The 144,179-nt window shown below is 40.9% G+C and overlaps 4 long non-coding RNA genes across 4 annotated transcripts in view; 1 reads left to right on the plus strand and 3 right to left on the minus strand.

Annotated features, from left to right (window-relative positions):
* The first annotated feature begins 23,626 nt into the window (after positions 1-23,626).
* LOC119488140 lies at positions 23,627-99,804 on the plus strand. The gene is made up of 4 exons (XR_005206879.1): positions 23,627-23,969; positions 24,095-24,159; positions 59,194-59,237; positions 99,457-99,804. It is a non-coding gene; the product is annotated as an uncharacterized LOC119488140 (long non-coding RNA).
* Positions 45,132-79,893, minus strand: LOC119488142. The gene is made up of 3 exons (XR_005206881.1): positions 79,717-79,893; positions 45,503-45,591; positions 45,132-45,418 (listed from the first exon to the last, which is right to left on the minus strand). It is a non-coding gene; the product is annotated as an uncharacterized LOC119488142 (long non-coding RNA).
* LOC119488141 lies at positions 46,291-64,306 on the minus strand. The gene is made up of 3 exons (XR_005206880.1): positions 64,166-64,306; positions 57,708-57,712; positions 46,291-46,302 (listed from the first exon to the last, which is right to left on the minus strand). It is a non-coding gene; the product is annotated as an uncharacterized LOC119488141 (long non-coding RNA).
* Positions 99,805-139,171: 39,367 nt separating the features above from the next.
* Positions 139,172-144,179, minus strand: part of LOC119488143 — a 20,737-nt gene continuing 15,729 nt past the window's right edge. Inside the window, exon 3 of the long non-coding RNA XR_005206882.1 lies at positions 139,172-139,186. This is a non-coding gene — a long non-coding RNA (uncharacterized LOC119488143). The remainder of the gene's footprint in view (positions 139,187-144,179) is intronic.

The following is a 144,179-nucleotide window of genomic DNA, read 5'->3' on the forward strand; positions in this document are numbered from 1 at the left end:
TATGGGGAAAATGAGAGTTTTCGTTGCAATTCAGTTTTCACGTGATGTCACAACCATATGGGAACGCCCACCTGGAGGGCAAAACAAATCTGCTCTCTACTGTCCGCCAATGACGGCTCAGCTTTTACAACACTGTTAACGCTAGTTGTTGTTCAATTTGATGCAGAAACCGAAGAGAGGACGAGCCTGGACTGTGTTTCTACAGCACCGTCTCAGAAGCAAAACCCAGAGCAGAGGATTGTGGATTCGTGCAAATAAATTAGACGTGCCGCTGTCCCTGGCGAGAGCAGACTACACTGACTGCAACTGAACACCCATGCAACCAACGTCTACGACCAAGCTAGCTGTCTCTCCCATCTCCATGGTCAAACCAGCTAATTTAACCTTTCAACCATTTAAATCATTTTCCAGACATCGCTTCACGAGTGGTGTTACTACGTCTGCTCTGCCAGTAACCAACGTTAATTTATTGTCCTTCACCGCACAAACAAAAGAACTAGTGACCCATCCAGATTGAAAGTACAGATAACTGTGACGTTACACTTTCATCTTGGCGACAGTATAAGGGATGGAGTCTCCACAAGATATAACGTTATGTAGCTAAACATCACCAAAGTACAGCTCCGGGGACGTAGCTGAGACAACTTTTCAACTAGCAAGCTATTCTAGCTAACGCTGTCTGGTTATCAACTCCTTGATCATAACAGAATATAGTAATTTTCATCACTGCTCACTTTAGAAAGGCCACCGCAAGAAAACGTCTTCTTTGTTCAGATTATCAAACAGACAATGAATCATAGATTTTTGTTACTTGCTGTCAGCCTTAGCTGGTGTAGCTAGCATGCTAGCGGGCTAACAAGTCTAGATTTTCCCAGTAGGCCTATCAGACAGAATTGCACAGTGAAAGTGAGGCTTATGGGCAACCAATCTAAATGCACATTTCATAAATAAAGAACACGTTTTCTTGCGGTGACGTTTCTAAAATGAGCAGTGGTTAAAGTTATTAGATGCTGTTATGACCAAAGAGTTGATAAGCTAGCGTGCTAGATAGCTGAAAAGTTGTCTACTCCCACTTAAAAGATTAAAATACCACAGCAGGTACTGTATATGGGTCACATGTGCCTAAGACTTGCAGTTTGTATATATATATTTTTGTTTTTCCTCGTTTGAGAGGTGATCTAAACATTTGCCGATTGTAAAAAATAAAGATTTGACTGCCTTCTGCTCTTCCTGGGGTTTGGTTTTGCCCTCCAGGCTCTGCGCCAGTCACGTGACTGAAAACTATGAATACTGTGAGTGGCCACTGAAAAAAAAAAAAAAAGGCTGAGTGGGGGTATCATATCCAGGTCTAATTATACATCCATGGCCACTAGGGGTGGAACGGTTCACAAAATTCACAGTTCGGTTCATATCACGGTTTTCGGTTCGGTTCGGTTCATTTATGTTACAGCGAGGAGGTCATGTTCTGATTTCAACATGCTTTTCATTTATTTGGCAAAAATAAGTAAACAAAAGTATGGCTTACATAAGGAACATAAACACTTCTTCAATGACAAATCTTAATTGAAAGGTAGGTCTTCTACTCCGGCTTCCTCCCACATTCCAAAGACATGCAGGTTAGGTTAATTATTGACTCTAAATTGCCCGTAGGTGTGAATGTGAGGGTGAATGGTTGTCTGTCTCTATGTCTCAGCCCTGCGTTAGGCTGGCGACCTTTTCAGGGTGTACCCCGCCTTCGCCCTGGGATCGGCTCCAGTCCCTCCACGACCCCTAACGGGATAAGCGGTTGCAGATGATGGATGGATGATGATGGTCTTCTACAGTAATTAGTGCAAACAAAAAAAATGCAGCTTTGTCATTTTCATATAAATATGCTGAAATTATAAACTAGGCCATACATTGAACGATAAGCTCAACCAGAACTATGCAAAAAAACGTAGCTTTTTATCTCCCATTCATTCAGCAGTGGCTCATTGGTCATAATTCTTACTATAACAGTTAAGGCACTCAAATACTGACATATTGTAAATAAGAAAAAAATTACAAAAATAAAATGACAAATGTATGTCATGTTAATGTAATGTTCCATCTTAAGGCTGTTGGGAAATCCTCAACTGCTGCTTCTGCTAGTTTCTACAGGGCAGGCACAACAGACTAAAATTCACACATGAAGGCTCACGCACTTTACCGTATGTTTTAATTCTGTATTGTTTATGATGGAATGTGGTCGTATATGCAGCAATAAACACTCTTATAGCATAACATATTACTTTGGCACAGTGTGAATCTGCAGTGGGAGGATGTCTGAATGCTGTGGGGGGAACGGACTCTCTGTCCAGTCTGCTTTTGTTTAACTCGACTATCATGAGCTACTGGGCGCTACAGCGCTGCTAACATTCCTGGTGCGCTGCCAAAACTTTCCGGGTAAAACTCATTCTCCAGAGCTTCTGTTCCGCGCGTGCGAGTAATAGACATAAACAGATGTTTGGGGAACGGCAAACCGAAAGAATGTCGCGGAATGAACCGAACGTCCTGAACCGAACGGTTTGGGTCAAATTCATGAACCGTTCCACCCCTAATGACCACCCACAGCTTGAAAACTATTAGCCATATTTGTCTTGCAAGCCAATCAGAACAGACTGGGATTTTTCCGGAAGGGGTTCTTAAAGAGACAGGCGCTTTAACGGAGGGTTTTAAACAGAGGTATATTCAGACAGACAGGATGAGAAATATAATGTGTTTTTTGAACATTAAAGCATAATGTTCAGGTAGAAACCCAAAATACAAGTATGAACCTGAAAATGAGAATGATATGCCCCCATTAAAACCTTTTTTTTTAATACTGCAGTCTATTACCGGTCCTGCTGAAAGAAATATTACATGGTGATTTTACTAAAGTTTTTATTGTTGTGCATGTGCACTGTTGCGTTCAGGACCCATCTTGTGGCTACATCATCCCAATATGTTAAGTTGACAAGAACAGCGCTGATAGCATTACAACAACTGCACTCAAAGTATCTTTACAGAATTAAATTGTTTTGTTTTTTTACATTTCAGTAATATAATTCAAATTTACATACATTATCTTAGAGACTTGGAATCATGCTGATGATTAATCTAATTAAAGCAATGTAATTATCAAGGAATAAGTGAATTAATTAAGGATGATAAAGTAGTTGGCACTGAAACCCTACAGTTTTTATCCTTGCTCTTTAATATATAGGCCAGAGTCTTGTACGATTTGGCCTCGGCCAAACACCTTTACCTACATTGTTATGATGAGCTGTGGCATTGTGGTCCAGAGTTGCTAAATATAGCTGATGGGCTCCTAGGATGGATTGAAGGCGACGCTATATCTGGGAGGGAAATGACTTGGGCTTAATGAAGTACATAACTCATTGCTCACCTGCTGCCCACACTGTATAGCACACTCAATCTGAAAGGACAGCTTAGAGGGCACTACGCACACTTGTAGAGGGTAATAGTTCATTTTCCGTGCAAGCTCCTCCACTGAGACCTTTTTTCCAGCTTGACCCAGATTGTATGGGGGGGGGAAATGATGACTCAATCATTACTTTTAATAAAAAAAAATTCTATTTCCTGTGTGTCAATTATAAAGAGGCCTCTTGGTACGGCTAAAGTAACTTTTTTGTAGTTAAAGCGTCCGCGTGTATAGTATTAAATGTATGTTATAATTCAGTGTATAACATAATATACAATTCAGCTGTGGTGGAGGAAGTACTAAGATCCTTTACCGAAGAACAAAATTACTCATTTACAAGCAAAGTCCCTGCATTTAAAAATAAAAGTACACGGGCTCCCTGGTAGCTCACTGGGGACCCCATGTACCACGGCTGAGTCAGGATTCAATCAGAAGTATCAACTAAATATCAAATTATTATTTAAAGCTGAAGTAGGCAAGATTGGAGCAAATATGATTAAGAAAAGTTATTTTTATAAAATGGTCGCTATATCATGACAGTAGTACATGAAACAGGTAACCTGGAAAAAAAAATATGGGCCTCTGTGTCCTCCAGGGTCCTCCGGTGCTCTTTACGGCATCTGCAAGATTTCACAGACCGGAGGAAAACAAGCAGTAAGAGCAGATCTGAGGTCTGCTGGCACGCTGCCGTTTATGAGAGCTGTCAATCACTTGCGAACTCCGACCAAACGGTCAAACTAGGCAGCGCTGATCAAATATGAATCAATATTATGTTACGTTAATGCCTATTTCTCTACTCAAATGTTTTCAGGATCATCTTGTAGTGCACGGTTTAGCTGTAAAATGAGAAAGTTTGTGACACCGCCGCCATTGTGAAATCTGGTGAAGGAACGCCAAGTTCCGGTCAGATGACCGGAGCACAGCCAATAGGAACGCTCTCTCAATGAAATGACCTGTGATTGGTCAAAGTCACCCGTCACTGGCTACATATTTTTAAGCCTGAAAACAGAGCCATGAGGAGGTGCAGAAGTCTAGTTATCTCTCAGAACAGTTGAATTACAATATGCTGAAAGGTTATTATGGAATTTTTGCCCAATGATGCCAAAAATATACTGCCTACTGCCACTTTAAATGAAACCAATGTTTAGAGGGGGAATCACTCAGCCAAACCAAAAGAGATCAGGAACCACTGGTTTTATCTTTGGTTCATCATAAATATGAATATATATGTATATTATACATATATATTATATATATATAAGCTTCAAAAAGTAGCAACTAATAAATGGTCAAAAAGCTCTCTCTTAATTGTAAAGCCTAACTTGGAAATAATCAAGCAAAGTAAAAGTACATTAAATTTGTACTTGAATATATTGCTTGAGGAAATGTACTTCCTTACTGTCCATCACTGCAATCCAGTGCTTTACAGCCTCAGACAATGCTCCTATTCATCATTTTCGGGCAGGTATTGTGAATTATTTCCAACCTTCCCAAGGCTCCAAATGCTCCAAAATCCTTTTGACAAAGGCATTTGTAGCATCAAAGGCATCTCTGACAAAATAAACCCCACAAAGAATGTTTTATCAGAGCACCAAAGAGGGTTAGTGTAGATTTTCACTGGGTTAACCGTTTCCAAATTGTTGGGGTAGTAGATTGGAAGTGAAGGGCGTGCTCCTGGGCGAGAGAGGGGAGAGTGGGATGAGAGAGCGGCCCTAATGCGGCATCTCATTACAACCTCTGTCAGGATCCCTCTATTCTACCATCAGCTCCCCTTAACTTGGTAAGAGCCCAACTGTCGTTTCGAGTGAGTGTGCCGCCAAGGAGGCATTTACAAATAAATGAAAAATGTCACATTTGATTTCACTCCTCTCGGACTGCGGCGCCTCAGCTTTGTCACAAACTGTCTTTGTTGTTCTGGTCTCTCGCAGGTCCCGCTCCCGGTCGGCGCGGATAGGTTCTGGCAGGTTCAGGCCCTCTGCGTCTCTCCCAGGGTAAGCCCGCAGACAATGACCTTCCCTTAATGTTGTTAAAACTGATTCCGCCTTTTTTTTTTCCCCCCCTGTTCTGCTTGTCCTTGAATGGCATGCGAGCGAGCCAGGAAGTTGGAGCTGGTTTGCGATGACGGGGAAATAAAGAGCTGGTAAAATGGCGTGGCATGTCGTTTAAGGGAGAGTCAGCATGGTATCGTCTTTAACCCTTGGCTTTGTGGTTCGCCTGGGATGCCCTCGCTATTGCTGCTGCCGCCGCCGCCGTCGCCACAAAGGCAGGGAATTAAAGACACACTGCACCTTTTTGATCTTGTGTGTTCGCTGAGATTATTCCATTCTGAAATTTTTTGGAAGAAATGTCGCTTTGCCTTTTAAGTCTTTCAGGACCGATTCCTTGGATATTTATGCAGTTTCGTTGCAGCGCTGTATGACGGCTTTTAAAAAATATATTATTGCTACGCAGGAGAATTTCTATTATCATTATGCCCGTACTGCAAATCATATGGTTTACCATCATTACCGCCATGAAAGCAATAATGAAATTAAAGCTTTTATTTTCGATCCGTGAAATGCGAAATATGCTCCGCTGAACGAACAATGTCTGAATATTCCGTTAAAATAAACGCAGTGCCCTTTTCGAACCGATAGATTCATCGAACAAATGTTATAGAATTGAATATCTGTACACAATGTTTACATTCTGTCTTTCAAACTACTAAAAATATGTCAATTACCTTTTTATCACAGTCATTCATTTTCCTTTTCAATCCATTGTTGTGATTACTGAAGCCATTTTAGTTTCCTCCTCACAGCATTTGCCTTATTTATCGGTTTGTACCTACCAAACAGTTTTAATCTCATGAACTGAATTCCAGTGCAGTTACGAGGATTTCACTTCAGCTCCATGACAGTAATGTCATGTTGCAAGTGAGTGTGCTTCACTACATATACAAAGCTATATACATATTTATATCCCATAATACCTACTACAGTCTTCAGTCTCTACCATAACAACACGCTGCTGCTGAATGCACTCGCACCATGTCAACATCAAACGCTGGCACTTCTTTATAAGCTCTATTGACGGATATGAGGCGCTCTATATGTTATTGTGTGATGTCTTTAATGGCATGTTAGAAGGATCCATTATTCCTGCAGCGCGTCGACCCTTCTGAACCAGCCGAACGCTTGTTGTGACATTAAAAAAAAATCACGTCTTTTTCATTAAAGATTACCTTCCATAAGTCTGCTAATGAAGTTGCTTCAAAGAAAAGGTCTCGCACGACACAACCCCGTCAGATTTTGCATCACGTCCTGTCCTATTTGTACACTGAACACTTGTCTTAACATTTGAAAGTATGTATATATGTATGCTTTCATAAGTTGTTACAAGACTTCACTTCTAAACAATTCCCACGCATCTTTAAACAATTATTAGAAAAAGTGTGTGGGAGAGAAAAACGCTTGTACTCACCTACTGCTGCCCTCAACCATCTCAGCACATCAACTGGTGTACGCTCCATAAGGGCGCTCACTGAAGAACCATTGTAGCTTTTTTTTTTTTTTTTTTTTTACAGAGTACAAATGCCCCATGCAGGCTTTTTCTGGAATGGGCCGTTAAGCCTCTTTAGTAGCACTTTTAAAGAGTGTGTGTGTGTGTATAGTGGGTGGGATGTTGTAAGGAGGGGGAGACGGACGGCCTGTAAGAAGATCCTGAAGGCAGGACGCCCCCCGCAGTTTAAAAGCTGTTAATGATGCATGTCGCTCACCGAGGAATCAGTGGACCGAAGCCAGCAGGTTTCTTAGACTAAGCGTGTGTGTGTGTGTGTGTGTGTGTGTGTGTGTGTGTCTTGAGTGGAACACCTGTTGTGCTCTCTGTAGCCGACCTAACATTAGAGCTTTGAGGATGAAAAACAAGAAGTAAAGCCTCGTGTTGAATAGAAGCGGGCACCAGTGCGTTTTGAAAGGGAAGCTGAAGAGATGTTAATGGGGACGGTTGTTCTGGCTTTCTAAGTGATCTGAGCGATTTGCAAATGAGTAGCAGGTGGAAGTTTGAGTTGTTTTTCGCTTTGAATTCCTATTGTGTCATAGCTGCAACAAGTGTAAATACAGGTGGCTGACTTTATGGTTCTAACTAGGGATGCACCGATACCGAGTACAAGTACAAGTACTTACATTTGGGTACTCGCCGATACCGAATACCGATACAAGTACTTCTCTGTACTAAAAGACCCTCGTTAACAGCCAGCTGGAGGGTGTGAGCGACACACGGCAGGCTGGAGAGTCCCGCATACGAGGCGGTGCGTCACGACCGCAGCTTTACAGCGCTCCCCGCTCGGACCTTGCCGCACCGTGGACAAAGGGCTCGCTGCGCCCTCTCTCCCCGCTGCGGACAGCCCCCTGCTCCCGGTGTGACTGTCGACCGGGGCGGACTGTCCTCAGTGGGCCCAAACCACGTCGTGCCACCAGATTGGGGCTCGTCCAACGTAAAAGGCGCCAGGGGTCTGCGGCGATGTCGGCAACCCACCCGACCCGTCTTGAAACGCACGCGCGAGTCAGAGGGTGCAAGCAAACCCCGTGGCGCATTGAAAGTGAGGGCCGGTGCGCGCCGGCTGAGGTGGGATCCCGGCCCAGCGGGGTCGGGCGCAGCACCATAAAGATGTATCGGTGCCGTTGTATCGGAGTCGTTTTGTGAGTACGAGTACGAGTACCCAGACGAACCCAGTGTTTAACTGGAGCCTGTTGAATAACTCTATCAGAGCAGTGAGGGGTTTCAGACCAGCCTTGAGGCTACTCCTTCAGTTAGTGATGAGGCTGCAGGGCTTGAAAACATGTAGGGACAGGACACTTCATTGCAGTCAGATAAATTCATAACATAATTCCCTGTTTTCCAGAGTAAGAAAAAAATAACCTTGACATGCATAATTGGGAAAGCATGATCACATGATAGAGCTCAGTGGGAATGTAGTTTGAACCCCTCATGGCCTTTAGCAGCGCAGGCATCTGTGCTATTAGAGGTAAAATCATGAAAAACATGGTGGGTTAGAGGTTAGTGGGGTACAGTACATATAAAGATACTTGAAGACATGACATAAGGTCCTGTCTCCTGATTGCGACATTATTGGTGCATGTATTAACCTGACATTTGATCCAATGTAACAGCCCATTTTCCAGGTCTGATTCCATCAAATGCCGGCCATGTAGCAGATTTCTCTAGTTGGTTAGTAGAAGACCTCACATACTAATGCAAAAAGGAAGAAATGTTTAGTGGGGGGCTGAGATGCAGCTTCATGAGGTGCACAAGAATGCAAATACCAAACTGTCCGGAGTTGTCATGGGGAGTATTTTAATAGAAAGTAGTTTCACTTTAAACTGTTCACAGTGAGGGTATATGGATTATGCAGAATAACGGGGACATTGTTTGTGGAAAGACATGTTGTTGTTCTCAATGCAAGATCCACTTTTCTTGGTGTTTCTGAAGCTTTCCACCAGGCCACCATATATATCATAGAGGCCCACCATATATATATGATAGAAGAACGCCTGTTTTCACTTGCATAACCGTAGATATTGGAATGGATGCGGGATGGATGGATGTCACAGCGCAAGTGAGTTGTCCATACCAATATTTTTTAACAATCCTAAGCGTCTTGTCATTTTATCTCTTTAAGTACTGGTGAGGTCTAAGGACAGTTGCCGTTCTGTGTGTCTGAATGTATAAAAGTGGGCTTTTTTAATGAAGCGTGAGATATGGGGAATACCCGATCCAGCAACCCATCGGCTATGGATAAGCCTCGGGGGTGGGGGCTATATTTCTGGGTTTCCGGTGTAGCCATCGGAAATCCAGGCCAAGATTTCCTTTTCTGTGAGCTGCTCACTGTTTACAGTCCGATTAGCAACTGGAGATGCGAGACTGGAGTTGGAGTTATCGTCAGACGATTTATGAGATTACATTTCGGCCAATGCGTTCTGTCTCATTTGCTCTCCACCTGCATTCAGGTCAGCAGTAAGAGCTGATCTGAGGTCTGCTGTCCATCTGCTGTCTATGAGAGCCGGCTGTCAATCAGTCGCGAACTCCGACCAAACGGTCAAACTAGGCAGCGCTGATTAAATATGAATCAATATTCTGTTACGTTAATGCCTATTTCTCTCCTCAAATGTTTTCAGAATCATCTTGTAGTGCACGGTTTAGCTGTAAAATGAGAAAGTCTGTGAAAGTCTGTGTTTCAATAACCAGGGCAGTGCTTTGCATGAAGGTGTGTTTTTATGCTCGAGTCCATCTACAAGTCAAGAGGTGACATATAACAACTAAAATGTATGTGTATGTTTCTTCTATAAAAGAAAGTATTTTTGCCACAGCTGAATTATGCATGTTTATCAAGAACCTAAGTCTGCATTGGGCAACTAAAGCATTACAGAGGTAATCCATAATAAGTGCCAACATTTATTTTGTATCAGCAACTAACAACTACATTTTTTCAAAGCAAATGGAACATCTTACTGCACATACTGTATCACAGTAATGTAACGATGGACTTTTGTTGACAACATTTCTTTTTGACTGGATACTCTTTCTGAAGTCATAGCATTGTAGCATATTCTTAAAACATACAACAACATATCTTTCAAGCAAAATAAAGGAACTTTTGAAGGAGCAAATAACTTAATTTTAACAAAACATAAGCAATAAAAGGAACCATTGCTCAATTCAGTACTCACAGTTTTTTTTTTTTGCTGCTACAGCTTTATTTGGTGTGATATGCTGGCTAATTTACAGTGAACTGCAGATAAATTGACAAGCTCAATTCGCAGACTTTACAACTCTTCTCAACTTGTGCTGCTGTTACAATTGGTAATCAGTTTCACAGGTATTTTTAGATTTAGTTTTAGTTCTGAGATCAAAATTCTGTCCTTATCTGTAGTCAATTTTAATTGACTGCAACTCTCAATATTCAGTTTTGGGTCACACAAACACCCATCTGACTGATTTTAGTCTGAAAGAACAAAATTGCAGTTTTGTGTGATTATAAAAAAAATTAGATTTTCATGTTTTTTTATTATACAGCAGGCTTAAGTCCTATATAAATACTGTGAAAGTATCGAAATGCTCAATCCACAGGGAAATACACACAGCCCATATTCAGAAACTCTGCATTTGAAACAAGCTGTCAGGATTTCTGTCCATTTGTGATGTCACAAATATATAATATTTAGACCCTTTACGCAGTTTTTAACATAAACATTCTAAATGTGTCCCAGTTTATTACAGGTTGCAGTGTATGTGAATGTCATCAGCTGACAGGAAGTGCACATGGACCCAAGCTGTTACCTAGCAACGCAATCCTGTTGCAATTCCGTCGAAATGCGCTAAAACGGAGCGTTTCAGACAGAGGGTAAATACAGGCATATTCAGGCCGACAGTATGAGGAAAATAAAGGGTTTTTTTAACGTTACAGCATGTAAACATGTTCTTGTAGAAAAACAAAATACAAGTATGAACCTGAAAATGAGCACGATATGGAACCTTTAAGTAATACAGCCAGACAGACAAGATACATGTTGTGATTAACATCTATTTTGACACATCACCAACATAGGCAATGCTATCACTAAATCAAAATGCAGGCTATACATGACTAATCAGAAATATCACACTTGAACCAATACCATTAAAAAAACTGACATATTTAATATAAACCGTTATTGATCCCCAGTGGGGATTAACATCACATTATGTGAACACACACGTCAGACTACATTTGCACAGCCTCAGATTGTGTACCGCAGCATTTAACAGGTCTTTTTTTATCAAGGGGTCACACCATGTTCAATGCCAAGTCTTAACTGTAAATGGCCTGAAAAAAATGTGAGGATCACTGTTATAGATCGCATTAAACATGGGTCTGCACGAGGAAGCGGTCGAGCCACGCCGTACGTCACCGTTGGCATTGTCATCTTTAGTGATGATGGAGGCAAATTTGGTCGACGACACGGCTGATGAATATCACCAGGCTCAGTACAACATGCTTGGTGTCCTTAATGTCGACAAAGACCTTGGTCGGTTGTGGAGAGGCTGCAAGTGTGTGTGTGTGTGTGTTTGGCATGTGAGTGATGAGTTCTATTCACTGAAGGTGACTTTTGAGGAGTCATCCATTTCTCCAGTCATTGTCTCCCATTACTTGCTCCAATGCACCACTTAAGCTACGCACACACACACACACACACGAGCAATCATGGCCTGTTTTCTGACTTTAAAGTATACTTCAACCTATATTGTGGACAGAATACATAACAGGTTAAAAAATGTTACAGGTTTTTAGACTGAAAATGCCCCAAATAAAGCATCACTTATTTCATATTGTCTAAAGTTGTTTCATATTAGCTGTGTTAAAAAAAAAAAAAATTTAAAAAAATCACTGATCAGTAATTTGTTGCATAGAAAATAAATAAATAAATAAACAGATTGATTTCAGAAATGTTAGATGTTTCTTCGGCTGATTTAGGAACTAAACTCTGACAGCATGCTTACATCTTACAAATGAGCTACCAAAAGAGACATTTTCATTTACTCAGCGTCTGGATTGATCTAATTATAGGCTTGTTTTACAACGTGCTACATGATCTTATATGTCTGCTCCCAGAAGGCATGTTATGACTTACCCTACCCTGCACTCTGCTCTACTTTATGCTTCCTATCACTACAGCTGCCAGCATCAATTGCTAATGTGCAGACACCCAGTGTTTACATAATAACTGAGTCCTTGTGAGATTGATGGTGGTCTGCGCTGCAGAATCAAGAGTGTAAATACTTTTTTTCTCTCATATTTATAGAGTGATATTACCCTGTTTTGTACTCCAAATGACTTCACCTGCACCCAATCTATATGCACGTGTTTATATACATTTTAAAATAAGAACATTGACACAAATACTAGTAAGATTTACTGTATATGGCTTCAAGAACACGGTCTGTAAAAGACCATCTAACCTACAAAAGGTGGATACAATGAAAAAAAAGGACTTGTTTTGAAAGCAATAAGCAACATCTCTGCCCAGAAGAACTTGTAAACCAGAATAAAAAGGTTCAGATGCCCTTTAACTGTTCTGACTTATTTCGACTGATCTAATGCTTTGGGGAGCTCTAACCTGCAGTCTGGTTGCAGCCACAGCAAAAAAAAACTGTCACCTATCAGACTTAACCTGGACCTTTTAAAACCCCCAGAGGCCCCTGATTAATGGACCTCAAGGTCCTAATAGTTCTGCACGGAGACAGATTTACTTCAAACCCATAGTGTTTTTGTTTGCACCTGGATTTGAGATGATATTTTCTTCGCTTGAGGCAACAGTTTCACTGTGTTGCACAACACCACATTGACACAAAGGGCCACATAGATTGTTTTTTGGGTGTCAGCCTGAAGCTCCCATCTCTACAATCAGCAGATTTATCAAATGTATAGTCGCCACAGCGTAGCAGAGTTGCTCGCAAGTCATTTTTTGCAGGGCTGTACAGTGCCACGTGCTATGGAAAAATCGGTCTGTGCCCATGTGATGCATGTGTGTGATATATCTCTACTGTGCCTGTAGTCTATCGAGCGTTTGAAATAGTCCATACTACGTGTGTGCCGCCGCAGCAAAAAAAAAGAAATCACAAAAGAAACTACTTCTACACACCTCATGCACATGCACTCTCGTGCATGCGGCTGAGAGCAACAACCAAGCGTGTGTTGTTTTTTTTTCCTCCACAGCAAACTTTCCTTTGATAGATTATTTTTTTAATAACCTCAATGTTCCTCAACATGACTGCATGAAATGGCCAATTGTTCTAAATATTCCAACTTTGTTTCTGTGAAATCAGTCTTTCTGTCAGTTTGTAAAGGTGACTGACTCTAAATACAACAGTAGCCATAAGCCTCAGTGGTCATTTATACAGCTCAAATGCCAGCTAATAACCAGAGCTGTAGTAAATTCAGTGTACTTTCTTGTTGCAGCCCAGAGTATGAAAGTAATTTAAACTGCTGAATATATTAAGCCGGGGACACACAGGGAACGTCAGGAGCGTGTAGCTGCTGCGTGATTCACAAGTCAGGTGTTCACACCAGCTGCGTTTTTGCTGCTGCTGCCGTCAGCCCTTTCTTTCTACATAGAGTTTGCCTTTCACAATGGTTCATTTCATTTCATTATAAATTTAATTTGTATTTATTTTAGACAAAGAAAGGTTAAGAAACGTGTGGTAATTTGTGAGTAATAGTAATAATCCACAATTAAAACCCTGTAATATATTCATTCATGGAGCCCTGCAAGTCACTTCATGTTCTACAACACAGTCCTGCACATATTTCAGAATAAAAGCTTTGTGTTAACAAATGAAGGAATTCTGTTCACAGAAAAAAAAACGCTTGAGTGCTTTTCTTTTGAAATGAAAGCAAAAAGGGTTGATTTAAAAATAAATATTTACCTTCTTTCATGTCCGTTACATATTCTACAGATATAGACATCGAAGTAATGTCGTAATGTTGTTGATATGATGTCAATATAAAGTCAAAAGACCTCCTTCACTGTCTGGCGAGACCTCAAATCTCTAGAGGAGGTGCAGCTGACAGACAGCCGAGTCACGAGCGTCTCACGCGGGCAGTGTGGCTGCTCGAACCTGTTAGCACGGAGGCCAAAATAAAAAAACAACAGATAACGCAGCCGCCACACGCTCCTGACGTTCTCAGTTTCCCAGGCGTTAATTGTGAATTACAAAGTGAAATATCTACCTACCTCCATCATGAGCAGCTTGGACAACAGAATTTTTAGCTCAAGGATTGCATGTTTCCTTTCTGCAATTCATCTTGGGGGTCGCAGTTTAATTCTCTCTCAATTCTGATGCACACAGGGTTGTAAATTTGACTTTATACGAAAGAACCCTTATATTTTCTGAAATAATTGCTCATCTTTTGAAGTGATGAGCAACCTGGGGGGGAGCCCTGAAGGGACGAGCTGTCAGTGTGGGCGACTTTCTCTCTAGATTTAGGGACTTTTGGAGATAGTGCTGCTAGCTACTTTCATTGGAAAAGCGGTGGCAACACGGCTGGAATTTTCAGTTTATATATATATTTTTTTAAATCTAACGTACTCTTGCTAGTTTCTTTAATATTGTAGTGAAGTGGGTCACATTTTATCAGATGCTGTTATGAAATTGCAACTTAAGAGTGCAAGTATTGTAGTGTTATGATCATTTTAATTTCTGAACATTGGATTGTTTTTTTCTTGTTAATATATTCAATACAAACTACTACTAGCCTGATGAAAAAGCCTTTCTTGTGTCAGTATTGTGTAGTCATCTCTGGGTTGCACAGGCCAAGCAATTTCCCCTCACCAGAATTACTGAGAATTGTCAAGAAACCATTCTTCGTCAGCATGTATGACAAGCTACAACATATCAATGCAGTAATCTCCCCCACAAAAGGTTAGCTTTGCATTATAATTGCCGCTGACATTTCCCACTTAAATTGCACACAGAGGGGCGAGTCATGCAGGTGTGATCAGCGGTATGCAGTCTGGCAGAGTCCATTTCTATGAGTCACTTGTCTCCTTTTTTTACATTCATGGTTCTGTCAGGCCATGAAAAAGATTTAGTCAATGGATTGAACTTATGCGTGTATCAATTTCATATTTAAACATCTCAAAAAACAGATTTTTTAAGGTGATTTTCACCACATCATATCACCTTGTGACAGTTCGGTTGGATATGTCCACCTCCTGCATATCAGCCAAACGCTTGCTCGGCTCTCTCTCGGCACTCGTCCCTCTCTTTGCTCAGTTTCTCTCTATCTTTTTCTATCAATTTCTCACTCTCCTACCCGGTCTCTTCTCGACCTTATTGCATCCTACGATGACACATAACTCAGCAGCACACCTGCGATCCGTGACAGCTGAGCCCCTGGCCTGGTGCGGTGCTGTCACTCAGCTAGCTAACTGCCATTAAACAGCATGACCCTGTCGCCCCATTAGGCTGGAGTCAGATGGGAGTGTCAAACCATTCTCCCCCATGCGCCCCACTGTTGGTGCTGCTGTGCAGATGTGGTCTTCGTAGAATTAAACCAGATGACTAAGAGGCTTTTCGGTTTACACTGACGTTAGAGAGGCAATTAAGACAAACCAGCTTTGTTTATGTTGCTCCTTAAATTCTTAAAATGCTTCGTTCCAAAAGTGCTGCTGTGCTATTACTGCTCATTGGCTTACAACTTCATGCCATACCATTGAAGTATAGAGTTTTGTAGACTTTTTTATAGAGCTTGTGATGGTGATTTACCATTTTTTAACGCATTGCAGTTTGTTCTGCTGCATAGGTGGATCAAAACAACAAACAAAAAGTTAGAAAAAGTTAGAAGCGCCATATACTCCCAGTCCCCACCATGACCTCCACACGCCCTTACATTCCACCTTGCATGGAAAGTAAGGGCGTTTGGAATTGTCTAATTGTAGATAGAATTCTTTGGGATGTTCAGCCTGTTTAGAGTGAACAGGAAGTTAATTTCCCTCTCTTATCTACCTTATTCTCAGGGGTGTTACTGTAGAAATGATTATGTCCGTAACTTCCGGTGAGGTAGCGGAAGTAAGAGTAAGCTAGTTAGTCCCATAGGCTAACCATAATGGCTAACCACCAACGGCGCTTCTTTTGTAATTCACATTAATTTTACAAAATCCTGCTTTATTTTTTAACAGATATTTAACCAACGTTAAATTAGCATTATCTAAAATGTCATTGCGGAGCTGTGGTACGGTGTTCTGCACACTTTTCGCCTGTCAGCGTCGGGCCAGGCATCACTCCTCTGTTGTTAAGAGCCAGACAAGCTTGTTTGTGTGCTCATTCTCTGGGGAAATATTATAGATTTTAGACATATTAGACAGTCTACACTTTGACTGATGTCTTTTGGACCGAGAGTTTTTGAGAAAAGTGGGGAAAAGTAACGCCTCCGCCTGTGTAGGAACATCATTAAGTTTCACGGTGTTCTGTACAGAGCGTGTTACATGATTTCAACGGAGATTAATGAAATGAATGAATGATTTTAAATGTCAAAATATTCACCTGATGTAATAAACATTAACTTTATTGACCTTTTATTAAATAACACTGCTGTAACATCAAGCAGTGTTGAACACGTAATCCTGTTTGCTCAGGATTACGTGCAAACAGCACCTGTGTTGACAAGAGTTGCTGCTATAGCGCCAAGCAGTCAGTGCGCACCGTTGGTGTTAAAAATGCCCATTTGAAAGCATCTATTCAACAAAGGCGTAATATATTTAACAATGTATGATAGCATAATAATCATTTCATAGGAATAAGGTGGATAGGGATAGTTTGGGTGAAAGTGAAACTTATCTATACTGTTTTTGTCAATAGAGTCTGCTGGCTTTGAAGAGAGCATAGATAAGTTTCACTCTCAGTTCAGTTCCATGTTGGAAAGGGCTGTCTGTCAGCAAGATGAAATGGTAAAAATATTCTAAATATAACGTACACTAAAACGGACATTGATTTTTTTTTTTAAGTGAGCCTTTCATTTAGGTGTCTAAGATACATTTTAATGCCGTCCCCGTCCACAGCACTGTATTGTTTTGCTCCCGTGCTGGTACTCCCGTCTGTTTGTCGATGCTGGGGGAGTGCGGACCGTCATCTACTGTAGGTAATACACTGACTATGGATAAGTAGCTCATACAACCTGTGAAGGACCAGGGTATGCATAAAACTGGCAGAGCAGGTAAAGCATTCAAACATGTTCTCAGCCCAACTCGTCGCATACCACCGCTTTGTCATGGCCCTTGGCGTCACTTTATTTTTGGCATTAAAACCACTATAATTGCATCCCTTTAGGATGAGGCAACAAAACCACAATAGTTAGATTTGGGAAAGAACTACGTGGTTTGGCTTGAAACTACTATGTTTGTACAGAGGAAATGACACTGAACGCTGTGAACACGCAACACAAAAAAACAGCTGATTGTAACGTGACGCACAGGACACAAACAACGGTCTCCTGCATGAAAGCCCTGTATTTGTTGGACCCATCCACCTCCCCCCCCTTCTGCCCGCCAGGTGAGTGTGTTTTTGCTCTTTGAACTACGTCACCACACTCCCAGCGCACTTTCTCTGAGCGTTTACTGTTGCCACAGATGGGTTTACATTGTAGTTAATGGAACGCCCGGTGCGTTTCATACCGGCTGGCTTGTGACTTGGGTGACTTGTGCGGTGGTGCCGAACGTCAACGGCCGTGACAAAGTCTCGGTATTTTTAGGCCCTGGGAATACAACACTTTCTTATTCCATTTTCTTATTTGTTGTGAATTAAACCAAAGACTTGCTTACGTTTAGGCAACAAAACCCTGTCGGAGGGCTCTTTCAGTGCCACTAGCTAGCGCTGCAGTAACGTTACTGATGTCCATTTCAGCGTCAGTTTATGAAACGGACTGTTTTGTCCTTGGTTTTAACATTGTAAAACTCATCTTTATATCCAGGAGCAATACAATAGATTTCTCCTTTCCGTAACATTGTCAGACATTTATATTAACAATCAGAGTCGGTCAGTGGCAAATACAAGCACTTTTAGTGGAGGTAAACGATGGTGCCAGCTTTCCCCAATAGATTACATTGTAGCCCCCGAGCAGCTGGAGTCTGCAGCGCTCTCCCTCGATAATGGACCAATTTCAGAAATTGTTGTCCCCTATTAGTCAGTTAGACACAAAAACATGGGGAAATAAGGGTCTACGTTGAGAAATACCAAAGTTATCCCTTAGGATAACTGCAGGATTATATATACTCTGCTGGCCAGTCCATAGTAGATGACAGGGGAGAGAAGACATTCCTCTTCTTAAAAAAGGTGTGGCATAGGTGAAGTGGCTCCTGAGAACACCCCTCTGGCTGTAGTAGAATGGCACAGTCCAATTATCCAGGCCCATCTGGTGTGATGCAGTCGCCCAGTGTTTTGCCAGGAGGATGATTGTGCGGTTGGTAGTTGCAGCCATTACACAACCCCACATCAAAACACCCAAACTATCCCTTTAAACCGTTTATTTGCTTAAAATTTGTTAACTGAAGTGTTTTGTAGTCTGTGTCATTTGCTGCCAATTTACTTACTGTAAACCCCAGTTCTTTCTGTTCTCCAGTCTCTCTCCTTTTTACCACTTAAAGGGGCAGTAGGCAGAATATTTTTTGGCGTCATTGGGCAAAAATTCCATAACAACCTTTCAGCATATTGTAATTCAAGTGTTCTGAGAGAAAACTAGACTTCTGCACCTCCTCATGGCTCTGTTTTCAGGCTTTAAAAATATCTAGCCCGTGACGGGAGACTTTGAGCAATCACAGGTCATTTCATTGAGATAGCGTTCCTAGTGGCCGTGCTCCGGTCATGTGACCGGAACTTGGCGTTTCTTCACCAAATTCCACAATGGCGGAGGCGTCACAAACTTTGTCATTTTATAGCTAAACAGTACACTACAAGATGATTCTGAAAACATTGAGGAGAGAAATAGACATTAAGGTAACATAATATTGATTCATATTTGATCATTTCAGGTCAGTTTGACCGTTTGGTCGGAGTTCGCGAGTGATTGACAGCCGGCTCTCATAGACAGCAGCTGGACAGCGGACCTCAGATCAGCTCTTACTGCTTGTTTCCCTCCGGTCTGTGAAATATTGATGCCAGATGCCATTAGGAGCACCAGAGGACACAGAGATACATGATTTTTTTCAGGTTACCTGTTTCATGTTCTACTGTCACGATATAGCGACCGTTTTATAAAAATAACTTTTTTTAATCATATTTGCTCCAATCTCGCATACTTCAGCTTTTAACTCTGCACATTGATGAATCACTGTAAAGTCAAACAGCCTCAAGATAAGTGTGATATTTTTGAAAATATTGTTGAAATATTTTTAACTCTCATACATTCATCTTCTTCTCAGTTTGGGTGATCTGTGTGTGTGTGTTGGCTCACTTGTGACCTCAATTGTTCAGTCTGAACAAAATGTTTCACAAGTTCTAAGCGATTTAGTATCATTTCTACAAAGTAACTGTGAATCAGTGAGTGTTTCTATCACCTACCTTCATGTAAATATGCTAAAGAGGATGTGTCGAGATTACATCATTTAACGTGCACCAGCATTTGATTGCTGCTTCCCACAAAAGATGGCATTTAGGTTTTTCTTTTTTTTTTCATAATGAATGACTTTTACTCTTCTGATCCATGTGTCCTTTCAGCTGCAACGTTGATAGGGAGGGTGGATGCAATCACCCTCATCCACCCTCTTGATGAATAAGAGTGGGTGGATCTGGACCTCAACCAGACATTGTGTTTATGTAATGCCCGCTCTGTTTAATTCTGTTTTTCTGGTGTAATTGTGAGTAGGTGCGTAACATGAATCTACTGCTACTGCAAACTGCCTTTATCAAATACACTCTTTTTGGATGTCAACATTTCCATCCCAGCCTATAGTGTTGAAAAGTTTGGTCATAAGTTGCCCTTTTGTTTCCTGATATCTAGAGTTTCCACGTTTTCTGGTACACATGGAAAAGGCTAATAAGTGAAAGAGAGTACTGTATGAGAGGTGTTGTGATTCACCCTTATTTGTTCACAGCTGTGTTTATGTAGCGTAGCATTTATTATGAATATGTAAATTGGCTGTACGGCATTCATTTCCACCAATTACCTTCTCATCGGGTGGTAATTAGTATTGATGATGAGACGTCACCCTTTGCAGTCACCTTCTGTTTTTGAGACAGAGTTTTGAACAAGCTCGATGGAATTATTTGAAACGGGCTTTGAGGCTATAAATGTGCATGCAATATACAAAATAATACAGGAACACTGGCCTGATACAGAGTTTCGCCCACTCCTTTTTCTGAACCATCACAAATTGTCAGGCCATTGACAGGTTCCAACAGTGGTGTCATATTATGTGCTGGTGTTGCAACCTAGAGATATTTTATAATTTACATTTTATTGACCTAGAATAGATTTAAGTTATCTAAGAAGAAATATACACTACTCTACACTATTATCTGATTTATGTTATTATCACAAGGTCAAAGTTCAGAGTGATGTGATGTCATCAGTCAGCGCAATGTTATTATTGAAAAGGTCAAGGTTCAGGCGGTGATGAGGTCATCAGTCAGCACAGTAGCGATTAGGGAACGTGCTTGATGTTTACATATGTGTGCGAGCGGTTCTGATTGCTTCGTGTAAAAGATAACTTCAACAGAACTGGGAAGAATAAAAGTTGCCAAAAGGAAGACGGAGTCATGTGTCTTTAAGGGTGCAACACTGGTAGTGGATCCCTACTCTGAAAACTTATGTTCCAATGTATCTCACAAATGCTCACTTGGACTGAGATCTGATGATTTTGGCGGTTTAGCTCAGCGAGCCGAGATCACATCATGTTCACAGTGCCGTTCTTGGACGAGCTCATCCGAGCTGCAAACGAGGTGCGAACCGGGATGCAGTGGTGCAAATAAAAAGGTGAATACCTGGAGATAATGAGGTTGATTTATTATGCCAAACAACCACCAGAAACATCCCATTTTACACTTTTTCCTACCCTCACATGAAGTGTACCACAATTTGCTTTGTAGTGAGCCGACAGGTAAAGATGAAAGACTGAACTCACCAACTTTGGCTAAAGATCTTTACCATTTCCACCACACCATACATACAGTAGTAACTCACACATGACTGCGACAAAAAACAATAACATGTTTGTGGAGGAAGGATGGGGTGGGATAACACCAAATTTGGTTTTGAACTGAAACCAACTCACACCAGAGGTCTGTACTACGAAGCAAGGTTCAACATACCCAGGGTATCGTCTCGTTATCTGGCTTAACTAGCCCTAACAAACGAGATCTCGCTAAATGGTCCCACGGCGGTGGTTATCAACTCGGTTAATCTAATTATCTATGTTTCTCTATCTGGCTTCGAGCGCATTCACATGAACGGGGCGGTGCTGCAGTCCACAGACTTGCAGACAGACAGGTAGAGCGGCACATTTTATAGATTTATCAATATGTTACCATTTTTTACAAATTTTAATTATAGTCATAAAGAATAACATATGATCATTGTCTTTGCTGTGAATTCTATACAATTTTAAGGACCGCTTTGTCCGATCGTTTTTTTTAAAACTTACTTTAAATATTCATCTTAGACACATGCTAAGATGTAGACCTAATACGAGTTTGGCAATTTGGTCCATAAGGTGTGTCGAGCCCGAGAGGAATGCTTACCAAACCTAATCTCTTGTACCGAACGTAATATACGTACCATTACTGATACTCTTTGGTTATCTCTGTTGGTCACGTGACCTTTCTCGTGCTAATTGTGGCAGTCCCTCGAGGATCTCCTCCATACACCAAGATAAAGGGATGTACTTTATCCCTTTGTTTGCGTTATGTTTACTGGGTACCTGTTTCAACCACTTTGTGTCATCAAAAGTACAGTTGTCTCGTGTGCTGCTATAAAACTTGCAAATAGAACTTGCAAGTTTGGCCACATGAGCTATTTATCTGAAAACAGTACCCTTGAATTACACTGACAGCAGATCAGTATCACCTCAGGATCCCACTCTATTTGGGGCCACTTGTGGTGGAGGCAGAAACATCTAACGAAGCACAGATCTCTTGATTTCACCTCACTTTGCTGGACTAAATGTATTCCCTTGTAATATTGCTGCTTTTAAAACCGCTAAGATGTAAGAGTTGGGAGTTGAAACTCTGGTGCTGCCTGCACTCTGTAGCACTCAAATACTTCACTATCTCTGAGGGACAGAGAGAGAGAGAGTTGAGTTTCGTAAAAAGAGAGAAATAGGAATAGTGAGAGCGGATCAATAGGAAGGCAGTTAGATATGAGAAGATGTACAGAAAGAAGGACATTATAAAATAAAGAGGACGGTGTACAAATGGCAGTGATCATACCTGTTTTGTCTCTAAAATGGCAACAGGGTAAGTAAATGTGCTGGAGAACTAGCATGTTAATCAAAGAGGCTTTGCAAGTCTCCTAGCAACCACAGCTGGCACCACCACAGAGGCGACTCTAATGGCTCAGTTAACGAATTAATTGTTCCTGGAAATTATACGTCGGGACAAATTGGTTTACCATCTGAACTGAAAGGAAATGTCAAATATGTCGTTGTCTGCGTTTTGATGCAGGAAGTGCCATGATTACAAAGCTGAATTAAAAGAACTCGACCTGAAAAAACTATGAAAGGAAAGACCAGAATTATCACATTATGTCCTCTCCTCATTAGACCTTTGCAGATGTTGCTGTGCCTACCAATTGGAAGATCAGCGGTTCGATCCTCCAGTCCGCATGTCAAAGTGTCCTCGGGCAAGATGCTGAACCCGAGGGCTGTGCCATCAGTGTGTGAATGTTGGCATGTAGTGTAAAGCACTTTGAGGGCGCTATATAAATTATAATAAGTTACCTTGCAAGTCTTAAGTCTTTTGTCGAAACTATTCAGTAATATTTCATTAAAAGTGAATAGTATGATAAGATACAAGATATAGTAGCTAGTGGTCAAGTGTTTCCATAATCCCCAACCCAGAAGTATTCCCCCCCCCAATGTAAATTTCCAAGTGAAAGTTTTGAGTTTTAAGTTATAATACTCGCAATGTTCCTCCACATAGAAACACCGGTGTCTTCTACATAATTTAATGATAATGTGGGTTTAAATTAAGCTATAAATACTACAATACCCATGACTCTCAGCAACCATTGCTATGGAGAAGCTAGTTAGAGGCGTATATCGGAGCAGTAGCAAATTGAAAAAAGGCAAAACTGCAATTGGGAACAAAACTTTTTACCATCGCCTACGTTGCTGCATTGACCCAGAATCTGTAACTACACCGATTTTTCAACTGCTGAATGTTTTAATTGGTTTTGAAGCTGGTGATTGAAGTTTACAACTGAAATTCTCTTTGACAGTTGAACAAGCGAAACGTATGAGTGGTCCAGACTTGACAGTCTGCCTCACTCTACGGGGAATAAAACACTAATTTGACCTGAAATGATTATGCCTTACGGCTGGGCCACACCAGGAACATGAGCAAGCTTGTGGGTGTAACCCATATGACATAATGGGTTGCATTAAAAAGAAAGAAAAACACTCATATTATGAATTACTGTGCTTCTGTAATGTCACTCAAGCAAAACTCAGACTAGTCCCGCCCACCTGCTCCCGTCAGGTAGCATGTGCGTGTGTGTTTTCCAGCGCAAGATGCAGAGAGACGGAGAGCGTGACAGTAGAGTGTTGATATAAAAGTTAAAGAAATAAGGAGAGAAACAGAAGACAACTAGGAGCTACAACTAAAACGGGTTTTACTGGAGACTATAAAACGGCAGTGGTCGGTAGTTGAGAGTAAATACAAGTGAGTTAGTAAACTCGTTTGCTGTTGTTAGCTGCTAATTAGCCGCGCGCTAACTGCTCGCGCTAGCTTGGAAGTGCGGACATCCCCTTGACTTTCCCTAGATGAAACCTTTCCCCTGTTTACTGCTTCAAGAAGCCAAGTAATACAAACAGTCCATTAACCATTTATTTCATTGTAATTTCATCCACAATGAAAGCTAATGTATCTGATTTAAAGGCATTGAAGTTACATTAGCCTCATTAGCTATACTGTATGTTTATGTAGACATGTGGTTTTCTGCGGGGACGCCTTCGTTTCGTGCTTGTCCAGCCTTCTCTGCACAGAAATTGGTGAGCATGATCATTTAATTTCAATGAGGGATTTCCTTTTATTTTGCATTAATGGAGTCATTGTACTGAATTATTGTGTAGGTACAAGCTGTTTATTTACAAGCTGTTTATTTACAAGCTGTTTATTTACAAGGTTATTTCATGACTGGAAGTCATTTTATTTTGCACTTTATGTAACTTTTTGCTGATTTCTATGGCAGCTAAACTGTTTTGATCTATAACTTGCTGTGTTAAAGGGCACGTACAAAAATATAATTGTTTCATTTAAAGTTTGTGTCAATACAAATTTAATGATGTAACTACAGACAAAATAGATAGATAATTGATACTCATATTTCTCTGACCCTGTCTGTTGACAGTGTGGTAGGCCCATTATCTGCAGACACCCTCACACTCAGCCCTATCAAACAATTCCCCCTCTTTCCCACACACTTTCCAATGCCCTGGAACTCTTAACTCTAAACACCCCAGACTTCGATTTGTCCTCATTTATGGAACTCTGAGCTCGTTCCTATTTTTTTGGGACTCCTTTTTATTAGACTTCGACTTGAACTTACCTTTTAATTCCAGGAACTGTGTGTTAGTGGCCGAGTAGTAGGATATCCTCCTTCAGTGAATGATGTTTGATATTATTATTTTTTGTTTTTCATGAGTGTTTGAATTGAATGTGAATTTTGAAACCTATACTTGAATTTAAGGTTAATACGTAAAATTCAGGTTAAAGGGTGCACCCAAGATAGAGTTGAGATATTTTGAACTTGATACTGCACTTTTTCCTTTGTTCATATTTGTGACGTCAAATCTTTTATCATATTTCTATACTACTAAAGCCGGTATATTTTTGCATTTAAATCCCTGCTTCTGAGTCTTCTTTAAACATTCCACTGTGCTCCAGTAGTTGAACCTAGCCCTATGCTAGCCCATATACTATTTCACATTTTCCTATTGTAGCATTTACTGTCGATTCTTTATAAGTGTTACATGTGCATCACAGAACCTGTTATTTATTTCGGCGTCTGTGTTAACAGGTAAGAGCAGCCACACAGCCTGCGTGAGCAGTGCGGCCCGGCTGCGTGTCGGTGCGTCTCTTCTAGAGGTTTGAGGTCTCGCCTATTTTTTCCGTGTGCCGTGTGGTTCACAGCAAAAGTAGACTGTTGACCGTATATTGACATCATACCGACAACATTACTACAGTTTTTCTGTAGAATATGTCACGGACATGAAAAAAGTAAACATTTATATTTAACTCAACACTTCCTGTTTCCATTTTCAAATGATTTCAATTTTTTTTATGAACAGAACCTTCACTTGTTAACAAAAGGCTTTTATTCTGAAATATTTGCAGGACAGTGTTGGGGGGGGGGATGCAGTGACTTACACAATAAATGAATAGTGCTGGCTTTTAATTGTGGATTATTTACAAATGAGTACATGCTTCTTACACTTTTCCTGTCTAGATTAAATATAAATGACATTTATAATGCAATGAAATGTCCATTATGAAAGGCAAACTGTATGTTGAAAGGAAACACTGGCAATAGCAGCGCAGCAGCAGCAACTGCAACCAGACACTTTAAAGTTATTTTTTTTTTGGGGGGCATTTTCCATTTTTATTGACAGGACAGTGGATAGAGTCTTGAAAGGGGGGAGAGAGAGAGTGGATGCGGAAAGGGCCACAGGCCGGATTCGAACCCGGGCCGCCGCGGTCAGGACTAAGCCTTAATACATGGACGCCCGCTCTACCAACTGAGCTAACCCAGGCGCCCAGCAACCAGACACTTTAGACGTTGTGGTGGAGAGGAGGACACTGGACAAACTGTTTTCCATTATGGATAATCCTGACCACCCTCTCCACCACCTACTGGACAGACAGCAGAGCTCTTTCTCGAACAGACTGATTCAGCAAATCTGGAATATCAGAAAGGAAATCTTTCCTGCCCAACGCAATAACTCTCTACAACATCTCACCACCTTATAGTCTCTGTCACACACCATTCTGTTTTGCTCCTGCAATAACCTTGCATGTGTTGAATTTGCACATCAGTTAACTACCTCATTTAATTTTTACTTAAAAAAAAAATGTAACTTGCACACTTTTCTAATGTGTGTATATAGTATGCTATTGTTATTCTATGTTTATATTTTCTAAGATAGATGTCATAGTCTGGTATATATGTTTAATATTTTTTTTATATTGTATATTCTTTAGATATATAGCTGAGTAACTGTTACATAACCACCTCTAATATTAGTCATGGGCGGCTTTGCCTTAGATAGGGATGTCACGATACCAGAAATTTTGTAGTCCATACCAATACCACTGAAATTCTACGATTTTCGATACCAATTCTATACCATGGTAAAAAAAAAAAAAATCCCATGTACTTAAACATACACTCCTTTATTGCTGTTTGCATACTGTTTTTTGCAATGTTATTATTAACCCCCGATGATACGCCTCAAATTTCTTGCAAAAACCTAAATTTTTACATGATTACATTTGAACACCACTGTATCATTTTCCATTTTTACTGAATTGATCCTAATGTAGCCTACCTCAAATGCAAACTTGGTACGTTAACTGTACTGCCCACCGGCTGCTAACAGCTAACGTTAGCTCTGCTCCTGACAATTTCAAAACTGATTTGTTGTTCACAATGTAGCATTATCAGGGTTTTTAACTTTATGTCCCTCTTTAAGTCTGTGACAGTGCAGCGCTGCTCTGATGACATGTTGTTGGCAGGTTTACTATTGATATTTTCTAATTTCTCTCAGCAGGACTTGAAGCTCTGCGGTGTGAAATTATTATTTTTGTTACTCTTTGGTAACATTTTTGTACGAGCAAAACTCACAGAAAAAAAGCACAAGACATTTGGGAAAAGAGTACGGAAATGTGTCCCTATAAAATAACATTGCCCACGCAGAAAACGACCAAGATCTGCCTCCCGTTTGCCAAAGAATGTCATCCATTACCTGAAAACTTTCCCTACCAAACCAAAACAAAACTATGGTCATTGCTGACTGTCATCGCTTTCCACACAGCTTGAATTACAACTAGCTGGATGTACTGTAGCTGCATTTTATGTCTACTTCATTTCAGGGACATAATGGATGGCACATAAACACAGGGGCATTTATTTGCAGTCTGAATTTACTTCCCTTTTCAGAGTAACATAAATGAAGATCCTTGAAGCTTTTGTGGTTCTTGCATTAGGACACCATTATCCGTTAAGAAGTTATGATATATTTACATTAAATCCTGTGTAAGTGATAAATGTGGCTCCTATACTTTGAGACCATGATTTGCCCAGCCTTGTCTTAATAAGGTTTATCTTCACGTTACAATACTGTATGTCTCAACTGAAGCAAGTCACGCTTGATGAATGAAGTAAATCCCAGAATATCCCTTTTTAAAGCGCCATATCACCCCTCGGGATCGGATTTAGCTAGTTTAGTCCTGCAGATTGTGGCTGAGGGGGGCTGCTATAGGTGCCATGATGCTAACTGTGGATACCTATTTGGAATAAAGGAGATTATTAGACACTAAGAGGATTGGCTGGTGAGAGGCATAATGTGGGACAAGCCTTTCTGTCTCTGGGGACCAGGGAGATGATCTATAGTAGCGGTAGAGATAGCAGTGTTGTTTCGAGTCAGATTAAGAGATTAACAGCAGTTAGGCATTTTAAACCCCCAAACACTTTTTAGGTTTCGGAAAAAATGTTTTTTGCTGTAGATATGAGCTCCCAATTCTCTTAAGGCTTTTCCTCCTTTTTTTTTTCTTCCTTCCTGCGTTCACCTGAGGCAGCTGTTCAGTTTTTTAGTTACCTGACCCCCTTTAAGCCTACATTTAGCCAAGCTTACCTTCCTCAGTGGAGCAACAAATCCTGCGGAGCATTGAGAGAAAGGGGGGCTGCTTGGGACACTATCTAAAAATAATGTTTGTTGGCTAGAACATCCCGTTTAACAACACTTTTAGAAAGTCCTCCAGGTGGAAATCGAAAGTGGGAGGGGGGTCTTGTGGGTCGCCCTACAAAATTGTTGCGGTTATCAGTCGGGCATAAGGAGTGTAGATTATTATTGTAGAAGCATCAAGACTGTTTTGTCCCTGCTTGAGCTCGCCGATAGCCATCGGTACCCTCACTAGCCTGTCGATGCTGCTACCTTGCCTCTGGAACTATCTGACACACACACACACACACACACACACACACACACACTAACACAACTCATGACATACACACACATTGAAGTAGCAGATGAGAAAGGCATGAATTTCATGCACTGGTCAAATTTGAGAGTTCAGGTTATTTTGCTTCCATAACATGTTTGTTTAACTACACTTTGTCTATTAATGTCTGTAGATTCCTCCTAAATTCACCAAAAGTTAGCATTAGATAATGCATCACTTGCATATTGAACCATAACATTTCAGAAAACTTGTAGTACAAAAAAAAACTAGAATGGCACTCGGAGAATGCAGACCTCCGCCAAGGCGCGTGACTTTAAAAACAGATCACAGCTCACAGCTGGCGGTACCGCGAGGTGGTCGGCTTGTTATTAACACGGTGTGTTTCCCTGTAACGTATCGGCGGATGCCTCTCTCATTCAGCAGCCTTGTTATGTCTGTATAACGTTACACTACGTTGTCTCTCATCCCGTCATCTACCGCTTTTTTCTTTCTCATCGCGGACGGCCAGCAGCTCCCGCCGCACCGCAATGTCTCACCACAGATCCACACACATATCTCTCTGCTCTTAGAAGGAAGGAGGGAGGCTGGGTCATGCATCATCAACGCGTCATCAGCTACACTACGCATGTGTTACACCCTGTGGTCTTAATGCACAGGCTGATCGGAATTCTTAAAAAAAAATCCTGAATCCGGATCATGATCCGGATCGCCACCAACATCTAATGGATTGTTAGTTGCGCTACACCCCACCCTTCATTTCATTCAAATCCATCGCAAACTTTTTGAGTAATCCTGCTAACAGACCAACCGATGGACGGACGGATGGATGGACCGACGCTGGTGAATGCTGATATCTATTAGTTAAAGGTTTTATTCACCTGTAGTGACTTCTAAATGTATAGAATTTTACAATAGGCTGTGTTCTCTCAGACATAAATCTCCACTTCAGTAGCATTTACATCCACCAAACTATACAGTTTCATTCCTATCTGTATTCTGGATGTTTTTTATCAAAGCGTTTGTTCATATATCATTCACAGCCTGATTTATAGAACATCATATTCCTAAAAACATTACAAAAGAGGATTTATTTTATGGCTGTTGACATTATTTTCTGATTTATGGAGTCATAGGAGATATATCCAAAATTCCCTTTGTAAAAAAAACTTTGCCTCCAATATGTCAACAAAATGGTTGGCTTGTATCCATTGTTCAGAAATCTGATGCAAAATTAATACATCTTTAATAACAAAATGCTCCTCATTTGCATATTCAAACATACATTTTCAGAAAACATGTAATACAATAAATAATTGTCTTAATGTAAGAAATCAATTTGGGAGGTTTCATGGTGATATCTACTGGTTAACTACTTTTACCCTATATTCATATAGTGTCTCAACATTTTAGAGAGACCGAGACGGATTCATAAATAATATGCTTGACACTATAAAAGTCACGTGCAGCATGCTTTACATAGATGTCATGATGACACCTCCCCTGTCTCCCTTTCCTCTCCCAGCCCCATCATGAATTATTATTTAACTCCCCATCCCTCCGCCAGATGCCCTCAGAGTTCTCCACCCTTTGCCAGTCACCTGATTCTTGCTCACCTGCCTCTAACTGAACCACAGCTGTCCCTTGGTCCCTTATTAAGTGAATATTTTTCCAGCCACTTGCTCATTTCCATTTGATAGATGGATGACATTGTCTCACTGCCATTGTCTCACTGCCATTGTAGTCCTGTGATCCCTGCCTGTTCCCTGCCTGTTCCCTGTCCCTGTCCGTGTCCTATTCCTGTATCAGTATCTGCCTGCCTGATCGTCAATCTTGCATAAAGCCTCGTCCACACTGGGAACGTCAGGAATGCGTGGCGGCTGCGTTACCTGTTGTTTTTTTTTTTTATTTTGGCATCTGTTGTTAACAGGTTCGAGCAGCCACATGTCTCACTCTTCTAGAGATTCCAGGTCTCGCCTATTTTTGATGCGTGCCACGCGCAGTTCACAGCAACAACAGACAGTGAAAGTGATCTATTGACTGTATATTAACATCATACCAGCAAGATTACTATAGCTTCAATGTCTATCTGTAGAATTAGTTACAGAAATGAAAAAAAGTAAAGACTTTTTTTTTTTTTAAATCAACACTTTCTGCTTTAATTTCAAAATAAAAGCCCTCAAGTTTTTTTTCTGTGGAAAGAATTCTTTCATTTGTTAACACAAGGGTTTTATTCTGAAAAATGTGCCAGACAGTGCTGTAGAACATGCAGTTACTTGCAGAGCTCCATGAATGAATATAGTACGGGTTTTAATTGTGGATTATTATTTACAAATTACCACATATTTCTTAACCTTTATCTGTCTAAAATAAATATAAATGACATTTACAATGAAATTAAATGGTCATTATGAAAGGTAAACTCTATTTAGAAAGAAAGGGCTGGTAGCAGCAGAAACGCAGCTGCAACGCAGCTGGTGTGAACACCCGACGCGTAAATCACTCAGCCGCCACGCGCTCCTATCATTCCCAGTGTGGCTACCAAAACCTATATTGGTCATCACAGCCACTTGTCTTCCTGTATTGTACTTACAAATACGAAGCTGCAGGGGACTCTGGTCATTGAAAAGGATAAGACAAATGCTGACCCTGGTTACCCAGTGTTTTTGAATGGAGACACCGGTAGATGTTTGGATGCTCTTGAGGCAGTTATTCGTAGTCAGATAAGTTGTTATTGACCTGATGATTTTTCATGGGACCATGTGAACTCTTCTCAATGTGTCGGTGATTTTATGGAGTTAATGTGGTGTACCTTTATCAATTCAATTGACAATAAATGTTACATAATGCAGGTGCGCTGTGTGTTCTGCACTGTTGACCTGCTCCGAGCAGGTGGACCACGTGAGACAAGGTCATCCTGAGCACCCAGAATGCAGTGTGTCCCTGGATTGGCAATGGCACACCTTTGACTGCTCTTCCCCTCTCAATTACTACGTTTACATGCACAAAATATTCAGTTTTTTGCCCTTATTCTGAATATTCCTACTAAACTGATTATATGGCTAATCAAAATTAATATTCCACTAATATTCCCATTTACTTCCGCAGCCGTGCATACTCTGATTAATATAAATAGGCCCCATGATGCAAGTCCGACGGCTACGTCCTTTAAATAACTGAAATTTCTCTCCTTTTCCAACTGCAGTCATGTTGCTCCCGTGGTGTACCCTTGTTGTCACTGTTCTGCAAGCCAAACTGTGTTCTTCATGCAATTTTTTTTTTTTTTTACAGCTATGCACGAGAACAGACTCGGTTAGTTTGTGTACAATGCACAAAAAGGGCTCTGTGTCGCAAACTGCGTTAAAAACCTGCATATTCCGAATGTCCAAAAACATGTCCAAAGAATGGTCCAAAAACCTGAACAATATTGCCATATACTACATCTTAATCAGAATTTGAATAAGGTCTAATTTGGAATATCCAAGCAGTATATGCTGTTTACGTGACCCATATTCGTAATATTGTTAGGGATGCACCGATACTGATACCAGTATCGGGTCCGATACTGTACTCGTACTCGCAAATTGGCTCTGATTTAACGGCACCGATACCACTTTACAGCAGCACAACGTTAACCTCTTCCGAATGATAGTGGAATATTTTTTTGTGCATGTAAACATAGTCAATGAGGCACATACCTAAATAGAGCCCTAAAGGTTCTAAGTTTCTTCTTGACTTTGTTTTTTGGTGATTTGGGTGAATCACCCAAAGATGATTTGGAATAGGACTCCGGGGTACTATGAATTTATCCTGGTTCAACTTACGCAGAGATATTCTGAGGCCCGCTTTACAGTGAGAGTACATGGTTGCACTGTAGCACTAATCCTCTTCAGCATAACATATTGCAATAGGGTGCAATGTGGAGGAAAATAAGTAAAGTATTTCTACCTCTACCGCCACTGTTTATAGACATTTCGCAGGATAGATGCAAGGTATTAAGACTTTTACTGTACAAAGGCATGCATTGTAGAGATGCCTAAATAATGGAGTATTGATCGCTGGATGTGAATCATTGCCAAATAGTTGGAGGCCTTTCGTCACTTTAAGGGGTACATGCATCCTCTTGACTGCAAACAATCTCAAGGACTATGATTGATAAAGACAGCTCTCTATATAGAAGATCAGCTCAAATAATTCAGTTTTAGGGGGCAGCACTTCAAAAGCCATTACCATGAAGTGGTTGTATTTATCCTGATGTGAAATAGCAGCTACTCTATCAACGCTTACATTTTTACGACGGGGCTCCCTTTCATAATCTCGGCTCTGCTTTAATGTGTTGCCCTAATCAGCCTTAAATTGTCATCTTGGTTTGATTTAACTCGGCCATAATGAGAAATCTGCCTTTAGAATGACAGTAGCCATCCATTTATCCTTTCCATCTCTGTTAACGTGGCCTCTCAACAACTCCCCCAGACCCTCCAAATTGAAGTTGGAGGAGACAGCCGGGGCTGGATTGTGCGATGACAAAAAAATATAGATATTTTCCTGGACAGAATATTGGGTTTTTCATCATTCATATTGTAGGCTTATGAAAGAGTGGGGAGATTATTTGAAAAGTTTAATTCAAAGGGTTCTTTGAAATAGATCACTAATGGGCTTTGGTCAAATATATTTATAGTTTTGTGACCGTGTTGACTTGATGGGAAGCACAGAGTGAGGGCAAAATCTAAATGGATGATTTGCACAAGGAAAGGGTCCTTTGTGCTCAGCAGGCGTCACTCAAACTCCATTTCCCTCATGTCTGCAAGCGATTATGGAAGAATGAAAGTAAAATGAAAGCAGACCTATTTCTATTTAAGCTGTATTTGGTCGGTGACATGTTTGTTAAGCCTTTGTTGTGCTTTAATGGGAATATGCCACAGAGTCCTGGCGTTGGATAGTGCCTCAGATCTCTGCAGTTTTCTCCCACGTCACAATGCATTATTTTTACTTTGCCTTTTCTGCCGTCCTGACACCTGTTTCAGCTGACTTGAATGGCAATCAAGTAAGAGTGTAGTGATACCCACTTGGATTGCTGCTTTGTGGGGTGTGTATGCATTTATTTCTAAGGGTTGTAACGATTAATGTACTACATCGATGTATCGATTTATATTTCTAGAACCCAACTACATTAATAGGTATTCTGCAATTTGTCCTTCATGATAGGGCGTATATCGATCTAAAATCAATTTGCAAGGTAAATTATCTATTGTATCGAGACTAAGAATTTACACTTTGTACTTAAGCACGAAAAACGTCAACCATTATTTCCATCTCATACATAGCACACCAACTCCTGCATTAGGCCTGATCATTGGCATTGGACATACTGTAAATAGCGAGTTGCGGAATCCTCCTATAGCAGACTGAATGTGTTTGTATGGAAAATGCAAAATTTTCCCATGATTTATCACCCGCTTTAACACAAACAGATGTATGGTACAAAGTGATTTACTGGTGATTCATTGGTGCGCGTAGAGAGAATGCTGTTGAGTTACCTTTACTGTCTGCTGCGGCTGATAAATAATTGCTCTAAGTAAATCCTATATTGACACAGGTGTGAAATTATGTCTATATACCCCGCAGCCATATAATACTACGTGTGTTCTAGATATCTGGCATGTGTGTTTGTGTGTAGGCAAACCGAATTGATAAATTGCATATAGGCTACCAGTATCAAGGAGGGAATGCCTCCATGGTTTAAATTTATGCTAAGCTTAAAGGGTGACCATATTTTCAAACCCCCAAACCGGGACCCTTCAATTTACCCGCACATTCGTGAGCGCGCACAATGTTTTAACATGGCAATTAACTGTGGTTTGACTCGTAGGACGGGCTTCCAGTATAGGGCCTAGTGTTGTGTTTGTTTGACATAAGCTGCTTTATGATAATTTGAAGAGTTTCGTACTTAGTTTTTTTCCTTTTATTCCTTTTTTTAAATTTTTCCTACAATACATATTTGTACAACTGCATTTTACACTTGGCTGGTGCTAGCAATAAAACAAAGCCACCAGGTGCCATCAGATTTCTGAGTCAGTGTCTCTTCTTCCACCTGGCGCTGGTCCTAGTTTTAAGGGATACAGGTGAGTCACATTTCTTGCTGTGCCTATAGATTCCCCCTATAGCCTGGGCCATCTACATGAAACCGGTAAATGGGCTGGGAAATCACGGGCAAGCTAGCATACATGTGTAGAATATACTACACATCAATTTGTTGTTTTGAAGGCGTGATTACCAGGAGAGTTCATGCTCATCAGTTTGTCTGTCATCCATGTTCCCTTGAAGCAATTTAAACAGTTGCAGCCTCTGATTGATGTACTCTTCTTACACCCCACAGAGTGGTGCTCTGATTGATGATGTGTGTTTCCTTGATGCTTCTCGCAGAGATGCTGAGGATACTTGTGTGGATGGAGGATGGGGTGTTAATGCCCACTCAGCTTTGACAGCTGTGACTGCTGAGCAGCTGAGATCAGTGCTGTTGCATTTCTTTTGAACTGTTGATAGAGATTGGTAAAGGGGACGTAAAAATGAGGTCACAGCATACTGATAATGTTATTCTATTATCTTACACACATGCACCACTGTAGCTGTAAATGATTCTGTTACACCTGTTACACCTGTTACACGTCTTTATTGTACGGGATGAATTTAAATGGTGCGTTCAGACTGAGTAGCGTCCCGGACCACCTCAGAATGTGGACTGAGCAATCAGATCTCAATGCGTCTTAGGTGCATTCACACCGTACTTCGAGCTGACCACTTGTGATCGGATTACCCAAGATGCATGTTAATGCCAGGTGTGAACAGGGCCAATGTTATTGTTTAAATCAGCAAGAAAAAAAAAAGCCAAATCTTTGCTGGTTCCAGCATCTTAAATGTGAGAATATGTTGTTGTTCTGTTACATGTATGATGGATGGTCCATAGTTAATCCCAATTAATCACAAATTAATCACACTTTTTATCTCTTCAGTGGGCAGATGTTTGCTTTATGCAAATGTCTGTATTTATTACTGGAAATTAATTAACAAAACAATGATAACAAATATTGTCCAGAAACCCTCACAGGTACTGCATTAAGCATAAAAATGATGCTCAAATCATAACATGGCAAACTGAAGCCCAACAGACAACAACAGCTGTCAGTGTGTCAGTGTGCTGACTTGACTATTACTTGCCCCAAACTGCATGTGATTATCATAAAGTGGGCATGTCTGTAAAGGGGAGACTCGTGGGTACCCATAGAACCCATTTACATTCACATATCTTGAGGTCAGAGGTCAAAGGGTCCCCTTTGAAAATGGTCACGCCAGTTTTTCCTCGCCAAGAGTTAGCGCAAGTTTGGAGCGTTATTAATCCTTCTTCGCAACAAGCTAGTATGACATGGTTGGTACCAATGGATTCATTAGGTTTTTCTAGTTTCATGTGATGCCAGTATCTTCACTCTAGCTCTAAAACTAACAATCTAAAACTCCCAAGTTGCGTTAATATGTTAAAGAAATTAGTGGTGTTAAAAACAAATTTGCGTTAACACGTTATTATTGCATTAACTTTGACAGCCCTAAATGGAATACCTTTGATTTCTGCACTGTTGATCGAACAAAACCAGCCATTTGAAGAACTCAGCTTGGACTCTTAGACCTTTTATGAGCCCAAGATCACTATTTCAAAGAGAGAGAAAAAATCAATAATGAAGTACTTGTGCTGTAAGTTGCTACAGTTCCCTACTGTATTTGAATATTTGCTCAGAAACACTGATAGATAGTCACAACCTGTAAATTAGTATTGGGTGAAGCCCAGTTGTTATATTCCAATGGTGGCACTGATCAGAAATGAACCAAAAAGGTAGCTGCTGGTCACCTGAATGTTATCAGCCATTGGATGGGCCTTATCATTGGGTATCAGCCACCCAAACCTAAAGACGTTTTGTTTCAATTCACAATGTTAACTTTCACATCGTGGTAGGTGCAGTTTGGCCCATCCAAAGCATTAGAATGGTTGTGATAACTGCTGATAACGCCCCATTCGATCAGCTGATAACTTTCAAAATGGGTGTATTTGTGTCTAACAGGTTGTCCTAATGCCACCTTTGTCCATTATCACTGTCATTTTATCCACCTATCTCGCTCCTTGTCCACAATAGACCTTTGACGGCCTTTGAACGGATGTACCATTAGCGGCACTGTATTACAAAGCTGTTCCACTCGGGCCTTTCACACAGGCAGCTACGTCTCCATATGCTCCCAGCCTTCGCTTTGATGCCTCATTCCTGATTATTCTCCTTTCACCAAACACATTTTCCCTTTTTAATGCATTTTTCCCTTACCTTAACACATTTATTTTCCCTGGGCAAGGCTGAGGCCCGGGCTGTGTGAGCTCCACATATTGATTGTTGTGGGGGAATTTGATGCCTACAGACTTGCCGTTCTCCTCTCCTCTCTCTTCTCCACCCCGGGGGAGTTTTAAATGGAAACACATTACTATGAATCACACAGCAGGGAGCTCCATGATTGATAGCATTGCTTACCATTTACTAGTCACTGTCTGGAGATAAGCCCTGAATTTATGGAGTATTGGAAATCCTTGCCGCTGCTACATGCGCATTAGAGTGAGGAACGGCTCCGCCGCGCTGCCACTGGAGTCGCCCAGTTAACAGCTTAAGTGGAAAGCAAGGAGCCCCATTTTATTGTTTATTAAAAATAATATTTAGTGTTGTTTTTTTTCCTGGAGTGTTACTGTAAATGGAATGGGGGAAACGCCTGGGGAATGGTGTGTGTGTGTGTGTGTGTGTGTGTGTGTTTTTTATGGTGTGTGGTCATTTGCTTTTAGCTCTCCCTCCAACTCATTCTAAGTGCACCTCAGTAAAGCTTTTTGCTGACAAGCCACCGTGACTTCGCTCACCTTAAAAATCGCTGTTGCAAATCAGTTACGGTAAATGGACTGAGGCCACACACTAGTGCTCTGTGTGGAGCGGGATGTATTTGGTTGAAATCCAACATGAGTACATCATCAAAGAATGCGGTGACCTCAGCTTTCGTACCTGAAAAGCAAATTACAGACCTCAGGTTATGTACTTCATGAGCGGCAATCAGATTTGGGAGATTTTATAACGCAGGTCCAGCTACTAAAGGAGCCAGGTTTTTGTACCTCATAACCAAATTACAGACCTCTAGTTTTTCAGCCTCAGACGCTGCTTCAAGACCTCTGTGTTTCAGTCGTCTGTCTCCAAAGTGGACTCCCCGCCGAGCATAAGCATCGGGGAATTATGTATTTTTAAGATGTTTTTTTTTTTTTTAAATAAAATGTGTTATACAAGTAGCAAACTCCTTTGAGGTTGTGTGCTTAATGTTAGTGAGTTTCAGTGTGTTTAATGTTAGCGAGTTTCAGTGTGCGGTTGAGAGAAAGACAGAGTTTCTTGTTTTTTTTCCTATGCTCTGGCAACACAGATTGTTAAGTTGTCATGCCAATGAAGAAACTGAAATTGAAAAATAGAGAGATACAGATAGTGACGGACTGATGGTGAGGAGTATGATGTGTGTGTATAGTTTATTTGTTAGTGAATAAATGATGCAACTCCTCAAGACTCGAGCCATGTTCGTGTGTCTTGTTTGCCACAGTCTGCTGATTGCCGAAGGAGGTTAGCCCTGAAGTTAGCCTGCTTGGCTCAGGCTCGCTTAAAGTGGCAGTAGGCAGTATATATTTGGCATCATTGGGCAACAATTCCATAATAACATTTCAGCATATTGTAATTCAAGTGTTCTGAGAGGTAACTAGACTGCTGCACCTCCTAATGGCTCTGTTTTCAGGCTTTAGAAAGTCTAGCAAGTGACGGGACACTTTGACCAATCACAGGTCATTTCAGAGAGAAAGCGTTCCTATTGGCGTTCCTTCACCAGATTTCACAATGGCGGTGGCGGCGTCACAAACTTTCTCATTTCACAGCTAAACCGTACACTACAAGATGATTCCGAAAACATTTGAGGCCAGAAATAGGCATTAACGTAACATAATATTGATTCATATTTGATCAGCGCTGCCTAGTTTGACCGTTTGGTCGGAGTTCGCAAGTGATTGACAGCCAGCTCTCATAGACGGCAGCAGGACAGCGGACCTCAGATCAGCTTTACTGCTTGTTTTCCTCCGGTCTGTGAAATCTTGCAGATGCCGTTAGGAGCACCGGAGGACACAGAGGCACATGATTTTTTTCAGGTTACCTGTTTCATGTACTACTGTCACGATATAGCGACCATTTTATAAAACTAACTTTTTTAAATCATATTTGCTCCAATCTTGCCTACTTCAGCTTTAAGCAGCTTACAGACCTCAGTTCTCAGGCCTGCCCAGTGTCTTGCTCATGCCCAGGACAAAGTGATCTCCAAAGTCCCCCACCCCTCCTTTATCCTTGTCCCCCTCTGTCGGGCCCCGTCCTTCACCATCAACTGTATTCATTTAATTCACATCATTAAGCATTACGTGTTTGCCGCGAGCTTAAAAGCGTCAGTATGCGAGGAGTTGGGATGAGAACATGTTGGCTTGTACCTTAGGAACAGCTTGGATATCTTGTAAATATCAGAGGCGGAAGCTGCTCAGAGGCTGCCGATTTTATACTTTAGAAGTATTTAAAGACTTCAGCTTTTATACCTAAAAACATCAGAACGATTTGCTTTTATTCATCAGAAGCAGTTCACAGACTTTGGCTTTAGACCTACAACCGGCATTGCAGACCTTAGGTTGTTTTATATGTCTGAGCGTTTTCTTAAGAGAACTTCAGTTCTTACACTTAAGAAGCGGAGAGACTTGTTTATTGACCTCACTGTACCCTCAGAAGCAACTTGTGCTTCTCAGTTTTTGTAGCTAACAGACCTCTGTTTTTTTTCACCTCAGAAGCTTCTCAGAGTTTTTATACTTTAGAAGCATTTGAGAGATCACAGCTTGTATCATTCAACAGCAGCTGTGAGATTTGCTTTTTATTGATCAGCAGGAGTGCTTTTATACCTTTCAACCAGCCTCCAGACTTCTCATAATTGAGATCAGCTAACAGTAGCTGCAGTTTCTCTTCCTGGCTAACGGCTCAAAAGCATATAGCCCAGCGTCCTCGGAATTAAGTCTATATCTATTGACAGTTCCATACCTTTTCAATGTATGTGAAATGCCCGATTCAGTGCCAGTACAGGAAGTAATGTGTCCTATGTGTAGCGAGGATGAAAATAAGGGTGTGGTGGAGGGGCGTAGCGAGACTGTCCTCCCAAGAAAAACAACAGCATCAGCTTGTTTCAGCAAATCCCCCAAAAAACTGCATACATTCAAGTGACGAAGCTCTCCGGCGGCTGTAAGAATTATGACTCTTCCGTTGGGGGGCAATGGGGGAAGCAGAGTGATGTTGTTATAGATTCAGAAAGGCCACATTGGGAGGAAGTCGAGGTGGATGACGGATCAACAAAACTCAGACTTAAAATGGGAGACGGCCATTTGTTTCCCGTTTACTACCGACAGTCAGTTGTTGTTCCCTAACTTGATCCAAGTGGTTATTAATGATGACAAAAGTCCCCCCCAGCTTAACCCAAACCATGATCTTTCCCTTTACTTGACTAAGTTGTTTTTGTGCCTGAACCTATTTATGTCACATCATAAAACAGATTTAAATGCAGATAAGACCAAACTTATGTTGTTTTCAAGTGAGGGTCACAAAATGTTCCTGTGGTGCTTACTGTGGATGGAAAGGAGATAAAGGTTGTCAAGGCATACAAATACCTCGGCATCTTGATTGATGACTCCCTTACTTTTAAACCACATGTGCTGTATCTTGTAAAAAAAAAACTGAGGCTAAAACTGGGTTTTTGTTTTTAAAAACATGGCAAAAATTGATGTTTTTATGGTTGTTGACAGTATTTTTTTCTGATTTATGGAGTGATAAAAAGTGAGTGACAACAGTTCAAAGAATTTTGAACTTGGCTTTATCCAATCTTCAGATTTCTGTTCTGGAAACCTATCAAAACTAGCACAAATTTAATAAGAAAATGCCTCATTTGCATATTTAAATATATAACATTTCAGAAAACTTGTAATATAATTAATAATTGTCTTAATGTAATCAACTGGGGAAGTTTCATAGTGATATCTAGTAGTTAAAATGTTTATTTTCTTTATTTTTTTTCGTTCACCTAGTGTCTCCCCTGAAGCTGATTATAGACCTCTGATTTTTTTATTTTTAAAGATTATTTGTTGGCCATGTTGCTTTATTAGATAGGTACAGTTATGGTTGTGAGAGGGGGAGAGAGAGGGTATGACATGCAGCAAAGGGCTGCTGCGTGATTGACACGTCGGGTGTTCACACCAGCTGCGTTTCTGCTGCTGCTGCCGTCAGCCCTTTCTTTCTACATAGAGTTTGCCGTTCGTGATGGCCATTTCATTTCATTGTAAATGTCATTTATATTTATTTTAGATAGAGAAAGGTTAAGAAATGTGTGGTAATTTGTAAATAATAGTAATAATCCACAATTAAAACCCCGTACTTTATTCATTCATGGAGCTCTGCAAGTCACTGCATGTTCTACAACACCGTCCGGCACATATTTCAGAATAAAAACCTTGTGTTAACAAATGAAGGAATTCTGTCCACAGAAAAAAATGCCCGAGGGCTGTTATTATGAAATAAAAGCAGGAAGTGTTGATTTTAAAATAAGTCTTTACTTTTTTTCATGTCCGTAACATTTTCTATAGGTACAGACATTGAAAATGTAGTAATGATGCTGGTGTGATGTCAATATAAAGTCAATAGATCACCTTCACTGTTGTGGCTGTGAACCACGCAACTCGCGTCAAAAATAGGCGACACCTCAAATCTCTAGAAGAGGCGCAGCCGAGTCTCACGCGGGCAGTGTGGCTGCTCTAACCTGTTAACATGGACGCCGAAATAAAAAACAACAGTTAACGCAGCCGCCACGCGCTCCTGACGTTCCCAATTATGATGAGGCTTAAGCCTCTGCACATGGGGCGCCCCACAGACCGGTGCTCTTATATATCAGAAACATTATACTTGGCTTTAATTTTTCAAAAGCAGCACGAAAACCTCAGGTTTCACATCTCAGAGGAGGTCACAGTTTAACAGATTTTATGTATCAGAGACCTCGGTTTACAGATTTCCTACCTCAGCAGCTTGCAGAGCGAGGCTCACCGTGCCTCAGATTTGGTAAATTTCTGGCAGATTTAGACGTCGCTCTGGAGAGAATCCAAACCTGCTACATTTCCAGAACCGTTTTGTTACCGAGCTGCCTGGTACCTCCACTGCAGTTTATGTAACGGCGTGTTGTTTGGATTGACAGTCATGTTGGGCAGGTAGCCAGGAGGATGACTGATCAGAGTCTCGCCGGGGCCATCGGAGCCGTTTCATCGTATTAATATCCTGCTGCACTGTGACCGAACATTTGATCCGCGCACGCTGATATCCAACAAGTCATTTTACATCTACATTGTGCCAGCACATCACACACACGGGTTATTTCTGTGGTGCGGGGCCCCCATTATGGAACATGACTTGATTCTCCTTGACACAAAGCCAATTCAGGGACTGATTGTTTCACAGGTTCATCCTCTCTCCCCACGCAGCGTGAGGGTGACAGGGTGTGGTGGTGGTGGTGGTGGTGGTGGGGGGGTATTAGCAGTGGAAAGACCGTGGCTGAGGGGGAAATAGCTGTCAGCCCGTGCGGAGGGAGGAAGAGGACACAGTGTAGCCCATCACTTCTGCTCCCTGAGAGACTTATTACAGAGGCAGGCCAGTGCGAGAGCTGGTAGTTAATTTGGAGAGAGCTGATTTTGGTTCTGATGCACCACCAGAGACTGACAACACTGGCTGTCTGGTGCATGTGCCTGTACAAGCATGGCTCTGTGTGTGTGTGTACAAACAGTAAAAGGGTCTGAGAGAGAGAGGGAGGGAGGGAGCTGAAGGGAAAAGAAAGGGGAATGACAGAAGCGCCTTAGCTCTAGCTCGCCGCTAACGTCAAAGCTCCTTGATAGCCCATGGCGATGCATATTTATGCCTCTCCTCTCTCGTCCCCGGCCTTCCTGTCCTGCTCCTTCCTGCAACTCACACACTCGTCTCTCATCTCTCGCTTTCACACCTATCCATGTCTGCAGCCTTCTCCCTCCCTCTCCTCTCACTGGCGGTTCATCGCTTCATCTGTCACGAAAGTGTCATTCAAGGCAATTTTTTTTTTTTTTTTAATAAATAATGACACTCTTCTCTGTGTGGCAAATTATTAATGTCGCAGGATGGAAATAGGCCTGTTTTCACATCAGTTCATCTATTTAGAAAAGCCACCCAGAATGCATCGCAGCGGCACAATTACAGCGATTGAAGGGAGCGCATCATTGTGCTCTACTCATGCAAATCCACCGGTGGGCCAACGACAAATTCAAGATTGATTTGTTAAGACTAAAGAAGAATGAGAAAATAAATTGGAAAAGACAAGATACAAATTGATTTATAATATCATATTAATGTATTCTGGACATAGGTATTTCAACAAATCTTTAATGATTTTTTTTGCAGTTTATGTGATGTCATGCCCGAGGTTGTAAAAAGCTGCCGATTATATCTTTGGATTAAAATCGTTTATATTTATTGCCAGCATTCAATAGATAGTAGATTTCTTTATTCGTAGAAGGAAATTATTGGCCTGGTCATCCTACAAATCGGTATCCTGGGTTTCATCCATATAATCTTTGTCATTATATTACCACTGCAGTCGAGTCATTAATGTAACACTCTCTACGGGATCAGTCTACAGTAAGAGAAGATTAGAGTCTGTCATCAAATCCCTAATCACCAGCAGTGAATATGAAATAGACATGTGCTGTTAGACGGTTAAGAGAACAGAGATGGATTTCATCATGCAATAATTCGGGTTTAAACCTATAATGAGTTATCGATGTGGGAAAAAAAAAAATTCTCGATAAAGTGATTCTTGCCTTGGATAACATTGACAACGTTTACATGCAGAAGATATTTGCTAGATATTTCTACTAAGCTGTTAACATGGTTAATGAGAATGAATATTCCATTAATGTTCCTGTTTACATGCAGCCATTCATACTCCAATTCAAGGATAACTTAACAACCTCTGAATATCCGTATACTCTGGCTCAAATAAATACGGGGGACCATCGAATTCGAAAGACCTCATTCATACTGTGGAAATCAGCTTAATATTCATTCATGACATTGAAAATCTTTTAGATAACACAAAGCTACGCGTTCTGTAATCGAACACAAACTGCCCGGCTGGCACTCGCATTACCACTATGGATGTATTCCACTATTCCACCGCTGTCTTCCGGCAACACGTCACCTCACCAGATTTCAGACTCTTTCCATAACGTTGTCAGACATTTATAATGACAATCGGAGCCTGTCATGGCAAAAAACAAGCACTGCAATTGTTGTCTTTATCAGTCAGTTAGACACAAAAACATGGAAAATAGAGTCCAGGTTGAAAAATACCAAAGTTAATAAGTAAAAAATGCCCCCATGACATATGTCCTTTACGGCATAGCAGAAATGTAATATAATATTCATAAATATGTTTTCATTACTCTATATTCCCCTGAAACAAAGAATGGTTGTGTTTTGCGTTGAGTAATTATGAGTTCTTCATATCTACATAGGGAGCGGCTCCTTTTTCACGGAGTCCGCCATGTTGCACCGCCATGCTTCTACAGAACAGAAAAAAACAGACACTGGCTCTAGAGAGAGCCTTTCACATTCTTACATAACCTGAAGGCCATCGTAGTTCTCTGACACGCTTGGTAAGGGAGGGGTGTTCAGTTGGTTGCAATCTGCAACCTCACCACTAGATGCCACTAAATCCTACACACTGGGCCTTTAAATCAGTGATTCTCAAAGTGGGGTCCGTGGCCCTCTATCAGGGGGTCCACAAAATAATTTGCTATAAATTATATCACTGTGCTGTGTCATTAAAGTGTGCAACTCTACAGATGGGGACCATTTGCGCCAATAAAACAAGCATGTCCATTACTCCCACCCACGTTAGCTTTGGGTCAATAGAAACTCTGACATGATTGTGACACACAGCTATAAGTTAAAGGATCATCTCATTCTCATCTCTTTTTTATCTTAAAGGTCCCATATCGTGCTCATTTTCAGGTTCATACTTATATTTTGTGTTTCTAATAGAACATTTTTACATGCTGTAATGTTCAAAAAACACATTATTTTCCTCATACTGTCTGCCCCGAATATACCTGTATTTAGCCTCTGTCTAAAACACTAAAACACTGGAATTGCATTGCTAGGCAACAGTTTGGGTCCATGTTTACTTCCTGTCAGCTGATGTTATTTACATACACTGCAACAGGAAATAAACTGGGACACATTTAGAATGTTTACGTTTAAAACTGAGTAGTGGTCTAAATATTGTATATTTTTTACATAGCAAATGGACCGAAATCCTAACAGCTTGTTTCAAACGCGCAATTTTTGAATACAGGCTGTGTGTATTTCTCCGTATATTGAGCGTTTTGAAGTTTAACAGTAATTATTAAGCACTTAAACAAACCTGCTTTATAATGTAAAAGACATGAAAATCTCACTTTTTACAATATGGGACCTTTAACATAAATGTCTCTCTGTTATTTATATATATATATACATATATATATATATATATATAGGAACATGTTGATAAAAAGTAAAAGATTTATTGATACAGCAGAAACAGTAAATGTGCAAACATTACTGTGTAAGAGCAACAACTGGAACTTTCAAAGTGTCCAGCCACTGTCTGGAACAACAGTTCGCCTGACCTGGGGGCATCACATGAGCCTTGAAATGTCTTTTTTGCTGCCTCTGAGTCGTATGTATTTGGTGGCATTCTGTCCTAATGTGGTCCAATGTGCAGACGCCTGTGATGTATATACTGTAGCCGTCAACCCAGACATCAATCGTGGCGTCCCTCCTGAAACCCACATCATCTGCTGCTACACTCTGCTCACTGTCTCATAGTAGGTCTTACAGGCAGCTGGAAAATAAATTAAATGAGTATATCATGAATAAAAAAAATGATAAAAGTAAAGAACATTGGGTTACAGTGAAAGTTACTTACATTGAAGGACATCATTATCCACACTGTGCAAATAAGGACTCGCAGCTAGAGCTTCGACAGCGAGTACCTCTTTGTGAGGGGAGCTCAGTCTGTGAAAACAAAATGTAAATAGATCAGAGGTCATATTTATTTACTTTTATACAGCAGAATGCATGTTTTTTTTAAAATCTTTCCCTGCTCCAGTTCGTAGCGTCTGCAATTTGCTTCGGAGTTTTGAAGACGACGCACCGTTTCCTATAAAATACAACAAGACAAGAAAGTCAATTTTGTGAACGAATATATATATATATAAAGTTTAAGGAGTTTGTAGTTTATTATACAATTACAAGTCACAATCCAGGCTAAAAGCAACACAGTTTAAACTGCCAAATGCAGAAATGACGGCTGGCAAGAAATCTCTGACTGAATGTGTAAAGGAATACGCTTATAATATCACTGTCCATCTAGAGCACGATAGATCTGACTATAATTACATGTGTGTATTCCCTTAAGTTAAGTTGCTGCTTATATATATTCTCATGGGATGTATGACCATATTTAGCCATATTCTTTCAATTTCAACCCAACAGTGTGAAACGAACTCAGGAGCCAATAAAAAAATTCAAATATTTCCAATAACTCAGTAGCGCAGTAAAGTCCAAAAGTCAACATTTATTGAAAAAAAAGAGATGTAGGCCTAATCATTTCCAAAATTCACAATGTTTTTTATCTAATGAAATATTCTGATTCAATCCATATTTGTTGTTGTTTAGCCTTTCAAAAAACAACCTACACACTATTCAGATCACTGATCAGATCTGCTATTTTTTAAGCTATCATCTTCACAGGTTCTAACTCACGCCGCTCTCTCACCCACAGAGACTATTAAAGCTGAAGTAGGCGAGATTGGAGCAAATATGATTAAAAAAAAAAGGTATCTTTATAAAACGGTCGCTATGTCGTGACAGTAGTACATGAAACAGGTAACCTGAAAAAAACCATGTGCCTCTGTGTCCTCCGGTGTCCTCCGGTGTCCTCCGGTGCTCCTAATGGCATCTGCAAGATTTCACAGACCGGAGAAAAACAAGCAGTAAGAGCTGATCTGAGGTCTGCTGTCCAGCTGCCATCTATGAGAGCCGGCTGTCAATCAATCGCGATCTTCGACCAAACGGTCAAATTAGGCAGCGCTGATCAAATATGAATCAATACTATGTTACGTTAATGCCTATTTCTTGTGACTGGAGCACAGCCAATAGGAACGCTCTCTCTCTGAAATTACCTGTGATTGGTAAAAGTCTCCCGAGGAGACCATGAGGAGGTGCAGAAGTCTAGTTATCTCTCAGAACACTTGAATTACAATATGCTGAAAGGTTATTATGGAATTTTTGCCCAATGATGCCAAAAATATACTGACTACTGCAGCTTTAAGTGATTGAACTGATCAGGGATCTTATAGATGCTACAGCAGCTTGTATTTGATCCTCCACATGGGAGTAAGGGTACAGATGAGACAGACCCCGTGGAGGATATCTCCACAGACTGCTTACTGACGCATACACTACTAAGAGTTTGGAGAAGTAAACTTTACTTATGTGTCTGGGAGAGACAGATGCATTTACAACATTTAAACATCTGGACTTTGGGTTTCAATCCATTTCGAACGCCTCTTGGATGCACTTAGTTTTTTTCACATTGGATAGCGATCACATCCAACCGAGATGAATGAAGTGACTGAGTGGGGGTGGGGGTCATAAATTCAGCATATATACAGCAAACGTCACATAATTATCATTTCTCAGGCACAGGGAAATTACAATCAGTTTAATACCCCATGAAATACTGTTGAGTTTTTATTTTTCATCATAATTATGTATTTTGACGTTCTAACACGTATTTTATGTTAGAACATGTTTACATGCTGTAATGTTAAAAAAACCCTTATTTTCCTCATACCGTCGGCCTGAATATACCTGTATTTAGCCTCTGTCTTAAACGCTCTGTTTTAGCACATTGCGACGGAATTGCGACAAAATTGCAACAGAATTACATTGCTAGGCAACAGCTTGGGTCCATGTGTACTTCCTGTCAGCTGATGACATTCACATACACTGCAACTAGGAATAAATTGGGACACTTTTAGAATGTTTACGTTTAAAATCTGTGTAAAGGGTCTTAATATTGTATATTTGTGACATCACAAATGGACAGAAATCCTGACAGCTTATTTCAAATGTAGAGTTTCTGAATACGGGCCGTGTGTATTTCCCTGTGGATTGAGCGTTCGATACTTAATCCTGCTTTATAATAAAAAAAAACATGAAAATCTCACTTTTTTTATAATATGGTGCCTTTAATTATCGACTGTCTTTATTCTCATATTATTATTATTATTATTATTATTACGCCTAATACTAGTTTATCTTATCATTTATTATTAATATTATTCAGTATACTAATTCATTATTATATGGGTCATATCTTCCTAATAGCGCTTTCTTAAAATCTCATGAACATGTATCAGACGTTGTTACATGAGTTACTGAGAATGTTTACAGCATTCAGTGCTGTTTTGACATCATCAAGTTACATTTTTTCAAAGAGCACATTCCTCCCCCTCTCCCCATCTCCCGGCTCCCCACGGACGGCGTCATGCTGAGCTCGGCCAGAACCGAGTGTGAAGTTTCATGGCTGCCCGGTGTTAAAGCACTCAAACACACACCGCCCATCCACCCCCCACCTCTTGTGAAGGAGGCAGTGGGCCGGCACGATCATGCTAACGTAAGCGGACAGCGCCGGTGGCGTGAGGCCGCGTCCATTCATGAACGCTATAACCGGCGTGATGCTGTCAGAAAGCACACCTCGCCCGGCTGTAGCGGCTTTGAATGACATCACAGGCGATGAGTGGCTATGAGGCGTTCAAGGACCTCAAAGTTAGCTCAGTGTGTTTCAATTCCTACCCCTCGTTTTGGCCGTCGTTGCGGTGTTATCATAGGTGGACCCGCACAAATCGTTCCCTGGATTAACAATGGGATGTCTGACTGTATTACCTCGGCGGGAAATACATATCAGTCCAGTTTAACCTCTCATGTCTGTTTTTTTTTTTTCATCTACCATACACGGAAGAAAGGAGCACGGTGCCAGTGATGATGACTTCATTTCCATGCTCGTCCTCCCGATCTCCACACAGGAGCTGGGAGGGATGAAACACTGTCCGCTGCTGCCGGCGGTGCATTCAGGGACCTCATTTCCGGTTCAGTCCTTTCCGTGTCGGACCCCCCATTGAGCCTTCCGTTTATGTAGGGTCTGGGAGACAGGATATCACAGCTTTGTAGCTGGTGCTGCATCACAGCTGGTTTCTCGACCTCTAACACAATTTTACAGGGAGTGGTGACGCATTGTGTGTTAACAACAGAATGGATGGACAGAGAATGAGCGATGTTCCGAGTGGCCCGATTGATCTTACACCTAACTAAGTTGGGGTTCGCGATCAATTGAGAGAAGAAGAGTGGCCCCCTGCCACACTAATAGGTGGAGTATCTGAGGGGTCGTGCTTGATAAGTGCAGGCTGCAGGCTCCTCTGTCAGATACACTTCCCTGCTGTAGGCGGTTTGCAAACTGGCAGGGTGCGACGGTGATGGCGTTGATCGTCGTGCAGGCACTGGGGTTCATGGCGGATGCACATCCGGTGGTGCAGCTGGGACTGCTGCACATGCAGCGCCTGCAGAGGTGGTTGCCAGCAGCACTTCATAGGCAACACCTTCTCACTCCCAACTTGTCTAATACAGCAGCTTGGTCAGTGGCCCTTAGCTTCAAACTATAATCTAGGTACCCCTCTAGCGTTAGTTTTGGACGTGTCATGGATGATGTGTCAGTTTCCACTGGTTATATATATATATATATATAGTGTCTTTTGAAAATAAACTTCTTTGTTAACAGTAAATGTACAGTTCTGGTTACATGCCTAAAGTCTCTCTTCAAAATAAACTTCCAGCGTAGGTTTCCTTTACCTTTTTACTTTAACAAAACTACTTGGTTAGGTTCAGGCGAAGTTCGTGGTTTGGGTTAAAATAATTGTTTGTTACGTGAAATAACTACGCTTGTTACGTAACTGGCGTTAGTTAAGTACATAAATTACATAACAAAAACTACGGTAAAATAGGTCAATGTCAACTTGGTCTCACACGGGACACGAACAGCGGTCTACTGGGTGAAAGCCCTGTGTTTGTTTGACCCATCTATCCTCCCCGACCTCCTCCCTATGTGGACTTTCTCGCTCTTTGCACTACATCAGTTGCTCTGACCGTCTAATAATGACGCAGATGGGTTTACATTGGAGTTAGTTGAAAGTCTGATGTGTCTCATACAGACGCTAAAGAATGCCTCGGTGCGCTGGTATCGGATGCAGAGGGGGGCGCTGAACAAGTGTCGGTATTTGAAGAGTTGGGAGTGAGAATGGGTAGACCAAAGGATCCAGCTCCACCACCAGGACAGAGCTGGCCTTCCCAATGAGCTTGTTGAATCTGTTGGCGTCGACAGCCCCTCACATTACGGCTAACGTTTTGAACAACTGCCATTAACACATCCAACAGATACAAAGTAATATGGAGCTATGTTTTTTAGCCACTTAGCAAAAGCAAGTCCAATATTCATTCTCCTTTTAGCTTTGTTTTTGGACTCAACCAAGTCCTGAGAAATGTAACTGGCGTTAGTTAAGTACGGTAACAAAACTAAGGTAAAACCTCAATGTTACCTCCCACCCTCCCTGAGCAGAGTACTATGTCAGTTGCTCTGACTGTCTAATAATGACAGTGATGGGTTTACATTGGAGTTAGTTGAAAGCCCGGTACATCTCATACAGGTGCTAAAGGATGCCTCGGTGCATCAGGGTGACGTGGGACTGGAGTTGTATCCCAGCATGCATTGGGAAAAAGGAGGCAGGCACACACCCAGGATAGGTCAGCAACTCATCACACGGCTCACCTCTGTTGCTTTAAATGTTTTTTTAAATGAAAAACAGAGGTCTGTCTGATCTGATTGACCTGATTTCACTTAATTTGACGTGGAGAGTTCCAGGAGGGGGGGGGACATTTCCTCAAACTGTACTTTTGCACAATTTAAATTCAGTCACAAAAAAACTCTCCTATCTCTGTCTCTTTTCTCCCGCCGTGTCATTCTTTTTCTTTTTCTAAATTGTGCATCTAAGACAGGGCCCATGGTAGCGGTGAAACTAGGTCCTGGGCTTCAAATAGCAGCCCATTGTATCCCAGGGGCCCGCAGCTGAGAAAAGGCCAAGAGAAACACACACACACACACACAGGGGGAGAGAGGGAGTGAGAGATAGAGGGCGAATTGTTTGATGAAAATTAATATTTGTCATTTGGTGCGGCAGACAATACCCTGCAGACACATACAGTACAACGGGCATTGTTTGAATCCATTTTCTTTTGAAGATATCACAGCGTACCGGTGTCTCCGGCACAGTCGGGAGAATTTAGGTACTGAGGGGTGTGTGTGCACAGTTCCCTGTTCGTTTTCTTTGATGTGGTCTGGGACTGCTGGCTATTTCCCCACTTTGTTTCAGTCCTTTACTGGGACCTTATTGTTCACCATGCTGTGTGTGATGTCATGCGTGGTAGCTTGTGTGTGTGTGTGTGTGAGTGTGAGTTATTTAATGACCTTGACGAGGCAAAAAGAAAACTGCCTCATTTTCCTTCTCAACGTCCTTTCTTTCACCGCCCCAGAACTCATCGTCCCTCTGCCCTTTTTCCTCATTCTGCCACAGAACTAAAGCAATCTTCTATTGTTGCAAGATCTGTGCTACAGATTCAGCTGTTCCATTTGTAAAAGCTGCACAATAGCTCTGAAGGTCGTAAGCAGTGATTGTTGATGTCAGCGTGTGACTTAAAGAAAAACATATCATGATCGTTTTCAGATTCAGTTTCTACGAGAACATGTTTACATGCTTTAATGTACAAAACACACATTATTTTTTGATCACATTGTCTGTCTGAATATACCTGTATTTACCCTCTCTCTGTTTTAGCAGATGTGGTAATGTCTGTAAGTGAACGCAGGCAGGCATGCAGACAGAGCTGGTTACAGTCCTGCCACAGCCAGAGATACTGGATATTTTTTTTCTATTTTTGTCGGAGCATTCGATTCATTGATTGCTGACAGGATGTAAAGTGAATTTCAACAAATACAAGAAAAAACTAATGTTTTTGAAGAACACTTTTGATTCATATTTGATCAGCGCTGCCTAGTTTAACCGTTTGGTCGGAGTTTGCGAGTGATTGACAGCTGGCTCTCATAGACGGCAGCTGGACAGCGGACCTCAGATCAGCTCTTACGGCTTGTTTTCCTCCGGTTTGTGAAATCCTGCAGATGCCTTTGGGAGCACCAGAGGACAGAGAGGCACATGATTTTTTTCAGGTTACCTGTTTCATGTACTACTGTCACGATATAGCGACCGTTTTATAAAAATAGCATTTTTTTTTATCATATTTGTTCCAATCTCGCCTACTTCAGCTTTAACTGTTTATAAAGCAAAAATGCCAAACATTTTCTGGTTGCATCTTCACAAATGTGATTTTTATACCATGGTAATGTGAATCTTTTGGGTTTTTGGACTGTTGTTTGAAAAAAAAAAAGTAATTTTTACCTATAATTACCTTGTGCATTTTTTCAATATTTTGGTCTTTTTAAATACTAAATAATTAATAGATTAACAAAAAAAGACATGCTTATTACAGATTAATTCATAATGAGAATTATAATCACAAATAACCAAAATTTGTCTTCTTTTTTTGACTTTTCAATAACTTTCCCTGCAATGTTCACAATTTTGAGAGTTTGTTTTTTGCTCTTTGCACTCAAGTTGCCGCACCATGCTGTGATGTTAAACGATAAAATGCTTTCAACCAGGCTTCTGCTATTTCAAGTATGTAACACCAAAGCCTTTTATACAGTATTGAGTATCATTTCCGAAAGCCTCCCTATCATACTGCTTACTGTACTTCAAACTGTTTCTCCGTTTGAAGATCGATAAACTTCTGTGAAAAGGCACGCTGGATGAGTTGACCGAGAAAAAAAAAATGTAGAACATGTTTGAAATGTACACGTAGAAGTATAAATTACATTTCTCCATTTACTACTACTTGATTAACTTCACTGCTCTGCTGAATTCACTCAATAGACCTGTCTCATGGTAGACATTTTAACTTGACATAGCAGGAAAAGCACAGTAAATTTAATGATGGTGCCATTCCCATTTTTAGGTCCCAGTTAATCCAATGTCAGCGAGCCAGCATGCACAATACCAGAGCTCTCTGCATGGTGTGCGAGCGCCTAAACTGAATGCAGCTATCGTTAATGTTATTAATTACGCCTGTGAGGAAGGCCCCTTTTTAAAATGTTTTACGGCAGCTTTCTTGTTCTGCAGGACAAATAAGACAAATTACATTAAAAAGAAAATAACAGATAATAAAACAAGAATGCAGCTCCCAATATAAAAGGGAGAAACTCAATGTGTGTGTGTGTGTGTGTCTGTTTGTGTGTGTGTGTGTGTGTGTGTGTGTGTGTGTGTGTGTGTGTGTGTGTGTGTGTGTGTGTGTGCGTGCGTGCGTGTGTGCGTTAGCTGGTGTGAAAGTTATGGATAAATGTCTTTAAGTTGTGTGCTTAAAGGTCCCATATGTCTTTTATATTATAAAGCAGGTACAAGTGCTATATAAATACTGTTTAAACTATCAAAACGCTCAATATACGGAGAAATACACAAAGCCTGTATTCAGAAATTGTGTGTTTGAAACGTTAGGATTTCTGTCCATTTGTGATGTCACAAATATGCAATATTGACCATTAGACCATTACACAGTTTTAAACGTAAACGTTCTAAATGTGGCCCAGTTTATTTCCTGATGCAGTGTATGTAAATAACATCAGCTGATAAGAAGTAAACATGAACCCAAACTGTTGCCTAGCGACGCAATTCCGTTGCAATTCCGTTGAAATCCACTAAAACGGAGCGTTTCAGACAGAGGGTGAATACGGGTATATTCAGGCAGACAGTATGAGGAAAATATAAGTGTTTTTTTTTAACATTACAGCATGAAAACATATTCTAATAGAAACACAAAATAAAAGTATGAACCTGAAAATGAGCATGATATGGGACCTTTAAAACAGGAATAGTTTATGTTCATGTTGAAAGTGAAAACAGAGATGTATTGGCTCTTATCAGATGTAGCAGACCTATTTCCATTTGTGCAGCTCGACATCCCATAATGCTAACCTGCCCTCAGTGTCTCCTTAGAGTAGCATAGCAGCCTTTTAAACAGGGGTTGCCGTGGAGACCACAGCGGTGCCACTGGCAGCAGTGGCAGCCACTCGCTCGTTACGGCTGACATTCAGACAAGCCCCTCTAGCACAGACACAGACACACATACACGGTACAAAAACGACAAAACCACACACTAGCTTCCACATGTGCTGTATACGCTTCCTCGAATATATACACACGGCCCGAGACACATGCACATACAGGCGGATCAATGACACCGTCTGACCCCGGTCTTGCATTATTAATGATGTGGCTGTAGCTTTGCAAGACAGCCGACTCAGCAGGAGGCGAACACTGGTACCCAACAGACCCAATAACAGCACATTCATACAATTTTTTTCCCCAGTAAGAATGCCCCTGTTTTTACATATCAAAAAAAATCTCATTTCCATAGCAATATTCATTGTGTCACATGTCATCTAGTTGTCACTTCAATGTGAGATCCACTTTGTCATTTTTTAGGAGATGAATGTGGGCCGCTCATGATAAAGCGTCGGAGGAACACTGTGACAGCGCTGTCAACAGCGACAACGTTACGTGGTCGCATATCCAATTTGATGCGAATTATTTTATTTATGCGGCTCAAAAAAAAAATTGGATCATGGAATCATAATAATCTATACAGAAGCATTGAGGAAATACTACAAAATGCTTCACAAGTGAAGCATGAATTGAGAAAGAGAGAGAGAGGAGGCAGAGATTAGCCTTAGCTGGGAGATGAGAACCAGTGGTAAATCAAGGCAACAAAAGCTTTCATTTACAGTAATGATACAGCTCCCATCTGCAGCCGTTTGGCACCAACAGATCACTGTGTTTGGCTGAATTCAGTGCCAAATTATTACACAATATTTTTTTTTTTTTCAATCCTATTCATGCAGGGGTGTTGAAATTCAGACCCCAATGGGGTGGAGGGTTATATGTATTTTTTTTATTAATAAGCTAATAGTGTCTAATAAAAATTAGCTGAATATGAGAGACTGTATCAAAAACATTTTATAGTGGAGGCTCTCTGAGTTCTCACCCCTTACAAAAGGCGAAAAATGGTTTAGTCCGCCCCTCTGCACGAGGATTGGTCTCTAAACCATGATGTATTAAAGGGACTCTATGTAAGAATCACAGATTGCTTGTTAACAGTGACACCTGTGGCCATTAAGTCAACGAAAGTCAGCATCGTGTTGCTCGTGCTTGAGCTCGTTGGCTGTCTGGCGCAATCGTTTAGCGCATTCGGCTGTTAACCGAAAGGGTGGTGGTTCGAGGCCACCAAGGGACGGGAGTTTTTTTTCTTCTTGAATTCTGAAACACAGCTGGTGTGAACACCCAATGCCTGAATCACGCAGCCACCACGCCACATGCAGCCGCCACACGCAGCCGCCAGACGCAGCTAACGTTCCCTGTGTGTCCCAGGTGTAAGAATGCTTTTTTTGCATGGAGCGAGGACGATGAGCTTTGTCCCCCATCAAGGATTTTAGAGTTGCACTAGGAGAGGAACAAATATCCATTTGTTAATAAACAAGCCAGCTGCTGCATGATGAGGCTTGCTGTATGTTTGAATCGTTGTGTTCACTGTTGTGTCATTGGATTTGAGTAAAGGTGAATGAAAAAGATGATCTGAATTCAAGGAGACTTTGTTAAAGATATGCCTTTTGGAATTCATTGATAACCTTTTAAAATTATTACTTCCGCCTAGGAAGGAGGTTGTGTTTTCACTGGCTAAGTTTGTTGGTTTGTCCGTTTGCAGGATTACTCCAAAAGTCTACGATGGATTTCAATGAAATTTTTTGGAGGGGTGACGTGTGGCACAATTAACAATCCATTAGATTTTGGTTGCCTCTGGGTATCACACATGCGCAGTGTAACTGATGAGGCGTTGATGACGCATAACCCCGCCTCTTTCCTTCAGAGATGAGAGACAGAGAGAGAGCGGGGGGCGGGGGGGAACAACTGTAGATTTGGCGTTTTTTAGCATTAATCTCGGTGAAATTACAGTTGAGTTGGACCAAAGCACACTTGGTGATTGTTGGAAAGAGTAACGACGACGGTTTAGGTGAGTTTTACTTTGTTTATGTCCAGTTTGAATGAAGTGCTTTACGATGCTCCGCTACGTACAGCTGATCTGAACATAAACTTGGCGGAGGTCTGCGCTCTCCGAGTGCCATTCTAGTTTGATTTCTGTAACTCTGGTGTAATACATTGCTGGTAGAAAGAGAAGTGCCTGCAAGGTTCAGCGTGTAGGATTAAGGAATATTCATAACTATGTTTTCAAACTAACAATCGTGTTTTCGTTACCTTACAATGAGCCCTTCATATCTACATAGGGAGCGGGTCCTCTTCATGGAGTTCACCATGTTGCACCGTCATGTTCCTACAGTAGCCCAGAATGGACAACATGCTTGGAAAGGGAGTGGTGGGCGGAGGGGTGTTCAGTTGGCCGCAATCTGCAACCTCACCGCTAGATGCCACTGAATCCTACAGACTGCTTCTTTAATTAAATTGTGACTTATATAATATAATAACAGATAAGGGATTTGGTCATTCGACTGCATCATGCCGCGGGGCTTAGAGGCTTGGCTGTGATTTTGTGATCAGACACACAGATTGGAGACACAATGAGAAAAAGTGCTGCTGAACATTCATATGTGCTTCATTTCATGAGTCAACTGTTGCACTATGACTTGGCTTGCTTGTTGCGTTCCCCCAGTAAGTAATAAGTTTTTCATACAGACCATATCAGCCATGATATGATATCATTGGGTTAATTGGACATGCAACAGCTCAGTAATATCCAGCCAGAGTTGCTAGGAGGCTGCACACACTGTGCCATGTTTCACAGTGCTGCGATCATGATGACAGGCCGCTGACGCCTCCGACCAAGACCTGTCTGACAGCCAGCGCAAATTACCATCATTGTGATGGTTTGATAGTAATGTGATTTTATGCATGTATGTTTGTACATGTGTAACAGCATGATTGGGGTGTTGGGTGGGTGTTTAAGGAGGCTGTGGTTGTCAGGGGTCATTGCTGTTGGTCACAGCCTTATTGGATGAATGCATGGATGGATAAATGGACGGATTATATCACTCTCACTATTGCAATTGAGGTCACCATGCGACTGTGTGCTTTAAAGTTGGACAAATTAATATTTTCTTTCAACAGTGGATCAACCTTGGATACTGTAGCTATATGTGCATATAAAAGGGATCATTTGTGGTGACAAACCTATAGAGAATCATCAGGCAGCTGTTTTCAGTGAAAAAAATGCTGCCACAAATCGACTGCACCTGCCCGGCACTAAGCAGCAGACAGACACAGTTAGCGACTAGCTAGTGAAAATAGTGGAACATTTAGCAGCTAATGAGCCAGTTCTATTTCTCAGGAGTTGGTGGAGTCCAAAAACAAAGCTAAAAGGAGAGTGAATATTGGACTTGCTTTTGCCAAGTGGCTAAAAACATAACTCCATATTACTTTGTAACTGTTGGATGTGTTATAATGGCAATTGTTCAAAACGTTAAAACCATAATGTGAGGGCTGTCAACGCCGACAGATTCAACAAGCTCATTGGGAAAGCCGGCTCTGTCCCGTTCTCACTCCCTTCTCTTCAAATACCGACACGTGTTCAGCGCCCCAACTGCGTCTGATACCGAGACACCCTTTAGCGTCTGTGTGAGACACACCGGGTTTAGTACAAAGAGCGAGAAAGTCTGCATAGGGAGGAAGTCGGGGAGGATAGATGGGTCAAACAAACACAGGGCTTTCACCCAGTAGACCGCTGTTTGTGTCCTGTGTGAAACTGAGTCAACATTGACCTATTTTACCTTAGTTTTGTTACGTAACTTATGTGCTTAATTAACGCCAGTTACATAACAAGCGTAGTTATTTCACATAACAAACAATCACTTTAACACAAACCGCGATCTTTTGCTGAACCTAGCCAAGTACTTTTGTTGTGTAAGTAAACCTAAAAACTAAATAAAGCTATGATGAAAGTTTATTTTGAAAAGACACTGTATGCATGTAACAACTGGAAACTATATGTTTCCTGTGAACTTGGAAATTCATTTTGAAAAGACACTATGCATGTTACAAGAGGAAACTGACATAATGGGATATAATGTGCAACATCATTAACATTCTGAAAGAACCATATACACTTACAGGCGCTTTGATATTGTACTTACATATATAGCTATATGCCACCTCATACATATCTACTGTATGATCTTTACCGTTAACCCGTTCTATTTTTAGCATTGTGTATTTTGAATTAGCACCTTATTGATATGTTATACTTTATATTTGCACTCTATATAGCTGCACTCTTTTCTATTTTGTACTGCAACAATTTCCCAATCTTCATTCTTATCTTAGTTTAGCTTAGCTATCAGCTTGTAAAGTTCTTCTACCTTCCGAGTGGCCAATAACATCGACTTATGGAGACGCGTGGAGAGGTGGTCGTGTTGCTCTGGCTCTATCTATCTATCTGACGTGGAGAGGAGGTCGTGTTGCTCTGGCTCTATCTATCTGGCGTCCGGAGGTTGTGTTGCGCTGGCTCTATCTATCTGGCGTGGAGAGGAGGTTGTGTTGCACCGCCTCTACGTATCTGGCGTGGAGAGGGGGTCGTGTTGCTCTCGCTCTATCTGTTTGGGGACGCCAAGAAGCTGCTTGACATCCTCCTGGATCCACCTTCTCACATATGTTCACATTAAACGTATTATTTTTTGTCATATGGATTGTCTATGTTGTATTTTTATTATGTTGTAACTCTGTACACACGACATCTATTGCACGTCTCTCCATCCTGGAAGGGGGATCCCTCCTCTGTTGCTCTTCCTGAGGTTTCTACCATTTTTTTCCCTGTGAAAAGGATTTTTTTTGGTTAAGTTTTTCCATATCCGATGAGAGGGTCGTACTGTAAAGGACAGAGGGTGTCGTATCCTGTACAGATTGTAAAACCAACTGCGGCAAATTTGTCATTTTGGGCCATACAAATAAAATTGACTTGACTTGACTTAATGCAGCCTTAGGATATTATCTTTTAAGTGCTAGTATATGCACAACAAAATCACATTCAACCTTTCATACAGTGACGGTGACAAAGAAACCACGGGAAGACTGACGAGCCAGTAATGCACTTACAATGTCTTACCTTTCAGCTTTAAGCCTCTGAGTCAGCCTGAGTCATATCTACTCTACAGTGTAATGACTCATATGGTACATAGGGAATTCATCAACATGCTTTGACCTCATTGGATCGTCATCAGGACTCCAGAAGGTCTTGTTCTGACCCAGTGGGCTTGAATTGATGTCAGAGCTGATGAATTCAGTATTTGGCATTCAGTGTTCTGATGTATTTTCCTCTGTCATTCCTGTCACCCAGGTGTGCTGCCATTACACCGAGTTCGTTATCCCGGATGGTTGCAGGTAGACAAAAGCCTTCATTTCTTCTCAATGTCACTCTTTTCTTCACCTTTTCCTACTTAAAATATTTTTTTGTGAAATGACCACGATGTCTTTAAATGCAAATACCTGCTCCGTGCACTAAAGCTAGCATCCCCCTGCCAGGAAAAGATTAGGTAGAGCAGACTCAGCTGGAAACAGTCTGCAGTTAAGATTGTGCTGTGAACAGTAAATGTGTGGAGGATACAGGGGGGGGGGTGGATTCAAGCCTGACAACCCAGATTAGGTTCTCATTTCATGCAAAGAAGTTTTCTTATTTAGTGAGGTTTTCAATGTCAGTGAAAGGTCTTCTATTTTTAACAATTACAGAAACATACTTGCTTTAGTCTTCCTTTATGCAACCAGAAACGAAAACGGTGGCATTTAAGCTGTCAGCTCCTTATTCTTCCCGCCACTGGTTAGTGTTGACTCATTGTGTTGTACACTCTTTAGCTTTTTACACTCTAGATTTGTATGTGGATAAGTATTTAATTGTGGCGAGAATGTAATTTGCTTTTGGTTTCATGCGTAAAAGAGCAATGTGTAGGATTTGGCGGCATCTAGTGGTGAGGTTGCAGATTGCAACCAACTGAAACTTCTCTCCCATTTGCCGAGGGTGTAGGACAGGGGTCTGCAACCTGTGGCTCCGGAGCCACATGCGGCTCTTTAGCCCCTCTTCAGTGGCTCCCTGTGGATTTTTAAAAATGGAAATGAATAACTTTTTTGTTTACATTTAAATTTTGATGTGTCATTGTTGTAGGTCTCATGTACGACGGTATGAGTATTAGGGCCACATTGAGGAAAAAAAAAAAAATCTGAGATTTCGAGAATAAAGTCATAATATTACAAGAATAAAGTCATAGGTTTACGAGAAAAAAGTCGTAATATTATGAGAATAAAGTCATACTATTATAAAGTACTAATTTTACGTGTAATATAACTTTATTCTCGTAATATTACGACTTATTCTCGTACTGTTATGACTTTATTCTCGTAATATTACAACTTTTTTTTTGTTAACTTATGACTTCATTCTTGTTATATAAAAAAAGATTCTCGTAATGTATGACTTTATTCTCGTAATATTATGACTTTTTTTCTGGAAATCTCAAATTTGTTTTCCCTCAACGTGGCCCTAATACTCCGTAGTGCATTGTCTCTTTGGCCCTCACTGCATTAGACTTATGTACTATATACTTAGACTATAAACTGTGTTACCTTCGTCAAAATGCTCAAATGTTTTGCGGCTCCAGACAGATTTTTTGTTGTTGTTGTTGTTGCCTGAAATGGCTCTTTTAATCGTAAAGGTTGCTGAACCCTGGTGTAGGATAAATATGGTGGCCGACGCGAAAACATGAAAACTCGTATGGCCCACTCGAGAGCCAGCGTTTGGTTTATCTGTTCTGGGCTACTGTAGAAACATGGCGGCCAGCTCTGGGAAGAGCACCCGCTCCTTATGTAGATATAAACGGCTAATTATAAGGTAACGAAAAAAAACACAACAATTGTTATTTCCAGGTGATTATACACTAAAGAATACATACATTAAATGCAATACATAAATATTATATTCCAATTTCTGCCAATAGATCCCCCCAAATGTTATACCATCTCTGTACAAATCTTTGCTGTTGTCTGGTTTCCTTGGTCTCACTGAGAAGGTCATGTCAAAGAAGATGAATCATGCTTGTGCCACTGCTGCTGACATTCTGCTGCCATTGCCCTGCTGAAAAAGAAAAAAAAAAACAACTGAAAGGAAGAGGAGTTGGATAAGTTGGATACGTTTGGCTTCCATGGCTTTTCATCATGTCCTGACCTCACTCACTCAGACATAATATTCATCTGTAGTGAAGCCCCTAGGGGGCTTTCTCCAGCTTTTACTGTGTGGTAATACCTTGGCACAGTATCCCTTTGAATTCTGTTCATATTGTATAATTACACACCTCACGATTTACATCCAAACCCCAAGGTTCAGTGCCAATGCAGGAAGTATAGTGTGTCCTTTATGTAGTGAAGTGGAGAAAAAGAGGTGCAGAGCAGGGGGTGGGCTGGCCGTCGGGAAGTTCGGGAAGACTCCTGAACGGCCAATCCATTCTAGGCCATCTGGCAATAGGCTTGATGACTTCATGTCTTCATGTCTTTTATATTATAAAGCAGGTTTAAGTTCGGAGGAAACAAGCCGTTAGGATTTCTGTCCATTTGTGATGTCACAAATATACAATATTTAGACCATTACACGTTTTCAAACGTAAACATTCTAAATGTGTCACAGTTGGTTTCCTGTGGCAGTGTATGTAAATAACAACAGCTGACAGGAAGTAAACATGGACCCCAACTGTTGCCTAGCAACGCAATTCCATTGAAATGCGCTAAAACGGAGCGTTTCAGACAGAGGGTAAATACAGGTATATTCAGGCAGACAGTATGAGGAAATAAAGTGTTTTTTGAACATTACAGCATGTAAACATGTTCTATTAGAAACACAAAATACAAGTATGAACCTGAAAATGAGCACGATATGGGACCTTTAAAACGCCTGTTGCCCTGACAGAGGCCCATTTCTGCCCCATTTTGTTACTCTACATATTATTGGTCTACTGGTTTGACTGATATGTTAAGTGTAATGCAAGTTAAAAAACATTTTCTTCACATATTTTCATTAAACTTTCAGATAACAATAATCAACATCAAAGAGACTTCCAAGTCCTTTATTGAATCAGTACATCACACTGACAAGCTGTCTACGCCGGATGCCTTTCAGGCCTGTTTTTGAGTCTTTTGTCTCCTACTGCCAGCACAACTTGCTCTGTTATTTTGGTGGACCGTAATTAATTATTAATTAGCAGTATATTTTTGGCATCACTGGGCAAAAATTCCAAAATAACCTTTCAGCATATTGTAATTCAAGTGTTCTGAGAGATAACTAGACTTCTGCTCCTCCTCATGGCTCTGTTGTCAGGCTTTAAAAAATCTAGCCTGTGACGGGAGACTTTGACCAATCACAGGTCATTTAATTGAGACAGCGTTCCTATTGGATGTGCTCCGGTCATGTGACCGGAAATTGGCGTTCCTTCACCAGATTTCATAATGGCGGCGCCGTCACAAACTTTCTCATTTTACAGCTAAACAGTACACTACAAGATGATTCTGAGAACATTTGAGGAGAGAAATAGGCATTAACGTAACATAATATTGATTCATATTTGATCAGCGCTGCCTAGTTTGACCGTTTGGTTGGAGTTAGCAAGTGATTGACAGCCGGCTCTCATAGACAGCAGCTGGACAGCAGACCTCAGATCAGCTCTTACTGCTTGTTTTCCTCGGGTCTGTGAAATCTTGCAGATGCCGTTAGGAGCACCGGAGGACACAGAGAAACATGATTTTTTTCAGGTTACCTGTTTCATGTACTACTGTCAAGATATAGAGACCGTTTTATAAAAATAACTTTTTTTTACCAATTCGCTCCAATCACTTACTTCAGCTTTAAAGTGTATGTTCTTTCATTTGCTACTACAGTGACTGTGAGTGGCTCTGAGCTTTGCCTACGCGCATCTGAACGTGGCGCCACTACTGTGGCTGAAAGCTTGCAGTGTAGACTTTTGCAGTTCTTCTTGGTCATAAGTCGACTTAACAACGACAGTCTTTCTCTAGCGTCAGCCGAGTAGGTAGGTAGCCTAAAACCTAAAAGAGTCAGAACAACCGGTACCATTTGTGTTCATTCATGCTAGACGTGCCGGAGAGGAAAAGGAGCTTATCTACATAGATAACATTACCAACAATTTCTTTCCACCATTTTGCACCATCAACCAATGGAAGAAATAACCACTGTTGCTGCTTTGTACATGTTGCTGAAGTCCCAGATATGTTGGAAAAAAACAAATACCGTTGTGTCTGGGTTCATAACGTCACCCGGCGGCGAGCTGTATTCACATACACTGACTGTATCTAGCAGCCACACGTCGCTACTGCGGTATGAACCCCAAATAAACAGATTGTGCTTTGATTTAATTGCAATAAACGTCTCAAAATGATGCTGAAATAATAACATAATAATATTGATTTGTAAAAAGTCTAAATTCCTGCTTTGTCAGCTCTGTCCACAAGACGACAAGCAAAAAAACAAATTTAAATGCTTTTTTTTTTTATGGAATTCGGATAGATCAGTGCCAGGCTATGCTAACGTTTGTAGCTGCTCCATTAACACTTACCATAACTTCATTAGCTCTGGGTGCCTGCAAATGGCCACAATAAGTTTGCCCCCAAGACGTCAGGATGTCAGTGACGACAGCAGGAGAATCTCAATGCTGATAGGCTTTCGTGACACGCCGTCACGCGAATTGTTGCAGTGGTGAGAAAATGTGGTAATGAAACAAAGATAATTCCATTATGGCTATACGGGGGAGCCGAATGTCTAAATTTACTTAAAGGGACTGTTTGTAACTTCTTACACATATAAATCATTGCGGGTCGGTGTCCCATGCGCGCTCGCGTGTGGCTACGCTGTTCAGACTCAGACTCCAACACAAACTACAGGGAAGCACCAAAACCGAAAAGTTCTATCTAGTGAAGCCCGTCTGTTAAACAGTGTTGGCCGCAGTCGGAGGACGCGGGGGAGACCGTTGCTTTGGTCTCCAGGGCCGGAGTCTCTGCTGTACTCTGCTCCTCTGCCTGCTTGCCTTCACTCACACATTGCGCTCGTTCTCACCTGCTCTTTTGCTCCACCTCTCACGTGCATGCGCGCACACTACACTCTGCAGAAGAGTTAGTTTAGCTCTGAGAATATCTAGAGAATGTACAGTGGACGTTTGTGCAGAAATAACTGCTGCGCCGCTGCGAGAAACGTTATCGTCTCCGACCAAAACTCCGGTGTCTCCCCTGTCTTCCCCTGGAAAAGCCAACACTATGATCAGCACTGATTCTTGGAGAGACCTTTATTTGGTCTGCTATAACATTACTGCCAAGCAGGTGAAATATAGAGTGATATTGTGGTTTTAGCTGACGTGTGTCGCCTCACTGTTTTGAGCGATGCTCGTTCATGTCTATTTAGAGCGAGCGCGAGCAACAGGACGCTGATGTCGTTGACTTAACGGCCACAGGTGTCGCTTTTAACATGCAATTTCTGATTCTTACATAGTGTCCCTTTAAAATTGCTTTGAAAAATGGAAGCCAATGTGGCAAATGCGAATATGGAACAATGAGCAAAGAAAAACAGGATTCGATGATCAGTCGACGCTAGGCAAAACTTGACCGATCAGATTTGACGAAGTAAATTCTTAGTCGGGGACACCCCTAATATTTACATAGGTTCAGCATTGCTGCAGGCCGTCGTATCAACATCTAGTCCGTGTCAAATCGTTGCTAAGCTGTTACTTAGTCTCTCATATGTGGAGTTTTGCCATCTAATCCATATCTGAGTTACTCCAAAAGCTGCAGGCATACAAAGGCTTGTGAGCTGCACTGGGGAAGATTGCTGACATTTGAGAGAACCGGTTGTAATATTTTGTCATTTCGCATTAAATGCTGTGCTCGGGGATCACGGTTGCAGTCGAGTCAAATTAATGGCAGGCAGCTCAAGAAGCAATATGATCTTTCCGCATCATGCGACTGATCTTTTCTGTTCAAATTCAACACAATGGCTGCTGTTATTCCGGGACAGCTTTTGAATATTGAATTTCAAAGCGCAGCTCGTCTCCCACTGAGGCTGAGCTGCTCGAATTAAATCAACGGTGTTTCGGTGTTCACATTCCTTTTCTGTGCTCTCTGATAACGCTCCTAATTTAGCACCAGTCAAAGTGTTTTATCTTTAGTGACCAATCGAGCGTCGCCTGTTTTAATTTTCAGCCCCATTGTGATGGTGTGAGATCCATTTCACATAGCTAAACATTTAGAGATGGAGGGGATGAGAGAAAGAGAGCGAGGAGGAGAGGTATGGTAAATAACTTCTGTTTTAGAAGCACCAACAGTATCTGAGGGCCACCTACTGAGCACTATCAACTTTGTAGTTGGGTGTATTTGTGTGGTCTGCACTATATTACGTAATCATATGTGCATAGAATGTACCATAATGTTTGTGTGTGAGGTGGAATTAAATGTGTGTGAAGGAAGATTTAGATACTATTGTTCTACTGAAGCTGTCAATTGTTGTGCCATTTTGGCTGTTGTGCAAACTATACTTTACTGAACAAATTAAAAAAAAAAAGTATATATATATATATATATATATATTTCTTGTGAAATATGGAATTGTTTTCAGCTCTAGCCTCATTTAATAATCACATGTCACAAATGTACAAGAGAGAGTCAAGCCTAAAGATCCCATATCATGCTCATTTTCAAGTTCACACTTGTATTTTGTGTTTCTAATAGAACATGTTTACATGCTGTAATGTTCAAAAAATTATTATTTTCTGCCTGAATATACCTGTATTTACCATCTGTCTGAAATGCTCCGTTTTAGCACATTTCAACAGAATTGTGTTGCTAGGCAACAGTTTGGGTCCATGTTTACTTCCTGTCAGCTGATGTTATTTACATACACTGCAACAGGAAATAAAAGGGGACACATTTAGAATGTTTATGTTTAAAACCATGTGATGATCTTTATATATTGTATATTTGTGACATCACAAATGGAGAGAAATCCTAACGGCTTGTTTCAAACGCACAATTTCTGAATACGGGCTGTGTCTGTTTCTCCATATACTGAGCGTTTTGATAGTTTAACAGTATTTATAAGGCACTTAAACCTGCTTTATAATATAAAGGACATGAAAATCTCACTTTTTACAATATGGGACCTTTAAACGTTCTCTTTTGGTGCATTTCAACGGAATTGCAACGGAATTAAGTTGCTAGGCAACAGTTTGGGTCCATGTTTACTTCCTGTCAGCTAATGTTATTTACATACACTGCAACAGGAAACAAACTGGGACACATTTAGAATGTTTACGTTTAAAACCGTGTAATGGTCTAAATATTGTATATTTGTGACATCACAAATGGACAGAAATCCTGACAGCTTGTTTCAAACGCGCAATTTCTGAATACGGGCTGTGTGTATTTCTCCGTATATTGAGCGCTTTGATAGTTAAACAGTATTTTATAAAGCACTTAAACCTGCTTTATAATATAAAAGACATGAAAATCTCACTTTTTACAATATGGGACCTTTTAAAGATTACTATAAAGAATAAATTACATTATTGGTAGAACTGGTGAAGCAAAAAACAGACAGGTTTTCTTGTCGTCACTGGACTTAACCGAAATGAAATGCTAAAAGTGAGTGCTAATATTATGATTTATATGATTATATATATTGCCACAGACTCAAAATATGCCATCTAACCAATCTACAGACATAAAAGTTGGCACAAAAATGGCATCAAAGTGTAGATGAGATGGACAGAGCCGTACAGGTTGTTGTAAATTGACCTATAACATAGCAGTAACTGTCAAATCGGACATATTTCTTCAATCAACGAGACAAACGTTAAGTTAACTGCTTCTGGCAATATCCATCCGTTATCCATTATCTTATCCTATTCATGGTCGCGGGGCTTCTGGCAATAGCCAGCATCTGATTTTTCAATCAATCGGCTCCCCATTTAGATGCTACGCAGTTTCATATTTTGTCATTTCTCGCAGGCTTTTGTCACCTGTAACCCAACAGGAAGGAAGTCACTCTGTCTTATTGCATCTTTCATGAAAGGAGAGGTGGATTTTCATAGAAACTTCTTTGCCCAGTGCAACTTTAAAAGTGCCTATCAACATGCCTGCCAGCTCTCTTGCTGCTACAGTCTCAGCTTTTTCTTGCTGTTCAACACTGGAACAGATGCCCTATTGTAACTTTCTCCTATTGTCGGCCTCTCTCCTTTTTTGTTTTTTTCCCTGTCTTTCCTACCCTCCCTCCCTCTCCTTCTCTTTGTCCTGTTCCTCTACTTTTCTCTTGTAAGCCTTTAATGGTGATTAGCTGTGCCGCGCTGAATGTGTCCCTGTGTTTCCTCTCTCGCTGGGAGTACAAGTGCTGTCACTGAACTCGGTCCTGCGCTGTTAACTGAGCTATTGATTCACATCAGATGAATGGTGGGGATACAGTATGGGAATGTGGTTCAGGGATACAAGGTAGTGTGTGTGTGTGTGTGTGTGTGTGTGTGTGTGTGTGTGTGTGTGTGCGCGCGCGCGCGCGTGCGCGTGCGCGTGCGCGTGCACATGTGGACTCCTGTTACCAATGACGGAGCTGTGACAGGGCTCTGGATCCAACACACTAGTTGTTTCTTAATGTAGAGATATGTTTGATAATGCACATACACTCACAAAGGCGCAGTGTATTCACCCTCTTGGATTCCCATAGGCCTACATATAATACACAACTTTACCCACTCAGATGCCCCCGGTTCAGCTCTTTGTACGTTTGGCCTAATGTTCTCAGTTGACTTTGCACAAACAAGCAAAGACTGCTAAGTGTCTGCTAAGTGAGCTGAAAACATTATTATGCAACTCATCAGCATCTTTGCGTGCTGAAAAAAAGTTGAGACCAGCTCAATTTTATTTGTAGCGCGTCACGCCCATCACGCAGCGACAATTAAATGACTTGTAGAATGTTGCGGTGCCGCTCATAGTGTTAACACAGCTTAATACTGCTGCTGCTACTACTACTGTTGCTACTACAACTACTACTGCCACATCTGCTCCTTCTATTGATACTGTTGTTGTTGTTGCTGCTGCAAATACTACTGTTGCTACTATAACTACTACTGCCACATCTGCTGCTGCTATTAATACTTTTGCTACTGCCAGTACTATTAATACTGCTGTTGCTGCTACTACTACTGTTGCTACTAAAACTACTACTGCCACATCTGCTGCTGCTATTAATACTGTTTTTGTTGTTGCTGCTGCTACTACAACTACTCCTACCAAATCTGCTGCTGCTGGTATTAATACTGTTGCTCCTGCTAGTACTATTAATACTGTGGCAGCTGCTGCTACTGCTACTGTTGCCACTACAACTACTACTACCACATCTGCTGCTGCTGCTACTACTACTGTTGCTACTACCAGTACTACTGCCACATCTGCTGCTGCTATTAATACTGTTGCTACTGCTAGTACTATTAATACTGTGGCAGCTGCTGCTACTACTACTTTTGCTACTACAACTACTACTGCCACAACTGCTGCTGCTATTAATACCGTTGCTACTGCTAGTACTATTAATACAACTGCTGCTGCTACTACTACTGTTGCTACTACAACTACTCAAAACTTAAATGAAACTGGTAGTATTAAAGAGATAAACTTTCAAGTCATGTAAAAACAAATAAAATCCCAAAATAATAACAATAGAGATCCCGCTGACACCAGTGAATGCTGACGCCGACGCATGCACCTCATATTTACAGAGGGCACCCTTTTAGAAAGGGGTTGGTTTCTTAGCTTCAAGGAAGTTATTGGTTAACATTCATTTGAATACATACGAAAAATCAACCTGCAGAAAGTTGAGACAGGCTTCAGTCAGGAAATCGCTCACAGTGAACATCATGTCCGCATTTATTTTTATTGACAATATTGACAACTGCACTACAACTCTATCATCATCAACAGCTTTCAGCTGCTTATACAGGAAGTGTAAGTTGTTTTATTTTTTTCAGACGGTTTGATATCCATCAAGTCTGGTTAGGTTTCGTTACAACACAGATTTGTTGACAGAAAGCAGCTCACAGTGGAGATGCCCGGGGCACAATGTGGGACCTGATGTCAAACTGTCATAATGAACCACCACCATTGTATTACATCTAAAAATGAAAATAATAATAATAATAATAATCAGCTTGTTAATTAGGTGGTCTCACGTCCTAATGGGACACACGTAGTGTGTATTAAAGTCATTGGAAAGGTCAACCAGTTTTGCATGTACTTGTAAAATTAAGAGAGGGGCTTAATAAGAGCTATCAAGATATGAGTCATTCATAATAAGACCCCAGTCATTTCTAGTACAATGAAAGGTCTCACATAGTGTTCAGTTTACTGATACCTACAGTCACTATTTGGTAATTTTAGAATGTTTAAAGTGTTGTGCTAAAAGACAAGAAGTCCAATAACTTCTGACTGGCGTATGATGTCGTGAAAAATATAATTTCTGTCAGTAAGACCACAGGGAAACAGGAGTTTACTGTCTAATGGTTACTTGTCTTCATGCCTATGGATGAGTAGGAGAAAAGGCCGTCAACTCCACTCTTGGCATATTATTTTGTCTTCTTAGAAAAATATCACCTCATGCTAAATGGCATATAAAGACAGACGAGCCTCCTCCAATGTTGGCGATCTGTGGTTGACTTGGCAGCGTGACCGCAACTCATCGTCATCACTTCCTTTCAGCTTCGCTTTTTTTTTCTTTTGGGCATAGCATCCCGTGTCTTTCCTTTTTTTAATTCATGATGATTTTTGGACTTTACGCTGACATTTCGTTGGTAATGTTGTCTTTAAAAAACCGAAGGTCAAAAGGTAGATCAGAGACAGATCTGTTGAATGTGCCCCGCAGTTCAATTCAAAGTGTGAGTATATGCTTGTACTCATTCCTAGTGGCATAAAAATGAGAAACCAGACTCCTCCAGTGCTGGCAGTCCACAGCCTGCTTGGCAGCCTGACCGCAGCACATCATCCCTCGCTCAGCTTCTGCAGCTCTTCTCCAAATATTTTTTTTTTTTCTCCTCGTTTAAGCTTGTTTGCATGTATATTTTTGTTTATACCTTGCACCGAGGTCCTCTTTAATGTTTTCTTCCCGATATCTTTAAGTGTGACCAAATGTGAGTTTAAACACAATAAATTAATTGACTTGTCGATTATGCAAAAAGGCAAAAAAAAAGGTGATCTACCTGATTTTACCCCATAGTTCGTGTCTGTGCTGTTACTTTATATTCCACTCAGCTGGGAATGGTACTTTTGGTACCATCTTTTTCATGTTAGGGCTGGAAGAATCTTTGCAAGGTGATCATTGAAAAATACAGCCAAAGCCCTCGTTGACGGACTACATTGACATTCACACTACTTTTTTTCATATATCAAATGTGCTTTGTTCTATAATTCCAATGTACCATGTCTTTATCAATCAAATTGTTTTCTGTTTTAATTAGTGCGTTTTAAATAGACCACTGTATAGGAGTCCACGTGGACCCACGTCAAAAGCGCCCAATTGCAGCCTGTGCAGTTCAAATATTTAATATAGAACAGATAGATAAAATGCCGTGCAAGTCACTGCATTTCCTACAACACTGTCTTGCATATATTTTAGAATAAAAGCCTTGTGTTAACAAAGGAAGGAATTCTGTCCACAGTGGCTTGTATTTTGATTTGAAAGCAGGAAGTGTTGATTTAAAAAAGGTGTCCTCCGGTGCTCCTAACGTTATCTGCAAGATTTCACAGATAGAAGGAAAACAACCAATCAGAGCAGAGCTGGAGTCTGCCGTCTCTGAGAGCCGGCTGTCGATCACTCGCAAACTCCGATCAAACGGTCAAACTAGGCAGCGCTGATCTAATATTAATCAATATTCTGTTATTGTAATGCCTATTTCTCTCCTCAAATGTTTTCAGAATCATCTTGTAGTGTACTGTTTAGCTGTAAAATGAGAAAGTTTGTGACCCGGCAGCCATGTTGAGATCAGCTGAGGTAATACCAAGCACCGCCCACCAGCCGGAGCAAACTTTCTCATTTTACAGCTAAACAGTCTCCCGTCACGGACTAGATTCTCTAAAGCCTGAAAACAGAGCCATGAGGAGGTGCGGAAGTCTAGTTTTCTCTCAGAACACTTGAATTACAATATGCCGAAAGGTTGTTATGGAATTTTTGCCGAATGATGCCAAAAACATTCCACCCACTGCCACTTTAAGAGTGCAATAGCTTATCACCGGGCCCATGCCATCATGTGGCAAAATGCCGCACAAAAAGTGATGTTGCCATTGTTTGCATTTGTCATTGAAACCTTCAGGTACCCCCTAACCACATGCTAGCTCATCATCTTACAGCTTTCAGCACCAATTGGTGTAAATGAGGAATGTTGACTGGGAATTCTAAGTGAAGCTGAAGGACAAAATTATGAAACCTTTTTTTTTTTCACCCAGCATTAGGCAAAGGAAAAATGACCAGCTAAAATGTCAAAATGTCCCTTAAAAATATTTTAGTCAGCATGCTAAGGAGGCTTCTGGGATGATGAGCAATCTCATCATGCACAGCGTCCCAGACTTCCAAGCTTTCACCCGGACTCTCATCTCTGTCTCTCTGTTCATATTCAATGGCTTCTACTTCACCCGAGCTCAAAACCCAGCTTAACAGGAAGCAAAGTATTATGTCCCCTTTCATGTAAAATCTCATTAAATTAGTTCACCAGCTTCTGTGTTTTTACCGTCCCTTTGCCAGATGTTTTTTAGTGCATTATCATTACCTTTTTTCAACCCCTCTAAACTTTTTTTTCTGCCAAAACATTGTGGGAGTCAGGCATCGAGCGGCTGTCCTTCGCTGGGAGGTTATTGATGAGTTGCTAATGAAAGGCCTATTAAAGGCGAGCATATTGATCCGCCGAGGGGCCTGATGACAGTATCATTGCAACGGGGACACAATTGAAGAAGACATGCACTGCCAAGAGGCCGAAGAGCGAGGATAGAATAATCATTTTCTATGCCGCTCCACCCTCCATCTCGCTATTTATATTTTAAGTTAATATCTGTGTTATGTTTCTCTTCCTGCTTAATATCGTATTTGCAATTCAAATGGCGGTCACCACATGTAAAGTGAGTCAGTAACACTGAGTCAATATCAGACTATAACGTCGTAGTTTACAGTGATTTATGCTAACTTGATTCCTGTCTGGCCCTTAATTTGTCGTGACCACCCTTTAGTGGCGGACCCACCGAACAGATAAGATGACTGCATATGGATGAGCCAATCGTGCAAAGACACTGAGTTTGTTGAGATATGACTATAAAAAACCCGTTAAAGTACTTCTCTGTTCTTCTGCGTCAAGCAGTGGCTTAAAAAAAATAAATCTTAAAAAGTTATTGACAACATTTTTGGAAATGTACTCATTTGTTTTCTTGCTGCGACTTAGATGAGAAGATCGTATCGATCTTACCATCGAACTCTCTTCGAGCATGTGAACAAGGGTAGGTCCACTTAAAACCGGATCTCGCCGTCTTCCTCAACAGATACAGTTTGCTCAGCCAGGAAGACTGATTTGTCTGTTTCTAAGATCAAGAACAAACTTATATTTGTCTGAGGTTTTATTTCTTTACCACATTGAAACACAGTGGATTTAGATTTAGATTCCATCACTTACCAGAAAATATACTTTATTTTCAAAGTAAAAACAACAAAATATAAGATAGTGTTATTCTCCCCTCTCGTTATTACACCATCTTAACACTGCAATGTTCAACCATTTATTGCAAAATTGCTTAAAGTTGATTGTGAGTGAGCAAACATGTTCAGTCTGATTGGTGTAGTAGGCCTACAGTGAGCAGTCAGTGGCTACAAAAAGTTGAACAAAACAGAAATGTGTATATAAGAAACATTTCCAGTTGACTGCCGTGGTGAAATGACATGTAAACATTTTGACCAGTGCGGCTCACACCATGACAAAACAACTTTTCATTTTGGTGCCGTTGGCCAAATTACTGTCACAATAACTGGAATGTTTTGGGGTGACATGCAATATAGTTGTGATGTCCCATGAAACAGTTGTGAAATCAAAAAAATGAGCCAAAGGGATTGAGAAGAACTGTAATTATGCACATGAAGGTCCTATGGGTTATGAAAATATATAGAAAAATGCAATACAACGTACCCGTAGTATGTACTGTAAATGTACCTGTGATTATACACCTTCCCCTTGCTTCGCATGTGAACATATTACTGTGAAATGACTCAGAGGTTGCAATCCAAGATCTTCTCTTTCCTTTCTCCTTTCAGAAATAATGACACCGCCTCGTCGCTGCGCTATGCATAAAAACTACTGCATAAAAATGACAAAAATGAAAAATGAATGAAACGAATTATATATGAACATAAACGTGAACAAATGTATAGGATATATAGTAGTGTAAGAATAAATGTGTACATATAAGGAATAATTTGAAGATGTAAAAGTCAAATTAGAGCACATCTGAGAAGGTGCACACCTTAAGACTCCCCCTGGACCGCCTCCCTGTTCTGCTCCCATTGTTATAGAACTACTACAACCAGTTTCTCTCAGACATTGCCCATTGCCAGTGTCCAACTCTTAACAAGGAAGTATGACTCACTCTTCACACCTACAATGAATGTTATTTCAGAGCCAGATTGCTGTGATGTTGTTACATGTAACTATAGGTGCTTGTTTTTCACACCTGCTCATGCCGTTGAAATTATTCTAAGAACAAATAAATACATTTACAATACAAAAAATTGGTGACATGCGTCATAACTACCAATCTGAAAACAACAAAAAAATGTCTTGGATATGAATCTTAGCTAGTCTATATTTATAACACCATACCAACATGTCAAGCCCTTTCAGAGAGACACCAGCAGACTGAGGTTAAAGGTGTGTGTTTTAAACACTGAATGACATTACGCTATAATAAAACACAATGCAGTCCTCAATGTGCAAGAGTAAAACAATTTAGCCCATCAGCAATCCCTGCCAGATGAAAACCCGGTGTGTTAAGATTAATCCAAGAGACTGGTTCCCTAATTGAAGAACAAAAAAAAAAGAGCATTTATTTTCACTAACAGTATAATAAATGAGATAAACATGTCTAGGAACATGGTTGAACTAAATTGTGTTTCTTGTATGGTAACACAGAAGGTAAAACTCTGTTTTTAAGTGATTGTATACATGGTTGACATTAAAGTGGCAGTAGGCAGTATATTTTTGGCATCATTGGGCAAAAATCCCATAATAACCTTTCAGCATATTGTAATTCAAGTGTTCTGAGAGAAAACTAGACTTCTGCTCCTCCTCATGGCTCTGTTTTCAGGCTTTACAAAATCTAGCCTGTGACGGGAGACTTTGACCAATCACAGGTCATTTCATTGAAAGATCATTCTTATTGGCTGTGCTCCGGTCATGTGACCATAACTTGTTGTTCCTTCACCAGATTTCACAATGACGGCGGCGTCACAAACTTTCTCATTTTACAGCTAAACCGTGCACTACAAGATGATTCTGAAGACATCTGAGGAGAGAAATAGGCATTAACGTAACATAATATTGATTCATATTTGATCAGCGGTGCCTAGTTTGACTGTTTGGTCGGAGTTCGCGAGTGATTGACAGCCAGCTCTCATAGACGGCAGATGGAGAGCAGACCTCAGATCAGCTCTTACTGCTTGTTTTCCTCCGGTCCGTGAAATCTTGCAGATGCAGTTAGGAGCACCGGAGGACACAGAGGACACAGAGGCACATGATTTTTTTCAGGTTACCTGTTTCATGTATTACTGTCAGGACATAGCGACCGTTTTATAAAAATAACTTTTTTTAATCATATTTGCTCCAGTCTTACCCACTTCAGCTTTAAACCGATTTTCATAATCATTACTCCCCTCTACATTTCTGAACATCCAGCACGATGTTGGTAACAATGCCGGGACATGACAAACGGTACAGTATATGCATATCATAAGCCTCTTGCATGCTTATTAAGCGTCTTTTCCCCAAAGTTCCAGAAGGCTTTTTTCTAACAATTATAACGGTTGAGTTGAGAACCAAAACATAAACAAGTAATAATCCAAAAGAATATACTTTCACAAAGGCATACTCAGTCACACATAAACTGAGAGCACAATGGCATTTTAATTCATTCCCGCAATGAATAAACATGTGCTTACCATACCGTGGCAACAGAGAGCCGTGTATTAGCTGTGTGTGTGTGTGTGTTTGTCATTGGCACTGGTCTCTTGCTGTAATTCACAGTGGTTAGGTTTTACACACTGTATCCAGACACACACACACACACACACACACACACAGAGGCAACAAAACAGGTTAGATGAGTACAGGTTAGAGAGAGGAGGAAGGACTATGCTAATGCCGGTACACAGAGAGAGAAGTGAGCATTCAGGCAGACAAAACACAGTCTGGGGCAAACTAACAGGTGTAAAGGTGAGACACTGAGGGCAGGCGGCTATACTGTAGACAGGTGAACAGTCAGAAAGGTGTAGGTAAACAGTCATACAAGTAACCAAGCAGTGTGTTTTGTAGGCAGTAGGCAGAGTGTCAGGTAAACAAGCAGGCAGCTCTCCCCTGTCTGCTGTGTATTAGCTGGAGAAACACAGGCAGCAGCAGCAGCAACATAGGAAAGAAGCGGCCTTTATCCTCTGCAGCCCCCCCCCCCACCCCTCTTTGCGACATACACTGAGGCAACTACTGGGGGCGCTCAACCAGCTCTGCTTTGCAAGGTAAATGTACACATTCAGTTTGCTTGCAGCTCAAGTGGTTACTGTTTATGCATGCACCGTGTTTGTCCTAAATTGAGATAATTAGTTTCTTTCTTTTCACCCATCGCCGGCTGTGTTTACACGCTGCCGCTCCTTCTATGATGAAACAGTCATTGAGGTTAACCACTGTACACAAGCTAACAATATCGTTACCTCCTTTATAGGGATGCATCGATACCGATACCAGTATCGGGTATCGGGTATCGGGTCCGATACTGTGCTCATGTACTCGTACTCGCAAAACAGCTCCGATACAACGGCACCGATACCACTTTACAGCAGCGGGACGTTAACCTCTCTTCACCATCTTCCGGGTCCTCACGCTCCACCTCACCGACGGTGCGGGCGAGACGAGCCGTTGGTGCGCCTGGGGGGGGGAATCCACGCCGGCCCTCACTTTCATTGCGCCACGGGGTTTTGCTTGCACCCTCTGACTCGCGCGTGTGTTAGACTCCTTGGTCTGTGTTTCAGGACGGGTTGGGTGGGTTGCAAACATCGCCGCAGACCCCTGGCACTTCCTTTTACGCCTTTACGCCCCGTCGCAGTGCGGCGAGGTCCGGGCGGGGAGTGCTGTAAAGCTGCGGCCGCGAGGCCACCTTCGCCCCGAGCCTTTCCAAGCCGACCTAGAGCCGGTCGCGGCGCACCGCCTCGTATGCGGGACTATCCCAGCCTGCCGTGTGTCGCTCACACCCTCCAGCTGGCTGTTAAAGAGGGTCAGAGAAGTACTTGTATTGGCGAGTACCCAAATGTAAGTACTTGTACTCGGTCTGAAAAAAAAACGCAATCGGTGCATCCCTACTCCTTTATAATGGGCAGTAGTAGCTTCAAGTAGATGGGACTGAAATGAGGCCATGTATACTGTCATGTACGACATCAAACTCTGCCCACAATGCAGTGCGAGTTTGATGGTGGAAAGTGGAGGTAGCGACAGAAAGTTTCTCACATTTAGAGTTTAGCGTGTTATTGCAGTTCAGTTTAATTTCTTTCCCGAGTAACCAAGTGATGGGAGCTGATAGCGAGCGTGTACGTGCACCGGTTACCATGCAACACACCGCACCAGGCCGTTAACCGTGCGCTGTATGTATTTGTACCCCGCCCTCTAGAGGATTGTCCTCAGTAACATTCATTAACAAGGGCCAGAGGGACAGTAAAAGGACCTGCAGTACAATGTTGCCTACCTGCTGTGGTTTTGTCTTACAGTGTTTTGCATGTGTCAGGGGTAGTATGTACACACACGTGCACAGAGAACACGGGGGGGTGGTATTTAATTTAACAGGTGTTGTGGCTGCAGGCATCAGGTAGCACTGTATCCCTCTGTGTGTGAGAGAGAGATCTAAAATATTACTCATTCATCTAAATAAAAAGGAGCACAGAGGAGCAATTCAATAAATGAGCACCAAAAGTAATTGTTATGAGAGTGGTGAGGGTGACGCTCAGCAGTGGAATGCTACTGCGTACAATTTTTACACTTTTAACTGCACAATTTTATGGCACTTGATCTGTTTTATGCTACTTTATACTTCTATTAGACCACTTTTCAGAGGGAAATATTGTTAATTTTTACCTAACAAATCACCTTTACTTTGCGGATTCAGATTACATGCATAAATATGACACATTGCTATAGATTAAAATACATCAGTATATGAGTATATAGAGTTGTTCAAATTTTGCTTAAATATTAAAGGAGACGTATCGTGCTCATTTTCAGGTTCACACTTGTATTTTGGGTTTCTACTAGAACATTAGAACAACGTTTTAATGTCCAAAAAAACACTTTATCTTCTACTGTCTGAGTGAATGTACCTGTATTCACCCTCTGTCTGTCTGAGACGCAAACGTTTTAGCGGCTGTCTCTTTAAGACCGGCGGCTGTATAGTTGTGACATCACAACCTTACGCAAGTCCCGACGACTCATTTAGAAGCACTTTCACAGTATTTATATAGCACCCAGACCTGCTTTATATTGGAACTTTAAATGGAATAAAAAAAATCTATATTATGTATATGATTATATGATATGTAATATAAGAGGACGAGTAGGTAATGATAAATAGGATGGATGGATGAATAGTAATATAGCAATCTGAAAGAAGACAATCTGCAAAAAAAGTACTTTTACTTTTGAAACATGAGTACACTTTGCTGATTATAACACTTTAACTTAAAGGTCTCTAGTAATTTCACTTCCATAAAGTCGGGGACACTTGCAAGAATATTATAATTTTTTTTTAAAAAGAATGGTCACAATTGATGCAGCAGAGGCTGTGATACACTGAGTTTTAGTCAGTATGCTATGGGTCGAGTTCTGAAAATGAGCAACTATACAGTATCTCTTCACTAGACCCTCGTCTCCTGGTAACTATCCACGGCTTTTATACTCTAAACATCCAGTTTGTAGCGCAGGCTTTCTCTTATAACTCTGTCGTCTCCAATCCTTAGCCGAGCTGATTTACATCATCAGGGTTATTTTCTCTGAATTGACAAAGCTCCTCCAGAGCCACAGAAGTCATCACATGACTGAGCAGCACTTCCCGTGACTTGTACATTTTTTGTGTAAAGTTGGTATAACTACTTAAAATGTATTATATTCGTCATATACATACGGTTACATACATTAAATTTGACCTCTGCATTTGAACCCATCCTAAGGGAGCAGTGGGCTCCGTAGGATGCGTCAGGGGAGCAACTTGGGGTTCAGTGTCTCGACAGTAAGAACTGGGGATCGAACAGGCAACCTTGCGGTTAAAGGACGACCACTCGGCTAATAATCCCCCAATGCTCAAAAAACGTGCAACAACGGCTGGAGCAAACCCGCCCAAAAATCAGATTGTTTTGGCCTCCGCCATGTCTTTCTCTTTGTGGATTTGGTGTATCTCTACCATTAGTCCCTAGTATGGGTCAAGCTAAAAAAAACAAAAAACTACTATACCCATAGTGCAACTAACAAAAACTTTAGATTATCCCTGCCTGGGAAAATATTTTCCTCATCTTTCAAACACTCTTTCTCCGACTTGACAAAGTTCCTCCAGAGACACTGAAAATATCCTAATTATGTTTTCACCGGCGTTGGTTTGTTTGTTGGTTGGTTTGTTTGTTGGTTGGTTTGTTTGTTTGTCTGTTAGCAGGATTACTCCAAAGGTCAGAGATGGATTTGAATGAAATTTGTTGGAGGGGTGGGGTGTGGCACAATGAACAATTCATTAGATTTTGGTGGCGATCCGGATCATGATCCGGATTCAGGAATTTTTTTAAGGCTTCCGATCAGCCAGTAATTGATGACCTGTTGATGACGCATGACTCCACCTCTTTCCTTCGGGGTTGGGGGGTGGGGGTGGTGGACAACAACAAGTACATTTTGTTTCTGTTCAGTTTGAATGAAGTGTTTTCCGATGCTCTGCTACTGTACGTACAGCTGATCTCAACATAAACAAAAGTACACAGGCATCGTACTCGGGCACCTTGGCGGAGGTCTGCGCTCTCCGAGTGCCATTCTAGTTCACAACTGTATTCACAGGCTGATCCCTATGATTAGTAAACTGAACTATAGTGTTGTATGTGTAAAATCAATGGAGGTTCCCTTTAAATAACATTTGAAACATCCAACATTTTTTTTTTAAATTCAAGCATAGTGGCATTCAGTGGCTTTACAATGTATTATTGCTATCTCAGCTTAAGTTAAGGATGCGAATACTTCCTCCATCACTTCTGATGCATATCTAAACCATGAAGCAAAGGATCCTTTTCATACCATTCACTGTGACCTATACAACTGCAATCTCATTCAATCTCTTTTTTTGTTGTATCCTAGCTTGGGTGTTACATTTTGATCAGTATTTGCCAACAGCCAAATTCACCAAGGAGCCACCATATCACCAGAGGAAGTGCGAGATTAAGACGCAGGTAGAGAGAGAGAGAGAGAACGTGGTGTGGGCAGTCTGAAGGGAGAGACACAGAGAGAAAGTCCTTCCACAGTGGATTACTAACAGAGCTCACCTCATATACACTTCAAGGCTAGCCACTCTTCCTGAGAATCAGTTTGTGTAGCGTCGGGACGAGGTGGATGCACATACGCAGTATAGGTCGCCTTTACACGAAGACTCAATAAATCCTGAACAGTTCAGTGCAGACGAATCCTGAATGCACAAAGCTTGTTGGAAGGCTGAATGAAGAGAGAAACATCTCATGGTTTTGACAGTTACAGTAAAATAATAGGTTTCACAGTTATGTCAGAAATCTCCTAGCAACCACAGCAATCCACTGAAGAACTGTCTCTGGCCAAATAATCTATGAGAGTACAGAGGTATGGATGTTCATTTGGTAATGTTTTCAGTCGTAGTGAGTAGGTTAATATGGTAGATTTTTGCCATGCTAGTTGGTTGCTCCATCACTTTGGTTGCAGAGTGAAAGAGAGAGCCAGTTATTACAAACAGCATGAGTCATTTTTCAACTAAGGCAAACCAGCCTTGAAAAAACAGGTGTAGTCAAAATGACAGGGATTCAGTACAGTGATTGGAGTTTAGTGTGCCGTAGAGATAGAACGATTGGATGGATTGCTTCGAAATTTGAGGCAGTTGTCCAAGGCCTCCAGAGGATCTCAATGACTTTGTTGATCTTTTGATTTTTTTTAATCTTGAGCCATCATCAGGTCCAACTTCAAACTTATGCAGTGAAATATATATATATATATATGTATATATATATATATATATAAATGATATATTTTTCAGGGTAAACTTCCGTGTTCACAGGAAACAACTTGGGTAGGTTTAGGCAAAAACAAACGACTTGGTTAGGTTTAGGAAGAGATTGTGATTCGGGGTAAAATAAGTATGTTTATTATGTAGTTAAGTCAGCTATGTTAGGTACACAAAAGTTAAGTAAATTAGGTAACGTTAAGTAACATTAAGTAACCTACGTAACTTTACATACATACATTCTAACACAAAGTTGTGGCATGGAAAAAAAAATCTTCACTTTTTTTTTTTTTTTTTTTTTTTATCATTTCCTGTTTTTCACCCAACAGCAGAGAAACATGAGAAACGTCTTTTGTTGAGAAACTACATAGCTTCCCCCCATTATATAGTACTAAGATGTGTGTGGGTGCGGTGCATGGACAAAGTCTTTTATGGATATTTTCACCAAGCTTAAATATAATTCTCTATTCATACTGACCTGTTGGGAGTTTAAGAATATATCATATCTTAGTTTCATCTTTAAAAATCATTTAACCATATATTACTTATTTTTCTTCAATGCCTTTCCACAAAAACTCCTTTTATACAAATGCTACATTAATATTTCCAGCTTCCTGACCTTGTTTTTGCACCTGCAGATCTTTGATTTTCCCCAGCTCTCTTTTCTCTCCCGGCTTTTTTCTCCTCTTAATACTATCTGACATTCCTTACCTAGCAAGCAGACGCGGTATCACCTGTCGTCTATTCGCTTTTTCTTCTGCAACACGATCTGATGTGTCTCTCAAACAACAAAAGGGAACAGAGGAAAAGAAGGGGGGAGGGCGGCGGGAGAGAGGGAGGGAGGGGATGGAGAGGATGGGAGGCTGGTCTGCGGCACAGTATCTCAGACAGTCCAGCACTTTCTTTGTTATCTGCTCTCCATGTGGGAGAAAAAGCATCCTGCCTTCTTTATTATCATCAAGCAATGATAAGGATGGCCCTGACTACTCATCTCTGCACAAAGGCAAGCTGATACCTCAAGGCCATGTATATGTGTGTGTGCATGTCTGAGGCCATGTCTTGAAGCCCAAAAAACACCAGGGGATATCTTTTCCTTTTATTTTCTTACGAGATAATAGTGTTGGTGTGACTTCGTCGAGGTTTTGAGATATCGGCTACAGCTCACCTCAATACAATGGAGCTCAATGGCACTTGGATGGTGGCATTAAAGCATCAAAAAAGCAACGGAATTAAAAAGTATTCAGCAACTGCCTTTTCCAAATATAATGAGACTGTTTCTCAAGATATTCAGCAGACCTTATTGTTCGGTTCCATCCTCCTGTGTGGAGAGAAAACACTCTGCAGACATGCTTCAAAAGAAAGTGGTTCACATTGAAATGTCTCACACCGAGGGTTTGTACATCAGGATCTCCATTAGCTGGGCTCTCAACATAATGACAGACAAACAGATAAACGGACAAATGAATAAACAGACGAGAAACTGGAAATGGTTGGCCATGTCTAATATCGTGAATATGGCTGGAGAGGTTCAACGGCGTATTAGGGTCATTGAAGGTAATATATATATCTATATATCTATATATAGATATATAGATATATATATATCTATATATCTATATATAGATATGGATGGGAGGTAATACAAAGACTTAAAGGTCCCATATTATAAAAGAGTGAGATTTTCATGTTTTCTTATTATAAAGCAGGCTTAAGTCCTATATAAATACTGTGAAAGTATTGAAACGTTCAATCCACAGGGAAATACACACAGCCCGTATTCAGAAACTCTGCATTTGAAACAAGCTGTCAGGATTTCTGTCCATTTGTGATGTCACAAATATACAATATTTAGACCCTTTACACAGATTTCAACGTAAACATTCTAAATGTGTCCCAGTTTATTCTTGGTTGCAGCGTATTTGATGTCATCAGCTGACAGGAAGTACACATGGACCTAAGGTGTTGCATAGCAACGCAATTATGTTGCAATTTTCGTCGCATTTCAGACAGAGGGTAAATATAGGCATATTCAGGCCGACAGTATGAGGAAAGTAAAGTTTTTTTTTAGCATTACAGCATGTAAACATGTTCTAGTAGAAACATAAAATACAAGTATGAACCTGAAAATGAGCACAATATGGGACCTTTAATGCTGGATCAACCTAATCACACCACAGACGAGTGCAAAAAAAACGTGGTAATGACAATCAGGGATTTATGTAGTTCTCATCTTGTAGAGAAAGAAATCTGTGCAATGTTGTGTTTAACCATAAATTACTATATTTGGCATCGTTGTTGGTTGATAAGAAGTGGGTGGTCAATCCATGTGCATCAACACCCTGTCTCCATTTATTTTGGGGTTCACGTTATGAACTGAAACAAAACAAAACAAAAATACAACAAAGCCACTTGGTTAGGTTTAGTAAATCATCATTGTTTGGCTCAAAATAAGTATGTTTTTTACGTTATTGAAGTTATGGATGTAAGTTAAAATAAGTGAATGTGGACTTGGTTTCACACTGAACTAGGGATGTCACGATACCAGAAATTTAGTAGTCGATACCAATACCGGTGAATTTCCACGATTCTCGATACCAAATTCGATACCACAGTAAAAAAAACAATAAATCCCATGTAATGTTTACATGTGCCTATACATATCCTCAGATTGCAAGCAGTAGTTCAAATTCACTGACATGGTGACATTTCACCGGGTAAATGCTACCAGAGGTGGGACCAAGTCATTGTTTTGCAAGTCACAAGTAAGTCTCAAGTCTGTTAACAGACAAACAAACAAACAAACCAACGCCGGTGAAAACATAACCTCATAAGCGCCATATTTCCATCATGTTTTCCACATGGTTCTCTATCATTTGAGGTCTGACAGGTGAGTGTCATCTTGTTGCGTCCTCTTAGAGAACTAGAGAATTAGCACCACCAACTGTTTATCTACCCAACCCCCTAATATCCACATAACGATAGTAAATGGTAAATGGACTTGCATTTATATAGCGCCTTTTTTTGCCTTCTGACCACTCAAAGCTCTTTACACTACATGTCAGCATTCAACCATTCCCACACACATTCATACACTGATGGCAGAGGCTGCCATACAAGGAGCCAACTTTGCCCATCAGGATCTAATCTAAATTCTCATTCACACACCGGTGGCTCAGCCCAAAATACTTCTTGTAGTGTAACAAATGATGTACACGATGGTATCTTTCACATAACTGCACAAAATGCAAGAATTAATTTCCTTTTGAGAGCTACTGGGAGCGTCTGAGTTCGTCCCTGGAGTGATGTCAGTGGAGGACAGTTGATCCTTTGTTGTGCTAATTAAAAACTCAATGTAAGTGTAGATTGGGAGAAAGAAAAAAAAACCACAACAACAAATGCGTGGCCAAAATACTCAGCGATACCTCCGGGGAATATGAAGTTTTCACGTTGTTTGTTTTATGAACACCGAAGAGTGAATTTTGAATCACAAGCAAAAAAACTGAATTAAGAGAAAGTCAAAAATGTTGAGGCTGGCGTACTAATTAGTGTGATATGGTGTCTGTGGAAGGGGGACTGTTGCATTGTCACACTGCTACGTGTGAGTACTGACCAGGCAGCTATAAAACTGCAACTCCCTTCAACTGTATTGTCAAGCCCTGACCTTTCCTCTCCTCATTAATTTATAATGCTGCCTGGTGTCCCCTGCATGTTAATTTAGAGAAAGAGCCTCATCAAATGGGTTAAATATAAAACACTAAAGAACACAGGCTACTGTACGTAGGAGCCGTAGCTACAGATGATTGAAGCTTCTCTCGTATTCCCCGATGTGACGACCAAACAATCTAGAATACAAAAATGTCAACTTTCTTTTCACTCCTGTGACATTTTCTGAGTTTGTTTTTAGAATATGTGATGTGTCATTGCTTTAGCTGAAGTTGAGGTGCTGTCTCTTTTTTTCACGATTCCAAAGTCACAGAAATGCCATATAGATTCTACCTCTTTACTTCCTTCAGATTATTCATGTTTCATGTATATGGCAACCGACGTGTGGTTCTGACGGAAGGTAACGTAATTCTATAGGAAGATAGAATATTTCAATGACAGTCTTGCAAATGAAGATGAAATGTTGCATGCCAGTTTAATTGAAGAAATTGTCATCCTGTCCTATAGGCCCCATTTACACTTACGTAACAGAAAATATAGACGTAATCTCCGTGATGTCACCCATAGGTTTCTGAAGAGCAAAAAATGAAGCTCAAAGTAGATGGCTCTGGCCATCGCCATCTTGGTAGTGACGGCTAATCCAAAAATGGAGCAAAGAGGTGGAGCGCGGATGGAGCTGAGGCGTGTTGAATGATGCCTGGTTGCTGAAACCACACGCACACCGAGCTCAAAGCTACCAAGCTGGCTAAGGTTAAGAATCTAGCCTATGTCATGGAAGAGATTGGGCTATATGCTACTCTGTGTAGCCGGCTAACGTTAACCCTGTGGTCTTGTTGCCGGTTGGTACCTGTGCTAACATATGGATTGTCACACGACATCGTACAAGGCAACGTTACAACTCCAGTGAAATAAACTTTTGTTTTCACAGGAAGTTAGATTTAGGAAAGACAACCACTTAGTTAGGAAACGGTCGTGTTTGACGTTAACTTCACTGACTAGCGACTTATGTGACTAGTGACTCACGTGACTCACAGGGCTGACGATACTAAACAAGTCACGTGACTAACGACTAACGGGACTCACGGGATTGATGATACCGACGAGTCACGTAACTAAAGACTGACGTGAAAAAGATGGAATATATAATGGGGAGTGCTTCAGATTCAGTCAAAAACTCTACCAGACCACTTACCAAATGACCTCAAAGGCAAAGAGGGTTCACACAGGGCTAGTTTAACATGAATGAAGTCAGTTGAAAGTATTCGGCCAGGTAGATACACAGTGTAGGTGAGGTGTTTGGCCAAAAAAATGTAAGCCATGCATAAAATAAAGCATTCCATTAAGACTCTGTCTTTCGTTTAGAATATGTGAGATTGGTACAAATGAAGGCAGACCTGCTGCATTGATTAGCTCGGGTACAGAATAGTTTCAGAAAGGTACATTTAGACTCTGGTTTAGATCTAACAAGTAGTCGGACTGTATAATATGTATATGTGTATGCAGAGTATATGTGTACTGTATGCACACAACATGAGACTTGGTCATGTTCATGCCTGACTTTATGAAACCGACCTCATTTTGAATATTGGCAGGTGAGTTTGACTTCAACAGGTGAAATATGACTCAACAGCAACCTTCAATATAGTGTAGTTATTTAAAGAGACTGAATATTTCCTGGAAAGTGTCTGATTTAGACCTTACTTCAACTCTAGCTGACTGAATGATGTACCCCCACACCACCACCACCACCCTTTACTGGAATGGAATTGGCTTGGCAGTCTTTCTCGCTGCTTTTCTCTGTTCCGTCTGTAAATTGCTGCCTTCAACACTGCGAGCTGTAGGCGAGAAGTAAAGGGGAGCAAATGAGCTCTGAAATACCGACTCCCAAACATAGTCGGCATGACCTTTGACAAATTGAGCTGCGGCCAGAGCACACTTCCGACTCTTGAGTGAACACTGTTGGGAACTGTGAGGGGAGTGTGTGTATGTGTGTGTATGTATATGAATGTTAGGGTTTAGGCAAGTGTATGGGGTGAGGTGGGATGTTTGGGGCAAATTTACTAATTTATTTATTTTGTTTATTTCAATTTCTTTTAAATGCGAGATAGTCTTCTGGGTTTGTTGGCACCAAACAGAATGAGTTGTTCATTTCATTATCTTGGTGCGACATGCAGACGTTTGCAGTCAGCCAGTGACCTTTGCTTCTGATTCAGTTAGAGGTGTGTGTGTGTGTGTGTGTGCGTGTGTGTGTGCGTGCGCGCGCACGCGCGTGAGAAAGAGAGAGAGAGAGAGATGGTTGAATAAGTCCAAACACGATTCAAACTGAATGTGGTTTTGTCTATATTTCCGGGTATATAAGCCTACTAGTAAATAATAAACTGTGTTTACATCTATAATATGTAAGTGTATGTGTTCATAAGTCATGTGTGTTATGTATAAGAACAGTTGCAGATGCAGGTAAGATCACTTTCACCAATCATCAGTCATGAATGACTGACATGAATGAAAGTGAAACTTTAACTTTTCCTAAACTTATATCTATACACCTCATAAGAAATTGAATAAATATGTTAAAGAGGTTTTTTTGTCCCATATAGGAGCTGGGCGAGGTGGGCATAGTGAGCTCAGGAGTTCTCAAGAGGGTGATTCTCTTTAATTACCAGCCGCAACAGCGACGCCGGTATTGTTTACACCTTTTCAGTCTGTGTCATCATGGCAAGGTGTGGTCCTGGAGACGCCTACTGTAGCAGAGTACCTTGCCAGGTGTTAAAATACACCGATCAGCCATAACATTATGACCACCTGCCTAATATTGAGTAGGTCCCCCTTTTTGCCGACAAAAAAGCCCTGACCCGTCAAGGCATGGACTCCACTAGACCTCTGAAGGTCTGCTGTGGTATCTGGCACCAAGCCGTCAGTAGCAGATCCTTTTAAGTCCTGTAAGTAGCGAGGTGCTCCATTGGATTGAGATCTGGAGAATTTGGAGGCCGAGTCGACACCTGGAACTCGTCGCCATCCACATGATGTAAAAGAAAAACGTGATTCATCGGTCCAGGCCACCTTCTTTCATTGCTCCGTGGTCCAGTTCTGATGCTCACGTGCCTATTGTAGGCGCTTTTGGCGGTGGACACGGGTCAGCACGGGGCACCCTGACCGGTCTGCGGCTAAACAGCCCCATACGCAACAAACTGCGACGCACTGTGTGTTCTGACACCTTTCTATCGGAACCAGCATTAACTTCTTCAGCAATTTGAGCTCCAGTAGCTCTTGTATTGGATTGGAGAAAACGGGCCAGCCTTCGCTCCCCACGTGCGTCAATGAGCGCCCATGACCGCGATGAGTTCCTAGTTGTGTTGAAGAGTACAAACCTTACACGATTTTTTTTTTTTTTTTAAGAAAATAGGTGTATTTTGAATTTTCCATTTCTAGACAGGTACATTCTGAGTTTCTAATTTGTCTCCTAGTACAGCAATTCAAACATGTTAAGGACATTCTACCATATGGCACGCCTGATATAAATGCCACTCACATCAGACGAGATTAGGAATGACCCCTCACATAAAAAAACATTTGAAAAGGGAACTTGGTATTGTTTTAAAATGTAACCCCTTCAGATAGAAATCAACAAACCTGAGTCAGGGGGTTCAAGGAGAAGTCAGTTCCTGTCCCGGCAGGTCTTTCAGGGGATTTGACAAGGCTGTTATGAATGTGTCATTCAGAGGAAGAAGACTGCGATAAAAGATACATCAATAACTTTGAAATTCACATTGGTGTTCCAAAGAGGTTGAAGGTCAGCTGTTTTATAGCTGCAGCAAAATTGTCTTCTTTATTCTGCGTGACAACCAAACCTCCTTAATTATGATGTTAGGATGACACACTGTAATACTTTAATAGTTTTATTCTCCAAAACACTGATGCCTTCCACTATTTTATTAAAGGGAGTTACTGTGGAGTGAGGAGCATAGGGGGGCATGGGATTGTACCAGTCTACTTTTAGGTTATTTTTGTTGTAGGAGTAAGTGACAGGTTGTGATTCAACATGTCTTCCTGAAGCCTCGTCCACACTGGGAACGTCAGTGGCGGCTGCGTTACCTGTTGTTTTTTGCCACCTACGTTTCATAGCAATAACAGACAGTGAAAGTGATCTATTGACAGTATATTGACATCATACTAGCAACATTACTACAGTTTCGATGTCTATCTGTAGAATATGTTACGGAGATGAAAAAAAGTAAAGACTTATTTTTAAATCAACACTTCCTGCTTTCATTTCGTAATAAAAGCCCTCAAGCATTTTTTTCTGTGGACAGAATTCCTTCATTTGTTAACATGAGGCTTTTATTCTGAAATATGTGCCGGACAGTGTTGTAGAACATGCAGTGACTTGGAGAGCTCCATGAATGAATAAAGTGTGGGGTTTAAATCAACACTTCCTGCTTTCATTTAGAAATAAAAGCCCTCAAGTGTTTTTTCTGTGGACAGAATTCCTTCATTTGTTAACACAAGGCTTTTATTCTGAAATATGTGCCGGACAGTGTTGTAGAACATGCAGTGACTTGGAAGGCTCCATGAATGAATAAAGTACAGGGTTTTAATTGTGGATTATTACTATTATTTACAAATTACCACACGTTTCTTATGCTTTCCCTGTCTAAAATAAATATAAATGATATTTATAATAAAATGAATGGCCATTATGAAATGTAAACTCTATGTAGAAAGAAAGGGCTGACAGCAGCAGCAGAAACACAGCAGATAAGCAGCAGAAACGCAGCTGGTGTGAATACCCGACGCGTGAATCATGCAGCCGCCCCGCGACGCGTTCCCAGTGTGGATGAGGCATTAGACATGTAATAACTGTTGACATTACAACTCCGTATTCTCTTCTTTTGCCTTGAGCTGGTCAGTAGGTCCTTTTTCACGGCAGCCATTTTGACATGTCACAGCGTGGTTAACACAGGTGCAATTGATAAAATGAGTTATGGCCCCATTCTATTTAGTGTGTCACAGCCATCCCAGTCAGATAGCATGCACAATACCAGGGCCACAATCAATGCTACTAATTACACATGTGCTTACCCTGCAATGGTTTGTCAAAAGGGCATATTATACAATTCATTAACAGCTTATGACTTGTGACCAGAATCCTTCACACTACCCATGTGGAATTTACAGTGTTTTTCCCACCACTACGATGCACAGCTATTTACAGTCTTCTCTTTAGTGTCTCATTCAATTCCTCTTTTCTTTTACACACTGATTTTAAGTTGATATGGCGAAACAGTTGTCTGCTTACACACCCAGCAGACACCGCCACCTGGCAGATCTAAGTCTCTCCACTGACTCCTGATGACAATATTTGTCTCTTTAGCTGCTAAATGCTCCGCTGTGTTCACCAGCTACATGTAGTCACTAACTGCCTGTTTACTGTTTGGTTCTGGGCCAAATAGAAGCATTACAACCTTAGACACAGTGCAGTGTGACAAAGTTTAGCTTTCTTTTAACAGTCTGTGGTGACTTACTGACGTGATTTCCCTTCGGGTTCTACGTAGCTGTATGCACTCGCTAATGGCTGCACCCGCTCGATTGTTATCAGGCCATTGAATAGGCGTTATCAGTCGCTATAGGCACCATAGATGTGGGTCATTAGGGGCCTACTACGTTTGTGAAAGTGAAACTTAAAGGCAACAAGTTCTAACATGTTGTAAAACTGAATGAAACGTCACGTTTTGAACACAAATAAAAAGGCTTTAGGTTTAGGCAAAAAAACTACAACTTCTTTAGGTTTAGGCAGCACAAAAAAATGTGTTAAGTTTAGGGAAAAACATATTTTGTGTTAAAATACAAATAATTATTTTATATGTTGATGTGGCCCGGGAAAGGAAGTTTGGGTACCCTTGCTGGAGCTGTTGCCCCGCGATAAGCGGTTGAAGATGAGTGATGAGAGTGAGTGATAAATATTATAAAAAAGTGTAGTAGGCCCCATATTGACCCACATCTATGGGGCTTATAGCGACTGATAACGCCCATTTAATAGCCTGACAACAGTCTAATCGGCTGGCTGCTGAGACAGTTCAGAACAAAACCTATACACTTGAACTGACCTGCTAACACCGGCTCTCGTACATACTTCCCTCAACACTTCCTGTGTACATGCCGAAATTGCAGCCCGTATGCCAAAGAATACTGGAGCGAACACTCAGACAATACTCAATGCTTGTTAACCTGTTAGCCTGTCGATACTATTCCTACAGAGTTTGGACACACTCACCACTGCAGGTTGGTTCATAGTTGGACAACTGTTAATGTCTGTAGTGTTAAAGCCGGAGTTCGGACGATATTCGGGAATGCCTTTGAGGGCATATTGTCACGTTAATGTCAGAGTAAGTTAACTACAAGGCAGTTTTGCATTCTTATTTTAAATGTTTGAAAATGTTTGACATGATGCTAGATGTCAGTTCCTGAGATGAAGCATGTAATTGTGCTTCAAAGGGGAGTCTGGAAATACAGCACACTTGACTATGTGACAGCAGACACAGTCATGTCTGACAACATGCCCTGACACGGAGCAGCTTGTCACAAGAAGGCTTTCATCTGTAATAACTTCAACTTCTAGTAAATTATTAAGACTTTAAAAAATGCCATTTTTAGAGAGGCCCTAATCTCTTTACATAAAAAAAGTGTCAGTATTAAGGTTCTGCTAAGAAAGTGGAATGTGACAATTAGTTTCAGCCTGCCCTTGTGTGTTTCCGTGTATTCTGGTAGGAAACTGCTCACGATGGCTGCTGACAAATTAAGACATAGCAAATGGTTTAGCATGCATGACATTAACCGATTAAGGACCTGGTGTTCATACAAACAAACGTTACACACATGCACACACGTGCTCTTGTGCACACGCACTGATCAAAGACCACTTTATGTCCGTTTCCCTCCCTCCAAGCCCCCTTAGTCAATTTGACAAATCCATTAGGGATCCATTACTGAGACTTTATGAAAAGCAGCTACATTATTTGTCTCCCAGCACGGAGAGAAGCATCATAAATAAAAACCAGTGATGGTAATGATAGCCCTGGAGGGGCTTTAAGCAGGATATGTGATGTGCGTGCGTGCGTGCGTGCGTGCGTGCGTGCGTGCGTGTGCGTGCGTGCGTAAGTGCACGTGTGTGTGTACACTTGTGCCTGGATGATATGTATACCTGTGTGATTGCTGTATTTCTAATTTGGTACATTTGCTATTTGTTCCCCCAGTGGTTTCTTTTCATTTGCCTCATTTCCCCGGGCTTATCAAAACCATTATGATGTAAGATCTCGAGTTAACATCTCCCGTCTACTGTACATTTGTTAGAATCTGCATTATATTTAATTTCTTTTATTTGTCAGGACAACATACATTAATCAACAGCACTGTAAATGTGTCAGTGTTACGCTTCGTCCACACAGGCAACGTCATCAGCTGCGTGTCAGCTGCGTTTCTGCTGCTGTCAGCCCTTTCTTTCTACGTAGAGTTTGCCTTTCGTAATGGCCATTTCATTTCATTATAAATATCATTTATATTTATTTTAGACAGAGAAAGGATAAGAAACGTGTGGTAATTTGTAAATAATAGTAATAACCCACAATTAAAACTCCGTACTATATTCATTCATGGCGCTCTCCAAGTCACTGCATGTACTACAACACTGTCCGGTACATATTTCAGAATAAAAGCCTTGTGTTAACAAATGAAGGAATTCTGTCCACAGTACGCTTGGGAGCTTTTATTTTTAAATGAAAGCAGGAAGTGTTGATTGTGAAAACCTTGAATCTCTAGAAAAGACGCAGCTGACACGCGTGTCTCACGTGGGCAGTGTGGCTGCTCTAACCTTTTAACACGGACGCCAAAATAAAAATCAACAGGTAAGGCAGCCGCCACGCGCTCCTGACGTTCCCAGTGTGGCCGAGGACTTAGCCAGCTGGCTAATTTTCAACTGTAGTCCTCCATTCTCTATCCACTATTCAGTTCATGTCGCCATACAAACAAGCAACATGAAGCAACAAACGCAGTTGAGCAATACCGATTATAGTCATTTTGACTGACATGCAGAGCAGCAATAAGCTCTATATACTGTATCCTTTGTATATTTGTATGTAGCATTTAATATATGTTTAGCAGCCCTGACAGCGACACTGGTATTGCTCTGGCTCTATCTATTCAGCCTGGAGAGGTGGTTGTGTTGCTCTGCCTCTATCTATCTGGCGTGGAGAGGAGGTTGTGTTCCTCAGGCTCTATCTTTCTGGCGTGGAGAGGAGGTTGTGTTGCTTGGGCTCTATCTATCTGACGTGGAGAGGAGGTAATGTTGTGCTGACTATCTATCTGGCATGGAGAAGAGTTTCATCACTGTTTGTCTACAGAAAGGTGAGATTTGTTCTTCTTTTTTAGCCTCAGTAGCAGCAAGGACTATGGCAGCGGCTGGTCTTCGCCCGTCCACCCAAAACTTTGGTCCAGAGCAAGGTATAATGAGAAGGTCCAGATTTTGGTGACATTTGATTTGAATACCTCAGTCTCTAGAGATCACTAGCAGGGTTTTATGTTTTTAGTATTGTGTCTGTGTGAATAAGAAACAAGGATTTGGCTTTTAATGTAAGAGCAGAGGAATAACGTCCTTGTCAAAAAGAATGATGATGTTCCATGTTTCCTGGAAAAATACAGTTTTTTATTTTATTTTTAAAAATATGTTTTTCAGTTAATTATTCCTGCACTAGCCATGTGTGCTATTGAGCTTAGTAGTTTGGGTAATTAAAGCTGCAGTGGGTCGAATTAGAGCAGATATGATTAAAAAAAGTTATTTGGTATTGTTAGTTAGTTGGTATTGGACAGAAATAGAGATTCCTCCAATAGTAACACAATTTATGTGAGACTGGGCTGAAAGGAACAATGAAGGACCTGTACCGGTTGATTGGAAGGAGGGCAAGACTAACCTCAAGGAAAAGAAAATATATAAAATATTATATTGTACCTTTTAAAAGGAATTAAGATAAAGTACAGAAAGATTGGTTAATTCATATTTTATAAAAACTGAATTTTATGAACTGGTAACGTCACTGTACAGTGCATATTTAAATGTTTCCGAAGATAAGTATAGCTTTCTTGTAAAACTAGATGTCCACTGAGTGGCTTTGCCATCACTGCTCAGTGTAGTGTGAACTGGTGTAGTTCAGTATATCTCTGTTCAGTTTGATCCCTGGCAACGTTGCTGGGAAATGCTGTGACAAACTGGGAACACACACATAGACAGACTCAAACCCACACAAATGCTTATATGCATGAAAATGTAAAAAAAGAAAATATATAACACGTCAGAAGTGAATGGATAAATAAAAGTCTGGCAGGTGGAAAATTGAGATTTCTCCTAAAACTGAGAACCAGTACTCTAAAACCAGACATCTCACCTTGCTGGTGTTGAAAAGACCTGCCACAAACAGGAAGTGGTTATTAGATAAGCTGACAAGCTGTCACAAAACTCAGCTGAGCTGCTTAATGTACACAGAGCAAAAAGGCCTAAAGGTACGTCTTCTTGCCGCATCACTTAAGGACTGGTTTTCATCTTTATGAGGCTACTCCCATCTGAATCCCCCACTATCTGCCCAGCTGTTACCCAGATGTTTTATCAATTTATTTGTTTTCTCCTCCCTGCCTTACCCTTCAGCTCTATCAAAGTCCATGCCTTCAGCTCATATGTCACATACTACCTGTAACCGCTTATCCCATTCGGGGTCGCGGGTGGGATGGAGGGGGGAGGGGGGCTGGAGCTGACCCAAGCTTACAATTGGGCGAAGGTGAGATACACCCTGGACAGGTCAATGGGCTCTGCAGCTCTTTGGAGCATTTTTTAGCTTCCTTCAATTGTTTTGGTTTTACAGCCCGCAACTTTACTGTTTTGGTTCCGTCTCACCGGCTCCCATCAACCTCGTTTCAAGCCACATTTCAGATGTTATCAGTGAAAAAAACTCTTATAAACTCATTGTACACTATCTGCCAAGCACCAAACAAAAGACAGACAAAGTCAGCAACAAGCTGGTGAACATAGTGGAGCATTTAGCAGCTAAAGAGACATATTTTTCACAGGAATTGGTGGTGGAGACCAAAATAGAGTTAAAAGAGTGATTTCACTTACATTCATCAGCTGACCAGAAACGCATGTTCAAATGCATAATATATAAGTAGCCAACTGTTGGCTAACATTTGCCAAAAACAACTTTGTAAAGGAATAGTGTGTCAATGCTGTATTAACAATTTTTTGTGAAACTGTTGTTTTTTATTTCGGCGTCCTTGTTAACAGGTTAGAGCAGCCACACTGCTCACGTGAGACGCGTGTCTCAGCTGCGTCTCGGCTGCGTGTCAGCTGCGTCTCGGCTGCGTCTCTTCTAGAGATTCGAGGTCTCGCCTATTTTTGGCGCGCGGTTCACAGCAACAACAGACAATGAAGGTGATCTATTGACTGTATATTGACATCATAACAGCAACATTACTACAATTTCACACTTCCTGCTTTCATTTCAAAATAAAAGCCCTCAGGCATTTTTTTCTGTGTACATAATTCCTTCATTTGTTAACACAAAGCTTTTATTCTGAAATATGTGCAGGACAGTGTTGTAGAACATGCAGTGACTTGGAGAGCTCCATGAAAGAATATAGTACGGGGTTTTAATTGTGAATTATTACTTTTATTTACAAATTACCACACGTTTCTTAACCTTTCTCTGTCTAAAATAAATATAAATGACATTTAGAATGAAATGAAATGGCCATTATGAAAGGCAAATTATATGTAGAAAAGAAAGGGCTGACAGCAGCAGAAACGCAGCTGGTGTGAACACCCGACGCTCCTGACGTTCCCAGTGTGGACGAAGTATTAAAAGTAAGATGCGTCTGCTCAGAACAGACAGCGGTCAGAGAGTGTCGGCCTGCTGGTTGGCAGGCCCTGAGAGCTCTGCGCTCCAGCACAGCAGAGGTAAAGAATGAAAAACAGCTGACGCTGCGGTTTTGTTGACCTGACGACGTCACAGGTCATGGGTGGAGTTAAGGACTCAAGGATCCTGGGAAACGTAGTTCACTGGCCCATTCCAACACTAACGATTGAGACCATAAACTCATGTTTACAATGTTTACTGAGGTAATAAATCAACTGAGAAGTAGGCTCATTTTCTCATAGACTTCTATACAATCAGACTTCTTTTTGCAACCAGAGGAGTCGCCCCCTGCTGGCTGTTAGAAAGAATGCAGGTTTAGGGCACTTCAGCATTGGCTTCACTTTTCAGGCCCGGAGGTAGCCCCCTTTTTTGACAGTAAAATTATGGCATACATTCAAATACAAAATTCTGTAAATTGCAAGAAATTCTCGAGCCATTACAAGAAATGTTAAACCTTTCTTACAATTCAATAATCATACGCATGCTCAAAAATGGACATTCAATTTAATATCATGTCGCTGTAATTATACGGTTGTCTTTAGATCCCTGCTCCTGTCCTGTGTGATCTTGCTGATAATGATAATTACCATACAATCACCATGTTTGTGTGAAGCAGCTTCTAATGAGCACCACTTAAACTGTATACTGTAATATTATTATGGTTCAACGCGTTTCCACAGAATCATAATAATGCCTTGTGATGCTTAAGGAAAAGTCTGAATTTGTTTGATAATTTGGGTTATTTTATGGAAAGCCAGGGTTGAGCGTGGCGCTCGTGTTAGAAACATCAACATGAAGTTTATTCTGTTAAAAACAGTGTGTTCTTTCCTGTTGAGAGCTTAAAGGACTTTGCTCTTTTTCTCTCCCTTTGCTCATTCTTGGTATTCTTCCAGCTTCTCTTTGTCCTGCTGCAGAGTTCAAGACCTCTGACATCAGATTTATTAGACTGTCAGTGGACTCAGCAGTACCTGCTTTGATACCTCGAGCTCATGTTGTGTGTGTGTGTTTGTGTGTTATTTCACTGTACATAGGAGCAATTGTGTGCATACATGGATGTGTGTGTGTGTGTGTGTGTGTGTGTGTGTGTGTGTGTGTGTGGAAACAGTACAGCATAATTGCATGTGTGTGTGCTGCACACAGCTGGCCACATGGTGTGTAATCAGCACCTGTACCTCAGTGTGGGAGTCACAGGTCAGGGATTGGAGCTTTAAGCTGCTCTGTGCTCCCACCATCCCCACAAACACTATTGACACAACCAGTGGATTAAGCCATAGTCCTCCCAGGAGACAAACTCTTACCTACACCGCATCTGCGTTGGCTACTAGATCTGCACTGTGTATTCCATGTACACAGAAGGATTTTTTTTTACCCTTTGTTTACCAGTGGTTCTAGGCGTATTGGAGTTTTAAGTCTGTAAACATTTCTTATACCTCTGTCACACCGATGACCAGGGTCGGAACAGGTTCATCTGACCCGTGTTCAAAACTTTCTTTTGTCATTTCAAACCAACACGGGTCAATCCTTGGTCATGACAGTTCAGATATGACCTGGGTCACAACCCGGGAGCAATGCATCCATTCCAATTACTTCAGGTGCTGGAAAATGGACGGTGATGGGGGGCTTACACATCTGGAGCATAGACTGTATATAGGAAGTGGACATAGTCACCGTGACATCACCCATTGGTTTTTGGACTGCCGTTTGAAAGCCTCAAGTTTGGCATTTTGTCCGCCGCTATCTTGGTTACGACTCAGATGTTGAATCAATTTCATACATACAATGAAACTAGGGATGCTAATTTTGAAAAAAATTCTTAACCGCCAACCAAACCTTGTTAACCAATTATTAACCGACAAGATTAGTGCCTCGCAAGCTGCTGTGCGCCAGCTGCAGTGTATGAGCACAACACACAACTGAGTCCCCAGTTCACCGTCAGGAGAGTTACTGTAGTAGCCACGGTGCTGCGTGTAGTGTCGCGGACATGCAGCCACGTTCCCAGTAAAAGTCTCCACCGCATATTTAGTTTAGTTTAGCAGTCTGTTTAATTTAGTTTAGTCTACCCGGATTAATGATAGCGATTGTCCGACAAACGTGCGTGTGTTTTTGTGCTACGTTAGCATCTGTAGCTCTGCTGGTAGCTTCGCGCTCGCCACCGCTCTGTCATTGCGGCGTAACTTTTATGAGTGTCCGACAAACCGTGTGTGTAGTGGTGATTGTGGGGTTGTCGGTGGCGTTATAGCTGTGAACGTAGCTATAGCAGACGGTGTATGTACAGTTTATTTGTCAATGAATAAATGCTACGAGGCTACAACTCGCTCCGCTCAAGAGAGACATAGACCGGGGCCAACTTCCTGTATCCTTGCAATGCCAGCTCAGTCTCTCTTAAGGTGGACCAGCTTTTCTCCTTAAAGAGACGAGCCGCTCCTCTGAGCTTTTTAATTAATTATTAATATTTCTTTTAACCGTTTTAACCGATAGCATTAATCGGTTAAAATGCTTAATGTTGGTTAATTATTAACATCCCTAAATGAAACAAAAACAAAACAAAACATAGATTACAGAGTTAAAAACTAAAGTCTGTGCATAAAGACAAGAGGTTAAATAGACAGAGTATAATACATTTAGACAAAAAAGCCAACAGCAGTGCTGGAATCCGAGATTTCGGAGGAATATATTGGTCAAAATGGAATATAATATTCATAACTATGTTTAGCAATGTGGAGCATCGATGTTAGGTGTAAAACCAATTGACTAGAGGCTATGCAGATAAGGGCATTTTAATTGGTCAGGCAAAAAAGGTATTCAAAATTGTGTGATGACTTTTGGTCACATCTACTTGCAGCATGAAGTGACAGCTGAAGCTTTCCCCTGGCTTCACAGACATATTTCCCCCACAGGATGAATTATTATAATTTTAGTTATCACCTCACTTGAGTGCCATCATCAGTTTGTCCATATTTTGATGACCAAATACTTGCAAAATGAATGTCATTCCCATCAGCCTCTGCTTTTTTTTATGTTTGATACTAGTTAGCGCCATCTTATCACTCTCATGTCACTGTGGGCATGTTAGCATGTAGCTCAAAGCACACATGCATTTCCCCGAGTAGACAAAAGGAGTGTAGGACTGTTATTGTGCAAGGTTATGTTGTAAGTCTGGATTTAAATTAATTTGTGTTCTTATAAATGTCATTCAAAGTTGCCCATCCTCCCTGAGGTTGAGCAAGCTAGAGGGTGAATGAAGAGAGGCAGTGGCATTAGTGAGAAGGAAGCAGAGAGTCAGAGCAATAAAACGTTATTTTCTCATTGTTTCACCGTGGTTATATTGTAACGCACAAATAAACACAACCACAGCTCCGCACAACCCTGCGGGAAGGTGCCAGAATTTGAAGGAATGCAGTAAAATAGCCAGCAGGGGGCGACTCCTCTGGTTGCAAAAAGAAGTCTGGTTGTATAGAAGTCTATTCGAAAAATGAGCCTACTTCTCACTTGATTTATTACCTCAGTAAACATTGTAAACATGAGTTTATGTTCTCAATGAAGAGTTCCAAGTCTTCTTCAATGTAGCATGATGTTCATTTAGTAAATTATGGTCCCATTTAGAGTCAGATAGACCATAAAACAGGGGATGCATTAGAGCGGGGCTACTTTGTGATTGACAGGTCGCTGCCACGGCGTTGTCCAGTCTGGGAATTGTCCGTGTTTTCGTCTTACAACTTAAACCATTTCACAGCGTGTTTTCACTTAACCTAAGTTAATTGGAACCTTTTTTGGTCGCCTAAAAATGTCTTACTCAGCGTTCGGTTGTACTTAGCTTCTCCCTCTCGTGTCACTTCCGGTTGCAAAAAATAACCAAGATGGCGACGTCCAAAATGCCGAACTTGAGGCTTCAAAACGGCAGTCCCCAAACCAATTTGTGTTATTATAAATGTCGGTGTCTTTCCAGTTTGAACATGGTGAATGAGCCCGGTGTCCTTCTGCCCATAATACAATCGCCGGTACCACTATAATTACAATAATAAGCAGTATGAGTTGACTCGGTACTGGTCCCTTCATTCTCCATTTTAATAGATTGATTAATTCACAATTGCCTCCAGTGTTCAAAGTCCATCCTTGTCTTCTTCTAGCAGTGAGGAACATCTGTTTCTCACACACACACACACACACACACACACACTGATGCTCAAAAACATGCACACATGCCCACATATACACATCGAGGAATGCACAACACACACACACACACACACACACACACACACACACAGAGAGCCTTCGTTAGGGGGTGAGACATCTGCTGTTTGTTGTTCACAAATTATTGATAGCAGTAAACAGAAAGTTGAGGGGAAAACAGGCATTTCTCATGCTGATGAAATTTTCACGACCTGTCAGCCCATTCAAACCGACGCTTTGTTACCGAACAGGACGGCACGACAACAAGAGACGCATCTCCACCACACATTTCCCACAGCGAGGAGAGAGACACAGAGAGGAGGGGAGTGACAGAAACAACGAAAATACACACAGTGAGGAGAACAGTGAGGAGAACAAGGACAGATGGAACACTTTCTTTTTTCAAATTTTTGTCATTGAAAAAAAACAAAAAAACACGTTCACTGGATCCCTTTTGATGCTGTAAATGGAAGTGCAATGTAAATGAAATCCAGACTGATGTATTTGGATTTTTTTTTTATAATTATCCACTTATTATTACAGAACATTAAACCATTTTTCACCAATATTTTAATGACTGAATAAAAACATGAGATTTGTCTTAAGAGGTGTTTATTACGGTTATAAGGCGGAAACATTTCCCATCCATCTTAATGGCATGCTTGATAAATGATTTAATCTAATTAGCAGGAGGGGTGGGGGGGTTATGAATGTATATGCCAGTCTCTCTGCATCTCTCTCACCAGCTGTGCCCCTCTACTCTCCAACATCATGAAGATAGATTAGTAGCAGGATAGATCAGCAGCACATCAACATTCAGTGCTGTAATACACAAAGTAATGTTTCCTTGTAGAACGGTGGAAATGAAGCACGTGGCGGTCGGTGGATAGTCATGTAGGGCATCAGACTTCAAGCTGAAGACCGGAGTTTGTGTCCTGGTCACAAACCCGTAATGAATGTTCACCTTTTTTTACGAACCGTAACCACAGTTTTTAAGTCTGTTGCACCTGTAACCACACCAACAGTGATGTCACTGTGTACTGACACTCTGGAATACATACTGACATCACTGCAGCGAGGTGAAAAGTATGTTACTCCAAGTCAGCAAAGCAAGATATTCAGGGAGAGTTAAGTTACTCGGTTTCAAGTGTCTACCCTAAGCATAACTTAAAGTGGCAGTAGGCAGTATATTTTTGGCATCATTGGGCAAAGATTCCATAATAACCTTTCAGCATATTGTAATTCAAGTGTTCTCATAGCTAACTAAACTTCTGCTCCTCCTCATGGATCTTTTTTCAGGCTTTAAAAAACTCTAACCCGTGACGGGAGACTTTGACCAATCATAGGTCATTTCATTGAGAGAGTGTTCCTATTGGCTGTGCTCCGGTCATGTGACCAGAACTTGGCTTAACTTCAATAGATTTCCTAATGGCAGCGGCGTCACAAACTTTCTCATTTTACAGCTAAACCGTGCACTACAAGATGATTCTGAAAACATTTGAGGAGAGAAATAGGCATTAACGTAACAGAATATTGATTCATATTTGATCAGCGCTGCCTAGTTTGACCGTTTGGTCGGAGTTTGCGAGTGATTGACAGCCGGCTCTCATAGATGGCAGCTGGACAGCAGACCTCAGATCAGCTCTTACTGCTTGTTTTCCTCCGGTCTGTGAAATCTTGCAGATAACGTTAGGAGGACACTGGGGGAAAATGATTTTTTTCAGGTTATCTGTTTCATATACTACTATCACGATATAGTGACCGTTTTCTAAAATAACTTTTTTTAATCATATTTGCTCCAATCTCGCCTACTTCAGCTTTACATATACTTTTTTTTACTATAACCACAATGTTTTCTTAAAGGGGAACACCACCTAAATGAAGAATTCCAATGTGTTATTTCCATGACCTCGGGAAGTTCAGTCAATATTTGTGAACATGAGCTCCTCTCTCTCTCTGGCAAAGCCAGAAACCAGAGAAGTAAGTCTCAAACTGGTGATGTCATAGGGTATAAAGTCTGGAGCTGCTCCATAGACAAAGAATGGGAGACTGACTTGTTAATACCCAAGTGAGCTTCATTCAGTGAACTCAGTTGTGAAACAGAAAATGTTCCCATAATATAGTCACAACATTCCCCTGGGTGCTCTCAGTGTCATCTAGAACATCTCCCTATTTATTGTCTATGGAACAGCTCCACACTTTATACTTGATGACATCACACATTTTTGTATTTTAGAGAGAGTTGTTAATTTTTTACTAATATTTCTGGACTGCCTTAGACCAAAGGAATAACGTGTAGGAATTTTGAAAATGGGCGTAGTTCCCCTTTAACTTTAAAGGTTTTTAGAAACCTGTATTAGTTGAACTGTTAGTGTTGCTGACTTTCTCTCTAGATTTAGGCACTTTTGGAGCTGGTGCTGCTACTTTCATTGGAAAAGAGTTGGCAACACTGGGCTAGGTTTATAGGTTGGATCAATTTTTAAAATCTGGTGTACTCTTGCTAGTTTCTCAAGATCACCAACCCTGCCTTTACCCATGTTGTATTTGTCATGCACAGATATTGTAGAGAGCGAGAATTTGAAAAAAACAAAAACATTGGCATTGGAGGTAATCTTGGGACTTAATTGTCTGGCTATGGTCGACTGCTCAGCTACCCTACTACGGAGCAGTTTGAGCTCAGAGGATCAGTTTGAAAATTGTAAACATTCTGCCTACTTGCCAATTAAGTGACAGAAAAGTAGAGTCACCATTCATACGAGATTCCAACACAGACAAAAGTATCGGATTTACAGTATAAAGTGAAGTAATAAAGAGCACAGAGAGATGTGTATTGATGAGTACAGTCAATCTGCAAAGTAGCTAGTAACTAATATTGTCAAATAAATGTATTGAAGTTAAAAAGTACAATATTCCCTCTGAGATGTAGTCGAGTAGAAGTGGGCTATAACGTTACTTACAATGAAAATACTCAGGTAAAGTACCTCAAAATTGTACTTAAGTACAGTACTTGCGTAAATGTACTTAGTTACATTCCACCAATGCTAGAGAGACAAACTCTTGTCTTAGATTGTATATCACTAAAATACTATTCCTGCTGAATATTCCTTCCTGCCACCAAAACAAACTAATTTGCCAACAGAAGGATACAATTATCTGTTCATCTGTTCACGTAAGCCTGCGTGTGATTGCCACTCTCATATCTTAATTGGAAGACGCAGACTTACAAACAGCCAATTTACAAACACATGGTTATCCAGTGTTAAAGTGGACCTATAATGCTCATTTTCAGGTTCATGCTTGTATTTTGGGTTTCTACTAGAACATGTTTACATGCTTTAATGTTCAAAAAACAAAATATTTTTCTCATACTGTCCGTTTGAATATTTACCCTCTGCCTGAAACACTCCGTTTTAGCGCATTTCAACGGAATGGCAACGGAATTGCGTTGCTAGGAAACAGCTTGGGACCATGTTTACTTCCTGTCAGCTGATGTCATTCCCATACTCTGCAACAGGAATAAGCTGGGACACATTTAGTATGTTTACGTTTAAAACCGTGAAAGGGTCTAAATATTGTAGATTTGTGACATCACAAATGGACAGAAATCCTAACGGCTTGTTTCAAACTCACAGTTTCTGAATGTAGGCTGTGTGTATTTCTCCATGGATTGAGTGTTTTGATACTTTAACAGTGTTTATATATTACTTAAACCTGCTTTATAATATAAAAGACATGAAAATCTCACTTTTTACAATATGGGACCTTTAACATGAGCAATCAGATGATCACATGTATATTTGGAAATAAAAGTCAGTGCACCTAAAATGTGTGTACACGTGTTTCCATCCAAAACTCTGTAAAATATTATCCATAGGATCAATGGCGAAACTGACCAAAACTATTTTCTTTTTGGGAAGTAAATATATCATTGAGCAAACGTTGTAAAGAAAAAAGGTCCAGTGGTCAGGGTCAGTTTAGGGATAAGAATGTGTTGAGAATGTGCTGTACACAAAAGCTGAAAAGCTTTCTGTTGAGAATTCAAATTAACCCACAAACTGAAAAAAAAACTCTTAGAAGCCATGCCAGGCAAGATTTGAAAAAAATAAATACAAAATAATAATAAAATCCCCCTTTCTTCAAATTTTTCTCTTCAGGGTTGTTTATCTCTCTCAGCGATATCGTTCTGCTATTCCTAGCCTCTTTATTGACTCCTGCAGCCGCCTTTGTTATCTCCCCACTGTGCTGTCTGGAAAAGTGGCCACCTTAAGTGTTCTTCAGTGCCACTCCTGTTGTGGAGCTTATTTCTAAAATAACACAGGATAGGTAGAAGGGCTTATGGCATGGGGAGATATGGCACGACTTTACAGAAGAAATCACTTAAGTGCATGTGCGTTTATGTGCGCGAGTACCTATTGTTTACAGCCAACAAAAGCTGTACATGGATTCAGGAGAAGAGAGTTGTATTTGGGGAAGATGTTTTTTCTTTTACTGAACAGATGTTAGAACTAGAGCAAGGATCAGCGTATCCTATAAAAGACTATTATAGGAGTTACCGCTCGTCTTTGGGAACGCCACGCAGTGAATTTTGCAAATATGTGACAATCTCTATGGCTTGTGCCCAATACTAAGTTCTATGATTCTGATACTTGTAGCAAGTTTCTATGCCTTGAAGCTGAAGTAGGCGAGATTGGAGCAAATATGATTAAAAAAAGTTATTTTCATAAAACGGTCGCTATATCGTGACAGTAGTACATGAAACAGGTAACCTGAAAAAAATCATGTTCCTCTGTGTCCTCCGGTGCTCCTAACAGCATCTGCAAGATTTCACAGACCGGAGGAAAACGAGCAGTAAGAGCTGATCTGAGGTCTGCTGTCCATTTGCCGTCTATGAGAGCAGGCTGTCAATCTCTCGCGAACTCCGACCAAACGGTCAAACTAGGCAGCGCTTATCAAATATGAATCAATATTATGTTACGTTAATGTCTATTTCTCTCCTCAAATGTTTTCAGAATCATCTTGTAGTGCACGGTTTAGCTGTAAAATGAGAACGTTTTTGACGCCGCCATTGTGAAATCTGGTGAAGGAACGCCAAGTTCCGTTCCGTTCTGTGATTGGTCAAAGTCTCCCATCACGGGCTAGATTTTCTGAAGCCTGAAAACAGAGCCATGAGGAGGAGCAGAAGTCTAGTTATCTCTCAGAACACTTGAATTACGATATGCTGAAAGGTTATTATGGAATGTTTGCCCAATGATGCCAAAAATATACTGAAAATGGTCACAAAGTCAGAAAGAGGAGAGGAAAGGAGGAAGCATTGAAGGGGTCATGAGATTCACTTCTAGTAGATGCAGAATAAGGTCAGAGGAGTCCTTTTATATAGTCAGTCCTTAGAGAAACCAATCAATTTATCCTGATTGGCTAATCACATGTACTGTATTATGCAAATTTCCCTAAGCAGCTCCGCTGAGATGTGAGGTCAAGCCTATATAGAACCCATGCGAGGGCTCCACATATTACATAGAACAAAGGCTCTTAGGATAGCCACTGTAATTAAAAATGTAACTTAAAATACTGACACACTGTAGTGTAGAGCATTATAGCAGACAGAGATGATTTTGGTACAAATCCTTTCAACACATACGGGATTAAACACCAAATTAGACTCAAAACAAGCTTGAATGAATTAACATTTATCCCGAGCATGTTTAATTAGTTTATCATGTTAAGCCCTTAATACTGTATGTGTAAGGAATTACTTTAGGAAGTATCATGTAGGGCTTAGGGACTTTTTAGGGACCTAAATATGTTTAAATTTATTGTATTTTAAACTCTCATACTTAATAGGGCCATTGTAGATGAAAAAAATAATTACAGAGCCAGTGAAGGGGGATCATATTCCGAGACAAAAACTTGATTATTCTTTCAAAGTCATAAATTTGCAATTTTGCTTTTGTCAAGAAACTACTTTACTTTGCAAGGTTGGCTCACACATCACACCTCAGATGCCGCCACTTGATTTAGTAATGAGGAAATACTTGTGATTTTTAACCCAGAATCACCATATTATCATAAGCAGGGCAGGAATTTCACCGGCAGCCATGGCCATCGTGGCCTCTCTGTCTGGCTCTAAAGCTGAAGTAGCCGAGATTTGAGCAAATATGATTAAAAAAAAGTTATTTTTATAAAACGGTAGCTATATCGTGACAGTAGTACATGAAACAGGTAACCTGAAAAAAATCATGTTCCTCTGTGTCCTCCGGTGCTCCTAACGGCATCTGCAAGATTTCACAGACCGGAGGAAAACAAGCAGTAAGAGCTGATCTGAGGTCCATCTCTGTCCATCTGCCGTCTCTGAGAGCCGGCTGTCAATCACTCGCGAACTCCGACTAAACGTTCAAACTAGGCAGCGCTGATCAAATATGAATCAATATTATGTTACGTTAATGCCTATTTCTCTCCTCAAATGTTTTCAGAATCATCTTGTAGTGTACTGTTTAGCTGTAAAATGAGAAAGTTTGTGACACCGCCGCAATTGTGTGAAGGATCTGGTGAAGGAACGCCAAGTTCTGGTCACATGACCGAAGCACAGCCAATAGGAACGCTCTCTCAATGAAATGACCTGTGATTGGTCAAAGTCTCCCATCAGGGGCTAGATTTTCTAAAGCCTGAAAACAGAGCCATGAGGAGGAGCAGAAGTCTAGTTATCTCTCAGAAAATACTTGAAATACAATATGCTGGAAGGTTATTATGGAATTTTCGCCCAATGATGCCAAAAATATACTGCCTACTGAAGCTTTAATACCCATCTAAAAATTGCATGCCCTGCAGCACCAGTGTCTTTTGTTGATATTCTTAATTCTTTGCGGACAACATCAGGTGAAACGCCGCACACATAACCAGCGGTGGGTTTGATTTCGAGCTCGTTATGAATCGCTGGGAAACCCAGGCTATTTCTGACGATAGTTTGACACTGCTGCGCCGCATGCCGGCAGAGCTGATCGCAGCCAATCTAGACGACGCTTGCGACTGCACCAGATGCGGCACAGAAACGCGTTTCAGAAACGTCCCAGACTCCCAGAAGCGGCTTCCCGCTCTGCTCCACAAAAAAAAGTGCCTATTGTTGATAGAGCTGCGGCGCATTGCACAGCATGTCTCCTTCTCTGGTGAGGTTAGGGGATGCACCCAAAACCGACTCCTTCTTCTTCTTCTTCAAATGTGTTTCCTCTCTCAGAAGCATAGGCGGAAGAACTGTGATGCTATTGTACTGTACAAAACTGGTTGGGTGTACAAAGCATCTGACTTGATCTCCTGCCAATGGTTTCTTGACCGCAATCTTTCCATAACCTTAACCGCACAGTTTTCATTGCTTGAACTTAATCAAACCTTAACAATAGAGGAAAAAAACTCATATGAATCATTTTTGTAATGGTCATTTTGGTTATTACGTAGGCGTCAGTAACTACGTAGCTACGCTGGCAATGCGGCTTTCCAACGCGGAAGCCTTCACCCTGGCACTGTCAAGTGGCGGTGCAGGAGGCTGGTATACATTACAATGTTAAGCCTCATCCACAATGGGAATGTCAGGAGCGCATGACGGTGGCGGCTGCGTGGCGTGACAGCTGCGGGATTCACGCGTCGGGTGTTTACACCAGCTGCGTGTCTGCTGTGTTTCTGCTGCTGTCAGCTCTTTTTTTCTACATAGAGTTTGCCTTTCATAATGGCCATTTCATTTCATTATGAATGTCATTTATATTTATTTTAGACAGAGAAAGGTTAAGAAATGCTAATTTATTAACCTTGTAATTTGTAAATGTTAGTAATAATCCACAATGAAAACCCGGTACTTTATTAATTCATGGAGCTCTCCAGGTCACTGCATGTTCTAACAACACATATTTCAGAATAAAAGCTTTGTGTTAATAAATGAAGGAATTCTGTCCACAGAAAAAAAAACGCTTGAGGGCTTTTATTTTTAAATGAAAGCAGGAAGTGTTTACTTTTTTTCATGTCCGTAACATATTCTACAGATAGACATTGAAACTGTAGTAATCTTTCTGGTATGATGTTAATATATAGTCAATAGATCACTTTCACTGTCTGTTGTTGCTGTGAACTGTGCGCGGCACGTGTCAAAAATAGGCGAGACCTCTATTCTCTAGAAGAGACGCAGCTGAGACGTCCTTGACACGCGCAGTGTGGCTGCTCTAACCTGTTAACATGGACGCCAAAATAAAAAAGAACAGGTAACGCAGCCGCCACGCGCTCCTGACGTTCCCTGTGTGTCCCGGGCTTTAGGGGAAAGCAAGTGAAAGCAAATTAAAAGTACCAGCTGACTGCTGTTCTCCTCCATGTTGTCCTCCATAGTGCTCTGCTAGTAGCAACATGGATTCTGAACAGACCTTCCACACTTTTAAATCCAATTTGAGCATCCAGACTGAGACGCAGACGTAGGAATCCGATTGGGATCGCATTTCAAACCACCTCCAAATGTGGTTTTTGAATCCGATTTGCAAAATTTGCATTTCATGTGTTTTTTTTGGTGTCCGGACTTTCTAAAAATCAATCTGGATATGCAAAAAAAACCCCCAAAAAAAACAGGTTTGGGCTGGCAGTCTGAACGAAGCCCTAGATTCTCTTCAAAATTTGAGAAAAGGGCCAGGCGTTGAACCAACCAACCTCAATACCGTTTTGTCTCCTTTAACTTCCATTTACTCTCCCTACTCCACTCTACTCCACTCCGCTCCACTCCACTCTTCTCTCCTCTCCTTTCCATCTCCCTCTCTCTTTTGTGGACCCTGAGATTCTTTGGGATGTGTGTTGTTAATAATTCAGCCTGGAGGATGGATTTTGGTCTTCATTTGGAGCAGGAAATGCCTTGCTCCACTGAACAATGCACTCACGCCCAGGCCCCCGATGTGTCTTCAGAGGCAGAAATAGGAAAAGCCTTTTTCCCCCTTAGAAGGCTGCTTTTAAATGCAGGGTGTCTGGAAAAACAGGGGGAAGAAAATGGACAAGAAAGACAGTAGCAGTGATTTTATGGTTCTTTTTTTGTATGCACTGAAAACAACAGAAGAAGTAATATATGACTCTTTATATAACTCTTTGTACTGTTTTTTACTGTACAAGGCACCAGAAGAACATTTTGGAAACATCCCCCTTTTCCCCACTTTAAAACACGTCTATTTGATTTGTGGGTCATTTTTGCTCCATTTCCTCTCTCTCTATCTTTCGGTGCCACGGCGTTACCATTTTTTTTCCTGTTTCGTGACACATTTTCATGTGGTGACATATTAGTATCCATCAGTTTTGAAGGGCGATCAGGGAGGCCTGTCGACTGCTGTGTGTTGTACATTATAGGACGGAACTCATTTCCTGCCTGAGTTTAACAATGTCTGTGTCCTCTGAGAGGTGAGACTATATGAGGGACACATCATGAGGTTCTACGTGTTTCAGATATTGTTTGGTGTGCATGTGCGGAAAAAAAAAGAAGACCAAATATGGCCAGAAGGAAGTGGGGAAAAAATTCATATGTCCTCCAACGTGACATTCAATGTCACTCCTGGCATCATGCTGTGTGATTCATGAAACGCATGTTGTGCTGAATTTGGTCATTATATGTTTGGTGTTTGGTTTTACACAAAAAATAATGCTCTGTAATTTGTATAATGCATGGGCACAATCAATTTGTATGTAACCCACGTAATCGTGAACCAGGACAGGTGACGTAGTATAAGAGCGACAAAGTCTGCGTAGGGAGGAGGATGAAATGGATGGATGGCTCAAACAAACAAACAAAGGATTTTCACCCAGGAGACTGCTGTTCGAGAGTCTAGGTTTGGAAGGAAGGAAGCCTCTGCCGCCGCTGTTACGTGAAAGGGAAGTGCTGGAATATTTTGAAATAATATTTCAACTGGGAGTGCAGCTGGCTGCGGCTGCGTCTGCTCATAATTCAGGCGTGTCGGGCGTTTTGCTGGCGGCTTCCCAGCCTGACGCCACCGCCTCACCACCTCAGACTGACATTTGGGACCAGAGCATCTGCCAAATGAATAACCTGATTCAAGGCGTAGTAGCAACAGCCGCAGGCCGTACAACGTCTCTAGCCACGGTTAGGTTCCTTCATGGACTCACGGCTCTTCCTCGGTAAAAATCGAGATGATCTCCAGGGAGCCCCCATCACCACGGGGCTCTTAGGATCGATTTCATCCGTTATTCAGTGCTTTGAACGCCTGAAGGAAGAGAAATCGCAGCTCAGTCGTGACCTGCCTCTTGCACCAGCCCTTTAATAAGGCTGAGGCGAAGTGAAAAAAACGAGAGTTTGAGGAGGTGAGAACGACGGCGGGATCGATGCCCCGGGCAGCGACCACTTCACGGGACGCCTCGGCTCATGGTTGTGGGACCAGAGGGCTCTGAATTTGGCTTATAGAACTAGAGTTACAATATCGTGACCTTCGTTATGTAACAAATGTACTTATTTTAACCTAAACCATGATCTTTTCCTAAACCTAATCAAGGAGTTTTGTTGCCTAAACCGAACCAAACTGTGACCACTTCACAACGATAAGCTTGTATTTAAAACTACGACCGTTACATTTAGGTATGACGACGTGTTGATCTCCTGCCACCGGTAGGTGCGCTAGTTTAGGAAATTCTCTTCTTCTCTGGGTCATATTTGAGGGTAGGAACAAAAGACCTACTGTATGGGCGGATTGATCGGAGGACTTATTGAACTACACACATCATTATCACGAACGGCTGGTGTACCTACCACCTAAATTAAAAAAATCTGATATATCTGCAGTATATTTAGAGCTAAATAGAAGAGACTGCCATCAATAAGAAGGTGAACAGCATTATTATTACACTTAAAACGATCGCTTCACGTTTCGCTGACAAGGACCTCTAGTGGTCAAAGCCCTTAAAGCCCTAAGAAAAAAATATACATTTGAACATCTACAATCATATGATATGATTCAAAACCCAGAACAGCTACAAAATGGACCTTGTACGATTTTTTAGTCGGCAGTATGAGCATCTGCCTATTAAATTATTAATAAAAAAGAAACTACCCATATTTGTTTTCCAAATTTCCTGCATAGATCTGTTACATGTTCTGATTCTGTCAAAGGGAAAAGAGAAGAGACGTCACACAAAAGATGGTGTGCTCTAAAGGGTGAGGTGGTTAGAGACCATAAGAGTTTTCTCTTTGTGCTCTCTGATGATTCACTATACATCAGAGATAAAATATTAATCCTGCAGTATTTAAAGGTCATCTGCCCTCTCTCTGGCTATTAAAGACAGCATCTAACAAAGAGTATATATCTTTCATCAGATAAATAAAGTTATCAGTTATGAATCAGATTTGTTGTTGCATATTAGGGGTGCATTGAACTTCATTCATTAGAGATTCATGAAGAGTGAGTGATGCACCAGATTTCCTGTAGTGCCCATCACTGTAGCCTTGGGGAACCTGAGGCTGATATATGGAAATATAAGATCTACATAGACACGGTGTGGAGACAGTTCTATCAATATACAGTCTGCCCACAGTGTCTTAATGAGGTGACAGATATGAGCCTATTCACTCATTTACAGTAGCCTATATTGTGCAATTTTACATCCAGTAATCTGCAGTATTAAACCTCAATCACACCAGGAACATCAGGAGTGCGTGGCGGCTGTGTTACCTGTTGTTTTTTATTTCGGCGTCCGTGTTACCAGCCACACTGTCAGCTGCATCTCTTTTTGACGCGTGCCGCGCGGTTTACAGCAACAGACAGTGAAAGTGATCTATTGACTGTATATTGACGTCATATCAGCAACATTACTACAGTTTTGATGTCTATCTGTAGAATATGTTACGGAGATGAAAACAATTAAAGATTTATTTTTAAATCAACACTCAGCTGGTCTGAACACCCAATGCGTGAATCACGCACGCGCCTCGTGCCGCCACACGAAGAGTTTTATTTTGAAAAGACTGGAGCGAAAATTGACATGTGTGTCACGTGTTGCTGGACATTTGTACAAAAACACATGAAAAATTTGTTGTTGAAAGTCGTGCTGAGCGTCACTGAAAAAAAGGGGAAATTTGTATCTATGTACACAAATCAAATAGATTAAATTTCGTGACTATTTCATGAACTGCCATTGTGATAATACACCCACATAAGGAATAATGTAGAGCACAGGTTTCTTAACCTTTCTCCTTCTAAAATAAATATAAATGACATTTATAATGAAATGAAATGGCCTTTATGAAAGGCAAACTCTATGTAGAAAGAAAGGGCTGTCAGCAGCCGCTGCAGAAGCAGACACACAGCTGAAACGCAGCTGATGTGAACACCCGACGCGTGAATCACGCAGCCGCAACGCCATGCAACGCCACGCAGCCACCACGCGCTCATAACGTTCCCATTGTGGACGAAGCGTTACTGCACGATTGTGACAAAAGTCTCCAAGTAGGCAACACTGACAGTCCGTCGCTTCAGACCTTCCTCCAAAGACCCTCTCCCAAAATGATCATTATAAAAATAAGCATATATTGAATGCAAACAATGAACATGATTATTGTTAGTACTCACAGCTGTCAAGCTAGCAGCTTATGGAAGACTCAGGTGACGCTCAAAGAGTGCACGCAGGCAGGCAGACAGGTTGGTTTATTACAGCCACATTTACTGGATTTTTTTTATGCCTTCGTGCCGGCGACAGCTGTAACCGGAGGCGTAATGTTTGCGGGTCGTCCCTTGGTCCGTCCGGACCATTCTTGTGAACGTGATATCTCAATGAATGCCTGGAGGGAATTTCTTCAAATTTGGCACAAATGTCAACTGATTAAAATTTGGATTCTTGTGAAAGCGTTATCTCAGGAACGCCTTGAGGAAATTTCATTCACATTGCACAAACATTAACTTTGACTCGAGGATGAACCGATTGGAATTTGGTGTTCAAAGTTTATTGTGACCTCACGAAACACATTTTGGCCATAACTCAAGAATTCATATAGTAGTTATGACAATTTTATACAAAGTGATGACATTTTGGAAAGACTTGACTGCAAACATAACAACCGCGAGGCAGTTATTCTAGTCCTTTTTTTTTCCTTGTCAGTACATTTGATTTATTGATTGCTGTCGGGATGTAATGAGAATTTCACCAAATATGACAAAATGTTTTTGAATAACATTACCAACCCTAGCTTTAAATAAGTAGTATGCAAGATTACAAACCCATGAAATCTCCCATATTGACCAAAAAAAACATTGCGAATGTCACAAAAGTATTTGTAACATAGCATTTACGCTTCTGCTAGTGTCTGCAGGACCTGTCATACTTACTGGCATACAAAATAAATATGTAACTTTAATACTAATAATACACTCTTCAAAGTGGTGTTTCATGTGCCAGTTAGATAGATCGCTCCCCACTTCCTCTATTTTCACTTCTATAATGTGTTGCTCCGTCTATGTCACCCTCTATTTTTGACTTATTAATTCTCAATCCTCTCCTCTGTCTCTTTCTGTCGTCATCTCCACTCTGAGATGACAAGTCCTCCCTCCTCCTCCTCCTCTTCTTCCTCCATCATTCTTCCTTTCAGACACACATCTGTGTCTATGTATGAAATGGAGGATGACTGACAGGCTGGCTACTGGAAATACCTATCACTCCCTCCCCCCCTCCCAGTGGCTAAAGCCCTTTAAAAGTGTCAGAATGGGGGGAGGGAGGGATGCTGGTAGGCACACAGGAGTCTTATCTCCCCCAAACACCTGTACCTGCTCCATAGTGCCATTTAAGGCCTCATCGCTGCATAAATAGGTGACAATGCTGATTTTTGTGTCCCTTTAAGAGATGCTGCAGGCTAACCGATCAGAGGACCCTGGGGACTGAATGCCCTTTCTCTCTGACCACATCTTTATTCCAGAGTCTGAGATACTTTTGCTGTTTTTTTTATTTGCGCATGTTTAAATGTCTAAGATAGGGTGTGTGTGTGTGGAGGCAACTTAGAACATGAACAGGTTCTTCATGCTCTGAGTAGCTGAGACTTACAGGGTGTTATTTGTAGAGGTGAGACCAACGTTGTGGAGGAGCGTTTTTTATATTCATTATTACACCCACCGTCTGAAATGAACTTTTTTCACTGCCTGTCATTGTGGCAAGCAAGTATTTTTTTTTGTCTGCCACATAGAAATTTTATCTGCCACTTTTGAAATCTCTGCGCTAAATGAAGGAATAACCTTTTAGACCTGATGTCATACAATGTTTTATATATTTTACATAAAATACATTATAAACACAGTAAATTAGTGTTCGAATTACACCGTGGAGATAGGGTAGTGTACACAGTACTGTACTGTACTTTGTTATTGTCATCTATAGCGGTTATTTGCATAAAAACACACAATTCAAATGATTATGAATATGTAAATATTTGCTTTGATTAAAAAAAATCTTATCAGGTCATAATTCCCTCTCTAATATCTATTTCATATTGATGTGAAAGCATCTCCTTCAAACAACTGGATTTATTCAAGTTTCTCGCCAAAAACTTAATTTGACGAGATTACATTTGAACACATCATGATAAAGTTGTAATTTACCTTCACCCAATAGTCCTTTTTCCTGAGCAGACTTTGAACGCCTCATAATAATTACTCAATGGCACCTCCGTTAACGTTAGTAGCTCCGCTATTTATCCAAGCAGGGCTGTGCTGCTCACCTGCTGCTAACAGCTAACGTCACTAACTCTCCTCCTGTCAGACGCGCGTCTATTTTTTTGAATAAAAGACTCGCCTATTATACACGCAAGCCGCTCGTGTCTCGGCTGCGTGTCCCAGCAGCAACAGACAGTGAAGGTGATCTATTGACAGTATATGGACATCATATCAGCTACATAATACAGTTTACATGTCTAGACATCTGTAGAATATGTCACAGACAGTGAAAGTGATCTAGTGACTGTATATTAACTTCATACCAGCAAGACTTTACTACAGTTTCGAGGTCTATCTGTACAATATGTTAAGTAAACTTATTTTTAAATCAACACTTCCTGCTTTCATTTCAAAATAAAAGCCTCAGGTTCTTTTTTTATAGATAGAATCCCTTCATGTGTTGGCACGAGGCTTTTATTCTGAAATATGAGCAGTCAGTGCTGTGGAACACGCAGTCACTTTGAGAGCTCGAAGAATTGATAAAGTTTGGGGTTTAAATCAACACTTCCTGCTTTCATTTCGAAATAAAAGCCCTAAAGTGGGTTTTCTTTGCACAGAATTCCTTAATTTGTTAACACAAGGCTTTTATTCTGAAATATGTGCCGGACAGTGATGTGGAACAAGCAGTGACTTGGAAAGCATCATAAATGAATACAGTAAGGAGTTTTAATTGTGGATTATTACTATTATATACTAATTACCACACATTTACGAACCTTTCTCTGTCTAAAATAAATATAAATTATCTTTATCATGAAGTTAAATGGCCATTAAAAGGCAAACTCTATGTAGAAAGAAAGGGCTGTCAGCAGCAGCAGAAACACAGCTGACAGGTAGCCGACACGCACCCGACACGCAGCCAACATGCGTCTAGTGTGAACACCCTAGGCGTGCATCACGCAGCCACCACGCGACGCGAGCCTCATGCGGGCAGTGTGCCCACGGCTTCAGGTTTAGAAGTATTGTGCAGCGTAACTGTCGGAAAGCATCAATAAGATGAATCGATAGTCATGGAGGCATGAGATGCCAAGAAAGCGGACAACTACGGCTCTCTATTCCCATCACTAGCGTTTTCACTGCCTGCCAAAGTGGCGGGTGTCCCGGTGATTTTACCCGCCACTGCCAACAAATTACGTGCATTTGGCGGGTGGCGGGTGCTAATTTCAGACCCTGATTACACAACAACCTGCTTTTGATCATTTGTATGTGCTTTAAGCAATTATATATGTACCTGTATGTACTCTCAACATGAGAGTCTACTGCGTATGTCGAGGCAGAGCAGCTACTCCTTACCAAAGAGTCCAAATCTGGAGCATTTTTATTAATATATTTGAAGGTTTTAATCATCATCGTGAGCCCGCTCTTCCAGGACAGTTTCAGTACTCCTTGTCATTAAAGCCGTGTTTCCAGCCTGTTCTCATTTCCAGGGCATCAAATACCCGAGGCTCTGTCACAGCCGTCGGCGTGTGATACCGCCGCACAAGGCACCCTTTAGCACACACCAGGCTTTCCATTGACTACAATGTAAAAATGTGTTTTATAAATACAGCTGGGTGGAGACCTGGAGAATATGAAGGCCATAACAGATGATTCATGAACAATTGATCATTTCTATAGTCTAAAAACCATTCAGTGAGCCCCATCTTGCGCCCTCTATATGCACTTATCTTCATTTGTTATCACATGTTTCTGCTCTCATTTATTCAGATATTTGTTCTTTCAATTTGTCACCCACACAATTTGGAGGTCATACAAAATCACATCAAAAGAGTAGTGGTGAGGTTTCCTGCAAAGCTGAAAGCTAAGGTTTGGTGGCCTTCACATTGTGTACAGACTTATTTTTGTTCAATTCTATAATTCATTTTTATTTTTTTTTGCATTTATTTATTCAAATTTTAAAAGCAAACTTTGCCATGACAACTCAAAGGGACTCAGCATGCGGTGACTTTTATTTCTCACTTTTTCTCCACACAGCTTCACATTGTGTACCACCGGCTCATCTCTTATGTAGCAGTAGCCCAGCCCAAAAACCCTCCTCTCTCTGTCTCCTCTCCCACGCTCTACAAATAAATGATCTCATAAAAAAGATTCCCTTAAAAACATACTGGTACATTTTTATTGTCATAATGTTCTCCACTAGCATTGTTGTTGTTTGTTTGTCTCGTATGTCTAGCTTCAATATACTTCCACTATACTATATCCGCTATCATGGTCAATCCACTGAGAGTAAGAAGTATGTCGTATCATATAGACTTTGTGCTGGATATGCTTAGACAGCATACATTATTGCACAAAACAGAATGAAATTGTACAATACAAAATGAAGTCAGACTCAATATTTTAATCCTATTAGCCTATTGTTATTATATTACATCTTAAAGTTGATTTCCCCCGGAGTATCAGAAACATTTATTTGAATGTAAAATGAGGATTAGCTCCAATCATCGAGACGCTCTCTGTCGCAGCTTGACTAGTCCGGACACCCAGGGAGCGCCGTTAAATCTCTCACACTTAATTAATTTGTTGACTTTAATTAGCCATCGCTTGGCTGAGAATAAGGTGGCGGTACTGGGGGGTTTGTTCACGAAGATCACGGCACAGCCATGTTAACAACAGACTCTTAAAATTAGTGTTACAGTGTGTTTTTATAAATATGGATCATGTTGTGTAGACTTCAACAAATAAGGTAATTGAACATAAAATGGAAGATCCAATTAGTTTAAAGGTCCCATATTGTGCTAATTTTCAGGTTCATACTTGTATTTTATGTTTCTACTAGAACATGTTTACATGCTGTGATGTTAAAAAGAAGCTTTATTTTCCTCATACTGTCTGCCTGAATATACCTGTATTTATCCTCTGTCTGAACTGCTCCGTTTTAGTGCATTTCATTGGAATTGCGTTGCTAGGCAACAGTCTGGGTCCATGTTTACTTCCTGGTTGCTGATGTTATTTTACATACACTGCAACAGGAAATAAACCGGGACACATTTAGAATGTTTACGTTTGAAACCGTGTGACGGGGGTAAATATTGTATATTTGTGACATCACAAATGGACAGAAATCCTAAACGACTTGTTTCAAACGCACAATTTCTGAATCCGGGCTGTGTGTGTTTCTCCGTACATTGAGCGTTTTCATACTTTCACAGTATTTATATATCACTTAAACCTGTTTTATAGTATAAAAAACATGAAAATGTCACTTTTTACAATATGGAACCTTTAATAAATGTTATTTTATAATGGAAGCCAGCAACACGCTGTCAATACTTGCTGAATGGTGCATTTGAGCTGATAAAACACTACGACCTGCTTTTTCATGTAATTGTATACAAGTGTTTGAATAGAAGCTAACACTTTAAAAAAGTCATATATATATATATATAAGCCACATGTCCCATCACTTTCAGCTTGAAACAAAAAGAAACAAAGCTAATTGTTTTGCACTCAGCGGGCTCTTCAGACGGCTCTGATGACTCCTTTTTAATGCCGTCGTCAAAGTTAGAGACAAGAAAATCTATTGAAATTTATTTGTGTCCAATTTCAAAGAGGTGCAATTTCCCCACTTAGAAGCTCAACAGTTTTATTTCAGAGCAACATGCCTGTAAAAATGTTTGTAGTAGTTTGAAATCTCCCTTTAAAAGGGGACATAAATGCCTATCATTTCTTCTTTAGTGCTATTATTTCATTAAAGATTAAAGTGAAACTGCTTTGAAGCAATGTCATCAAAGTCGGGGGAGTCTGTAGGGAGAGAGCTGATTTAGTGGATGGCAGGGATAAGAGGCTCTTAATGGAGAGCGGTGCTTTCTGTTTTTGTTAGAAGCCAGTTGCCTGGTGAGTGACTGCTAATGAATGACCAGACAGGTCACAGACACACACTCACTCAGATGTAAAAACCCCCAATGAAGAGTTTCAGTCTCTTCTGGAGTATTTGCTTTTTTTGGAGCAACATCTCCGGGAGTCCATGTGTGAGAAGACACAGTGCATTAACTAAATTGGGCCCTAAATGAGGTCAATGAGCAGAATGGAAGATGCAACAAACAGCTAAGCAGCTAACTTACCCAAACTCACCTCACTGTGACACACTAGGAGAACTTATAGGCTACATACAGTTTTTACTTTATGACCAAACCGTTACGTCTACGTTCAGACTGCAGGCAAATCAGATTTGTTTCTCAAATCAGATCTTTAAGACAGACTGTCCCCCCCATGTCCCTTTAGGGCAGGGGTCACCAACGCGGTGCCCGCGGGCAACAGGTCGCCCGTAAGGACTAGATGAGTCGCGCGCTGGCCTGTTCTAAAAATAGCTCAAATAGCAGCACTTACCAGTGAGCTGCCTCTATTTTTTTTAAATTTTATTTATTTTATTTTTTTGCTATTGTTGTTTAAATCAGACTTGCATGTAACTTACAAATGACAACATATATATATAAAAACACTTAAAATTTAAAATGTTTTTTGTGTTTAATATAAATGAACTCTGACCTAGTATAGTTCAAAGGTCAGTATTGTGCGCATGACCAAAACGTAGCGTTTGTTGCGCTCATACAAACAAGCTAGCAGACGCAACGAAAATGAGGAGAAGAGTTACCCCAAAAAATGGCAGAAAAAAGAAAGAAAACATATCATTTTCACGACGAATGGGAGGTAGAGTTTTTTTTTACCACTGTGAAAGGATCCTGCGTGTGTCTCATTTGCGGGGCAACTGTGGCGATAGCAAAGCGGCACAATGTGGAGAGACATTTCACTACATGTCACACAAGCTACCATGCTAACTACCCACCGGGCAGCGCACTGCGAGCAGAAAAAGCCCGCGAGTTAAAGGCAGCTTTGTGCAAACAGCAGTCTTTTTTCACTAGACCGGTTAAAAACTCCCAAAAAGCAACCGAAGCCTCGTTTAGAGCTACGCAATTCTTGATGAAGAAAAAGAAGGCATTTACAGACGGGGAGGTTGTCAAAGAAGCAATGATGATAATTGCTAAAACTGTGCTTGAAGACGAGAAGTATGGAACCGATGTACTCTCCAGTCTCTCCAATGTTCAACTCGGGGCAACTACAATGGTAAGAAGAGTGTCGATGATGTCTGGGAACTTGGCCGACCAGCTGGACCGTGATCTGGCGAGGTGCCGGTGGTTCAGCATCCAGTGTGACGAGTCGGTGGACAGCAGCAGTACGGCTCAGCTGATGGTCTTTATCCGGATGGTGTTTGATGATTTCTCCACAAAAGAAGAACTTCTGACACTACTGCCCCTGAAGACAACTACGAGGGGAGTTGACATTTATAACGCAGTGAAGGAGTTTTTGGTGGAAAAAAAGGTGCCGCTGGAAAAGCTGGTATCAGTGACTACGGATGGGGCTCCTGCTATGATCGGCCGACACACAGGATTCGTTGCTCACTGTAAAGCTGACCCAGAGTTCCCAAACTTTCTGCAGTACCACTGCATCATACACCAGCAGGCCTTATGTGCAAAAGTGATCTGCTTTGAGCACGTAATGACTCCCGTCGTGAAGATCATAAACAGCATCCGCTCCAGAGCTAAACAGCACAGAACATTCAAGGTACTTTTGGAGGAGCTGTCAGCTGAATATGATGACCTGCTACTACACACAGAAATCCGATGGCTCAGCAGGGGACGAATTTTGCAACGTTTTTTGTCACTTTTGGGTGAAATCAAAGAGTTCATGCAGTCCAGAGGTGAGGACACCGTGCTGCTGGAGGACACTGAGTGGATACTTGACCTTGCATTTTTAACGGACATTACTGGGAAACTGAACAGTTTGAACTGTGAGCTGCAAGGCAAAGGTAAAACTGTCGCCGATATGATAAGTGCTTTAAATGCATTTAAAGCTAAGATGAACCTTTTCTCTGTGCATTTACAGAGAAAAAAAGTGCTGCACTTTCCCTCTGTGCAGATGGTGCTGAAAGACAATGCTTCTGCATCTGAGGCTTTTGACAAAGTTGCAGAAAAGTACTCTCAGGTCATAAACAGAGTTGGGCAAGAGTTTGAGAACAGGTTTTGTGACCTGGATCAGCTTGAGCCATGTGTGTCGTTCATTTCTAATCCTTTCATGAACGTGGACATATCATGTATTGCTGAGCAGTTAAGTGCAACATTCAGCCTGGATGCTGAACAGGTGGAGATTGAAATTGTAACACTGCAAAATGACCTCCACCTCAAAGCCCATCAGGCTGCACCAAACTTTTGGTGCCTTCTTGACACAGAAAAGTACAGTGGTGTATGCGCAGCAGCTATGAAGGTTGCAAGCCTGTTTGGTTCAACTTATCTTTGTGAATCAGCCTTTTCTGACATGAACTTCATCAAGAACAAACACAGAACACGCCTCACTGATGCACATCTGCAAGACTCACTCAGAGTTGCAGTGTCAAGTTACACACCAGAGTACAACACACTGGTTAACAGCATGCAATGCCAGGCTTCCCACTAACTGACAAAGAAACAGATAACAGATTTGGTGTCCAGTTCAAAGTGTGACATGATTTATTTAAAAATTTGAGAGTTGATTTTTGTATTTTACATGAGTTATTATTTGTACAAACATGGTGCAAAGTAATTCATGATTTGTTAAAAAATGTTAGTGGCTAGCTAGTTAAAATGGGATATTGTGATTTCACAAGACTGTCGTAGAAGTGATCATTTTCAAATGTTTGAAAAATTTGAAAAACATGTGCACTTAGAGAAAATATAAAAATAAAGTGTTGCATATTGATATTTATCTGTTTCTATATATTTGTTGTGAGAAATCATTAACATGATCAGTGTTTTCACAAAGATAAATATCATTAATTATTAATAATAACATAGAGTTAAAGGTAAATTGAGCAAATTGGCTATTTCTGGCAATTTATTTAAGTGTGTATCAAACTGGTAGCCCTTCGCATTAATCAGTACCCAAGAAGTAGCTCTTGGTTTCAAAAAGGTTGGTGACCCCTGCTTTAGGGGCTCCATATACATGGACGGCATATGGAAAAAAATGTGTGCTGAAAATACCATTATGTGCCTGAATATAAGACCACATCTTTTTTTTTTAAAAGTATGTTTGAAAAAGCCAGGGTTGAATTATATTCACAACAGTGAAAGTGTACGGAGGACACCAGAGGAACATGATTTCTGTACGCTGTTTTTATATGTACATGTCCGCAGACTGTATATTATCACATGTTGCCTTTTTTTTCATACTCATTGGCATTGTAAGGCGTACTTATAAGAATACTTTACCAGTTTTTAGTGGTAACTCATGTGGAGACGCATTCTAATGCCAGGTGTGACGTAGTTAGAGTTGTCCACTTGTGATTGGCTCACCCAAGACGCATGTTAATGCCAGGTTTTAACAGGGCCAAAGTCGAAGGGGAGGGGAAGTTACCTCCAGGCATCTGTCACTCTCTACCTCATTCGCATATTTAATCCCATCAACACCCCGTCATCCCTTTTTCCTAATCTCCTTTCCTGTCTGTTTATCTCTCCCTCACTCTCTCTATCTCTTCATCTTTCTCGCATATTTTTTTCTGTTTCCCTACAGTCGTGTCAAAACCTTCTTCTCCTCCCTCACATCCATATTCCCTCTGTCCCCTTCCCCTCCAACCCCCCATCTTTATACCTGTGCCCTCCCCCTCCTTTTATCTTGCAGCTACAATCTGTTTCTATGTCATTGGGAGTTACCAGGTCAAGCATAAAGGCTAATCTAAATTTCATTCACTCCGTCGCCAGGGAGTTTAGAATAAAGAGGCGAGGGGGGAGATTGCCTCTTCCTTTAACTCTCTCTCTCTATTCTTGTCTAGGTCTCTTGCCCTTTTCCTTTCTCTCCGTTCTATCTATTGCTCTGGCGTGTAAACTCTATACTATTGTTATCATGCTACTGAAGGGCACCGCGTCAAAAAAGGCAGGTCAGCGGGACTGAAAGCTCGCTTAAAGACTCGACTTTGTCACATGTCCGTTTGGTTTATTTCATATCTGGTACGGGAGAAAAAAAGCTTTTCATAATCAAGTCATGATTCATACTCTCTGTAAGGGGAACTGGGGGGCACCGTCCATTTTAATATATTTTATAATAATATTAAAATAATATTCATTCACAATGCTCTGGTTTTGAAAATCTGCAAAACTGCCGACACATGTATCAGCTGCTGTGTTATCCGAAACTAGCTACACCAAGCAGTTATGAAATAAGGATAAGGCAAGGATAAAAATAAAATAAACATCGTCCTTCTCGGAGGGGGCCCATTGCAGCGTGGGGGACTAACGGATCAGCAACGTGCCTAACAACCATTAATAACATATTTATTTGACATAGACAGCACGTTTTCTCAATATCGCCCGACATCATATTATGTTTTTTACTTAACCCGTTCCACTCTTAAAGTGGCAGTAGGCAGTATATTTTTGGCATCATTGGGCAAAAATTACATAATAACCTTTCAGCATATTGTAATTCAAGTCTTCTGAGAGATAACTAGACTTCTGCTCCTCCTCATGGCTCTGCTTTCAGGCTTTAAAAAATCTAGCCCGTAACGGGAGACTTTGACCAATCAAGGGTATTTGAGCCCTGGGAATGAGATCGGGCTGGTTGTGCTGCTATCTGAGGAGTTGATTTAGATACAAGGCCAGTATAGACTAGGTGCTCACAGCTCATAGACATACTACAACCTGTGACAAAGGGTTGTGACAAGCCATAACAGCTGGGTAATCTCCTTTGAGAAAGACGTATTATTGCTAGTTTCTCTTTCACTTGTGTTCTATAATTGCATTTTTGAACACTGTACATCTCCTCATTGTTGGAAATAGCTGCTGTAAACCTGTAAAACATCAACACTATAATCTAGAGTGAAGGCAACCGCTAGTCAGTGAAGCTTTTTATTGAGAGAAACCTTGTTTTCATTCGGAGTTTGTACATTTAGAGTGCAGCGGTACATTATAACCTTGTACATTCACTATATAACTAAAATTTACTTTCTATTTACGAATCTACCATTGATTATCTAGATGTGTCTCTCGGTAACGCTTTAAAGACATTTATCACATTCACAAATCGACACACATTGCACAGTCCAGTGACGAGGTTCTGGGTTAATTCTGATGTAGTGTTCTGTTTTTTGGTAATCAGCTCAGGAACTGTTTAAGCGTGTGATCACAAGTAAAGGGCATGTTGAGTACACCACAGAATCAGCCCCCCCCACTCCCCCTCCGAGGAGCATACTTAATCACATGCATTTAAGTGAGCACATGGATGGGGAGATTTTACATTGTGACTGCAGGTCCCAAACCAGTCACGTCTTAAAATATGTCTCTTCTCCAGGACAGATGACAACAGATAACAGTATGCACAAATAATTCTCAACATTGGCCCTCCATGTGCTGTGTCGCCTGCTCTTAAGACGTCCAGATGGAGCACTTGGACAAGCCTATTAAGAGACCGTTTAGATGCTGCTTCCCTTTCAAAGACACTTCAGGAAAAGAAGAGGACCATGTTTACACTAAGATGGAGTGAAACGAAAATGTTTTTCGATGACCTCAGCAACCAAGAAATGTATTTTGAGACTGTTTGAGACTATTGTAAATAACCTACAAAATGATTGACCACCACCCATTCCTTTTTTCTGTTGGTTTTCCCATCAATAATCCTTAAATAACAAATAATAATACATAAATAAAAAATGACCTCTGCAGTTGTCATTCCTTCACCAATATGTATTGATGCAGTTGAATGTAGACTTCCAGCCCAGTAACACAGCAGTGCGTAAAATAGTAACGGAATTTAATGTATTGATTCGTGTACATGGACACAAATGTCACATGTTTTCGTGATGGTCCGCGTGAAATCAGTTAGTATGTAATCCACAAAAGGGAGTAGGGAGGAGGTCAGGATGGATGGTGGGGGGGGTCATATAACATCTGAAACCACAAGTCAAAGTTGATTTATTTGTCACGTAACTTCTGTACTTGAGTTACGCCACTTACAGTGTTAATTTAACCAAAACCGCGATCTTTTCCTAAACCTTACTAAGTAGTTTGTTGCCTAAGACCAACCAAGGCAATCTTTTCCTATACCTAACTAAGTAGTTTGTTGCCTAAGCCTAAACAAGTTGATCTTTTCCTAAACCTTACTAAGTAGTTTGTTGCCTATAAGACTAAACAAATCGATCTTTTCCAAAGCCTCACTAAGTAGTTTGTTGCCTAAGCCTAACCAAGTCGAACTTTTCCTAAGCCTAACTAGGGAGTTTTTTGCATAAGCCTAACCAAGTAGATCTTTTCCTCTGAACCTAACTAAGTCGTTTGTTGACTAAACCTAACCAAATCCATCTTTTCCTTAACCTTACGAAGTATTTTGTTGCCTACGCCTAACCAAGTTGATCTTTCCCAAAGACTAAGTAGTTTGTTGCCTAAACCTAACAAAGTCGATCTTTTCCTGAACCTTACTAGGTCGTTTTTTGCCTAAGCCTAACCAAGTCAATCTTCTCCTAAACTTAACTAAGTAGTTTGTTGCCTAAGCCTAACCAAGTCGAACTTTTCCTAAGCCTAACTAGGTAGTTTTTTGCATAAGCCTAACCAAGTAGATCTTTTCCTGAACCTAACTAAGTCGTTTGTTGACTAAACCTAACCAAATCCATCTTTTCCTTAACCTTACGAAGTATTTTGTTGCCTACGCCTAACCAAGTTGATCTTTCCCAAAGACTAAGTAGTTTGTTGCCTAAACCTAACAAAGTCGATCTTTTCCTGAACCTTACTAGGTCGTTTTTTGCCTAAGCCTAACCAAGTCAATCTTCTCCTAAACTTAACTAAGTAGTTTGTTGCCTAAGCCTTACCATTTCAGCATCAAAAAGCACAGGAAGCCCAAGCTGACAAATTACAGGTCTTGGAAGTGTCTTCCCTTTGTCGTCGCAGCCTCAATGTGAAGCTACATTTTTGAGGAATGGTACTTCGCTTCGGCATAGCCTACAGCATAACTATTGCATCAGGCTGCATTGTGTAAGATAATGATGTTTGAATTTGTTCATTCACTTTGCGACATCTTCAGTGAGCAGAGGGGTTTGCAATGGAGATGGCAAGGTAGTTTGATGCTCTTTGATAGTATTCTGAACTTCCGGTAGACAAAATATATGCAAACAAGATGCAGTTGCTTACAGATAAGAACGTCGACGGTCACTGTAAATCACTGAATCGACACAATGAGCGTTAACATGACAGGAACTAGTCACTACCTCGCTTTATTCGACGTCTGGGTTTAGACTAATTAACACTAGTGTAATGTAGGAGCTTTTATTCAATGTACACAACATGTGGCTATCTGGTAATGCGCTCACACTGGACGTCCCTATTCCATTAGCTTCCTCCCCCTAGTCCATGATCTGTGTGACCTTCTCAGTGATTATGTGTCATGATGGATGTGGCCAGGTACCTCTATTTAATCATACTGATAGTCATGATGGAGAATTTACTACCTAGAACTGGCAGCATGGCAGTGACATATGTTCATACACACACACACACACACACACACACGCACACACACACGCACACGCACACACACACGCACACACACGCACGCACATGCTCTGTCAATACACAAGTCCCTTTGGAAACATAGCTAGTGGTGCTACAGGAAGCTAGCCATCTGTATGACAGAGGCGTGCAAGGGGGGGGGGGGAGGGGGTGTGCTGATGGACTGCTGGCTAAAATGAGGTGACAAGAGGAAGACCGTATCTCACTGTAATCGAAATGCTCAAAAAAGCAAGGATTTAAATTAACTTCTAAATGGAAGACAAGAACAAAACCCTCCATGCCCTTAAAAATAGAATGCAATAATCAAAATTATGAGACTGTGCAATTGTAATAGCTGATTGCATTGTTCATTAGAATTTGCAGAGCTAAAAACAGCGTAACAGAAACATTATGAAACCCTTAAAGGGACTGTTTGTAATTTCTTACATGTATAAATCATTGCGGGTCGGTGTCCCATGCGCGCTCACATGTGGCTATGCTGTTCAGATTCAGACTCCAACACAAACTACACGGAAGCACCAAAACTGCAAAGTTCTATCTAGTGAAGCCCATCTTGCAAAACAGTGTTGGTCGCGGTCAGAGGACGCGGGGGAGACCGTAGCTTTGGTCTCCAGAGCTGGAGTCTCTGCCATACTCTGCTCCTCTGCCTGCCTTCTTCACTCACACACCGCGCTTGTTCTCACTTGCTCTTTTGCTCCACTCTCACGTGCATGTGCGCACACTCCACACTGCAAAAGAGTTAGTTTAGCTCTGATAATCTCTAGTGAATGTACAGTGGAAGTTTGTGCAGAAATAACTGCTGCAGCTCCTCCAGACCAACAGAGGTTTCCCGTGTCTTGTGAAGTGACAGGGCTCCGCGTTATCGTCTCCGACCAAAACTCCGGTGTCTCCCCTGTTGTCTCCTGAGGCAGGAAAAGCCAACACTAGGATCAGCATTGATTCATGGAGAGACCTTCGTCTGGTCAGCTAACATTACTGCCAAGCAGCTTAAATATAGAGTGATATTGTGGTTTTAGCTGACGTGTGTCACCTCACTGTTTTGAGCGATGCTCGTTCATGTCTATGTAGAGCGAGCACAAGCGCGAGCAACAGGACGCTGAATTTCTTTGACTTAACGGCTACAGGTGTCGCTGTTAACAAGCAATTCTGATTCTTACAAACAGTCCCTTTAAGTCTAGAATTCCATATATTTTGAAAAATGTACCAAAATGTCTATGGTGTTGTTTGAAAGGTCCAACGCTGAGCTTTCCTAGGGGATCAAGGTAGACAAGCCAAAGAAAATAACAAAGCCCTTTTCAGATATGCTCTTCCCTCCACAAATGTGCTGGCAATTTTTCATGTCACTGTGTAATTAGAAAAGCACCCCTAGTCATTGTTCTGAAAAAAGTCACAAACAAATATCCAGTGTGGAGCTACAGTACAGTAATTGTATGATTTGTCTTGTCTTCATGGTTCTCGTAGATATATTGGGAACAGAAATATTAGTTGGCGTGAGCTACTTTGTGAATTTTAAACCTGAAGTTAGTTCCTAGGGAGTGAAAAGGGTCACAATAACACAAGGTGAAATCCCCCCCGGGAGAGGTCACTCAAAAGACCATCTAGTATTCATGGCTATAGGGGTGCAACGGGAGCTGAGCCAAGGTCAGGGTGGAGTGGAGGGCGGCCTACTTTGAATGATGGGGGAGAATCCTGAGAGAAAAGACCTGTCTCAGTCTCAGGGGGGAGGAGACAGTGGGGCACATGGCAGACTAGCAACAGGCTTCAGGACACAGCCAAAATTCAAAACCATGGCACAAGAAAGAATATCATATCTCTGAAGGAAGAGAGTTTGTATGATCCATAAATAACTGACATAGTAGCAAACCATGTAGGGCTACTGGATGCCGAATGTTACTTCTGGATGTTAGTCCGTTAAGCCATAACATCAATATAACATTGGGCTGGTAAGAGTTGAGCGTCTTAGAGATCTCGGCAGCGTTTGGTAGATACCGCTCGACAGTCACAACCCTTACTTCTCCTTGACCTACCATTTTCATAAGGTGTTATATGGCCTTAGCGAATTCACACTTGGCCAGAAGAACCAAATGTCAAACCCCACATATGCTATCAATTCATCTGCCGGATTTACCGGGACTGTATATCACTATACATTACCTTGTGGAAAGGTCAGCCGCTCAGTCGTCCAAACTACTTAAAGCACAGTTCATAAGGCAGTAAAAACACTGCAGGCATGTTACAAATCGCATGACTGTATGGGCTTTGTTCCAGAGGTTACAATGAAAGCTTGAACAGACCTGCCACTATCACTTTAGAAGGTCAGTTTTTTGGTTCAAAAGTTTTGCAGGATGTACGCAATCAATGTAGATCCTGGGTAACATGAAACCAGATAGAACAAGAAGAAGGTTCAGCAGTACTGTGACTCAAATGTCTTATTCTAAGTGCTTGTGTTTATGGGCTGAAGATCTTCGACATCAATATCATGCTCAATGCAACGCGTACCGGTCCGATACCGACGCACAAGGCACCTGTCGGGAAACAGCAAGGAATAACTCTCACTGAGCTTAATGAGCTCAGAAACAATTAGTCGTCCAAATGTCATAAACATACAGATTCCCCAAGTTTGAAATATTTCCAAATCAGCTTGGAAAACCCTGTCATTACGAGCTCATTGGCAAAATCTCCTGTTGAGGTGTTTGGTTGGCATGGCACATGGTTGGCCATTACAGAGGCCTGTACTACGGAGCCAGTTCAACATACCCAGGGTATCTTCTCGTTATCTGGCTTCACTAACCCTAACAACCGAGATCACGCTAAGCGGTCCTATGATGGTGGTTATCAACTGGCTGTGAGCGCGTTCACATGAACGAGGTGGTGTTTGCAGCATCTGACCAATCACAGACAAGTCTACACACTTGCAGACAGACAGGCAGAGCGGCACATTTTTACAAAGAGCAAACTATATTAGACAAATACGAAGAAATTAAACACTTAACCTAGACTAAAATGAACACAGTTGAAGCTGCCAAATGCAGGAAGAACAGCTGGCAAAAGAAAAAACTCCCGATGTGTGAATGCGTAAATTAACAGACTTATTAATTTAACGAAATACTCAAAAGTCAGATAAAGTTGTTTAGATATAAATAGCTTTTAGGTGTGTAAAGGATGAATGGATTACACTTCTTTATACGCTGTGGCTAAAATGTGGCGTGTGTGACTATTTCAACCTTCTTTCAGCTGTGCCCCCCCTCTCTGGCGGTGTGAAACGCACTCAAGAGCAAGTAAAAAAAATAAATATAAAAACATAATTCAAAGCGGTAAACACCCACAGCATAAATCCAGCTGTCCTTCCTGGATTTGTCAGTTTAAACTGTGTTGTTTTTAGCCTGGATTATGATTTAAATTTCTTCATATGTGTGTAATATTACCATACAATCACTGCACTGAGCTCTGATTGGTCAGTAGGCGGTGCTTTTATACGAGTTGATCTCTTATCTGGAACCTAACCTGCTCCGGAGCAGGTTAGCTGTTCAGCATCAGTTACCATGGTGATCTACCCCGGTGAGAAGTGATCCACCTTTGTAAGACGGAAAACCCTGATGGGTTAACCCTGAAGTTACCTCGCTAACGCAAAATCCTGCTTCATAGTACAGGCCTCTGGTCTAATTCTGCATTAATGTCATATGGGGTGAATGTAGAGACGGGATAGATTCCCATGTTATGCTGCTTGCAAACACATCACCAGACTACTAAAAATTAGGCTTTTATTGCCTTGAGCAATGGACTTTGGTTTGGCATCCATATTGGTTGGGCTTTCAGTCAGTACCACATTATTAAGCACCAAGTCAGAGATATCTAAACTTTAAGAAACTATTTCCCAATTGTACTCACAACTTGGATGTTGAGGTCAACGCTATTTACAGGTTAGAAAATGGTACTTGTGATAACTCTGATATAACATGAATATGGCATCAATAGTCGACACATTGGCTATTTGCGATGAATAAACACAGACTTCACAAATGGCCAAAGTTGCTCAATCTAAAACACACCTGGGCAGACAGCAGGGAGGGAGACTGTAGGCTACCTTGACCAAAACCACTGTGCAAGCATGTGAACGCACCACAGTAGAAAAACTAAAACAAAGCAAAGCTATCATATAGCACGTTTCATTTCAGAGGGGACACAATGTGCTTCACAGAGAAGCAAATAGCAGTAAGCATATAAGCAGACTGTACATACACGCTGTACCAATAAACAACTGAAATGCAAAGTAAAATCAACAACTACAAAACAAAGCTCATCAGCTGTGCTCTCTTTCTCCTATATTCCTATCCCTAAGTGACACAAAATCTAAGGAGTGAAGGGTATATCTGAAAGGATGGGGGAGAAATATAAAAGAAGAAAGGTGAAATATTAAACACAGAAAGGGGAAAAGAAGTTTAGAGGGTGAGGAACGAACAAATAGGAAAGCGAGGGAGAGATCGTGGCGAGTGGAGAGGCGAGATACAGGCGGGCGGACCCAGCAGATGGAAAGTTCACACCTTGCTTGTTTTCCCTGAAATGTCACAACTGTAAAAAAGGTTTTATAAAGCATCAATCACAGCGGCGCTGCACCTCCAGGAATAGTCATGGGACTTCGGAAATGAGACCCCGCATTGAACTGCAGAGGCAATCACCGCTGCACGGTTCACCACACTGCTCACAGAGCAGAGGAAATGGAGAGGAGAGGACCTGAGAAATAAATGAGTAGGGAAGAGAAGGGAGGGAAAAGAGAAAAAGGTGAGAGTGGGACAGGTGGACATTTTGCCATTAAAACTTAGTAGTCCTTATTTTGGTCTTTCAATTTGACTATCTTCTGAAGCAGCTTTTAGGAGACCAAGCAGGTTTAACAGACTGATATTGCCGGAGCTGTTAACTAAACACTTCTACACCACTGGTTCCCAACCTGGGGGTCCCGAACCCCACTAGGGGTCACCAAAGCTTCATGGCGGGGTCGCCTATTATTATTATTATATTTGGCTTATATCTAAGCATTAAATTCATTTCTATGAAGAAAACTAAATGTTATTTTTTAATGTTTGGATTCTTATTTTACGATATCAACAGGATAAGAGCACGGTGAACACAAGCTATATTCACAGAGCCTTCCCTCTCTGCTAAACAGCCTTGTCTGCATTAGAAAAGTACGCAGTTAAAATAACCAAAGAGCTAATGGAACAATGGCCAAGCGTGAGGGAGGAGGAAACACTGAATTTGTAAAAAAAAAACAACGTTTCAAATTAAAACAGCAGTAAGCGAGATTGGAGCAAATATGATTTAAGAAAAGTAATTTTTATGAAACGGTCCTGACAGTAGTGCATGAGACAGGTAATCTGAAAAAATATCGGTGTCCTCCAGTGATTTCACAGACTGGAGGAAAACAACCAGTCAGAGCCGATCTGGAGTCTGCCATCCAGGTGCTGTTTATGAGAGCCACGAGTCAATCAATCACGAACTCCAACCAATTGGTCAAACTAGGCAGCGCTGATCAAATATGAATCAATATTCTGTTACGTTAATTCCTATTTCTCGCCTCAAATGACTTCAGAATCATCTTGTAGTGTACTGTTTAGCAGTAAAATGAAAAAGTTTGTGACCCGGCAGCCATGTTGAGATCTGTCGAGGAAATACCACGCACCGCCCACCAGCTGGAGCACAGCCAATAGGAACTCTCTCTCTCTTTCTGAAATGACCTGTGATTGGCCAAAGTCTCCCGTCACGGGCTAGATGTTCTAAAGCCTGAAAACAGAGCCATGAGGAGGTGCAGAAGTCTAGTTATCTCTCAGAGCACTTGAATTACAATATGCTGAAAGATTATTATGGGATTTTTGCCCAATGATGCCCAAAACTTTCTGCTTACCGAAGTGAGCAACACAACGTCCTCTCAAAGCCAAACAGGTAGAGCCAGAGCAACACGGCTTCCTCTCCACGCCAACCAGATAGAGCCAGAGCAACACAACCTCCTCTCCACGCCAGATAGATAGAGCCAGAGCAACACGACCTCCTCTCCACGCCAGATAGATAGAGCCAGAGCAACACGACCTCCTCTCCACCATAGAAACTAGAGAGAGGATTATATTTTTGTTTTTAATTCACAGTTACTTAGTAATGTAAACGTATGTTAGTCTTCTTCTTTTTCTTTCTCCAACTATCTTCTGTTGTACTGCATCTTACAGAAACGTGAAAAGGTGCCCCATGCCCTTCTTCTTCTTCCTGCCTTTGCTGGCGCATTGCAGCATATCTTGGCATGATTCCTCCACCTGTAGATCAGTACACATGCACGAGATCAACAAAACAGGGACTCACTCATGGAAAGACAACTCCATAGTGATACTAGACGTCAAAAACTCCACAGGGTACCTTTAAAATATGTAGACACTTCTTAATACACTACACACACAAAAAAGTAATCGCATTCCACAACTGACTATTTTTGTGTATTTTTCGTTAAGCTACTACTACATATCCAAAAATCTGCTGCTTACCACACTTTATATGAATCCATGTGAGCTACAGTGGAACACAGTGTTCCTTTGTGATTGAATGAGGCTTTTTATAGCCTCTGTTACACTGATTTTAGGCAGCGTATGAAACTTTATATGACATGCAAAGTGCTTCAGGTCCCCCCGGCATTTATGGACAAAATATTTTAGTCTGACTTTGCAGAAGTGTGAGAAGCAAGTCTTTTATTGGAGGCGTGTTTGTGTGTGTGTGTGTGTGTGTGTGTGTGTGTGTGTGTGTGTGTGTGTACCACCTATGCGTAGAATCTGTGTTTGTGTGTCCTCAGCTTGATTAACAAGGAGATGCTCGGAGGTAATTTATGTTGGGTAAACAAGACAACAAGGTTGTGTTGCTGATTTTACATTCACTCGCAGTAGCGACGGCTGATAAAACGTAAGGAGAGTGTTATTTTTTTTGTCCTTTCATCGGTGCATTTTAAAAAGGAGAGGTTTAGGGGGTTTTGGAAAATCTTGTTTCAAAAAAGCCCGATAGTAACTCTACTTTATTTTCTAGCTGTAGAAGGGAACGTTAGGGATTTTTAAAGCACAGTGCTTTAATTTCTTACTAGGATTTATCTTTTAATTTGTTTTGAGAAATTAGATGCAACCTCCTGTTACAAAACATGCCCCGATACCTACAGTCAACTGGCAAGGTGTTGTTTCAAGGTCAAGTCTTCACTTCTGCTTCTTATATAGGTCTAAGCAACGAGGTTGTTTGTTATATACTGTAATTTGTGCTTCAAACAGTATTCATTAATGGAATGTGGTCTCATTGAAACATGAATTGGCTCATCGTGCTCTCAGCCTACTCCAAATTAGGTCCCTCATACAAGCCTCAAATGTCTTCCATTGTTAAATGCTTGCTTTTCAGTGGCTTGGAGTGGCCTGAATGATATGACATATCTGATTGAACAACTGAATTGTTTACTCATCCCCATACTAAGCTTTTCTTATGGTGCTCAAAGACGTCCCGCAACAGAAATACTGTCAGCATTCAACAACTGTGAATGTTTAAGATAGTGAGTTATTAGAAGCAATTCCTGGAGAGCAGCTGGCTGCACTGCGGTTATTGGTGACTGGATGAAGCGGCAAATTATCTTTGTTTGAACATTTCATTGAGCCTACTCATTCTCAAAGCATGTGAGCTCAGCAGTTTGATAAATCCATTCAGTGAAAGCAGCGCTGATAAGAGATTCTCCAAGACAATATCTGATCTAGGTCATTAACTGACTTATTAAGTCATTGTCTCAGTGACAGAATCGTTCAGACAGTCAGGATTTCTTTGGAAATTATCTGAAGCAGATGAACCCAATCGATCATTGTGTGTGTGTGTGTGTGTGTGTGTGTGTGTGTGATTTGGCCGTATGATCACTCTTTCATTTTCGGTGACATATATTTAATTTACTGTCATTCCAGCTACATGCGTTCTATGGAGGTGAACGTATCTCTTAAGGAGGCACATGCACTCTTAGAGTCTCAGTTTGGCCATGTGGTAAGCTCAGACCTCATCTGACTGGTTACCACTGGTCATAGTGAATCCTTTTTTTCTTTTGAAACTATTTATTTCCCATTTAGTTCATGAAACTGTTGATGCGTTCAAGGAAACCCGAGTTTTGAAATGATGTGGGAAATTTAATGTAACGTAATAAATGTTTGACTAAATAGAACTATTATGAATACTAGGATGGCACTCGGAGAGCGCAGACCTCCGCCAAGCTGCCCTGAGTATGATTGCCCCCCCTCTCCGTTCAGCTTGCGCCATCATCCACGTGTATTTTTGTTTATGTTGAGATCAGCTGTACGTAGCGGAGCATCGTAAAACACTTCATTCAAACTGAACACAAACAAAGTAAAATGCACCTAAACCGTCGTCATTACTCTTTCCAACAATCACCAAGTGTGCTTTGGTCGAACTCAACTGTAATTTCACTGAGGAGGGAAAGAGGCAGGGTGACGCGTCATGAACACATCATCAGTTATACTACGCATGTCTTAAAGTCTGTGGTGCTAATGCACAGGCTGAACGGAGTTATTAAAAAAAAATCCCGGATCCGGATCATGATCCGGATCGCCACCAAAATCTAATGAATTGTTCATTGTCCCACACCCCACCCCTCCAAAAACTTGCATTCAAATTCATTGTAGACTTTTGAAGTAATCCTGCAAACGGACAAACCAACAAACCAACAAACCAACCAACGCCGGTGAAAACATAACCTCCTTCCTAGGCCTTCTGCCTTGGCGGAGGTAATAATTAAAGTATATGTAGCTCCCCAGGGGTCATGGTAGGGGAAAAAAATCATTTTTGATGTGCATATCCACATGCAATGATTGCAGATTAATAAACTTAACACGCAGAAGTCATCTTTATGGGAACGATAAGACTTCCAAAATGAACATCTGACCTTCAGAATTAAAGGAATGTGGCGGTTAAATGGTGTTAAGGTAATGTAAATTGTAATATATACTCACTGAATGAAATTAATAATTAGAATCAGAATATAATATTATAATACATGTCCTTCAATGCAGTTCAAGGGGTCCCAGGATACATTTGAGAGTTTACCAGATGATTAAGGGTCAAGTCACTTTCTTAACTTTTTTTTCTTTTTTCTTCTTTAGAAATGGTGGATATTCTGACGTTCATGCAGCCTCTATTAGTCCCTTTAAATTAGACAAATACAGCAACCAAAAATCACAAAACACAAGTAGACATTGCTTCATTTGAAGGGGTCAACAATTCAAAACGATTGGGAACCACTGCTCTAATATATACAGCACGCAATAAAGTGACACTCAGCCTCTCGCAGTGTATATATTACACACTGCGAAAGTCTTACTAAATGCTGCATTATATTTCTTAGAAACAGTTTTTAAAGAATTTCTTTCATTCTGGACGCTATACCTTTTGCTGTTGTTTGCCAGGTGTGTCGAGTCCACCGTGTTCATTACGCTGTGATGACGTTAATTCAACTCAATTGAAAAATACTTTATTCGTCCATTAAATGTCCCATCTTGTTAAAAGTGAGATTGTCATGTCTGTTATAGTATAAAGCAGGTTTAAGTGCCATATAAATACTGTGAAAGTATTGAAACGTTCAATATACGGAGAAATACACACAGCCCGTATTCAGAAATTGTGTGTTTGAAACAAATCGTCAGGATTTCTGTCCATTTGTGATGTCACAAATATACAATATTTAGACCATTACACGGTTTTAAACATAAACATTCTTAATGTGTCACAGTTTATTTTCGGTTGCAGTGTATGTAAATGACATCAGCTGACAGGAATGCCTAGCAACGCAATTCCGTTGTAATTCTGTTGAAATGAGCTAGAACGGAGCGTTTCAGACGGAGGATAAATACAGGTATATTCAGGCAGACAGTATGAGGAAAATAAACTTGTTTTTTTTAACATTACAGCATGTAAACATGTTCTAGTAGAAACACAAAATACAAGTATGAACCTGACAACGAGCATAATATGGGACCTTTAAGGAGCAATTAGGCGAACAGAAGAACACATAGACCATTCATTACATGCATAAAAACAATCTAAAATACAGATATGACAATGTTAGAAACAACTTTATTTAATTTATTGCAAGTTCTATAAGTGTTGCTTGAGTTTTGACCTCTTGCTTTCTCCATGCAACTTGGAAGTAGGTGAAGTTGTGCCAGAAACCCTTGAAATACACAAGAATGAATGGCAGTGGCTAGTCCAGGGGTCTGCAACCTGCGGCTCCGGAGCCACACGGCTCTCTAGTTAATACTTTTATTCTCGTAGTATTATGACTTTATTCTGGAAATCTCAGGGTTTTTTCCCCCTCAATGTGGCCCTAATACTCCATAGTACATTTGCTCTTTCCATTACGGACCAACAATATCCAACACTAAAAAAGCACATATTATGTGAAAATAATCGAGTTTATGATTGAAGTTGTTTCATAGTCTTTTGTGTAAGTCCTCGACGTCATATCATTAAAGTAAGCCATTCATTCGGGTACATTCATGCTGTGGCAAGATGAAGAATGAGTAAGTGTCAAACTGAAGGAACTCCTTGCTGTTGAGATTAATGAGTGCGAGCGCTCGTACCTGATGAATCATGTCTCCCGCTGACTCTGCCTTTATACACGCCAAAGTGCTACCTCAATACATGTACACCATGGAGAGCCACTTCCCTTTCCTCAAGGATAATAATGAGTCAGTGGAGGACACTATGGAGTAGTGGGAATGACAGGGGATATGAATAGTTTGGATCCACCACAGGTCTTTTTAAGGATCATTGAGCATTTTATGTGTTGCAAGGGTTAAAGGTCCCATATCATGCTCATTTTCAGGTTCATACTTGTATTTTGTGTGTGTACTAGAACATGTTTACATGCTGTAATGTTCAAAAAAATCTTTATTTTCCTCATACTATCTGCTTGAATATACCTGTATTTACCCTCTGTCTGAAATGCTCCATTTTAGTGCATTTCAGTGGAATTGCAACGGAATTGCAGCAGAATTGTGTTGCCTGGCAACAGCTTTGGTCCATGTTTACTTCATGTCAGCTGATGTCATTAACATACACTGCAACCAGGAATAAACTGGGACACATTTAGAATGCTTACGTTTAAAACCGTGTAATGGTCTTAATATTGTATATTTGTGACATCACAAATGCACCGAAATCCTAACGGCTTGTTTCAAACGCATATTTCTGAATACGGGCTGTGTATATTTTTCCGTATATTGAGCGCTTCGATACTTTCACAGTATTTATAAAGCACTTAAACCTGCTTTATAATATAAAAGACATGAAAATCTCACTTTTAACAATATGGTACCTTTAATGTCGTGTTCAAGGCTTAGGTTTTATTAGTGATTTCTCTTTTGGATTTCTGTTGTTCTGGAGTTTTGTCAAACAGGGAATTTGTCGTCTCCGGTGTCTAATTGACACCAAACCCTTTGTGTTCACTATGTAGGATATAATTGGTGTATTATTGTTTTTGGCAAACTTTAATAATTTATTCGTGCGTAATCTATATAACATGACAAAATTCCTTAATTCAATGAAATACTTTATAGCCATATCAACACAGCTGGTACGAATTTGCCTCAGCGAAGCTCTTAAAACACACACATTAGTAAATAAAATATTTAAAATAGAGCAGCATAAACAGTTATCACATTTATACATGCAAACATGCATAATATGATAAAGTCCTAAAGTGCTTTGTGCAGCTACTTACCTACTTTTTACAGCGCTTGTTGGGTAATACTCGCTCTACTACTACAAGTGCTTGTGCGACAGAGTTCATTGAACAGCCTCAGGATATGTGCTCTTCCTGAGGTGAGATATCCTACACCTGAAACTCTAGAATCTCCTTCTCGAAAGGAGGGATTTGAAGAGGGGAGCTAGCAGGATGATAGGAGCGACCGCCTCACAGAGGGAAGGTCACAGCCTTGACGCTGTGTGTACAACTTTTTCCAACTATCCCCTCTCAAGAGCGCTCGTGTAGCCGTACCACACTGAGTCTGAGATGGTGAGGACAATCCACAGCAGCTCTGTAGAAGTGCAGCATTGCCTCCACAGCCACACCAACCTTATTTGATGTTATAAGGCAAAAGTGAGCATGGCTCACATACCCCCGCTCACTGCTTCACCCCTTACTAAAGTAGGGCCAAAGGTTTTGCCCTTTTGGAACTAATGGAATTAAAGGGCATTAAAGGTCCCATATCGTTCTTATTTTCAGGTTCATACTTGTATTTTGTGTTTATACTAGAACACGTTTACATGCTGTAATGTAAAAAAAGCAACTTTATTTTCCTCATACTGTCTGCATGAATATACCTGTATTCACCCTCTGTCTGAAACGCTCCGTTTTAGTGCATATTAATGGAATTGCGTTGCTAGGCAAGAGTTTGGGTTCATGTTTACTTCCTGTCAGCTGATGTTATTTACATACACTGCAACAGGAAATAAACTGGGACACATTTAGAATGTTTACGTTTAAACCCATGTAATGGTCTGAATATTGTATTTTTGTGACATCACAAATGCACAGAAATCCTAACGGCTTGTTTCAAACGCACAATTTCTGAATACGGGCTGTGTGTATTTCTCCGTATATTGAGCATTTTGATAGTTTAACAGTATTTATAAAGCACTTAAACCTGCTTTATAACTTAAAAGACATGAAAATCTCACTTTTTACAATATGGGACCTTTAATGAGTTACAAATTCAAGACATTCATCTGCAAGCAGACACGTTGTATTCTTTGAGTTTTGCTCTTGGCTTTCAAATACATTCCTCGTTATCATTTAAACAGTTATGATGTAATACCTTCAAAAAACATTTTTTATACCTCTCTAGTTTTGCTGTCTCACCTGTGCAGTTTTTATATATATATATATATATATATATATATATATATGAAAAAGTTCAAGTCAAATTCCTGTCTTTGACGGACGGCATCTTGCAGTAACGTAATGACATCTTGTCCCTCACAGCCACTGGCTTTGAAACCCTTTGTCCACTTCAGAAGAATTCCCTGATCCAGTTTGCTTTGATGACAGGGGAAGGAGAATGTAAATCCCAGAGGTTATATATATATATATAACAGAATAGGTTGAAATGTGTACATGTGATCCCACTCAGACCTTCTAATCCTTCTAGACATCTGCCTGAAGAGGGAAATATCAATTACAAATCTTCAGCGTGCTACCAGGGGGCGCATTCAAAGGTGAAATGGGGCAGCTTTGAAATAAAGTTATTACCAAGGCAGCCATTTCAACGCTTAAGAGTAAAAAATTTATAATCCAGGCCGTCGCTACGGGAGAAGAAAAAAAGAAGAAAAGAAAAAGGAAGAAAATTAGAGATGAAAGACAGCCACAGGTTAGGCCACAGCGAAAAAGCGTTTCATTTGGCCCATCGTCTCATCTCCAACTTGAAAGTGGGCCTCTTTTGTTCTTTTTTCACCTCCACTCCAGCCACACGCCCACTCGTCTTTTTTCTTTTTTTCTTAACCCACCCTTTGCATAATTACATCACTGATATTTCTGTGATGATCTTCCACCATTACTTGGATTTACAAATGCCCTGTAGGGAATGGAAATTAATGCTATAAGGAACAAAATGCATTTCACGTATGCAGTCTGTATAGCTCCGCAGGGGTGTTAAATTACACATGGATATATTTTAATGATTGGTTGTCAGAGCTAGCTTCTCTATATTTTACCATAAAGGAGAAGCCGAACGATGGAAAGGACAAGGAATTCACTAATGGTTTACTTCCTCTCCTTGAGCTCACATTTCGAATCCTCATCTTTCAGCTTCAGTCTTTCAGTCTTGTGCACTGTCTCTCTGTCTGCATGCCTTTTTAAAGAAGTACTAAGGGCATTTGCTGCACTTGAGTAATCAATAAATAACAACCCCTTCACTCCATCACTCTTTCTTTAAACCTACGTAATTCCTAATGCAGTGGAGCAGTATCTCTGTAACAGAACAGCATGACCCTCTTGCTCAATTCAGGAAAAAGCCCACGCACGTTTAATAATTAATACAGATCCATTTTTTACCTCTCTGGAGTCTAATAATTGCTATTTTTGTAGCGAAGGAGTGTTGAAAGGATTAAAGGAAAGTCAGACAGGGATACTGGACGTCGGCACCGTTTGGAAAGAAGTTGCCTCACTCAGACAAAACCGGGGAAACTTTGACTTATTACGATTTTTGTTGTTGCCACGCTAGCAGTGATGCTCGTTGTTCAGTCCACCACTTTGTTCCTGATTGAGATTATTCAACAACTAATGGATAGTTTGCTGTGAAATGGACACAGATGGACATAATCTCCAGATGATGAATCCTATTGATTTTTGGTGATCCCTTGACTCGTCCTCTAACGCAGAGGTTTGAAATGTCTCATTAATCAGCACCATCATCATGTCAAATCTTAATTTGTCCAATACTTTGGTTGACGACGAAAAAATCATGTGCCTCTGTGTCCTCCGGTGCTCCTAACGGCATCTGCGAGATTTCACAGACCGGAGGAAAACAAGCAGTAAGAGCTGATCTGAGGTCTGCTGTCCAGCCGCCGTCTATAAGAGCCGGCTGTCAATCATTCGCGAACTCCGACAAAATGGTCAAACTAGGCAGCGCTGATCAAATATGAATCAATATTATGTTACGTTAATGCCTATTTCTCTCCTCAGATGTTCTCAGAATCATCTTGTAGTGTACTGTTTAGCTGTAAAATGAGAAAGTCTGTGACGCTGCTGCCATTGTGAAATCTGGTGAAGGGAACGCCAAGTTCTGGTCATATGACCGGAGCACAGCCAATAGGAACGCTCTCTCAATGAAATGACCTGTGATTGGTCAAGGTCTCCCGTCACGGGCTAGATTTTCTAAAGCCTGAAAACAGAGCCATGATGAGGAGCAGAAGTCTAGTTATCTCTCAGAACACTTGAGTTACAATATGCTGGAAGGTTATTATGGAATTTTTGCCCAATGATGCCAAAAATATACTGCCTACTGAAGCTTTAAAAGACACAAAATGACTCCAGGATTAAATGTGATCAACATGATGATCAAATATTTTACTGGACGTATCTGCAAAGTTGCAAAATGTTCACACTGAACATACAAAGGAGTCACTTACGTATTTCATTTGTTACCCCTAGAATATCCCCTCATGGCAACTAAATCACTATCAGTGTGATTATGAGTTAGTAGGGTGAAAGTACATTGTAAAGGTTAGGGGAAGATTGTGGGTTTGATGAAATATTGAGAAAGCCCATGCTAAGTTGAAGCATAAGAAAGGATGTGTTTACTGTTTTTAATATTTAGCCAAACTATCAATCTTTCCCTTGCCAAAACCTAACTACACGTGGGACTCAGGATATGAACTCTGGTATCTATTCTTTACTTTTTACTCCCACGATCTACCCCGAGCACCTCCCTTTGACTTCTCTGTAGGTGAACGATGTAGCGCTTTCTAGGCTGGAAACACATGGTGTGCTAATATACTAAACTAATTCTTATTGACCCTATACATTTTCATAGCATGTGACTGTCATTATGAGCTTGATATAAGACTCATGCTAGCATTTAGCTCAATGCTCTGCTGTGCCTCACAGAGTTGCTAGTGTGACTGTAGACGGTCCTGTTTGTAACTTCTTACACGTGTAAATCATTGCGAGTTGGTGTCCCATGCGCGCTCGCGTGTGGCTACACTGTTCAGACTCAGACTCCAACACAAACTACACAGAAGCACTAAAACCGTAAAGTTATATCTAGTGAAGCCCGTCTTGCAAAACAGTGTCAACTCTTCCTGTTTCAGCCTCCCGACCGCGGTCAGAAGACACAGGGGGAGACCGTAGCTTTGGTCTCCAGAGCTGGAATCTCTGCTGTACTCTGCTCCTCTGTCTGCTTGCCTTCACTCACACACCGCGCTCATTCTCACTCGCTCCATCTCTCACGTGTATGTGCGCACACTACACACTGCAGAAGAGTAACTTTATCGTCTCCGACCAAAACTCCGTTGTCTCCCCTGTTCCCTCTGACCGGGGTCGGGAGGCTGAGGCAGGAAAAGCCAACACTAGGATCAGCATTGATTAATGGAGAGACCTTCGTCTGGTCAGCTAACATTACTGCCAAGCAGGTGAAATATAGAGTGATGTTGTTTTAGCTGCCGTGTGTCGCCTCACTGTTTTGAGCGATACTCGTTCATGTCTATGTAGAGCGAGCACAAGCGCGAGCAACAGGACGCTGACTTTCGTTGACTTAACGGCCACAGGTGTCGCTGTTAACAAGCAATTCTGATACTTACATAGAGTCCCTTTAAAACCAGACCGTCCTCAAACAAACAACCGCATAGGTCGTCTGCGGTAGCAGGTTATCCATACCCATATTTACGTTCATTGTTAGGCAGTGACCTCTAGTGGCCGTAGTAATTATGACTGAAGTTAAAGGAGGAAGTCAGGTGACGCAGTAGAGAGACAAAGTGGCATGTAGGGGGAGGTTGGGGTGGATGGATGGGTCAACCAAACACAGGACTGAGGCCGCTGTTTGTGTCCCGTGTGGAACCAAAAATTAAGATTGACTTATTTATTTACGTACGTAAGTTAACTTACATAATGCACTTAACTTACGTCACATATGTAACGCACTTAACTTAGGTAAATAACCATGATCTTTTTCTAAACTTAACCTAGTTCTTCCTGTCCAAATTTTATATCAATTCACAACGTGTTTAAACCTGTGACCCTTAACCAAGTTCATTTAGTTGCCTAAACTGAACCCGACCTGAACCAGATCTGTATTAGTGGTGGATCAGAAAACAGTCACCTGCATATATTTCTTTTAACGGTCTTATGATTCACAATGATGTAGTTATAGTAACGGGCACATATCTAAAAACTGTGTTTTAGACTGAAATGAAATTACCTGTGTTGTCCTATTAATGACTTGTTTGATTTTTTTGAAGAAAAATGTGCTAACAGAAAGAAAATACAATAGGTAGCATCGTAACAGGTAAAATAATAAGTTACCGCTGACATGAGAGAAGAATAAAATACCTAATTTTTGAGAAACAAGCGTTTTACAGTTAGCTCCAAGCTCCCCACACTTCCTTTTCATTATCTCTCCCCCCTCAAGCATTTTTTCTCGCTTTACACACACACAATCCCTCTCTCACATATAAACTGATAGAACAGCAGATCTACCCACTTTGTCCATCTGCAGGATGTTGAGGATTCACTGGCAAACTCTCTCTCCCTCTCTCTCTCTCTCTGTCTCTCTCTCTCTCAGCCTTTATCTGTGCTATTTTCAGAGGGAGAGAGCAGTAAGTGAAGTATTGTGAGAGGTGATACAAAAGCTTCCTTCTCAAGGGAGCGAGAGGGAGTGAGAGGCAGAGAAGAGAGTTTGTAAAATATGCCGCTGACTATTCATCTCCCCCCTATTTTCCAGCTCTCTCTCTCTCTCTCTCTCTCTCTCTCTCTCTCTCTCTCTCTCTCTCTCTTTCCAGGCTCCTAGAGAGGCGATTTCATATGCTTGGACACAAAGAAATTTTCACTGTATTAAATAATGCAGGTAGTCCACAATTCCTCCATCTCTCCTTTCTCTTTTTTTTCCCAGGCCATTTGAAACAGCCAGATCCAACTCCAGCACACTATAGCCGTGAGTAACAAATGTGACCCATTATCATAAATACATTTCTGTTTTGCTCCTGTCCCATTAACCACATTGAAATGAACCGGTCGAGATCAAACAGAGACGGGCGGTTTGTGAATGTGTTTACACGTCCCCCGCTCTTAGCATTTGATGCCCTTGTGCTCAGACAGTGATGCATTGCACATTCCTGTTTGATTTGCCACGATGCCCAATACCAGACTGTTAACACAAGGTTGAAAGTGTTGTGATATAAATGGGTTATATGTCGCCATCCCCCCACTCTCCTACATCGATTTAAAGAGACACTTGAGGGGATATTAGTACAATGCATGTCTGAGTACCGGTATTGTTTCTTTAACATTACCTCCCGGCCCACATTGTAACATCTCAGGTCTCTTTCCTGATAATAATCTGAAGCACCAACTGTTAATCAACGGCCGAATAGCCTCTCAAGCTGCCTGCTCATGAAAAAAGTTAACGTATGCTACTAAAAAGCCCTCTGTAGATATTTAAAAAACATATGGAGACGCTTTATGTACAGAGGACAGAACCTGCCGAAATGAATAAAAATAAATTAATAAATGACTCGATAAATAAATATGCCGTTTAATGTACCAGGAAAATTAAAAAATAAATGTAGGCGTTAATTAAATGATAAAATGTAAAATGCATTAATATTTCTGTTTTAATTTGATTCTTTATTTATTCACCTTTGTATTAATTCCCCTATCTATTTAATTTTCCATTTTGTTTATTTACTGATTTATTTGTATTAACTTTTAAGTTTATTTAAATTGAAATGTATTTATTAATTATTCTAAAATCTATTTATTCATTATTAAATTGTATTTATTTATGTATGCATGATTTTCCCTTTGCATTTCCCCCCCTATTTATTTCACCAAACTTCTTTATACATTTCTTCCTCATTATGGAAATGAGTGCACATGTATCATGGGGTAAGAGTGCATAGATCGACTATCTGCTTCTATCCGTGAAATCAGTTCATATTCTTTGGAATTTCCCGGCAAAACAGTCCCGGGTCCTTTAC

The sequence above is a fragment of the Sebastes umbrosus genome, chromosome 5, assembly GCF_015220745.1.
Source record: "Sebastes umbrosus isolate fSebUmb1 chromosome 5, fSebUmb1.pri, whole genome shotgun sequence".
NCBI lineage: Eukaryota > Metazoa > Chordata > Actinopteri > Perciformes > Sebastidae > Sebastes > Sebastes umbrosus.